This window comes from Perca fluviatilis, chromosome 24, assembly GCF_010015445.1.
Source record: "Perca fluviatilis chromosome 24, GENO_Pfluv_1.0, whole genome shotgun sequence".
Taxonomy (NCBI): domain Eukaryota; kingdom Metazoa; phylum Chordata; class Actinopteri; order Perciformes; family Percidae; genus Perca; species Perca fluviatilis.
This window is the reverse complement of record NC_053135.1, coordinates 9060126-9182021: the sequence shown is the minus strand read 5'-3', so window position 1 is coordinate 9182021 and position 121896 is coordinate 9060126. Positions and strand designations below refer to the sequence as shown.

At 42.2% G+C, this 121896-nt stretch overlaps 5 protein-coding genes and 1 long non-coding RNA gene across 32 annotated transcripts in view; 5 read left to right on the top strand and 1 right to left on the bottom strand.

Annotated features, from left to right (window-relative positions):
- Positions 1-11063: 11063 nt before the first annotated feature.
- On the top strand, positions 11064-16156 carry LOC120554585 (zona pellucida sperm-binding protein 3-like). The gene is made up of 11 exons (XM_039793569.1): positions 11064-11598; positions 11675-11773; positions 12207-12332; positions 12412-12530; positions 12942-13045; positions 13712-13889; positions 14057-14174; positions 14872-14963; positions 15154-15242; positions 15701-15820; positions 15987-16156. The coding sequence occupies exons 1-11, from the start codon at positions 11185-11187 to the stop codon at positions 16112-16114; spliced, it is 1587 nt and encodes a 528-aa protein (XP_039649503.1). The 5' UTR covers positions 11064-11184; the 3' UTR covers positions 16115-16156.
- A 15799-nt stretch (positions 16157-31955) lies between these two features.
- mbnl2 (muscleblind-like splicing regulator 2) lies at positions 31956-83526 on the top strand. 22 transcript variants are annotated; one of them, XM_039792614.1, is made up of 10 exons: positions 35761-36035; positions 44092-44991; positions 67550-67738; positions 69622-69825; positions 72276-72536; positions 75861-75914; positions 76353-76497; positions 78242-78277; positions 79484-79536; positions 83297-83443. In XM_039792614.1, the coding sequence occupies exons 2-10, from the start codon at positions 44818-44820 to the stop codon at positions 83309-83311; spliced, it is 1131 nt and encodes a 376-aa protein (XP_039648548.1). In that variant the 5' UTR covers positions 35761-36035; positions 44092-44817; the 3' UTR covers positions 83312-83443. The 22 variants fall into 22 exon arrangements, 21 of the variants coding, with proteins under 21 accessions (XP_039648538.1, XP_039648548.1, XP_039648554.1 ...); XM_039792607.1 differs by having other exon boundaries at positions 35762-36035; positions 79442-79536; XM_039792611.1 differs by having other exon boundaries at positions 35763-36035; positions 67550-67714; positions 79442-79536.
- On the bottom strand, positions 73313-74402 carry LOC120554037. Its single transcript, XR_005638288.1, has 2 exons — positions 73761-74402; positions 73313-73534 (listed from the first exon to the last, which is right to left on the bottom strand). It is a non-coding gene; the product is annotated as an uncharacterized LOC120554037 (long non-coding RNA).
- A 4987-nt stretch (positions 83527-88513) lies between the features above and the next one.
- Positions 88514-100637, top strand: LOC120554761 (ras-related protein Rap-2a-like). Its single transcript, XM_039793793.1, has 2 exons — positions 88514-89277; positions 99388-100637. Exons 1-2 carry the CDS (start codon positions 88964-88966, stop codon positions 99623-99625), a joined length of 552 nt encoding a protein of 183 aa, XP_039649727.1. The 5' UTR covers positions 88514-88963; the 3' UTR covers positions 99626-100637.
- A 781-nt stretch (positions 100638-101418) lies between these two features.
- mrpl39 (mitochondrial ribosomal protein L39) lies at positions 101419-113557 on the top strand. Its single transcript, XM_039793790.1, has 10 exons — positions 101419-101598; positions 103809-104015; positions 104258-104397; positions 106013-106112; positions 106408-106475; positions 107316-107428; positions 108245-108310; positions 108462-108615; positions 110834-110881; positions 113393-113557. The coding sequence occupies exons 1-10, from the start codon at positions 101562-101564 to the stop codon at positions 113465-113467; spliced, it is 1008 nt and encodes a 335-aa protein (XP_039649724.1). The 5' UTR covers positions 101419-101561; the 3' UTR covers positions 113468-113557.
- Positions 113558-118089: 4532 nt separating this feature from the next.
- jam2a (junctional adhesion molecule 2a) overlaps positions 118090-121896 on the top strand; it is a 12899-nt gene continuing 9092 nt past the window's right edge. For 2 of the 6 annotated variants that reach the window (XR_005638389.1, XM_039793254.1), the window contains exon 1: positions 118091-118518. Coding sequence is in view for 4 of the 6 variants with exons in the window: in XM_039793254.1 (XP_039649188.1) it covers positions 118470-118518 (49 nt within the window). In the remaining 2 variants the exon portion in view is untranslated. Of the gene's footprint in view, positions 118519-121896 lie in introns of all 6 variants that reach the window. The other 4 variants (XR_005638388.1, XM_039793255.1, XM_039793256.1 and 1 more) reach the window with 4 other exon arrangements.

The window sequence follows — 121896 nt, the reverse complement described above, 5'->3', positions numbered from 1 at the left end:
CAACTTTAGTATTCATTTTACTTTGAGTTATGTTTCTGGCTATCTGATGATTGTAGGTCCAATATTCCTTCTCCTTTTTGCTTTGTTTTGGTAAACTCCTGAGAGTTGCGGGCCCAAAAAATTAAGCTGCAGATTTAGTTTTATAATTCTTGGTGGGGTCATCACTGTTAGCGACCCATTCCACTTGATCCATTGTTGATATGAACATGTTGATTAGTGAAGCTTTAAATATAGGTACGTACAATAATAATTGGGTTACTTACTTTAGGGTTTGGTTACAATAAGGCAATTACAACGATTCAATACATTTTTGAGCTTTTGTCATAATTAGATAAGACTACTTGCATGCAGGTCATCGCAGGCGCATCCAGAACTTTCCACCAAACCATTCCATGCTGCTACTCTCAGACACATCCCGCTCATTTTGAAAAGACTAGTTTCACATGCATATCTCCTTTGCTGTCTTTTGTAATGGAAGTGTCCTCCACTTGGCAACAGTAGGGAACACACAGTCCCTGTCCAAATCAGAGTTCAAAGTATCAGAGTGGAACAGTCAGTGTCGTCCGGGATACTTCAGCAGCTCTGCTGTAAGAGCCGCTGCCCTCCAGGTGATCCCAGATTGAACACAGCGTCGATGCAGAGGCCTGAATCAGCAGCTTTTCTGTTATCTGATATCCTCTCTAACTCCGGCAGTCACGCCCTAAGAGAGAGGCCAAACTCAAGAAATCAAAGAGCTGTCATGTTTGGGAAAGTTTAGAGATGAAAGAAACAGAGAAAGAAAAGGACAGAAAAAAAACATTAAAAGATAAGAGAAGGATCAAGAAAGAAAAAAAAAAAAAAATGATGAGTATGGAAGGTCGTTGAGTGGGTCGGAGGAGGAACAGCTTGTCCGGGCCAAATAAATCAATGAGTGCTTGAGAGCCAACGGCGCGTGGGTGGTCAATGGCATGATTCAAGCTCATTAGCACAGCGTTTGACTTAAATGTTTGACCTTATACCCGACCGTCCCACTCCCTGTCCGTTTTTAGCCTATACGGTAGAACATCTGACAGATAATGAGCAATGCAGAAGTTGTTCAGTTGAGCGGACTCATCTGTTAATTAAGGAAGTTTTGAACACATTCGACTGCGGTGTAGCAAACCAAACCTGTCAAGACTTTGAAGAAAACAGGAAAAACAAACACAATTGTCATTGCACTACAGCGAATCAAGCAACATTGAAGCTTACTCATTACTCGGATTTATTCAGCATCGCTTCAGGGAGGACATTTACTTTGTTTTCCTGTGTCTCCTCTCCAATATCCTTTGGAAGAAAAAGCAATATACAGTCACACAAAGAAATGTCCCAGTCAGTTTTCCATCCTTCCTTACAGTCATTTAAAATTAAATCAAAATGACTGATGGCAACCAATCAATGGTGGTAATTTCAGCAAATGATGCAGCAATGTTTCAAACTGTAGTAAAGTATTGATTCAGCTGCAGCCTGCAGTAAGCCATTTATTTTCCATTAAAAACAATCTCTTGTAATTACCTTAAACTGCTTTTTAGAATCATGGCAGGAGAAATTAGCCGGAGCTACTGAATGCAACAAATTACATGTCATTAGAATAAAATGTATCAATGTATGCGCTCATATTTAGCTCCTGGAGGTTTTGAATAAAAATGCAGTAATGTATGCACTCATTTTGAATTCCCCGAGGTTCCTCTTGATCGCAGCAATCATAAAGATAAGCTTTTACAGTTGGGCCGCAGCTCAAGCCCTGCACTGAAGCTTCACCGGCAATCTGCACACTGAAGTGTCCTCGAGCAAGACACCAAACAGCCTACCTCTCAATATAATTTATATTTGTCATCTTAGCATCGTAAGCTTGTGCATTAAAGTTTGTACCTGCAAGCTCTGTTTTTTTAAAGTTTGTATATTCAGGTCTGTGCTGTGCAGCATTCAGGTTCCTGTCTGTAAATTATATCTCACAAGTTTGTGCATTCAGTTGCTTTATACGACCCAATCCCCGCAGATCTAATGACATAGTAGCCAACTGCACTTTGTGACAAGTGCTAATTAGCACATGTTAGCATGCTAGTTATAGAGAATATTTAGGTAAACTGAGGTGAACATTGTAAACAATATACCTGCTAAACATTAGCATGTTACCATTGTCACTGTAAGCTTGTTAGCATTCTGGTGTTAGCATTTAGCTACAGCGTCACAGAACACTTCAACATCTGACATATAAGTCCGTATAAACTTCATAATGGATGGGATTGGCAATTTAGTAATGTGAGCATGATGTCAGCATTATAGGTATTGTGTTATATTTAGTAAACATTGCACAACTTTGGTTCTTGTAAGATCAAAAGTCAAACGTCTGTGAGCATGCAGACATACTGCGGTTGTAAGTTGACATGAAACTGAATGCACAAACAAAAACAAAAAAATCTAATTTACAGACAGAATATTCACACGTTTAAGCCTGCAAGCACAGACCTGACCAACTTTCCAAACAGCTTGCAGGTTCAACCTTATATTATAGAAGCTCACAGAGTACAAGAGTAAGATGTCAATATAGCCTAGGCTATAGGACTATTTTTCAAGTTGATTGAATATTCCATATTTGTTCTGTTCGAGGGTGGAGGAGATCATCATTTGAAATTTTTAAGTCTTAATGTATGAATATAGTCATGTATGAGAACAGTGGAAAATACAAACAAACAAAGGTCTGTCAGTTCCTTGTTTGACCTCTTAATGCCATCAGAAACTGCAGCCTGGCTCACTCTCAGATAAACCCAACTAGTTCAATTTAGCTCAGTTCAGTTCAACATGTTGTTCTGTAACATCACAGGGCCAATTGCTTTGAAGACATGCTTACAGTGAAAACCTATAATCAAAGTTTGTCAAATCACCACCACATAAAACGGCTGCTGATAAGACCACACATGGAGGATAATTGCATAACAAGTCTCATCACGTCAATATAAAGTTCTTATATAATAGGCATAAGAAATCCTTTTTTTTTTTTTTATTGCAGTAATGAGTCCCTTGTCGTTTAAAAAAAAAAAGACATTTGTTTCTAAGATTTCAGTTCCTGTCTCGCAGCCATATCATCACCGCTGCTGCTAGTTGCTGCATCCAAATATCGATCCAACTGTCTAACATCTTCTGACTAACAAGTGAATTACGCTTTAGGCTGGATTTTTGGCTTTGATAAGGAAATCACAGCCTCTCTGATGACCATTCGGGACGCCCCCGGCCCAGTTTGAGGTAGCGGGCGAGATCTTTTGACAAGGTTAACAGATGATCAGTAAAGAGTGGCCCTCCCGTGGCCCCCTGCTCTTTCCTTCCTTCCCCCTCATTCAATCAATACCTGTTAACAAAAGCTCTGCGGGGCTCCTCTCCACTCTCTGCACTCTTATTCATATTTCACGATGTTATTAGAGCATGCAGCGAAATGTCAAGATCTTTACAAGGTAAATATCTCTCCGTATGTCACAGGGAGAGTCGACGGGGTAGAAACTACTTTCCTTCTCTGTTTTTGACTGTCTTTGCTAACTGCCGACATTAGGGCGAGAATGATTTCTCTGCCTGCGCCTATTTCACCAAGTCGTTTGTTTCTGCCGTGTTTACAATGCTCACACTGCCGGGGTGTTTGCATGTTTAATGGCTGCAGAGGGGGAACTGCTAGTTTTTATTGCAAAAAAAACAAAACAACAACTTTATGATAAATACAAGGAATATCAGAGGAGAGCTGCTCAGACTACGCGGGAGAGAAATGTAACTGTGTGAAATGTTGTCCGAGGACAACTTCCTCATTTTGTCGAGCTCAGCTGCCACAGCAGCAGAAACAAAACCGACAATCAGATGAGGCGATGAGGCCGCTTCTTTCCCATCGACACACTGCCTCGCACATTTCATCTCTAAATCAAGGTGATGACAAGTCATGGTCTGGAAAAATAGAGATGTGATCAAAAGGACCACCATAAGCCTAGTCGGCCTGCAGGTAGAAGGAAGCATTCACGGCAGGTTCAGAGGCTGAGTGAGAGCTCAATTCAGGTCGTGCGAGGTGGGCTCAGCTGCACGAGGGGCCTGTTGATCAGAGAATGAGAGTGTGGCTCGGGCGAGACGTGCCTCCATCTTTTCTGCGCTCTCTCTCGTCTCCGTTTTGCACATCAGCACTGACAACAACAACAGCCTCACCCAAGACATGAAATGTGTATTTCTACCAGGGATCATGTCTATTTTTGAAGTTGTTGTTTTTTCTTTTTCCTTGCTGAACATCTGTGTGATGCTCCCGAGCGACAGCTTCGCCTGCCTGATCAGTGAAGCAGAAAGACGGAGAGGAGAAGGAGGGAGATGGAGAAAGAGAGAGAGAGAGAGAGAGAGAGAGAGAGAGAGAGAAAAGACAGAGAGGTAATTGATGGCGTAGGTGATGACAACATCGCAGTCAACCTCTGGGATTGTGGGTAATGAGGCTCTCATGAGAAAGCCGGGCGCCGTTGCCAGCTCGGTGATGTCACAGTGGCAAGACGAACAAGCACAATCAAAGATTCATTTGACAGGAAGCAAGGAAGAGCTAGAGTGCTGCTTCTTTCGCCTGTGACAAAGCGAGCGGGGACAACTCCTAACTGACCTCGTTCGTCGTCGCCTCGGCGAGGAAGATGTCTGTTTTTTGACAACCTCACGTCTTCTCGTCACATTTACCAGCTGCTTTTCCCGCCGCAGCTTTTTCACTTTTTTTTTTTTTTTGCCACACAAGCACACGGGCCATCTGGGTAATTATGAGGTACGACGACGAAGTTCTGTCTGAGACTGTACTCCACCTTGCCTTGCTCTCATTTCAATTAAAACACCTGGCGAGTCAAAGGATGCAAATGTCCACGATAATTGCATGAACCTCGCGAGAAATTGCCATTGCAAAATCTCCCGATTATTCTGTCCATTAAACATCTTACCTCAGATCCTAAATTGATCCTTTTGGCAACTTGGAGGCCTTCGTTTGGAACGCTGTGGTGAATTAAACTGTGTCATTCTGTCACCTGGGGCTTTGTGCTGAGGAGCACTAAGCAGGGATAAGTAAGAGACGAGCTTCAAGAACCAGAACAGCACACCTTCTTTTACCTACCGCCCTGCACCGACTGGCTTCTGCTTGTGGTTTGTTCTTCTCTAAGCTGCTGGAAACATGTGCCGAGCAGTGAACTTTTGGTCCCACAGTGCCACCTATTGACGAAAAACAAAATCAAGACTTTAGAGTAAGACATGCAATGGGTCATTTTAGCCCAGCATTGTCTTTTCCAAGCCTTAAATAGCCAAATCAGACTGGTTTATATTTGATGTGCTTGCACCGCAAAGTTAAGTATGCACTATTTCCTGTCTAGATCTAAGAAAGTGGATTAAACTACAAAACAATACATTCAATGTCACTGCTTAATGTCCCAACTTGCTGTAAAATGGCAGAATTAAGTTATTCAGCCCATTTCACCAAGAAAACTGGCTGATTTGTCTGCGACGCAAAATGTTCAAATGTTGGTGAGGTCACCGGAGGGGGGACTTTAAAGGGGGAAAAGGGAGTGAAGTCGAACAAAGCAAAGCAGAACAAAACTATTAAATCTTTCATCATTTCCCGCTCTCCTATAACCTCGTTGCGCTGGTGGAACTGAGGTCTAGACATTGTGGAAAGGCAATAGCCATCCATCATGTCCGATTATGCCGTTTAGATGTAATTGCAAACCCTTAAGGATTGCTCCACCATCCTCATCCCTGCACACATAGACACACATATGCACATGCACACACACATGTATGAGCACACAAACACACACCTGCAGGGGAAAGGCAGGGTAGAATATCACCGTTGCTTCTCAGAGAGAGAGAGAGAGAGAGAGAGCGCAGGCAGCCACCTCCATACACATTTCACAGACAATCAAATTAGAGCTGGCATTCAATACATCACTGACAAATTGTTTATTAAACAAAAGGCTTGAATTGCAGAATAACTGAGAAAGATTCAAGCGACGAGAGAGAAGCGGGGGCTGCAAGTTTTTTATGTGTGTCACTGTGTGTGCCCATGTAAGGAAGACATGTTACACTGATTCGCACACACACACACACACACACACACACACACACACACACACACACACACACACACACACACACACACACACACACACACACACACACCAATTCCATTTCCATTTCTACAAGAGCAGAGTCAACGCTACCATTTAAAAATGGGGGATATAAACACTGGAATAAAAAAAATGTCAATGAGGTCATGGCACTAGCACTGTTAACACTGTTTGATTCCCAGTGGGGCCACCCACGTTCACATGGCACTTTGGTTAAAAGCGTCCACCATATGGTATGTTAATGTGCTCAGATCATTTGTTTCCTGTCAACTCTTATGTTTAACAATGAGGAACCTGCAGGTCATACAGAGGCATAATTCATATATCTTATTATGTAGCAGGCATTTTGAAGTTTTAAGTGGGCAACGCCACTCAGAAGAGGTGGATGTGTGCTGAGATGCATATGGTCATCATGCAACATTTATCATTTCATAGATTCCCCTCTGGAAAAGCATTACAGTGAAATGGATCTCAGGCTATAATGAAGTATAGTCAGCTTAACAGCAGTTGCAATAAATTCCAAAGGCTCCGGAGCTCCACCTAAAGTACAGTCGTTGTGATTTATTGGTGAAACGGTGATGGTTTGGTGCCAGGAGTGGCTTTGTAAGTTTCAATGGACATGTTGTTATGTTTTGACCTTTACTCTCCATTTAAATTCATTCTAACTTTTGTGAATTTGGAATGACTTAAGCTCCTATATCGTTCCAGACCCAACTTTAAAACCTTGGGCATGGGTGATGGCTGAAAGTTAAATTACCTGGGCGCCACTGGCCAGGTGGGTGTGGGAATTGAGGAAATAGGAAATTGTCTCACAGCCTGAGACTTCTGCTTTAAGGTAAATACACTTCCCTCTTGAAGAAAAACAGATGTATGAAGTTAGACAAACAAAATCAACAAAAGGTCAAACTAACTTACTAACTTAATCTGATGCTTTAAACCACATTTCGTGGCCTTCCTCTGTAGATAGAGTCGCTCAGTTGTCGTGTTTAGTTGCTAATAAGTGACGTATAACAGAATTCTGGTCATGTGTTGACAAGTGGCTGTGTATGGATTATATTAGATTAGATTACAGATTTATGCAGCTTTAAGTAGACATTATTGCACAAAAGAGGTTAATCTTCCGGCCCAAAAAGTATGATGTTCAAAATATCCATATGGCTGAGATTTAAACTCTTTGGATACATATACTGAGGGTTTACAGACCGCACAAGACAACAAATGAAAAAGGTTAGCAGCGAACAAACAGCTAAATATCATCAGATTAGCTCTTCCATAGCACACAAATCAAACAAAAAGGAAAAACTGAAAAGTTGCTCCCTTGGGAGAAACTTTGGAACCCATGATGTAGGGTGGGGCGGGAGGCTAAAGGTCAGCTCCTGACTCTCCTGCCGCTGCATTGTACCTCGACATGGGACGATGACACCTGTCAATCAACCCGCGCTGAAGACCTTTATGACGGGAACAAAGGCCGTTCGCAGGCTATTGAGCCAGACATGAGAAATGTCATGGATGTTGTGATAAAAAAACGAGGTCAGCCGCATATGGAGTACGAGTAGAGAGAGAGAGAGAGATAGAGAGAGAGAGAGAGAGAGAGAGATAGAGTAGATTTGGCTGATGTCAAAAACTCTCCACTGGAGTGTGTTTGTGTCATTGTGGCCTCGCTGGTCACTGTGGCTTTTGCGCTAAATGACACATCAGCTGTTATTGCAGTGCTGGGAGATCATTATCCCATTGGAGTGTGTGGGAGCAATGTTCAGATGTGTGTGCGTGTGTGGCTTTGTGTGTGGTCGGTAGGTGCTCTGGTGTGATGCATGTCTTTAATAACAGTCCATTAGCTCTCTGCGTGTGCGGCTCCTTTGTATGTGGGCTGGTATCTAGGCTGTGTGTGTTTGTGCATGCTCCCATATGTGTCCCTGTGAGTGTGCGGAAACAGAACGTGTGTCCTTGTGCGGGGAAGTGTTGGAAATGGCCGCTGATGGGCCGTGAATCAGAGCCCAGCGTGCTGTTATTTCATGTTGCTCCCAACGGGACGAACCGAGCACCAGCCGGGCTGCTGTCTGTTATCCCTCACCCCCAGGTTCACTGACCCCAAGCATATTTTTCTTCTTTCCCTCCTTTGTTTTTACTTTCTCTTCCCTCCCCCCATCCCCCCTCCCCCCTTCACTCTGCGACTTCTTTCTTCCTTCTCACTCTCACACTTGTTCTCCTTCCTCTCTCACATATTTCATCTTCGACTTCGCCCTCCTGACAGATCCACATATTTGCTCCCTTTTCAAGAAATTGCCAACATACCAAGATAGTTTGAAACAGTGGCACCAGAAGCGATGCCAGCTTCCAAAAACACATGCCAGGATATGTTGGAAGGAGAAAATTTCACTCCCTGTCCCACGCAACATCTATTCACCACCGCCACCGAAAGCTGAAAAATAAAACGCATAGAAATGCGCTGATCTTGAACGCTGCTCGCCCACCACTGCAGCAGGCTATAACTAATCCATCTCCCACTACATGTTTTTAATGAGCCTCCATAACCGTTATCCGTATGGTGCAGTGCAGCACGGGCCAAATCGAGCTGTTTCCATGACTTTGTGCTGTCAGCAAAACCTGACGAGGGACATGTGTGTGTACGTTTGTGTGTGCTACTGTCACTGAGCATCTGCGTCGTCGGTGTGCCATCCCGGTTGACGATTTTCCATCTGGTGGATGTGTGTGTGTGTACGAGGATGTGTGTTTATTGTCTAAACAGAAGGGCCTATTTACCTGCATCATCCTGTCTCAAACTGCACCAGGATTATTGGAAACAGAAGCTGATGGGAGTGGTCGCAGTGTGTGTATGTCAGTGTGTGGAGGTAGAAGCTGCCAGGCCCCTTTCAGAAACCCCCGCGGGGGCCACATTAGGGCCCTCCAGGGGCCAAATTAGAGGCAGCTAACCAAGTTAGAGATCGGCAGCAGAGGGGGCCTGACTGGCAGGGATGGACTGATTTCACTCCAGCCTCCTGAACTAACCACACACACGCACGCACACACACACACACACACACACACACACACACACACACACACACACACAGATCCACCTCCTCTCTTTGTTTTGCCGCTGATCAGCAAAAGATAAAAGCCAGTTCCTGACAATAGCAGCTCTCTGTTGGGGAGTCTGCAGGGAGATCCTGACTTAGAGTGGAGCTATAATGTATTCCTGCAGGTCAGCCCAGATTAGTGTGTCTGTATCAAGAGGAAGTGATTTAATATAAATTAGCCTTTTGAACAGGAGTTTCTTTAAATGAAATCTTATTATGTTTTTTATCCATATGTTTTTACTGGAAATAGTTCCACAAATATGGCCGCGGATGACGAGAAATGTTCATTTTAGAGTCTGTTTATATGACTGTCACAAAGATTGATAACAATAAAAGAATCCAAACTGAATCTAAAAGGAGAAGGTCACCACGTTTTACATTGAGTTTGGTGGGAAAGTTCCACACTCATACTTTCTTTTGTTATTTTATTAAACATTTTTAAGGAATAAGGCTGGTAATATGTCTAATCTATTATCTATCTATCTATCTATCTATCACACTATTGATGTTTTTTCTGGGATTTGTTGACAACAAAAAAATACACTTTACACCAAATACAACTTCTAGTGGAGATCAAAATGTTTAATTTTTTTTTATATCAATATAATATTGAAAAGACTGTAAAATGATGCACATCGCAACTAGAATATTTACATTTTCACCCAATTTTAAAACATATTGTAACTTTAGTGCCAGAACAAGCACATTTTGAAAATATATGGTATGGCTTTTTTCGAAATTCAAAGAAACTTAAGTGGAATTTTGTGGGGAGAAATTAAGAGTTTAAAGGTTAAACAGACCCTAAAACGTGTCTCACCATAACAGTGTGATTGACATGCCTGCTTGGCACAGGTTCAAGACCCGCCCCCTGCTTCCTCTCACATGTCACTCCCATCCACACACACACACACACACACACACACACACGGCATTTGGTGGTGGTGACATTTGTAAAGTCTCACAGAGGATGATCATAAATCTCCGTTTTATGAGCAGACTGTTGACCGCATAGCCTTGACATTCAAGACCACTCGGCATGAAAAAAAAAATGGGGTTCCAACTCCCTGAAAGCGTTGATTGATTTGTCTCATGGGGGCAGTGAAAGCCACTCAATGTTAGGGTCAGACTTGTTTCTGTTTATAAAAGTCTTTGTTCATTACCATCGTGACAAGTGGAGATTTAGCAGGCGGTGTTTGCCCTGAAAACATTTAAAGAATGCTCAGTATGTTTTGCTGTTTCCACACTGTACACATGATTATTTAAATCAAATAGTTTTTATCTTTGACATAAAGACAGAGTTGAAGCAAACCGAACAGGCTGTCGATTCAACCTTTGCAGCACACAGCCAAGCAGCTGTCCTCTAATCTTCTGTTCTATTTGGTGAAAAGGAAGAGAGGAAAGGAATGGTTCAGAGATTGAATCCTCCAGGCTGGAATCCAATCAAGTCATTAGGAGTAGGTGGAGCTCGAGCCAAGCTCACACAACTTCTGCTACGTTTACATGTGGCCGGCTATTTTCATAAACGGACATTTCAACCTCTCCGTTTTCAGAAAAGTGTTCGTTTACATGTACCCGTGTATATATATATGCCGTCAATGCTGTCAAGAGCATGCCAGACCTGTAGGTGGCAGTGTAACGAGAAGCTCAAGCCAACGTTAGCCAATCAGAATCCCGACAATAGCAACAACAGCAACCAATCACGTCCTCTTTCTCTCTCTCGGCGGCCTAAACCTCCGTTTGTCTCAGTTTACATGCAAACGTGCAAACAAGGTTTTCCAAAATCTCCACTTTGGCCGGAGTTTTTAGAAATAATCGTTTTCTGTGATAAAAACGGGTTTTCGTGTAAATGAGAGGCCAAACCGCAGGAAAATATCTGCGTCTTCCCTTCGTGTAAACAGGGCCTTAGTTTTGATCGAAAGAAAAAAGCAGCAGAGGTTCCCTGAAAAAAAGCACCCAAAACTCAGGTTTTTGGGTGATAAGTTGTAATGGGGTTCAGAGAGGCGGCTTTGTTTGGGTTTGTGCTTCTCCTTTCAGGTGGAAATCTTTGTGCTGCCACACAAAACTGGTCAAACTTCAGCACCAATGAGACTCTGAACCCACAAGAACAAGTGATAACAAGCTTACAGCTGCCGAGATCACCGCGGACAACAGATCATCAGTCAAACCGGAATGAGCACGACAATCTGGTCCATTCTCCTCTCGCCTACCAGCTTAGAAACCCAGCTGTTAGGAAACAAAAACCGGCCCGGCCTCTTTTGGAGCACATTTTTCAAAACCTGCAGACATCCGAGGCCGTAGAGCTGACCTCTGAGCAGCTGGAGCCAGAGGTAAATGTCCAAAAGTTGTTAAAATTGGTCCAAGGCCCAGATCTGAACCCACCTGTCAAGCCGGAATCAAAGGTATGACTTTTACGCAACCTTTCTGATCTTCTGCACCATTAAAATTCAGTGTAATTAAACTTGAATGATTTTCCAGGTGCTGACGCTGGTGTTTGACCAGCGGGTGCCTGTGCCAGCCAACAGCGTGGCAGCGCACTGTGAAGAAGGAGGGGTCACCATTGAGGTCAAACAGTACCTTCTTAGGTACTGTAATGGCTGCCGGTTACTTGTTTGAATTGATCCATTGTGGGTTTTTTGTCCACAGTGGCACCGACACAAGTCCATTTAACATGCTTTCTGCTCTAATGTCTAAGAAAGAAAGGATTCAGGTTAGAGGCCCGAGTTGGAAAATGGAATGGAACGGTGAAGATGGGACACTCAGTGCTGATTACTGCAAATGGCACAGACTATGGTATCGGCGATCAATATTACGTTTCCTTTTATTTCTTCACTCCGAGAAGGAGCATTCTGGATGCCTGATCAGTGCGCAAATGCTGACTTTCAGTGATGCATTATTTGTCCTGTGGCTGAACCTGCACTTGCTGTGAGTGTTATTGACTAGACCAGGAAGAGAAATGGCCTCAAGGTAATGGTCCTGATTTAAGTTGCACCTTTTTTTTCCTCTTTTGTTCCTAGGAAACGGTCAGTTGATCCGCCCAAGTGATCTGACCTTAGGGGGCTGCGCTGCACAAGCCGCCACTCCCCACGTTGTGCAGTTCCAGACGGAGCTACAGGGCTGCGGCAGCACAATGACGGTGTGTGGCTCTCCGCCTCCTTCAGTGTCCATCCACTCGTCTGTTTTGAAGTCCCTGTAACGTTGTTTTTTCCCCTCAGATGACAGAAGAAGCCATCATCTACTACTTTTCTCTGACGTACTCCCCAACACCCAATGGCAATACCTTTATTTTAAAGACCAACCCTGTTGAGGTGGTAATTGAATGCCCGCTATCTAAGTTAAAGTTTCATCATCTAGTATTTCCCCACCTTAGTCTGCCAAGTCCAATTCTAGCCCTGCTGTAGCTCAGATTCTAGTAGTAGTATCTGCAGGTCTAAATAAAAAAAAGGATGTATGAGGTATTAAAAACTACACTTACATTACATTTTTCTTCTTGCAGAAAAGTCATAACAATCAAATCTAGGCCTTATTATCTCTATTGCTTTCCCTCCAGTAAATTGCATTCTATGTTAAAAAGATCTGGGTTTGAATTTACCTGGGTGCGCCCTGCAGAAACCATGTTGTTGTTGTTGTTAAATGTACCTACCTGTGTTCTGGTCTCCACTCTCTCTCTGAGGCACACTTTCTTCATCCTTGATTGAGCCTCTCTCTAGTGAAATGCCCGTCCTTGCTGTGATTGTCCTCACAGGAGGCACGATGTGAGCAGCGGCGCTGTGAGGCCTACCTGGAAGCTGTTTGCCTTCAACATGTTAGCGGAACAGCAGCTGCGCTTCTCCCTGCGTCTCATGACAGGTGGGGGGAACACGCAACAAGAAGAAACAACAAACTTGGAGCTGGATGTTCTGCAAGTTTAAAACTTGTGATTTGCACCAGGCGGCTTGGCTAATTTCCCCAGCGACGGGTGTAATTGCAATCACTCAAGGCCTCGCAGACATTGCTGCGACTGTTAAAAGATGCTAAACAGAAACTTGATAAACAGGAGTGGATCTTTTGATGCATGGTGATGAGCTGAAATTACATGCCTTGTAGGCTGCGGCTGACCCAACTGGGTCACTCGCACAATAAAGTGATCAATAAACAGCTGATTATGCTTTCTAATTAATTCCAACACTGCAGCTAACGACCGCACCACATTTTTTTTAAAGTTGGCCTAGCATCTCCTGTGATTTTTATTTATTTTAAAAGTAGCATGGCCTGTAAGAAGTTATGAAAGTTTAAAACTCGTTTTTGCAGGCACAGACACTCGTCTGTTTCTTCCAGGTGTATGATGCTACATCTGTAATTCATTTATAGCTTCTTTAAAGTACTTTTCTCTTATTGTTACAGTACCTATATCCTATTGACTGCTGCTGCACTGACCCACTCTCCCCCACGGGCATCATTTAACTTTCAACTAATCAGATGATGGCCCCAGCATTACTTTTCCACTTGTCTTTTTCTCCTTCTGTATTTGATTAGAGGACTGGCAGTCGCAGAGGCCTTCCAGAGTTTACTTCCCGAGTGACGTGATGCACATTGAAGCGGCGCTCCTCCGGGGTCACCACGTTCCACTGAGGGTCTATGTCCACAGCTGCGTGGCCACAGAGTTCCCCGACCCCAACTCTCAACCCAGATACCCCTTCATCAACAACCATGGGTGAGAAGCAGCAGATTGGATGTGCAGTATTTATCTGAAAAGAGTCAGCCAGTCATAATAATCAAGATTTAGGTTTAGTTGCATACCATGCTGTACCTAATTGAGAGCATTTATCGTCGGTCTGTGTTTATGAATATGAATCCTGTGCCTGTATTTTGCCAAATAAGGTGTTTCAGTGATGCTAAGCTGACAGGAGCCAAGTCTTACTTCATGCAGAGGAGCCAGGAGGATAAACTTCATCTCCAGCTGGAAGCCTTCAAGTTCCCCCATAATCACGGGAATTCAGTACGAGATGTGTTTATACAATTCAGAAGTGGTATCATGTAGTCAGGCGTTTGACTTTTTTTAGGCCATTTTTCTTCCCTACATTTTCCAAGCATCACTGTGTCTTGATGTGACCAGCCAAAGTGTTACTTTAACATTCCTTTCAACTGTTCTGTTAGTCTCTTACGTGCTAAGTTGGCACATAATGTACACATTAGTGAGTGTTGTTTGAAGGCCATAATACCCTGCGCTGTGATCTATGCTTAGTTCAAATACTTTCCAACTAAGGAAATGAAAGCCCTCTCAGGTAACGTCAAACCCAGTGACTTTAAATTTTAGGCTGAAGAAGCCAGAATGGAGCTCCGCCACAAATTCGAGCAGAGCCATTAACCACTCCGGAAACCTTTTTTTGTGCATCTGTACAATCGGAGCTTTGGAAGAGTTTTATCTTTAAATTAACTTTGATCGGTTTGCCAAATAGGAAATTCTACTGCCAATGCAACAGACTTTAAAATCTGATTTGAGGGTTTGGTGCAAACAAAAAAAACTCTTCAGACCCGAAAAGAAAGAGAAAAGGAATGCTATACACTTTAGTAGCAGTTATACTTATTTCTACGCTGGGGAACGTTTAATTAGTGGAAATGCCAATATTTTGATATTCATCCACATTCAATACTGTACATTCTGAATCTTGATGTCTTTTTAAATGTCCTCGTAGCTCTACATCACATGTCACCTGAAGGCAGCAAAAGTCTCCGTTCCCATCGACTCGCAACACAAAGCGTGTTCATTCTTGACTGAAGCAAACAGGTTAGTTCCCACAAGAGAATTCAGTGACGCTTAACACGTGGATGGGTGACTGTTTGCTTAATATCTTTTTATTTGACACATTTTCTGTTACTGTCTGTTCAAATGTTGTTGTTTTTCCCTCTGCATTGCCGTGACTCTAATGCTATAACAAGATTTATTTCAGCCTCTGAATATTCTTGGCTCTGGGCAGATGGGTAGCATCAGGTGGAGACAATAAGGTGTGTGACTGCTGTGAGACCAGCTGCAAGAGACGGAAAAGAAGCCTTGGGGAAGATGCTGGTACAGTTTACAAAAGCAACGCTACATTACACAAGGGGAAGGATCCTACAAACATTTCATACTGACCCAGGGGAGAAATTTTGACACCGTGTGCAGTCATATTGTTCAGTACAATTACCACAAAAAGGTGTTTTTATGTCCATCTGAATGGTTCTGAACTAGCAAGCCTCACCCAATCCTTTGGAAATGAACCCAAATGTAGTAACAAGGAGTGAAATATAATCAGCCACAGACTAACAGAGATGCAGAGGTTGCACCCATATTTAGACAAGCTAACTTGCCTTCATTTGGCACACATGCTGTTTATGCATCTTTAGAGGATTGATTTTGAGCTGATCCCTTTTTAATTGTCGAGCCAATCAGTCGTACCGTAAACGGATGAATCAGCTGGCTAAATGCGCTAAGTGGATTTTTTTTTTCTTCTTCTTCTTTTTCCCTCCATCCTCCCAATGTTGGACTTATTGGGCTTTCTCCAGATCTGCAGTGGGAGGGGACGGCGGCTCTGGGCCCCATCCTGCTGGAGGGGCTGACTCCACTGTCCGAGCTCCAAACGCATGAAGTGATTCGAGAAGAAGAAGGTACCAGTGGTTTTCGCACATGTAAAACAATAAATAAACACCACTGAAAAATGCATTTAATGCCACTTTTTCCATGCTCACCTTTCTGCTCCTAATTACCAATGCTAAATGCTGTGACTAATAGAGCCGATAATGTTTGTCTTTTCTCTCCATCCTCCCTCCCCAGTCTCCTATTCATCAATGGCCCTGCTGTGTGGAGTGGGTGCAGCGCTGGCTTTGGTGCTGCTAGTTTTCATGGCTGCTATCATTTGCAGCAGACGACACAAACCCACTGGACACTTTGTTTGTACCTGATTTAAGACAATAACTATTAAATAAATAATATTTGTAACCATGCCTCATTTGTCCTTTTTTATTCCTTGCCTAAAAGGAAAAAAGGACCATAAGTTTGTTTTTCCCCAAGCTAATGACATAAGAATGAAATGAACCATCATGAAGTCCACTAACAACAAATTGTTCTGCTTTTGCGAATTGGTGTTAAACTGACGGTATTTCTCTGCAGGTGATAGCTTCATTTGGTTGCATCTGTACAGTATGTTGCTCCCTATATTCCAGGTTAAGTGTTAGAGGCTTGCCAGAGTTAAAAGGGGTTAAGCAGTAGTGTCCAGCCTTGCAGCAAATGACCCGGCCATAAAATGTATATACCGTGTGCACAATGAGGCACTGTATAATATAACAGCACGGTGCAATTAATGAATACTTCTGTATGTGGTTAAGGTTTTCATAACGTGTAGGGGTGTGCCTGGATTTATTTATTTTTTTACAGTAAATGGGGTAGCAATGTGGGGGTGGCCAGTGAGGGACCTTTATGAACACATTAGTGCGACTATACTCTACAAACAAGATAAGAAAGACAAGTGTACAGTACAAGCTACGAAATGACCCAAAGTGCCGGCCTTGATGCTTAAAGCTCCAGTGTGTAGTTTCTGTCGCCCCCCATGAGGAATTCTGAGTAATGACAACAAAACTGTCAGAAGAGTTTCTGCGCGGGAAAGTCAGCGGACTTCTAAACACAGCCATACTGAGAAATCCAGAGAGAGTTGTGTGGAGCTGGTGGTCTTCATTAGCTTTGCAGCAACTCATTTGGCAATGGCTTGAATGTAACGGACGTTCATTATTATCAAAAAGTTACGCACTAAAGCTTTAATTCATGCATGGATGATTTGTATGGTTTATTTTTAGGGAGCATGCAGCGAGCCCCACTATTGCCCTGATCTCGGAGAGCTAATTTAATAAGACCATTACTACCGAGCTGCCATGTAATTCACTTTAGCTGCATGATATTTTTCCATCTTTATAGTAATCCGCAAAGAAAAACCCTCAAAAAAGTAAAGAAAAATGAAAAGCAGTGCGCCATTGGCTCCGAGTTGCGCGGTAAAACATAAAATACCATGCCGGTAGGCTAACAATAGTCATATTTTAGCTTTGAGCCATTTTCCCTTTAATTCACCCCCTCCAGCTTTCTGCCAGTGGTGGAGTATTCATGAAATGGGGCTCATCATGAACTGTTGCTCACAAGCCCGGGAAGACGAATAGACATAATTAAAAAGCCCATAAAGGCGAGAGCGGGGGCTTTTATTACAGTAATATGTGAAGGCCTTAGTTTAATGGGGTGTTTGTTCCCGTGTGCAGGGCTGACGGCTGCGCTAGTTTACTGCTGGGGCGATGCTGACCCCCCTCCCATCTCCAACACACCAGAGGCTAATAAAAAGCCATACCTAACGATGCACCAGCAGGAAGCATGACAGCGAAAAGCATGCACACTCAGAGGCACAGTGATAGACGCACACCCACAAGCCTCTCCCTAAAACCGGTCATTGAGGATGTGGGGACAGGATTGCATTGTGGGTTTTTTTAGATAGAGGAGAAAGCACAGAGAACAACAAAGAGATAAGAACGAGAAACGATTGGCTATTAGGTCCTGTCCAAATGTAGTATCAGTTGGCAGGATTTTCTCGACAGCTTTGCACGATAGTTTAAAGCTGCATGAATTGATTATTTTGGCCACCTGGGGGCAGCAGAACAAGCCATAAAGACAACCTTGATATATTAATAGGTAAATGGTGGACATGGACACATCTCATCCGATGACCCAGAAGCCCTAGCTTCACTGTTTAATGTGCACCAGGAACATTTGCACAATCGAACTTTGGTAAATGTAGCACATCTACAATGTTAGATTTCAAAGGGGTGATGTGCTTTCCTCCATTACATCCTGACTTTGGGATGCGGGCTGCCTAGACAATTTTTCTTTGTACATACAAAATTTGCCTGCGGCTTTAAGAGGATTCAACAGAGTGTCTAAGGTGTTAATGTCTTGTCACGGCCGCAGAGGATCATCATCATCATCATCATCACTATCATCATCATCATCATCATCATCATCAACATACCAGGAATAGTCACCCACCCACAGATGTATAACGGTTATGGACCCAAGCTGACTAGCAAAATGGCAGAGAGTCCCGAATCAGCCATTTTACCCCAACAGGATGTGTGACCCGTAGGGCACAAGCACAGAGCACACACATACACACACGCACGCACATGCACACACACGCACACACACACACACACACACACACACACACAGGCCATCAAAAGTAATGGTGTGTGTCCAGTGGCAGGCAGGGAGAGTCCTCTCATGTCTGGCAGCCATAATGATATTATTGCTGTAGATGGAGCGTGCTGGGGAATATTGTTCCACACCATTGGTATGCTCCAGATGTCCACTCGTACCACACACTGGCGGTGATGAAAGAAGTCGGTGTTAACACCAGACTTGTTGGTTGATGATTTTGACAAGATGCCACAACATGTTGATTCCTCCTCAAGATATTTATATATATATATATAGTTTATTTCCCCCCCCAACAAAGACAGACACAGGTGACCATTATAAAAGATGTTATCACTCTGAGCCTTAAAAATTCAAAGCAGACAACTCTGTCAGTTACTATTATACTCTCGGACTTAAATTATTCCCTCATTCTTTGAATTTAAATAAATGTCAAAGGCTGTTTAATTTAAACCATGAGTGCTCATTGTGTTATTATACGCCTCTTATTCAGATTCACAATATTACATCTGGGTCTGGTCGAGAGAATGCACGTGCACCCAAACATGCATGCGACCTCTGTCCAGGCCCCATAATTAACCCTCTTAATTAAGAGAGAAAAAAAGTTGCTAACAAAGGAAATGGATTTAATTAGCTTGGTCTTAGCCCAGGCGCATGTGCACGCCGTAAAACACACACACACGTGCACCCCACACACACACACAAAACAATTAAGCCTCTTTTATCCTGGCTAATGGCTTCAATGACTCAGAGCCTTTCTCATTAAGACTATGAATGATATGCTGATTACATGCATCCACCGCTCTCCTTTATCGGGGCACAAAGGGACGAGTGTGTGTCCCTGAGGTTTCAGGGGTGGGGCAGTCTGTCTGCACCACCTTATCTGCTAAAATAGACGTTTGAATTGTTTGGCTGGAGAAGCTAAAAGAGGCCTCGCTTTGCCGGGTCGTTATTTTCCGCAGTTTATCTTATCAAGGAGGGTACGTGTGTCTTTCACAGGGAGGAAATGCCTATGATGTTGTACTGCTGAGGGCTTTATGGGGGCGAGATAATGGACTGAGGAGTGGCGGGGGACTGTAGGGCCGTAGATCTGTCTGCTTGTCTGATTGTGTGCCACCAATCCCTGCTGGCTTTCAATCAAATAAGTTCCTGCCTGGCTGTGGAACTGTCCTCCATCTATCCGGCTTGCTTCATCGTGTTCAAGCACACATTTGCACATATATTGCTTATATTTAAATACCTAAATTAACAAGCAGCCCTGCAACTTTGACTCTTTCTCTTTTTCACCCTATACGTTGACGTGTGGGTTTTGGACTGAGATAGTAAAGAGAGATAGACAGGCGTCTGTCACACAGCCAGGAAGACAATAGGTCTGTGCTTTGACCTTCAGTCTCTTCCTGTTGTAACATACACTGGGGTCCCTCCCAGAGGAGGAGAGAGGAAAGCGGGTGGCTTGACCTGTGGAGCCGCACCTTCATCCCCCCCCCTATGCTGCATCCCTAAACATCCCTGATGGGGGCTGCCATGCTCCCTCTGATCTCCACTGTTTTCCAGTTGATGCTATTGTGAGATTTGTTTTTCATCCAAGTTCCAAAGGGCCTCATGTGGCCACCTATGGAGCAGACTGACAGACCTTTGTTCAGTTCCCAGATAGTTGAGGTTTACCGAATCACAACAGATTGTAGATAACTTTAAAGAAATGGATGCATGCTGGGAATCGTTGTATTGCTCTAAGTGTCACCAATCCATGTAGGTAGGCTGGCCAATAAGTCAATATTATAATTTAGAAACTTTATTCAGTTATCAAGCATGTTGTGATGATTTGAACACACTATTATTGTATTACAAAATTGTGTTGTGCAAATGAATCAAAAAGTACATGTTGTTGTGTTTCTAAACAATGGAACACAAGAAAGTGTATCAAACACTGGTCCACTTACTAGCTTTTTCTTGAGCTTTCAACTGCATCTCAGAGTTTTCATCAGCAGATGTAGTTTGCTTCACTGAGAGACAGTATGTGGACCTTGAGTTAAGATTATTTTTACTTGTAATTTAGGTTATTTTACAAGGGGTTCTTGATGATATATCTGCAATATTGTGACATCCAAAAAAAAAATATTAAAGGGACACTTCAGTGATTTAGTATTGCCCTTTCATAAAGGATTGGTCAAAACCAATGTGGCAAAGGCAGAGACATGCCCTTTGTCTGGATCCTTCTCCATCTCACATTTCCCATGATGCAACCAAAAGCATGAACATCAAAGTTCAGTCTTAAAAAATAATAGTCTGACAACATATATTAGCTGCGGGTCCTGCTAGCTTTTTACAAACTTCTTCAAACTCCATCTGCTGATGAAGACCATGAGATGTAGTTGAGAGCTTTAACAACCAATAGCATCCTTTAGTTAGATCTTCTCTGGCTGATAAATACCCATGTCTTTCAAACTCCAAAGCTCATTTAGAGCCACATATGCAACCCGTTCTCATTCCGAACTCGTAAAATAAGTACGTTTGGTCAGTGTCCTTCAGCGTCTGATGCGACGAAAAAGGTGTAAAACATCGGACTTTCACTCAGGAGACTTGGGTTCGCGCCCCGCGTGTGGCGTTTTGTTTCCCGGCTTTTGAGGCGTCCTTTCCCCGTTGTTTGCTTTTGTTTCGCCGGTCTATGGCGTTTTGTTTCCCCGTCTCCGGCATGTGTTTCCCGGCTTTTGAGGCGTCCTTTCCCCGTTGTTTTTCTCCGAAAAAGGGACGGCAATAGTGGCGACCAAGCACGTTTACATGAGACGCTAAAGGAGACTTTTAACGTCAAATAAGAACGAGAAAGGCTCCTGACCGAACGTCCTTATATTACGAGTTGGGTGTGAGAATGTGTTGACATATGACATTATACAACTGTTTTCACAGGACGAGTGACCTTTATGTGTAGAATTGGCGGAGGTAATATTGTGATAATGATTCAAGCCATATTGTCCAGTCCTTCGTGTAGGTGTAAAAATAAACCATGCAAAGTAATAAAACAGGGTGTAGCCTATTTCTAAATTACATGTAGCCATGATAGAATGAGCTCCTTGGTGTGGGGCAAATATCTTAGAATCAAGAAAAAGCCTGTAATCCATTGATTTGTTTCAATAAGCAGGGTTACAGACTTTGGCCTTAGTGCATATGATTCAACAACACTGCAGCCTGCCTGCAGATCTTGAGATGTCAATGTTCTACCTCTGGACGACCTTTCAGAGCTAAATATTGCAAAACAGAAAGAGCTCAGGAAGGATTACTTTTCTTAAAGTTGCAGTTCCCTTTTCCCTCCCAAGTTATGTTGTTCCAAAACGGCATTCTTCTTAACCGTATGTAGATGTGACACATGAGCCAAATGCAACAGCTCCCAAAATGAAAATAAAGTATTTCTTGGAGGCCTGTGTTCCCATGGCTGCTCATCAGCTGTGCCAACAGCACCGTTACAGAACCTCTCCGGCCCAAACGCCCACCGTACGTGATAAATAAATCACCATGCTGGGAAGCATCTGCACCAGGGAAGTTAACACGGATGTGACTTACTGCAGAACAGATGTCTTCTCTGACAGAAATAACACAAGATCCATCCAATAGTGAACCAAACACCTTCCTTTTAACCACCAGGAGGATAACCACAACAAAAGGCCGCCCCCTTCCGTTTATTCCCGCTTTAGATGTGGGTGTTTTTTTTTCGGTACACAATGGAAGAAAATATTCGGGCCTTTGTGTTTGATGTGGACTTTTTTTTTTTCCCCTTCGGGTGTTTTTCATGTGCTTTAATGGGAATGTGCTGAACAATGTTTGATCCCAGCTCTCAGGTGCTGAGAGGAACAAGGCCACAGACAAAGGGATAAGAAAGATGAAGAAACTCACACCTCTTCATTTATGGATTCTAATATACGCATTTTCATCCTATAGACCACGACCTTTAATACTGATTGGCACCCTGAAAAGAGAAGAACACACAGCACACAAACACACTCCTTTATCATTCAAAGTGTGCCAGAGCTATCAACCTGTATAAATAAATCCCCCTCTTATCTCACAATGCAAAACTGGATAAGCGCTCCCACTGGGTCTGGATGGAGGAAGCTGTCAGCACCTCTATTTTGGTTTGACTTTGCCTCATACAGAGACAGAATCCTGTTTTTCTATCCAATCCATCCTCCTGGTTTTTCAATCCCCGGAGAGTCATTTCCCTCCATGTGCGTGAGACGTATGCATCCCGCCACACCATCCATACATGATCCCTCTTTCCTGCTTATCTCCGGCGCTAGGCCTGTATCTTTCAGCAGTCGATAAATCCGCTACGCTGCAGAAATTTCCAGGTTAGGAGGAAAGAAAACAGGATTTACCAAGTTGTCACCCTTTAAACCTGTTTGCGAGATATATTTGCCATTACTCGTCTCTGCACCATTGCCATCCTATATCACACCCATGCGTCTGTTTTGACACCTGTAGCTACTGTGAACTGTGAAGACATTAGTTTTATCCTGGGCCCAAGTTCAAGAACCTAGATCTTATTATCAGTGATTTATAGTTTGTTTTATTTATATTGTAAAATAATTCTGGATACATGACTTAGAAATTTATACAGTACATTATGCCAAATTGTCATACATCTCTGTTGGATAATGACTGCTATTCCACTGACATGATTTCTAGTCTACGCAGGGCAAGACCAATTTGTCAAGAATAATCACTGTTAGCCTTTGATGGTGTGCACCTCAGAAAAGGCTCTATTCTACAAATTTTTCCATTTATCAAAAGAACAAAAGAAACGAAAAATGCTCTCAGAAGGGAGTGCGCAGTGCTGTATGTTGTTCAGCCTTCTGGCAGAGCAACATTGCCACCTGCAGCCAACAGACGTCAATAAAGGGACATTCACATGGCTCATCAGGCATGCTCAATCAAACACAGATAGTCTTTTGAAGGATATGAGGAGATTTTTTTAAAACCTTGGTCAGAGAGGATTTTGGTAGTGTTCATGTTCCATTTATTCACAAAAGTTAAAAGACAAGTACAATCATAAGACATAATGCAGATATGTTAAAATGGAACACCCTGGTAAGCTATTTGAAGCGTGTGTATTAGGGGCCCAGACACTGGCAAATAATACCCATTATAAATACTATCATATTGTTTGGATGAAAAATGAAACATGTATTAGACAATATCATTTACAACCTACTGCTAAGCGTGTATGCTTTTTTAAGTAACCACCCTTACGTCTCAATTCTACACACTCACATCCGGGAGCTCAAAAGGAGATTTATTCATACTAAATAGTAGATGCAAACAGTATAGAATTATCTATGCTTTAACTTTGTTTCTTTAGGAAGATTGTCTACATCTTTTTTTTGTGTGTGCAAAAGTCACACAAAACATGCTTTCCCAGCATCTTTTATCCTACAAGCATGATACAAAGTAGGCCTCGTGCAAGTCATGTATGTGTAGCATAATAAGGAAGCATGTTTGAAAGAAATAATTATTTTTTTCCTTTCATTTTCTCCACTACCTATATCAGATTTAGTTCATAGATATAACTATAGAACTATTGCATCTATTATTGTGCAACTAGTCCAGTGAATGAGTTGTTTGTTTCACTACGACTGTGCCAGATGGAAGCCATTTCATTTGCTATGCTGCCCTCCTGTGGCAGTTCAGAGTGGGGCACATCGCGATATGGATGGTTTGTGAATGGGGTGAGGGCTCCTGTTGTTTAATATTTGTGCTTTTGACAGCTATGCTTTTATGTCTTCCTTATTATTACAACTTTATTTCATAGACAGAGCCTTTAGGGCCCCAGACACCCAGGGGCCCCTGAAAGCCCAGGCTTATTAAAATAGTGGTCAGACGCTTGAAAGCTAAGGTTGAGATGGTAGGACAGCCTCTTAAAGGGGCACCCCACCAATTTTACACATGGAGTTTAGTTTACTTGTCACGAAGAGAACCACTCAGCCTGGTTAAACATTTGTACAATATCGTCTGTGGCTAGAGGGAGATTTCCAAACTTAAAAAAAAAAGAATGATGTCATCAGTCTAATGAAAGATGCTACTTAGTTGCATTATGGGAATTGTATGATCCAGTGTTTTGCGAGTTTGACCCGTGCTAGAGACTAAAAGGAAAGATATATCAGTGATTGCTGCTCCAGTTTTGACCATTGTTTGTTTGTTTTAAAGATAATTGTTTGGGGCTTTTCCACCTTTCATTTTTGACAGGACAGCTAGGTGAGAGAGAGGGGGAAGACATGCAAATTCATCACAGGTGAGATTCAAACCCTGGACCTCTGCAACCAGGCATAAACCTCTCAGTACATGTACACCTGCACTACCCACTGAGCCAACCCAGCCACGACCATTCTTTGTTTCATCTGTCTCTTCTGGGTTTTCCAACTTTATAGAAGTGCAATACTAAATAAGCTCTATATGGACTGTAGTGTGTATTTATTTTTGGAATGTAAAGCTTATCATTCCTGAGACCAAGATGAGGTTGTTGAGGTATTATCAAGTCTAGAGTCTGATGATGATGATGATTTATTTCTGTACCTGCCATAGCCACTAGATGGGGCAGTCTATTCATTATTGGAGTTCAAGAACTTCTATGGATTTGGACCACTGATATACGTAGAACCTTTAACACAAAAAACAACAGGCAGAAAAATGAAGCCTTTTTTTCATATTTGCCTATTAGTCTATATCTGAATTGATACATTTATATGCTTTTATTGCCAGAAAGAACCAACTTAGCCTTTACATCCCAGTAAAATATCTGGATAGGAATAATCTGGATAGCAAAATAAATAGCAATAATATTACTATTTCACAGCACATTGTATATTCTGCATGAACAAGGAACATATGAACAATGAACAATATGCTTTTTATTATCTGGATTATAATGAGATCTGTGCCTATAGCTTATAGGTCAAGGCATATGTGTGTGTGTGTGTGTGTGTGTGTGTGTGTGTGTGTGTGTGTGTGTGTGTGTGTGTGTGTGTGTGTGTGTGTGTGTGTGTGTGTGTGTGTGTGTGTGTGTGTGTGTGTGTGCAGGGGTGTGTTAGCAATGTATTTGATTGATCCAGCCCCTGGCACACCACTCGTGCACAAACATACACACACACTCGCTGATCCTCCGCCCACTCTCATCCACAAATACATTTCTACTGCAAATCACACAGCAAATAAATCACCATGGTTACAGTAATGTAATAATTGCTGTACTTGAAGGAGGCTCTGACTGATGGTGCTTGCAAGGCCACTTAGAAATCGATAATTGCAGAGAAAATATGCCGTGCGCCATTCAGTTAGCAGCAGAATAGATGTTTGGATCCCTCTGTTTGATCCACTGAGCAGGATGGAGTGTGGAAAAAAGAGCGAGAAGATGTGAATGTCAGGAAGTAAGCGTGTGTGTGTGTGTGTGTGTGTGTGTGTGTGTGTGTGTGTGTGTGTGTGTGTGTGTGTGTGTGTGTGTGTGTGTGTGTGAGCGTGTGTGTCTCTTGCTCTTCTCAGCACATAATCACTGGATTGTTATTTATGAGGGTTCCATGTCACTGTTATCTGCATCATGTTATCATTATTTTAGAAGCTGCTTTCCAAGCCAGACTTCACTGAAAAGTGGCATAATTTTAGGTCACTGATCATTTTAAAAATCCTTGCTTGACGAGCTTGTTTCAAAATGTAGGAAGATAAGACTAATGACCCTATCATTTAAACTGAAATGATAGGGATCTTGCAACATCTGCATTATTCCCTCATGTTGTAGCTCCATCCTGTAGAAAGGCCCTGAGTTAACATTTTACTTCAGGCCCTTTATTATTTTACTATGGAATGTGCTTACAATGTGCATTTTTCAAAATAATTTGGGATTACTCAGGTTACCAAAAACTAATTAACATACAAAGAGAGTGGGAAAATCAGAGGGGCCCACAGCCCGTTTTCACCCTTGGGCCCTTCAGGCCTGATTTCAGTGCAACTTTCAATGAAAATTGTTCAAGTTTCATCTTTTTTAATCAGTTAAATAAGTTAAATAACAATATGAAAATGGAACGGAAAAGATGACTTATACAGACCGATACACAACAGAGGTACAAATATATAAAAAAAATGAGTTGCTTTATACTTTCAGATTGCCTTGGAATTGTTGTGTATGTTAATGGCTTGTGTGTATATATATATATATGTGTGTGTGTGTGTGTGTGTGTGTGTGTGTGTGTGTGTGTGTGTGTGTGTGTGTGTGTGTGTGTGTGTGTGTGTGTGTGTGTGTGTGTGTGTGTGTTTGAAAGCCTAGTTGCAGACCAACCCTAACGCACCATTAGCCTCAAAAGATATGGATTGAAATTTAAAAATACTACATTTTTCAATTTAGTCACAGTCTAACGCTATGTTCATGAAAAATCGTATCAAGTAGGCCCATACAGAAGCACGTCCACGGTTTGTTACACAGTTGAGGAGGTCAGCATGTCTTTGCTAGGGGGGGGGGGTTGCCCGCTCTTCTATGAGGCATTGGAAGTGTCCTTGTAACCTGCTGTGGCAGCCAGCAGCCTTGCAGCAGAAGCATCAATATTTCAAGCTGATGGGTCGCCTTGAGACGGGTTATTATTGTCTCTCACACTGAGGGAAACACACCAACACATATACGCCAACATGTTTTCTTACTGTTAAATCTGACATCTTTGACACCGAAAGACAGAAACAGAATAACGCGTCATACCAGGGAATATCCAAACATTCATTTTTCATTCACAATAATCCCAACATCATAATCGCTTGTCAAGGTGCAAAATGAATTACAACTTCCAACTTCCCTCACTCTGTGTTTATGACTCTGTGTGTGTGTGTGTGTGTGTGTGTGTGTGTGTGAACATAATTAGCTGACTTCCCTCTGATCCTTAATGCATTATTGAATATTTCAAAGGAGTCTCAATCTTCTGGGCTAAGTGAGTGCCAAGCCTGGATCACAGGGCGGGTTTGGCCGCGATGAAGGGCGGCTCAGCCATTAAGGAGTCTGGGCCGAGCTGCTGGCCTTGTGTGAACCTGGAGCTCATGAATAATATAAATACCTCTACTGTATTTGGAAGCACTTTGGACCGTAGAGGGGGAGGGGGCTGACGAGATTGATTTTTGGTCGTGCAATTTCAGGGAACAATTCAATTTTAGTGGCAAATAATGGGTTGTAGTACATAGACGGTTTATTACAATCATTCCTGATGGAGAACAACAGTCAGCGTCTCGTTTCGTTGCAGCTGAACTCCACTACAACGTTGACAAGACAATAGCTGTGTTGTCATGGTAATATGCAATTTCTCTTGACATTTCCAAGATTTTCATCTCTCACAATTACAGCCCATCTGTTTTCTTGTCTGAAATACCACTATTCATTATTGGCGTCACTCTGCTGTGGGGCAAGATCTGGAAATCATGAACTATTTTAAAACATAAGGCAGTTGTTTTAAAAATAAAGGCAAATCCTAATTCCGTTAGGCTGAATAATAATTAAGTGGTCTAATTTAATATTAATAATATATCATTTCTCTCATTATTGCTGTGAGTTTAATAGTACATTTAGACTATTTCTAACTTAGCTATTGGTTAACAAAAGTCTGCTTTTACAGAATGGAACACATATTTATGAGACACTGAGTAATGTGTTTTCTAAAATGTACACACTGTATATTGGTACAGCTCACGCAAATGGAGCATCTATCATCGGTATATTTTATGGATCTACGTGCCAGGGATGGTGTTTTTAATATTAGCCAGTGTTTGTTCAATCAATTCAGAAAACCAGTGGTGGAAAGTAACTAAGTAGACTATTTTCATTCCACGTAAAGCTGTACTAATCAATATTTCTATATTGACAATGGATCTAATGTGAAATAATGAGTTACGTTAAATCTTTGTCTTGCCTTTACCATGAGGTTTCCAGGCAACCAACCAACAGGGCCTCAAAAAAATCAATGCACTCAACCAAGAAATAGTCTAACACATAACCCCCAATTAAACTACAAAGTGTACTATTTACATTTTGTTTTTTTGTATGGATTAACGAACAACATATACCATGTTAATTGGTGAGCTTTAAGGGTCAGCTTTGGGTACATTTTGGGCAGACCTAAACTAGCTGTTTCCCTCTGTTTGCACTCTTTATGCTAAGCTAAGCTAACAGGCCGTGTTTGCCAAAATGTAACTATTCCTTTAACTCACTTCATAGCTTGAAATACACAGATTGACTGAACATTCTTTAATCAGAACACCAGATCAATTATCAAACAATTACAGCACAGTAGGCTAAGTTAGTAGTTCCAATGTTTCTGTTTCTTTTTAATTGACTCGCATATGATTCAGGACTCACACAATATCTTCCTTTATATGCTGACGTGGATCCTGGAGGAGCCGATGAAGCAATATGAACAAATGGCTGCAGCAGGAGATTTATGGTGATGCATAACTAGTCTTTTCTCAGTGGACAAATGAGTCTGCCTCAAAATGGATCCTCTCAGCGTTTTGAATAAGCTCTCCCTGTGCAGAGTACACGCATTTGGGCATCAGTTTGTTTAATAACAGCGGGGCCATCTTCAACCCATCATTACTTAGGCCTTGTGATTAGTAAAATGTTTATCAAAGTCATAGTGGGAGTAAAATGCCCATGTGATCTCCCTACAATCAATCAAATTGACTTAACCGCAATGAAAGTGCGCAGACACACACACACACACACACACACACACACGCACACAGTGTCTACTGAGCTTTGTGTCAGCCATAAGCTCTTTCCATTAAACCTGCGCTGCATTAAGCATTTGGGTTAAAAGCTTTCATAATCAGGTGTGTTCTCATTTAGTGTACAGAGATTTCAAGATCAATACTGTCCTTGACGTGAAAGCTTTGCCTGTGTGTGGGTCTGTGTGTGAGTGTGTCTATGCAAAAGGACCTCAGAGTCAGAGCTTTGGGCTGATTGTGTGTGAGTGTTTGTGTGTGCGTGTGTGCATGTGTGTGTGTGTGTGTGTGTGTGTGTGTGTGTGTGTGTGTGTGTGTCTGTGTGCACAACTGTCTGAGTGTGTGTTTACTGTCTTCTGTATGTGGGTGCAAGCTGTTTTCTACTGTGATCTCTTCATTCTGTGTTTGAGAGGAACTAACAGTGGGATTTCGGTAGATACTGCGGTTGTTTTTCTGCCTGACGCCCCCTCATTTGATCCTGAGGTCCACTCTACAGACTGCAACTGCAACAAATGTAGAGTCAAAACCCATTAATGAGCACAACACACACACACACACACACGCATCTGCTTTTGTTCCTTTGAAATACATGTTGCGCTTCGATGTGCATGTGAATGTCTCGTATCCATCTTAAACAGTGATATATGTGGTATTCAGTCTAAAAATGGCATTTTCTTCTGCTTGTATTTGTTTCGAATGCAAATCAACTTCTTTTAAGAGTTGTTATGAATCCAGTGATATTGACTTTGCAAAAAACTTTGTCCTTCAAGTTTATGCCACCTGTTTCTGGATAAACCTAAAACCCAAAATAAATATTTAATAAGTACTTCCACCTAAATGGCGTTGTCTTGTGTAAAACAGGGAGGAAAAAAATAACCCTCCGCCTACCTCAATGTATCAACCCCAAACTTCATTTCAAGCAAGTCAAATAAAGAAAAAGTCTTGTTAAAATTGATATTTTTGTGCTGCATGTATTTGTGCGTGTTTTTTTTATGAGCCCAGTGTGTGTTTCTTTGCAAGTGTGTGGGCGTTCAGGGACTTTTAGAGAAGTATGCCGGCAGCAGCTTTTTCTACAAATGCCTCCTCTGCATTGAGATCAATACGTTAGGCCTTGGGGGATGAGTTTGACCTATGTGCGTAGTTTTTCATAATCACTTACGTCTTGAAAATACAGTTTTTTAGCTCCATGGTGGCTTTGCCCTGTTGGTGTTGTATTTTGCTTTTCCAATTGCTATATCTGGATGAAAAAGACTATTGGCTCTGGTATTTTTCAATTAAATGTTGAAAAGAACATGAGGAGGCTGGGATAACATCAGTTTTCAAAGAAGAATAAATAAATAAAATGAAACCAAATGTTACTTTACTGTTGTCTGCCTGAGATGTTGTTTAGTGAATATGAACCAGTTTGATGTGTGTCAAATGTCACATAAATGATGTTGTGACACAAGGCAATGTCAACAGTCACCATCATTCATCTAAGCCCAGATTATTTCTCCATCTATGAATTTCGACATGATTGATATTAAACTGAGCCCATAAATGTCTCTACTTGAAACGACTGTAGTTTTCTTCATGAAATATTGCAGTTAACTTTAAACCATTGCCGACTAATAACGTCTTCATCCCTGACACCGCCAATGGCCTGTGTCCTGACAAAGTGTGATGCCTTCATTCCCAGTAGCATTCTATTAAAGCAGGCCTTGGCCCTGACAGAGCAGTCTGTGATGGCTATGTTCATTGTTCATGTGCTCAATAGGCGGCACATGGCGTGGGCAGCAGTCAGTGGGGCTAAATTTGTGCCTCTCTGCTCATTCCGGGGATATTTGTGACTTGCTCCTTGTTGACTCGTTTCGCTTCTTGCTGACAACGGGTCTCTGTGTGTCACAGACGGCTAAATCCAGCCAGCTGCATGCCATTAGGCTGCAAAGTGCTAGGGATGTACATGCTCCTCTGCAAAGCATCAAGTGATGACGATTTAGAGCCTTTGATCAGCTACATGTAATGAGATATATTTATATCTCATTACATATATTTTCTGTAGTTTTTGCTATTATATTTATTTTGACAGTTTTTAAATAGTAATAAGAACATATAAGTCAATACATCACCAGGCAATATTATAAAAATTAAGACCATAACCATAGAGATTTAGGCTGTGTCACAGAAATGTAGGAATGGAGTTTGTAGATGTATATTCAGGAACATTATTTAAGCCAAATCAATGAAATCACTCTTGTATCAACGCCACTAGATTAAAATAATGAAAATATAGGCTACTACATTAGTATGTAGCCTATAGGAAAGCATGAAAGAGGAGAGGATGTTATACTGTACATTGGTCAAATAAAAGTGTTGGAACTTATGGGAATTAGTACGGTATCTCACATAATAAATTGCAATAGGTTTTGTCAAATGACTTTAATGTTTGTATCTTGTCGATGACAGGTTATGATTTTGACAGACAGACAGGCACTGGTTCATAAATCAGTGGCTGCATCTTTTCCCCGAAGGAGATTCACTGTTGTTTCCTAGGTAACAAGCACCCCCCTCTCTTTACCCTTGGTTCCTCTGGACTGTACCACTTTTACTGTAGGGTGGGAATTGTGTTGTTTATCGAATATAACTAGATTTCCGTGTTTAAATTGAACAATATGAACCAACACATTCAAATTCCATACAATCTGTCTTACAGTTGCGGCCGATACCATCTCAAATAGTTGAGAATAAATACGTTATTAATGTTTAGGTCGTAGTACTAACCCCCTAGCGAAGCACATTCAGCATTTCCTCGAACTGTCAAAATCGCTTGTTGCTTCCTACCCTAGCCTTAAAAGTAGTTAGCGAGCTAGCGCGTAGCGAGTGATAGCTTTCTTCTGCCTTCCATTAAAATATATTTAGAAAGCGAAAAAAGTTTTGCCGCTGGAGAAATAGGGCAGATGCTCTTTTGAAATAGTGACAAGTCTCAGTCGAAGACCATTTTTGCCGTCCTGTTTTGAACCGTAGGTCCCGTTACAACCGAAATAGCGCTCTCGAGTAGCGGTGGTGGCGGCTGAAGTGCAGCTGGATGTGACAGGTTCGTCATCAGGTAAGCTGCAGGTAGTTAGCTTAGCAGCTAGCACCTTTTGCCTCTGGCATTTCTTTACACACTTAACGGTGGTATGGTGAATATAACTGCTCTTTGGATATCAAAGGTGGCCCAAAATGGTTCTAATGATGCTAGTCCACTATCATAAACATCATGCGCTGGTGTCTGGATTGCTATGCTAGTTGATAATCACTGCTCGCATAGCTAATGAAAACAAGTGAAAGCAGCTCCATAAAAACAAAAATCAAATCAGCATGCTTAGTGGTCCCTGTGGGTCTCTCCTGCACGGTGCAATGTAATGCTTTCTGGGACGTGCTGTTTTAAGTAAAGTAACCAATGACAATAATAAAATCACTCGGTTTGATAATAACTCAGTTGTTATTGAGTCCATATATGATATGCAGTCATCATTGTCACAAGGTGCACCCATATCCCAGTGTACAACGAACTCTTACTTCCAAATGCAAATGTGAAAACACAATGAATGTAGTGGCACCTTGATTAATGGATTGTAAGATTTAATTGCCTTGGACAATAATAAAAAAAAAAAAACAGTTCTAACGAGACGTAAGTGGAGGCACATTTTAATCTACTGCAGGTTGGCTGAGCAGGAGCCTTTTCACCTGGGTAAGGTTAATAAGTTCTGATCAGGCTAGCTGCTAGGTCATGTAAAGTAATTGGTCCTTCAGAAAATGCAAATTGCACATCTCAGAACAGCATTGCACCAATGGAAGAAAGCATTAAGTGTAACTGAGCTATCAGTGTAACACAATAACTTTGACTTGTCATTTGTATGTAATACATTGTGTTCATAAGTCTGTTACACCAGTTGTACACTTGATTAATGCATAGTAATCCACAGTGCCCTATGATTTTTAGGAAATTAACTTTGTACCAGCAGTATGGAAAATTGGCCATTATTGTGTATAGGGTTAAATTACCATCACATTAACCTACAGAAAATAGACAATGTTTGATCCAAAGCCAGTTGGAATTTTAATGTAGAGAATCCAGTACTTCCTGGTTGATCTTTTGAACACAGTCTCATTGCATAGCCTTAAACTTGCTCCAAAACACACTGGTTGACCACTTGCCTACATGTCCATTAGGCACTTGTTTATTCTCTATCATGTGGACTTGTGTGACAGACTTACCAGAATGGGTTTCAAGCGGAAGGAAGCAAAACTCTCTGCCGCTTGATATTTGATTACAGCTAATAATAGAAAAAGACAGCTGCCTTTTCATTGATCTGTCTTCGCTGCCCTATTTCTGAGCCCTGTTTTTTTTTTTTTCTTCTCTCTGTCGTGTTTAACTATCCAGTAGTACCACCGAATACAGTATTCTGTACTGGGGAGCATTTTCAAACAGTTTTAACCTGTCAATCTTCATATGCTGTAATTAGCTATTGTTTTGGAATACTCCCTTTTGTATTTGAAAATGAAGCCGCTTTGTGCCACAGAATCCTAAATCTGGTTGTGTGTGAGAGAGCCAAGCCGTTTGGGGTCAAACAGGACAGGGATAATAAGAGGGGAGGGGATACTATGTGGAAAGGAAGTGGCTCAGCTTGTTTGTCTGCCAGGCTTTTGTTTGTTTTCCTGTCGGACAAATCTATTTAGAAGGTAGGCTATCTGAGGTCTGCCGGTGGAAATTAGCTACATACAGCCAGGCTTGTTATACATTTATTGACGGTTATATTCAGTAACGTGGTTATTGAGAAGTCGGTTACAGCCAAATGAGAAATTGATAAGCTGCATCTATCAGCAATGATGGAGCAGCCTGGCCTGTCCAACTGCCATTGTTGTGGATGAAAGAGAACATATTGCGTTGTTGAATTTTCAGGACAAAACAGTCAAGTTTTACCCTGCAGTAATACACAGTTGCCTAGTTGCATTCCAGCTCCTTTAACCTGATGATGCGTGTGTATGATATGGCATAGTGAGACTACATTCACGGGGTAAGGTGACACTTTAGCTTTTGAAGGCTGACATCCCCGCCTCCCTGTTCATATAATGGCAGAGCGCTTGTCTGTGCTATTTCATTACAGGTGTTCTGATGCCTAAGATGACGTCAGTATTCAGTGTCATGTGCTGAGGTAGACAATTTTTCATGCTCGAGAGAGTAATCTCCCCCCCCCTCACCTCCTCTCAACCATTTGACAAATCTATTTCCCTATGGAGCATCATATTATATATAGATATTAAAGCATAATCAGACAGTAAATAGGTTTGTTTATCATAGAACTGTAGAGCATGTTTAGCCTCATGGATATCAACGAAACACCCAGGCTGCTGCGTCATTCACAGCCTTTGTATGAGACAGAGGCAGAGACAGAGGCAGAGAGGGAGAGAGAGACACACACACACACTCAACTCACACACACACACACACACACACACACACACACACACACACACACACACACACACACACACACACACACACACACACACACACACACAGGGAGAGACATAGAGAGACAGACGGTACAGCTGTTCTATTGAATCTGGATCGAAAAGTCATGAAGCTGGATCTCTGACTCATCACTTCTGTGACGCTCCGGTTTCACGGCTCATATGATGCCAACCAGCATGTCATCAGCTGGGTGGAGGGGGCGGGCAGGGGGAGGCGACAGACCAAGACTTCCACATCCCAGCAACCACCAATCTTTATTTATTTTATTTTTTTCAAGCACGTTCTGATGCAGTAACAATAACAGAAATGTTCACTAGCTGTGCAATTTTCCAGTCCAGTAAACTAAGGAATTTGATTGAAATAGAGCTTGAAAGATAGCTTTGACAAATGGGGAAAACGCACAGGTGAGGGATGGAGAGGAGAAAGGAGATGGATGGTGGAGTGGAGTTTAGAGGACGGATGCTGAAGGGAGGTAGAGGAGAGTCGGCAAGGGGAGGAGGTGTGGGGCTCTTGTTTCCTGGGGGGATGGTGTTAAATGGGATGATAGAACATAGACAAGGACAGGGCTGATCTTCATAATGCCACTGCAGCAACTCTTTGATTAGTGCTTACTTGTATTGCTTTTTTGTATGAGAAACAAGTCTAGACTTTATATTTTTTAGCTTGTTTTTCTGTTAGAAAACAAATAAAGTGGTGCTGATTTGAATTTAAATACACTCGGCAGAACAATAGAAAAATAATAAGTAATGTGATAGCTAATTGTAGCTGGGCATGCAATCCGGGAAATACCTTTTTAAGATCAGCATTTGGAGGTTGTTACCGTAAGCACAGTTTTAGCCCTATCACCTTGTCTACTTTGTTCCAACCGAAAGGCACAGAAAGCTGTGATTCAGAGTAGCTGTCCTTGTATTGGCTGGAGCTGTTAAGGGGCAGGGCCTTGCCACGGGCTGGTGGGCAGGAAGGGGCTGGCTTTAAGGGGTGTGGGGTGGGGAGGGGGTGGGGGGGTTTGGCTGGAAGTGTTTTAGCCAGATAGTTGGAGTAGACACTCTTCTGCTTCCTGCCTGCCTGCCTGCCTCGCTCGCTCGCTCGCTCGCTCGCTTGCTTGCTCCGTGGCTGAGAGAAAGAGAGAGAGAGAGAGAGAGAGAGAGAGAGAGAGAGAGAGAGAGAGAGAGAGAGAGAGAGAGACTTCGAGAGAAAATCCCTGTCTAGGCATGGACCTCCGAGTGCAGCACTCGGCAGCTCGCGAAGAATGACAACAGTTCACATGGTCATTAACTCCAGTCGCTGAGGCTGAAGGGAAAGCTGTGCTGTAGCTCAGTGTCACAGAAGCACCGGGGGCCTCCTAGTCTCGGGACAGCAGACAGACAGACAGAGGCACACAGCCGAGCTACGGGACCCAGTGAAACAAGGTGGGAAAGAACCGTCATATTGGCTGGCTTTTTCTTTTCTTTTTTTAAAGATTTTTTTCAGGAGTTTTGCTGCAGTGTGCTGCATACCAGTCTGGGTGGGGAGGGAGGAGAGGGAATGTTTCATCTGTGCGAGAGAAAGAGTGTGAAGCTGAAAACGAGGGAAGAAAGGAGAAGAAATATATATTGTGAGATAAATGCAAAAGAGTCCCGGGAGCTTGCAGCCACACAGTAACAACCCTTATTGCAGTTTCCAGCACTGTAATAGACTTTCTCTTTCGACTCATGCGGGAGAGGCATTATCACAGCAGTTGTCTTGCCCCTTCCTAAGTGCAAATGTCAGGCGCTTTTTTTTTGCCACATGGGCTTCATATTTTTCACTCCCTAGTGAAAAAAGTTGTTTTGTGGTATCATCCCTGTCACTGCTTGCTTTGTGCAGTACTCACAAAGTTTTTCCTCGTAACTCGTGGTGCGCGTATATTCCAAATAACAAAGGGCAAAGATTGTTTGTTCAGAACAGGGTCTGATGTTTTGACACTCTTTATGTATGTGGACACAAATAGCTGATGGCCTGAATAAGTTGGAACTTCACAGTTCTAATACGGCCCGCATCATAATTAACCTTTTGAGTTCGATGCAGCGTGGTTGACGTGTCCCTAGCGTTCCACTGTCTATCTAGATTTAGCTTTGCGCTAGCCGCTGGGCCTGCAGCAGTCAAGCAGTGGACATCATCGCCTGCATGGAAAAGGCCAGGGTAGTGTCATACATCTGGCTGTGAATCAAGGGGAAGTGGGTGTTTTCTAAAATGGAACATCAGTTCAGCCCTTCCTGTTGAGAAAAGAATGGGATAAGTCTCAGACAAGTACCAAGTCCTCACTGCAAGACCCTGTCAGCCAGAAATCCCCTTTCTCTGAATTGAGTCTCATGCAAATTGTACCTCAAGATGGTTTTAAAAGGATTTAGTGGTAGGTTTTTATAGACATCTTCTGCATGAAAGAGGAAGTCTGATTGCCTTGTGACACGAGGGTGAGCTTGCTGAATCATTCAGCTCTTATGTTTTCGAGTGCTGTGAATTGAAGGCTTAAGATTTCAAATCACTTGATGTGTTTCACTTAATATTTCAATGTACAAGAGCTTTAATCTAACAGTATTTTCTGTCCTTGATTTTATGATATAAAGTGTCAGTGGAAGTTATAAAAAACAGTTACTGTAGTGCTTCTACGATTTCTTTCACCTCAGACCTTTAGATCAAGTAAGCTTGGGTATCCTGTTAATCATCATGTTTATCTGAGTGGCGCTGTTCAACTCTGGCTGCCAACTATACTGTAATTAGCTGATGACTTGCCTGAGTCCCGTGGCTAAGCAGAGAGTAGACAAGAACACTTACACAGTAAACAAGTCCATTTACAGAGTGCAGGGGTTGATATCCATCCCAGATCCTAACACTCTCTCCTTATCAAAACTTAGCAAATGATGGAAAAGGTACATCATCTGTTCTGTGTTACGAAATGGGCCACTGATCAGGAGAGGTAAGCCCAGTTCCATATCATGAGCAGGGCCATTCGGGTCACTGTGGTTAAGCTAAGGCTATTATGATATGGGGCACACCTATCTGCTGACTCTGTGAAATGCTTCTTGAGTTGCCTCCGAACTAGGGCTGCACGATATGAGGGAAATATGCCATAACGTTGTTGATAAATTGATAAATAAACAAATATTAAAGTGTACTCAGTTCTGCATTTCTGCTGCTTTCAGTATCCTGCTAAAATACAACAAACTGCTTGTTGAATTTAAAACAAATCACAAGGAAATCATTTACAACATTATTTAATTAAACAAATTGAACATCGAATTGGCTAGAAAAGGCATGGCATGAACTGACAGTTAAATTTGAATGTGCAGTTTTCTACTGATATTTTCTTTCAACTAACTAATCTCTGAGTGTCTGTCACGATATGCCGCAACCTTTCGCCATGTGCGTCAGCGGATATTGCGATAATCATAAAAAAACAAAAACAATATGTGTGCCGCCTTGTGCAGCCCTACTCCGAACAGTAGCTTAGTCCTGGTATAGTCTCTGCTAAGCTCACTCAACCATCCTTATCGCTAATGGTACTTGATGATATTGAACTCAAGGAGCCGTAGCTTATGCCAAAGACAATTTCATAAGCATCATAACGTCCATAGTATTAAATACAAATTAGGCTACAGGGTATAGCTCTGCTCTGATCCTCTCTGGAGGATGCAAAGGGACAATTTGCAAGCTGGTGATGTCACACTGAAAGTTAGGTGAGGTTTGTTAGGGACATTTTGATAAAACCTTTACTGTAAGGCTCACTCATTTTCCATTACTCTCTGGAAACGGAACATTTTCCTATTTCACCTAGACAATGAGGCCCTCTCTCCACAGCCTTGTAAAACATTGACCACTTGTTCCTCTTGGCAATGCAAATGACCATAGACCATAGTGGTTTGCCAGCATAAAATGCTAATTAATGGAAATGTAGCCACTCAGGTACCCAGCTCATGTGCTTGTCTGTCACAGTCATTTGTATTTCTACTTTATTTTTCTGGCAACAACTGGCGGATGCCACAGTACGACCAATGGAAACCAGTTAGCTTATCGTCTCTGCTGAACAAATACAAGCAGCTAAGATAAACTGCCCGACACAGACCGAGCACACGGATACCAGACTAATGGGTTACATACATGGTATTCAGAGGTCAAGCCAATGACTTTCACTCGAGACGCCCCAGTCCCGCTGACTCTCATTCAATTAAGCAGACTGACCAAGATAATGCCCCTGCCAGCTGGCCTTAGTAAGCGTCAGTAATCCATAAAGTCTAGTACTGTGGTGCTTTTCTTCACATCTCTGCCCTGCTTTATCAGGTCAGCCTGTCTGTCCACTATTTGTACTGAGAACACAGAGGGGACAAAGCTTTCTTGCAGGAACTTGATAACTAAAGATAAACAGGATGTGATGTGCAGGATTTGGCTCTCGAGGTTGTATTTAAAACGTGGTCCTGTATAGCTGAAAACGTAAAGGATGACACTATCAGGATTTAAGAGTCTGTCACCAAAGTGAACAGCCATATTAGTATTCACACATGGAGGGCGTGAAAACTATGGCTTCTGTTTCATTACAATACCTTGAGCCAAATTCTAGGACTATTCCTTGACTCAGGCTGTATTCCTGTCAAATTTCTCTCCCTGGAAGGACTCAAAACTGCAGAAAAGGAACCTGGGTCAGTCAAGGTGTACAGGAGCGCATATTTCTGAGGTCAAAACATGGGGCACTATATGGTCCTTTTCTACCTGCTGACCCATTGTCTTTCCCTTTTACAGTGCCTTCGAAAGTATTGCCCCTTAAACGCGTTTCCACCTTTTGCCACATTTCAGGCCTCAAACATAAAGATATAAAACTGTAATTTTTGTGAAGAATCAACAACAAGTGGGTCCCAATTATGAAGTGGAGCGAAAATTCATTGGCTATTTCAAACTTTTTAACAAATAAAACTGAAAAAGTGAGTGCAAAATTATTCAGCCCCTTTACTTTCAGTGCAGCAAACTCTCCAGAAGTTCAGTGAGGATCTCTGAATGATCCAATGTTGACCTAAATGACTAATGATGATAAATAGAATCCAGCTGTGTGTAATCAAGTCTCCGTATAAATGCACCTGCTCTGTGATAGTCTCAGAGGTCCGTAGAAAGCAGAGAGCATCATGAAGAACAAGGAACACACCAGGCAGGTCGAGATACTGTTGTGGAGAAGTTTAAAGCTGGATTTGGATACAAAAGGTTTCCCAAGCTTTAAACATCCCAAGGAGCACTGTGCAAGCGATAATATTGAAATGGAAGGAGTATCAGACCACTACAAATCTACGAAGACCCCGCCGTCCCTCTAAACTTTCAGCTCATACAATGAGAAGACTGATCAGAGATGCAGCCAAGAGGCCCATGATCACTCTGGATGAACTGCAGAGATCTACAGCTGAGGTGGGAGACTCTGTCCATAGACAACAATCAGTCATATACTGCACAAATCTGGCCTTTATAGAAGAGTGGCAAGAAGAAAGCCATTTCTTAAAGATATCCATAAAAAGTGTGCTGTTTTAAAGTTTGCCAAAAGCCACCTGGGAGACACACCAAACGTGGAAGAAGGTGCTTTGGTGGTCAAAGATGAAACTTTGCAAACAATGCAAAACGTTATGTTTGGCGTAAAAAGCAACACGTCATCACCCTGAACACCATCCCCACTGTCAAACATGGTGGTGGCAGCATCATGGTTTGGGCCTGCTTTTCTTCAGCAGGGACAGGGAAGATGGTTAAAATTGATGGGAAGATGGATGGAGCCAAATACAGGACCATTCTGGAAGAAAACCTGATGGAGTCTGCAAAGACCTGAGACTGGGGCAGATTTGTCTTCCAACAAGACAATGATCCAAAACATAAAGCAAAATCTACAATGGAATGGTTCACAAATAAACATATCCAGGTGTTAGAATGGCCAAGTCAAAGTCCAGACCTGAATCCAATCGAGTTGTGGAAAGAACTGAAAACTGCTGTTCAAACGCTCCATTCAACCTCACTGAGCTCGAGCTGTTTTGCAAGGAGGAATGGGCAAAATGTCAGTCTCTGATGTGCAAAACTGATAGAACATACTCCGACTTACAGCTGTATCGCAGCAAAAGGTGGCTTACAAAGTATTACTTAAGGGGCTGAATAATTTTGCAGCAATATTTCAGTTTTTATTTGTTTAAAAGGTTTGAAATATCAATAAATTTTCCACTTCTGATTGTATATTGTTGTTGTTTTCAAAAAATTACAGTTTTATATTTTTGTTTGAGGCCTGATGAAAGAATTCAAGGGAATACTTTGCACTGTATAGTGGCATTGTGCCTAGGGCTCGACCGCTAAGCTCAGCGTAAACTAAGCCATCCTGCGTGTACTGTATGTGTAACGCACTAGCAGGAGCTAAGCTAGCCAAAACCAGCAGGCCAGAGACACACTGTCCAAAGACACAAGTCAAACCAGACTAGACCCAAACCTGCAAGCATTGCCTCATACCTCAGCTAGTGTTTTGCACTCATTGCAAAGCTTCCACTGTGTGTTTGAGTTTCCCATGCTCTGAAGATGTGATGTTTTTATACGACAAAGGTGACGCCCCCCCGCTCCCGGGATGAGCTAATCTGGTGGAGCACATGCACCCCACTGCAAATTATAAATGTTTAGGTGCTTAAAGTTTCCAGTAAATCTTTGTTCTTTGAAAGCAAACAGTTGCTTGGACAGCAGTTACATTCCCTGGGCATATTGCAGAAACATACAATAGTCTGTAGTATATGAACAGACATGGGGTCATGTTCCTGCATGACTATTATCATGCCATCACCCCCATGAGGGTGTTTTTGATCTCCAGTCCTCACCATTTGTTTTGAATACCTTTTAAGACAAACATAATTTGATTGGTCCCTGTTGTTTCAGATGACCCCAACCAACCCTTATCGACACGGCCCACCCGAAATATGAACTCGTTCTCAGAGCTGTAAATCTCTACTTTCTCCACAAAAAATAAAAATGACCGATGGCTGTGTTCCTGAACCATTTTAGCACAACTTGCTCCATCATTTGAGGCCAAGTCTGGCGCCATCGTCCCTTCACACATTCTGACAAAGTAGGTTAGCTTGATCACAGACTTCTTATGGCTTCTAAAAATAAGAAGGGATTAATTGTTAAAGGTCAGATCTGACATGATTCTTACCTGACTTTCTCTTCTGCAGCGATTGGCTCTCTCCCTGGGGAGATGCTGTGAAATTAAATCCTGCCTTGGAGAGTGGGCGTCCGTACGATTGGGCGAGGAAGTGTCTCATCTCATTTCACATGATCAGCACTTAAGTGGGACAATATGATTAGGTAGACAATGGTCTGGATTCATAGGCGTGAAACAGTAGAGTGTCGGTGGGTGATTTCAAGGGGGAAGCATCTTTCTGCCGCTAGTTGTCTGAGGAAAATCTACCTGTCTTTGTGACTGGCGGGAAAAAAATCCATCAGTCTGGAAGAATGTTTATATGTAAGCCACGATATATGGTCTTGATGTCCTAATGGTCTTTTTCAGTTTCTCCCTTTGAAACGTCAGACTTCAAACAAAACTTACAAACAGTCTCCGATTAGAGACCAAGTTTCAGACCAAGACGCAGAATGATTTTTACATCTACAGGACAGCAGGCGGAAAATACTGTGGCTAACCCAAATCTGACCAGACCTGAACGACTGAATGACAGTAGTGTAATGGTGTAGACACATATATAGCCGACGGGCGATCGTTGACAGAAAACCCCATCGATACGATCAGTCGCGTCCCCGAGGTCCAAAAAACTGCCACAGAACAGACCAAAAAGACGAGAGGAGACGAGACGTAATACATCTCTATAACAGCAGGCGGCGCTAATCTGTAATGTTGCCCAAGAAATGAAAACCGGCAGCTGATTGGACGAACGCGTCACATGGGTTTGTTTTCACCGGAAATTCAGAGCCAGACTGTCATGGCGGCCGTTCAGAATACGATCTCATATTGTACTAAAATAGTTCACTGAAACGTGTTTCTGAAAACATTTTAAGCGAGAAATAGGCCGTGCAGTTGCTGAATCTGTCTTCATTTCAGATCAACAAAGGTCAGTTTAAAAGATTTTCATCAGATTTTGAGAGACTCTAGTCACCTCATCCCGCTCGTCATTTCCGGGTGAGTCCCGACTGCCCTGCCGCCGACCGAACATGTCAGGTCGGCCAAAATGAATGCCGACAGCCCCCCCAGACGGACGACGGCACGGGACACACCGAACAGATTTGAGTCGCTGACCTCGCCAGACTGTCCCACGGCCGATAATCGGCCTGGTGTGTCCCGGCCTTAAGGGTTTCTATCTATGAAGGGATTTCTTCTTCCCTTAACAGTAGTGTAGATGGTTTGAGTACAAGTCTCAGCTTGCCTTCATTAAGACCTAGTGGAGCTTGTCATCGGCCTTTTAGAGGTAGTTTAAGATGTTGTTCTCACAGTATTTAACATTTTCTTGGTGTTTGCTCCTGGTCTTGTCTGTTTTCCGTGGATATGTTTACATGTTTAGAACAGTAAAGGGGGAATCTCTTAACTAGAGCTGTATTTTTTTACAACCCTTCTCCTCCCTCTGGTCTCTGCCTCGTCTGGTGTCCTCATCCCCCTTTTTCCTGCCCCCAGTTAGCAGAAAAATATTTCCAGATGTGCCAAGAAAAGAGCTCCTTGCGCAGTAGCTTAGTAATGGGTTTCGTACGCACAAGCTAAAGGTCACTTCCTCATTTGCTCCACCAATTGTTCCCCTTCTCTCCCTAGACAACAAACAGACCGAGACCAGTACCTTTTACAGGACGAGGCAGGGAGCACATACACACATCCCCCCCATGAATGTAAATTGACAGGCCACTGTCGATGAGCCGGTATCTAATTTGGACGGTGGTAGACCAGTGAATATTGCCGGACACTGGGCAGCGTCATAATCGTGTCTGGCACTGGCATATGCATCTGTCTCGGTCCCTCTGTGGCTGTTGGATGGCTGCCCGGAATAGTGCTGTGCCGCGCGGTTTTCTATTGGCTGCACCATCCCGCCGTGCATGGCTCTACCGGGCAGGTTGCACCCTCGGGCTTTTTTCTATCTCTGCTCTTACTCGATGCTCTTGTCCGCTGTCTCATAACACAGAGGCTTTTGCCATTCACCCCTTTGTATGCAATATGTTGGAGAGCCAGTGGGCTTGTAGTCACCTCGTACAATGGCACACAGCAGTGATTGGGGGACTTAAACTCAAGTGGCTTCTGAATAACCTCACAACTGCCTTTTCTCTGCTTCATCAGCTCTGTGCTCTTTAGAGCTAGCACCCCTCTGGGGCAGTATGCACACAAATTCAGATTGACATGCACACACAAACACTGTTGATGCCTGTTGAAACGTATTAGATGAATAGTTGGCCATCATATTTAGCAAACCTTTTTCTCACTCTGTTTGTTTCTCTCTTCCTGTCTTTTTCTCTTCATTCCAGATCACAGACAGAAAGTGCCTTGCAAGACAACATCCTTACTTGAAGATCCCTGGGCGTTTTCTGAAGAGCTCCAGATTTTTCCCCCTGCAGTCGTGATAGGACTCAGCCGACCTCCTGACCTGTTTGTTTGTCCTTACCTGTGCTCAGTGCGAAGAAATCCCAAGTGAAGCAGTGGACTACTACCGCACTGCTGGCCAAGGTGCCAAAGCTCAGAGAGCATGTACTGAAGACTTTTAAACAATAGAAAGCCACAAACGTGTTTTAAACTGTGCCGTTGCACCTCAAAATAGCACCACTTTTGCTCCCCAACATCCACCCTTGCACAGATATCATCACTCATACAAAGGTCATTTTTCGGTACATTGATACAACCGGTAGAGTTTGTCTCTGAGCATGCCCCCTCTGCCTTGTCAGAGGTCTGCACCTGAGACTTACTGATTGATGAACAATTAGCTGTGTGACGGAGAAACTCCAACAGCAGTGCAGTCCCATGCTCCGGTCACAGAGACTTTGCCAGTCCATTACCTACACTTTCCTGTCCGCAAGGACAAACCTCATCCACTGACCTGAAGCAGATCATTTACAGCTGCATGTTCCACCAGTTTTAGTTGTTGCGGCTTTTATTTTTTTTAACTGTAACACTCTGAAACACCTCCTCAGAGGATAGCCTCCTCCTAAAACCAAGTGGCTCCAGTCCACCCTAGCTCCACAGCCAGTGCTGCTGACATGGCTCTAAACATTGCCTCGATACGGGACACAAAATGGCTGACCCTGGAAGTGTGCCGGCAGTTTCAGAGAGGGACTTGTTCACGCAGTGATGAGGAATGCAAATTTGCCCACCCACCCAAAAGCTGCCAGGTGGAGAATGGAAGGGTGATCGCCTGTTTTGACTCGCTAAAGGTAAGGACTTTTAAATACAGTAGGTAACTGCTGTGTTCTGTAGGGATCCAGCCTCCGTTTGTACTCTATTCCCCCCCCCCCCCCCCCCAACCTAGAGTACTTGTTACAAGATTGTAAAACCTACACCTCTAGACCTTTTCATGAGGTTAATTTGTTCATGAATGCCTGGCATACACTGCAGAAATCATGGTTTCTACTCTGTAATTTACTGCTCTTTACACAACGCCATGGAACTGTCAAAAAATGTAAAGCAAATTTGAATAATTAGATTACATCTTTGCAGTACCAATATAGTATCTGACATAAAATGTTACAGCTGTGGTTCCTCATGGTCGGTGGGTATAGGTTGTCTGCTCAAATTAGCATTTGTGTCAGGTCTTCATGCTGTGCTGCAGTTAGCAGACAAGTCTGACCTATGAAGCTAAAGGCCAGAGAGGTCTGTTGTCATGTTCACTGTCACCACAGGTGTGTGTGTGTGTGTGTGTGTGTGTGTGTGTGTGTGTGTGTGTGTGTGTGTGTGTGTGTGTGTGTGTGTGTGTGTGTGTGTGTGTGTGTGTGTGTGTGTGTGTGTCCCTTTGGTTTTTTATAAGGTAAGTTCTTCTAATGTTACAATGCCTTGTCCATCATCTGTATGTGTGGGCGAACATCGGATCGCCTTAAGTCATTCCAAGGCTTCTATTCCTGGGTGCATGTCAGCTGTCACAGACGACCAACAACCAACATAAACAGCTAGAGCTGTTTTTTATGTTCGGTTCTCATGGCTCCAAGAAGAGATTTTTCCTGATGTGGTTAGTCTTCTTTTTTTGTCAGAATCTCAATTTTAGAGGGTTAGAATTCTTATTATATTAAACTACAGTAGAGGCTTTAATGCCATGTTGAATTATTATTATTTCTTTAACGAAGTAGTTTATTTGTTGACCCCTCTTAAGAGAAGTTATTTTGCTGGTAATTTGTTATGTTCAGCACAGTTTGCTCTTTAATAGTTGTAAATATCTTAAATTAGCCTAACACCAGACACTGAAAAGTGTCCCCAATTATAACAAGGTCGCTTCATACAAGCCCTCACATGCTGCAAATAAAATGATTGCATCCAAGAGCAACCCAATATTTTCAAGCTGTGTGGAAGAAAAAAAAAAGTGACAATGATAAATAGCCAAAGAAACTAGAGCAGAACACTGAAACTGTGCGGAGTGTGTTTTTTTCTTTCTTTCTTTTTTACCGTAGCTGCATTTCACATATAAAGCAGTGCAGTGTGTGTTGAGTACATTTAACGTTTTTCAAGGTTTTGTACGAGGTCAGTGACAAAAGAGAGCGACTAGATTCACACCATGTAAAGAGTTGTTCTTAATTCTGATGTGGTTCATTTTCCAATGGCTGAAGATTGTGACCCTATCCCTCCTGAAACACTTGGTTAGCTATCCACATTTTTCGTACCTGAAATCCATTCAAGATCTTTGGGGTGTGTAAAAGCCCTTTTCATTACAAGTTGCTAATGGTCAATCATTTATACAACACTATGAAAGTATATTGCGTTCACGGTGCTATCAGCTGTTTTCTTGGCTAAGACTTCGCTCATGGTAAGGCTCGCTAAGTTATTGCTTGCAGCCAGTCATTGAGTGATATTCCTTCCCAGATGCCAGATTTTGCGAGCTGTTATGTCGTTATGGTTTAATGAGCAAACAGCTGACTCCAATCGGGATTGATTTGTTGTTGCACCATGCAAGGGGCGGCCTCACACGGATCCTGATTTTGCCGTTCCTTGGAAAAACTCCAACCAGTCATCCCTGACTGAGGAAACTAAATGACCGGAGCACTCAACCTCTCAAATTCTCAATGACGCTTCCTCTACAAATAGTGACTTTGAGGCACTCCACTGGCAATGTATCATCTGTATCTTGGTGTATGGAATGAAGAAAAAGCCTATGCATATAGTGTGCATTCGAGATGTCTCTCAGAGGCAGCTGTGAAGTTACTTATTATGTAACCCCTGTTCCAACCCCTGGAGAGTGAAGCAAATCTACCAGCCACTTGCATATTTTACCAGCGTTTGGTTAGTGGATGGTGCTAATTTTGTACCCTGGCTGTGACCCTACTGTATCACTCCTTACTATATGTTACTTATAATATTGTTAATCTAGGAATTTTGCTGCTGTCATCGTACGTAGGCTGCTCTGGGTAAGCCCGCAAGCAAAAGCCTTATGCAGCCAAATTGTTAAATGTATTACCAGATAGGCTAGTTCTCTCTCTCCCCCTCTTTTCAACATACAACCCAGTGACAGAACAAGAATACAGGATTCTCTGTACTTTTAACTCCAACTCGCCCCCTCTCCCACAAAGACTTTCCTCGTGACAGCTGAGAGAATGAATGCTTTATTATGCATTAGGAAATGTGTTTCGTTCCACGGCAGGCTGATTCCCACCCCATTACGCCCGTATCGTCTTCCTGGGTCTTCTCATCTGATAGGGTTATCATGCCAGGGTTGTGTGCTGCCAGGCATGACTTGGCCAATGATCAGAAGGGTCCTTTTCATAAACATGTGAAAGGTACGGCTCAGGAGAGGAGTAGAGTAGGAGGTGTAACTGTGGTCGCACTTGTCAGGCAGCAGTAGGCAAGCATGCCAACTCAGTGGAGAATTTGACCGTTGTGGTTGTTGTTTTCAGAGTTGATAAAAAACATTCCTGCCAAGACAATGGCTCCTTCCTATTAAACTCCCCGATAGCCACATCTCAATCTCAGTTTCTCATCTTTGCACCGTTTATTCTAAATGCATTTTGACGTAATTTTTAATCTTGATCCAGAGTTCAAAAAGTTTTAAAATAATCTATACGTACTGTATGCTGAGAGATTTGTTTAGGCCTATGATTACTGGGTGTTTGGGTTCCACAACATTTAGAAAAATAATTTTAAGATATCACGTAAATTATAGCTGTCTGACTGGCAAAATCTCAGCAATCATCGTCTGCGACGTAGCTTGTAAAAGGTGTAATTCATTTTAAACACAATGCAGTGGAATGGGATGTTGCTGTCATTGCCTGTGGCAAGAAATATAGATGAGGTAAGTGCCTCATATATTTTTGCTGGGTATAAATTACATTTGAGAGCATAATTCAGTTATTGCTGCTCTGTGTACATCCATCCCTATTTATGAGACCTGGAGAACAACCAGGCTTTTCAGATTTTTGATCAGGCAGTGAAGTCACACGCCAAGGCCAGGGGCGGGTGTAGTGGGGTTTTGGAGCAGCCAAACAGTGGCATTTTGCACAAGTTCCATGGCATGGGAAGACTACAACTACCTAAATTACTGGTTTTGCATTTTCTGTTGGTGTGCTTTGCATTGGACGAATGAAGAGGAGCAGTCAGTCCTGCTAGGTTTGCTCCTGCTTTCTGGATCATAAAGCTTACAGCGTCCCAACGCCAATGCACCGCTCTCAGCGCTTCTATAGTGTCATGTCTACAGGATTATTTTTTGTCCTCCTGCTCTACACTGTGGGCTTTAGAAATAGTCTCTCTATGCTGCATTTGTCATCTCTCGAAATAGGACAAGCTGCTTCATCTCTGTCCAACTAAAGCTGTAGTCACATTTGGTTGGTAGACATGATAAAGCTTGGCAGGTATCAGAGTAGTATAAAGGGACGTAGGTCTGTGTAAGGAGATTGGTTGGGGTGGCGGATGGGTCACAGGACTTTCACCCAGGAGAGCTGGGATCGCGTCCCACGTGTGGCCTTTCCCCAATGTTTCTTTCCTAAACCCAACCGTTTATTGCTTTCCTGAGCGTGTTTTTGTTGTTATTTTCCATTTTTTTGTCGCTTTTTAGTGTTACTAAAGCCTTTCCCTAAACCCAACCTTTTTTTTTTTTTACTTTTACATAGTACGTCACGTTCTCGCGATAACGTGGTGGGTATGTTTACATCTGCTGTATACAGCGTAGACATACACGTGGATAGCTGAAAATGCGTACAGATAACACACCATTTGGCTTTAGGAAAGTGGCGTATATGTTTACGCTAAGTCATGATGCCATGTTGAGACAGGTTTGGTGGCTGCCAGGCACAATGATGATATTGTAGTTGTTCAAACAGACCAGGTAGATGATTTTGCAGTCTAAATCTATTCCATTGAGAGAGATTGAAATATCATACATTTTTTGGGCCTAACAGTCCCTCCTTGAAACTTAACCATCATTAACTGCAGAAAGTGATAGCTAATCGATAGAGGCAGAGCTGCGTCTCCAGTAGTATCACAAATGATGGCCGCGGTTGATGGTCGCGGTTGAAGCAATTTCCTTTAAGCTCTTTGCTTCTTGTTGCACTGTGACCATGGAAACCATGACAAAGTTGTGTTGGGGATGGGGGGGGCTGTAGGAAATGAGCGAGAATACCTACGTTAGTGGAGTAAATGCAATCACATCCGTCATGTGATGATGTCACATTGGCTGGGCCTCTGACAGTAGCCTTTTGTTGATGCTTATTCCTCTGGTTCTTTAGTTTCTTTTCTCTGTAGTGCTGTCTCTTACCGTGCTGACTGGGTTCTATATATTTTTCCCTCTGCAGTTAAAGACCATTCATGTCCAGAGCGCTTGTCTGAATTTTAGTTTTTGACTGCTTGTCATTGCACAAATATGACATAACACGCGTAGGCAGATTTGAAATCAAGCAGAAAATAAGACTCAAAATAAGCAGCTCGTATAGAGATTGTCATTAAGATGGCTGTTTTTGCATAATGCAGAAAATGTATTTCACACTTAACGTGTATTATTTATATTTATATATATATATATATATATATATATATATATATATATATATATATAGCGAGCTGTTTTTAGACACGTGTCTTTTTGCAAAATACAAGGCAATCAGGTCTTTACGCAGCAGATGTCTGATAACATGATCGGTTAAGATTGTTCTTCTTTTTGTACCGGTCAGATTTTTACCAGGTAACCTCCACGCCTGACTGAGCTTCAATAGTCTGAGAGGTGGGGGATAGTCTGGTGCATCCTGGCACTATCATGTTTCGTCAAGTGGTCGTTGTCAAAAAGAACATGGTGAAGCAGGAGAAACAATAGAAGGTACTTTCAGGTGTCGCAGCAGTCCCCCTGGGGGTGAGGTGCCCTGGTTTCCCTCACTTTGTAAGAACATCTTAATCCGGACTTTGCTTCAAAAGAGCAGGCTGTAAGTGTTTTTTTTTTTTGAGGGGGGGGGGATGGCTGAAACCGGTAAATAAAGAAGCGAGGGAACATGGCAAGAAGGGAAGGTGTTAATATTTGAATGGCTAAGAGAATAAAGCAAGGGAAGAGAAGAAGTGATTCAACCAAAGCGGGAGTAAGTGAAGGGTCTAGCCTGGCGGGTAACCAGAACATGTTTAAACCAATTATCAAAGATTGTAATCAAGACTCAGTAGGAAAGTACCTGCGACCTCGAGTTAATCTGACACAAACCACAAAGTGAAACTCAAATGCTAACGGATACCTAAGACTGCTTTTTTTTTATTTATTTTTTTTAAGTTTAGAGATTCCTCTGATTTAACGGTAACTTCCTCCCTCTGGGCTTATTGCATTTGCATTTTTTTTGGGATCTTTAGGAAGCCTCAGTGAACATGAACTTTGTGCCCATGGCCTCACACCCCCCCCCCTCTCTCTTGTTTTAAAAGATGGGCTCGGCTGCATTCCTCAGCGTAATCCTCTCGAACTGGGCCACACCCTGGGCAGGGCAAACATGTGGAGGGGAATGCAGCGCAGTGGGAGTTGGTGTTCCCCTAGGGTCATTCACACAAACACAATGAGGCACTGACTTGAGCTTAACGTGGGGCTGCAGTGGACGCGGCATGCTTTGATGAGCCCCTAGGAGACCCCCGCCACTGCCGTTCCTTAAACAGGCCTCCTCGTACACAGACACATGCACGCACACTCGCTGTCTTCCCTGTGCAAACCATGCCAAATTCCATTTGATCCATGTGATTTCACCCCGTACACCCCACAGCCCCAGTCGAGCTGATCTGAAAAAAAAGGTTCAAAGATAGGAAGAGATAAGAGGGAGGGAGGAGGAAGTCAGATGAGCTCACTGTTAAAGTCTCATGACCCAGGTCCAGTTAGCCAGTCAGTCCTACTGTTTGTAGTGAAGGTCTCACTGGAAATGTTGGAAAAGAACACAAAAACATTGATTTTGTGTAAATGAAAGCATTTGGATCACAATTAACCTAATTAATAGACTACACAGTATTGCACAGTACTGCTGTAGTTTAGAGAAGCTTATATAGTAGGGTACATTATTGCATTTTAATTGGGCCACTGCTATGACCCACATCTGTGTGTGTGTGTGTGTGTGTGTGTGTGTGTGTGTGTGTGTGTGTGTGTGTGTGTGTGTGTGTGTGTGTGTGTGTGTGTGTGTGTGTGTGTGTGTGTGTGTGTGTGTGTGTGTGTGTGTGTGTGTGTTGCGATCCCCACATTTCACTGTCTCCCTCTGGGTCTAGCTGCGGAACTAGACTGTCACTGACACTATTTCTCTTTGGATATACAGACATTACAGAAAATGAGTAAAATGCAGTACTACCGTAATACTCTTTATTGACTTCACAAAATCAGTTAGATATTTCTTTTTTCCTGCTTTATTGAGAGTGTGTGATATCACAGTTCATAAACGTGTGAGTGATTTACTTTAGACTCAATTTTGGTAGCAAATCTTTTGTTTTGTGTCTAAAATCAAGCAAGGATATTCCAGACATCGGAAAAAAAGAAAAAATAGCAGCATTTAGCTTTTATTAAAAAAAGTGTCAAACTATCAGGCATGAGCTTGTTTTTTAAATTGAAGTTAGTTTTTTTTCTATATGCAAAAGTATGTTACTCCTCCCATATTACTACTACTAATACTAATATCAATTCAAAATATGGTTTTAGTTCCAGAATATCAACCCTTTGTCTCTATACCAATATGCTAATGCACAGCCTTTGTTATATCATATACTGGAGTTCTGTATTGGCACTACCGTTGGTCATGTCAGATTGGATAGTAGGTGTTCGTCACCCAATGAGCCGCCTGCAACACGATGGAGAGACTGAGCACTGAAGATCTGCCCATCTGCTGTACCAGTGTCTCACCTGGTCTCAATCCACCCACTATCTCTGAGTCATCCTCTTTTTCCATCGCTCTCTGCTGCCCACAGTGCCGATAAAGTACTAGATTCTCTGCAATCTTGTTTTCTTTTTTTTGTCTCTCTGTAAAAAACAAAAATTAAATCTGTACTGCAGAATCAATGCCATCCTCACATTTGGTGATTTCAAAGCCAGCTGGACTCAAACTCCCTTACTGCTGCAGTAGTGGTTGCTGTTGTGAGCACCTCTGCAGTAAAGCTGATGGCAGATCTATGGCGAGTCAGGCAGGAGGTTCGCTGCGTGCTTGACCTTTAGTATTGGTCTCATTAATTATTGATACGTAGTTTCATCGTCACTCATCAAAGACACACTCAGGTTGTCCTAATCTAGTTTCTACTGAGAGTAGCATTTATTTGTCTGCTTTGCTCAGCTGTATCCTGCCTCAAATGATTCCATTTAAAAATGTATATCATGCTTAAAAAAATCAATAGCCTCAGCCTTGTTTTTTTCCTGGAAAGACCAGCGATGCCTACCGCTAGCCGCAGTATGTTCCTTGTGTTGCTAGTACAGAAACATATGGGGTATTTTGTGACCCAGATTAAACATAGACATTAATCGTTGCACAGGAAATATGTTGACTGCTCCTGCCAGGCTTCCTTTAATTCTCCTCTGATTATAAAATGGACAAACTTACGAAGACCCAGAGCTCGAGATGCTCCACAATTCCCACCCAGCCACCCCCAGCTCATACAAACACACACCTATGGAGCTACAAACGGTTAGACAGACAGGCCCAGCTGTCTCCCAGGGGCCAGCCTTTATAATGAGACAGATCTTCTTAATTGGCTCCATCTAATGAGGCAACAGAAATGCAATCTTTAGGGGCCCTACACCAGAATGGGTTCCCTCCACTTATTTGTCTAAATGACTGTTAGTCTGTGTCAAACTGGCTGTCGTAAACCAGCCTTAGCCTGACATCCCAATCCCATGTGTAGATGTGTCAGTACAGAAAATGTCTAAGACTATATGTTGCTATGTTAGTATCAGAATAATTCTACGTTCGTATAGTGAGGAGTAGAAACTGCACTGACAGTGATTGACATGGGCCTGCCTTCTAAAATGCGTGTCTAAGTGACAATAGAATGTGCCCCGTGCGTACCCATTCCTTCTTCTAGAAGTGTTCTTGTTCTGACTCATATCCTATTCAGGCTTAACAATGAGTGGCAGTGATGGACTCTGCAGTAAAAGTACTGTACCTACTGTAATGTCTCGTGAAGCGCTCCCTATGCTATGAGCTGAACGGAGACCACCATCTCAAAACTGGCAAACTACTTTCAATTCTAATTTGCACCCTCGCCGTACACATAATGAGAGGCAATCATTTGGTCATTAGATTGAGGATGAGGATTGAATCGGAGTGATGGAATAATGTAGGTGTCTGAAAATGGATGATTACCCCAAACAACAATGGTGCTGTTGCAGTCAGTGCCATGAGGTTACAGTAGACAATTTAGTCAAGGCCAATCTTACTTTCCTCAGAAACATCAGGTTTATTAGGCTCCAGCGTAGCTGCCGCAAATTGGGGTAATCTGATAGAGCTTGCCTGGATGAAAGTCTTGGAGTCAGTGTAAATGACTCTTGTATTAGGGAATGAAAGGCTTAAAGCTGTCTAGTTAGAGGGAGAGTGGTATATTGTTGTAAATGTTTTCATACCAATACATTCAGATTTGATACTGGCTCTTAATTTATGCTTAATTGATTCCTCTTTTGTTCAGCTGAGCTCAGTAAAAATTCCCACAACAACAATAAAACTCAATGTGTATTATTAAAGCATAAACCGTAGTTTTGGCCGTCATTCCTATCAGGAATAATAACGTACTCACTGTTTATTTCTGGGATCTGGGAACATGGTGATGTCACTACAGTGATATGAGAATAATAAGCTGTCAAAGCTTTACAATATGTTTTTCTACCGCAATGTGTACTATTCTAGTCAGGATTGTTTTTTAATACCCAGTCTAAGCTCGAGGTATTATTTGTATCACACCCGTCTCCCTTGCCCCTTCCACACAGGGTGGCCATACCATAAAGGCCAACTTCAGGTGTGTGTGTGTGTGTGTGTGTGTGTGTGTGTGTGTGTGTGTGTGTGTGTGTGTGTGTGTGTGTGTGTGTGTGTGTGTGTGTGTGTGTGTGTGTGTGTGTGTGTGTGTGTGTGTGTGTGTGTGCGCGCCGACAGGGGGGGGCATGCAAAGTTCATGGACGAAAGTGAGATGGCCAATTTCACACCCAGCAGATGCCTGCACCAGTGACCCACGGCGACAGGTGGGGGACACTAATTGGCAGCGCGCACCGTCACAGAGCAGGGTGAACCCATGGTGGGAGAAGGAATGAAGGAGGGAGAGGAGGAAGAGAGGGGAGGACAAGTGGTACCAGTGGGGTGCATAAATTGGCACCACATTTGCTGTTGCATACCACTAAAACATCTATGATGGGAATAGCGTCAGGTTTAATGATCACACACACAGTCCTGGTAGCAATTTATTTTTTCTTTCTTTCATTTTTTAACCCAAAAAATTGGCATTTCATGATTGATAAACAAACCGATGTTGCCTCTGGAAAAACGACTCTCTAATCACATTTTGTTTGCGTTTCCCGAGCTCTGATTCTCCTTTTGGCTCATTCACCCCACAGAGCCAGGGCTCACCTTAGAGAACACAGGAAAAAAGATCAGAGTGGTGACATGGGTGAATGGTGAGATCAGTATGTTTACCTGCATCCGACGATTTTACGATAAAACACCCTGCAGCTCAGAGGCTGTTTAAGTCACTGCACCCTGGTTTATTGATCTCTTTTTGACCTTTGACCAAGGGGTGCTTATTACTTTAACCGAGCGTAAACACTCATTCAGCCCTCTCGGCCTCAGTGTTCTCAACCTTATGAGCACTGTTTTCATCATCTCCATGTGGGCTTCAAATCTCCTCAGCCCACGGGAGAGAGCCTCAGAGGCCTCATCATCACAACCAACAAACAACACACCGATCCAGGCCCTGCTGCACATTATTCCCCTTTGGTTGCATATACTGTAGCAACAATGAAATTGCACAAGCAATTTGTGCATTTGTGGTTTCCCATTTATTACCAGGTTTTTGCACTAGTTTCTCATAAAATATATATATCTCATATTTTGGGTTGTGCAAGAAACCAGCATAATGTGACATATAAATAACTTTTGTTTCTGATATTGACTTTTCATTGAGTTATGTTTTAGTACGTATAGTATAGGGTGTGCAAAAAAATCAATTCACATTCGAATTGCGATTCAAGCTCTACCACTTCAAAATCGATTCATAGAATTCCAAAAATCAATTCATATTTTTTAACACATGGGGAAAGTAACTACATTTACATACTGTGAATCTTTTTTTTTTTTTTTATCGAGAATCGTTTTTGAATCGAAAATCGATTTTTGAATCTAATCTCGAGCCTGAAACTCGATATCGATTCGTGACATTTTCTGAATCGTGCACCCTTAACGTACAGGCAGTATGACTTCTCTCATGATGAATAACTGTGAGGCATTACATCCCGAATATGATCAAAGACAAGATAAGATTCATAACAGGAATACTAAATGTGCTTCTAAATTTCTCACTTGAGTAACAGGGCTCTCCGGTTTCTCTGTAGTTTGAATTATAGCCCTATACCTCTCTACTTTTTTTTTTTATCAGCAACCAAAGCTTTAATCTCCAAACTGGAGAGTAAGCAGCTATACAACATTTCTGCTCCTATCTGCTGAGTGTGTTAGAAAGAGGCTTTGATGAATAGATCTGCTCTCTCCCTTCCATCTCATTATCCTCCTTTATCTGTTTTATGGATTTACACAAGTCCTCAACACGCTCTGACACGCGGTCGATAGTGTCAGCGGAGAAAGGAGATGTAGGCTAGCCTTTTATATTTTCTCGTATTGTTTGTTTAATTTCTCTGATTAGCATTTACTGTAGTGGAGTTGTGTTATTCTTAGAACACTGCAGAGAAGTGGCAGCTTTGATCGCTATAGAGTGATTGAAATTGAGGTATCTGTTATCGGATGTAAAATTAGGATATTAAGGCCTACTGACTTTCTGCTGTTTCCTCTTGGGGTTGTGGCACAGTTCTTCTCGAACTAGGGCATCAACATCATGTGTAACTTAATTTTATGAAATCTTCCACTAGCATGGCTTGTTGTAAGTTCCAGATGGCTATACGACTGCTGTCATAGCAGTGCAAAGCAGACAAGATCTATCTTCTCAGCATAGGGAAATGACAGCTTGTCGAAAGCAGGCTAATGCCTCAGTCTTTTAGCTGTGACTCACCTGTCATCAGACTGAGAGGTAGCATTGTCATAGCTGAGCCTTTCTTGTATGTGGGTGTGTATTTGTAGAAGTGTGTAATTGTGGGAGAGTGGGACAGTTCACTTCAAATGTGATGTATACATGTGAGCGAGCACATGCTGGTGTGATTATGTGTGTATCTGTCCGCTACATACCTGTGTCCCTGTATGTGTATATGTGGATTTGTGTTTGTGTGTGTGTGTGTGTGTGTGTGTGTGTGTGTGTGTGTGTGTGTGTGTGTGTGTGTGTGTGTGTGTGTGTGTGTGTGTGTGTGTGTGTGTGTGTGTGTGTTTGTGTGTGTGTGTGTGTGTGTGTGTGTGTGTGTGCAGATTAGAGGAGCTCTAGACGGTGGGTTTCATGTCTCAGCAGGTCACAGATGATCAGATTAACTGAAGCAGGGCTCCAGCCTCCAGCTGGATTAGCGGCAAAGGCCTGGACTCCGCAGGTGCCACACAACGGTGCCACTGCAGCCACACTTTGACCATCACCTCCCCAAAGAACAGTTACAACAGTGACACACATATAGCATGGGAAGTTATCGCAGACATTACCTGAATGCTGATAATCAACTTTTAAATTGCCTGTGCCTTTTTTCTAATGTGCGATTACATGAAAGCTCCTTTGTAGAAATCCATCAACCATTGTGACAGATGAAGAAATATTGGTTTCATAACCTGTATGAAGTATAAATCACAGCTCTTAAAGGAATATAATCTATACTCTGCAGACAATTTAGGCCCACTAGTACAGAAAATCACCTTAGAGCCTAATGAAGAAAAATGAGGGCTTTTTAGAGCGCCCTCTTATTTGATTGCGGTGGACTTCTTTTGATTGAGGCTGTTGTAAAGAAGAACACATTTCCACCCAACATCTTTTCTTTCACATGCAATCAGCCATGTATTCCTGAATTGTAACACTGTGGCCTTGGTGTAACATTTACAGACAGTACATTTCTATTCGATATCACTTTGAGTGTAGACACACATCTTTCACATCTCCAGAACCGCCTGAGCTGCAGTTTGAGCTAACTGATCACTAGCTGCAGTGCCTGGAATGCATAGCGTCAACAGCAGCATGTGATTTTCAGCCGATGCACAAAATTCTGCAACTATTCCCAGGAGTCACCACAATGACTTACGAGCAAACAATGTGAGCCAAAGGAAAGACCGACGAAATGTTAAAATGTTGTCAGTTAAAGCAAGATAAATGGACACATTCAGTTGCTCAAGATATTTGCGTGTATGCGTAAACAGACAGCCTTTATTACACATTTCACATGGAGGTGCGAGTGTTTACTTGTATACCTTTATGCCACTCTCCCCGTCTGTGTATATGTCCTCCTCTCTCTCTCTCTCTCTCTCTCTCTCTCTCTCTCTCTCTCTCTCTCTCTCTCTCTCTCTCTCTCTCCTTGGATGATCTCAGGCGCGTCAGCAGCAGTACTACTCCTCCATCTGTGGGATTACAGCTGGTGAAACAAAGGCACTTAATTACTGCTGAGGCAACACAGTATTACATGTGTATGTGTGTGGCCATTGTTTTGAAATTACCTGGTCTCTGTCCTTTGCACTAAGGGTTATTTTCTTGTTTGCATTCGCTCGCATTATCACTAATTGTACTGTCTACACAGTACACACACAGATACAGTCTACTAGCCAGGCCAAATATCCTTGATCACCATATAATCAGCTGTGTTTCCTCTACAGATTTACATTTAAAGCACTCGTTCTTACCTACTGTTCACCATTGATTCATGTTTTCCATCACCAGCCAAAATGTAAGCAAAAAGCTTACCTTAGCCTTTGGCTATCATTTCATAATGGATTTTTGGTGTTTCCTGGTGTCCTGGAGCCTCAGCGCTTCAAACGGATCCATTAGTCCAAACGGATGCATTAGAGCCCGAAAACAAAACAGGATCCTTAAGAGGGAGCATTCTCTGTTTTTGAGGATGAAGGGAAGCCCTGTCCATGTGCATCCAGCGCCTTGCTACTTTACCGGGTGCTAGGATCACTGGGTCTGCATTTGTGCCGCCTTCTGAGCACTGTAGTGCCCATCCTGTTGGTGTCTTATAGCTGGGGGCTTTCACAAAAGTGGTCTCCTTGTGAACTGCTATAGGCTGACCCATAACCAGTGGCCAGTGACCCTGGAAAAGAGACTCTTTCGGGACCAACTGAGAAAGGGAGAGAAGGAAAGGCATTATCAATGAGAAGTACAACTGTACAATAAAGCAAAGAGGGGCGACGTGGTTGTAAAGGGAAGGAAAAGCCAACTTATATGTTTCATCTTCTAAATGTGGCAGTGAGGCGAAACGTCTCAGAACTGATCATTTCAGGATCAGTTCCAGTAGTCGTTGTAAGCCGAGGAATGCTCTTATTTGGATATGTATAGCCACAAATAGGAATAGCCGTAAGAGAAACACCCAGCCAGGATGAGCATCAGCCATGCATATTTCTCAACAATGCAAATGGAATAGCGTCAAAGGCAGGACAAGGCAAAGGGGGGAAGAAAAGAAAGATGAGGGAATTTTGAGAGACGAGGAGAGAGCGAGAGCGCCTGTCTACCCCCCCGCCCCCTTTCTCTGGTCAGTGGAGATACAACAGGTTCTTTGGCTATGCTCTAAGGGGATTACACATATCACAGGCTTCATGTCAGAAAAATTAGTGTCAGTTTCTCACAGCGGCCCTCCTCTCGCACTGAGAAGGACAATCGGATAAACGGGGGGGGGGGGGAGAAGACTTTGCTACAGTTTCTCTGTAGGGTACAGACATCCAAAAATTTACTGTACCAGCCAAATTACTATGAACAAGACCTGAACAGTTGCCCATGTGGTCCTTGGTAACTTGCTACTTGCTGCTTGTAACAGAGTAATTTTCCAATTTGGGATTAATACAGTCTATCTATCTATCTATCTATCTATCTATCTATCTATCTATCTATCTATCTATCTATCTATCTATCTATCTATCTATCTATCTATCTATCTATCTATCTAAATCTGTTCCTTTGGGGGATTTAGCCTACAGTTTGTTGTGTTTTTTCAGTATCCTGCTTTATTTTTCTGACCTTTGGGTTGCCACTGCCTCCACAGCCTTGATGGCGCATTCAGCTGTCACAAGTAGCTATTGCCTTGTCTTGTGCTGACCCTGCATCTTTTAAGCTGGTTTTTCCCATGATCTCTGTCCCAGAATAAGTGAATTGGTTTTTCTGGATTGCAGTCTGCCAATACTGCCAGTCACGCTGCCATTAAAAATCACTGGGCGTTGTGCTAGCGTCAGAAAGACATCACAAGGGCTCGGATAGGTAAAGCCTACTGAGCTTCTCGGGAAAATAAGGATCTTAATGGAAAAGCACATGCACACACACATCCCAGATTCCTAAGATTCGGCACTACGCAATTCGTCGATATTGTTTCTCGGTTTGAAGTGTTGATGTGGGAAAGCAATGACTCATTTCCAGTGTATCCATCTTGGATAAGCACGAGGCCACTAGCTTCCCTATTGGAGGCAATTGGAACCACAGGGATGTAATCTAAAGTTGCCTTTGCGAGGACATTTACAGCTCCTCTGTCGGCTGCAGCCTATAGGCAGCCACTCTGTGTCTCCAGCAGGCCCGAGGATAGAGCACCCATTGAGGGCAAAATGCAAATGTTACAGTGGTGAACGGAGGGGCCCACAACTGAAGCGCTATTCTGCCGAGGGGGTAGAAGACTGGCCCTCTGTGTCTGTGCCACCCACAGACACACAACAGTCATCACTCTGACCATTCAGCGGGGCTGATGAAGGAGGTAGGGGGTCGGGGAAAGGGTTTCTGCCACGGACGAAGATGGCAGCGTTAAGCCCAGTCAGGGGATGCTAATGCCAGTTATAAATGGACCATTTGGACCAGTGTTCCCTGTAGATGTGTAAATGTGGGGGCTAGGGCTGTGGTCGATTAAAGAAATTCTTAGTCGACTAACATTCAATTGTATCGACTAATCGATTAGTTGATTTAATCGACAGATCTGTAAATCTGAGTTTCTCCACAAAGAGTCATGCAAGAGCACCACTTTAATTCTTGTGTTTACCAGAGATGTGCTCGTACGTTTCTTGGAAATAAGTCATTCAGCATGAAAAAAGCATAAAACATGACTAATCGACAGTTGACTAAGACCAAAACGACCGATTAGTCGACTAATCGACTAAGAGGGAGCAGCCCTAGTGGGGGCTGTAGTTTAATAATGGCACTTGTTTGAATGTATTGAAACAAGTGCCGTCTTGGTGTAATTGCAGTAACACTGCTTTTGATTTTACCTTCTGTCAGATTGTTCGTACTTTTTAAGAAGAAAAAAAATCACAGCTGTATCAGCCCTGAATTAGGCATTCACAGGGTACAGTGGACTTTCTCCTTGTTCGTCTGTGTCTGGTTAACATTATGAAGATATTCATTCTTACAATGTCATCTGCTGGCAGTGGAAAGACCTCCAGATATTGTAAACATTATTAGAGGCGAAGAAAATGACAAGGAAGTGGGTCACAGGCAGTTCAAAATGTTTATGGTCAGAGAATGAATGTTTTCCCAAGTGTTTTTCTGTCTGCTCTGCTTAGTTGCCATAGTTGGAGGGTGCAGTACGATTGTTATGTTGTGTTTGGGCAGGAGAAATGTTGTACCCTCTTCAGCACTCTGACACTGTGTTTGGATGGATTTCCTTTTTTAGGTTTTTTGTTCTCATGCCAGTGTGTTTACTGTGATGGAAGTTTGCCTTGTTTTTTGTCTCCCTCTTTCATTTTGCAAAAGGTTTGTCAACCTGAACATTGTGTGCTATGTCTGATTTGGAGCGTGATCAGTGCAATGCTTAGGAAAATGATTTTTTTTCTTTTCTTTATTTTGATAGCACACATGACATAAAGGAAAAACTGTTTCATTTTCACTTGATAAATTACTTAAACGATTCATTGATTATGAAAATTGTTGGACTAACCGGCATATAGCATATGGTCTTATCCAAAAAGCAGCAGAATAAGGTTACATTCACATACCAGCAGCCAGTATCAAGGAATAAAAGCCTTCGGCCTTTTGGCCTAGCAAACTTTGTAGTTTTTAGTAACGTTAGAAAAACTAGTAACATTAGAAATACTAGTAACGTTAGAAATACTAGTAACGTTAGAAATACTAGTAACGTTAGAAATACTAGTAACGTTAGAAATACTACAACACCACAGCGGATCTAGCTAGACCAGAAACAAAACAACAGGCACGCTGTACACACTTGTTTGGTCTTGCGAGCCGGTCAAAGAGTAGCTAGTAGGCTAACGCTACGTTTTGAGTGGATGGCGTGCGCGAGACGCCGAAATGGATGCCAATAAGATTCTGAATGGAAAGTTTACTTTTAAAAAGTTGCCAATTGGTTCCATTGACAAGACCAAAGTGATCTGTGTGTTTTGTCGTTGTGAACGGAGCTATCATCCCAGCACGTCCAGTCTGAAATACCACCTGATGGCCAAGCGCACAGCTGATGCCAATTCTCCGCCCCCTCGTCAAAGCCAGGCGACAAAAGCACAAAGCAAGCTGACTTTTCCATGTTGATAAGAGCATTAAAATGAGAAAAAATAATGGGACAAAAAAAAAGAAATCAAGAAATTTAGAATAGATAAAAATTTGTGATTAATCGTGAGTTAACTATGCGATTAATCGCAATTAAATATTTTAATCGTTTGACAGCACTAACTTTTATAGATTTAAAAAAAAAAATTCCGACAGAATGGATTTCCAGAAGTAATTACTGGGCCCTAATTATAAGAACTAAAAACAATTGGAAGAGCTTCAATGGGTGAAGTGAGTGTAATACTAATCTGTTTATGAAATTAGCTGCCTTTATCCCCTTCCCCCCTGGATCAACCCTAATGTGGAACACACTTTAATTGATATTACTTCTATATGGAAACTTGGCAAACAATAAGTGCTATCTTGTTGGCGATGGCTGTGGGGATTTAAAGAACACTCCAGCAGCACTAATATCTCTTGGACAGAGGATCTATTTCAAGTGAAAACAACCGGTAATTTATCTTTGATCTCTCCTTCATTGTTCGTTTGTTTTTCACTGCAACACAAGGAGATAATTATCCAATCTGAATCAAAGCAGCTATTAGCGTATCCCAAAGCATGGATCATAGCATTTCATACACACAAGGGCAACCGTGCAGCCTACAATGAGAGTTGCCATGTGAGCGACCCTGCTGAAAGGTATAATTTCACCGTGTAGCGGTGGCTGGTGCGTGAATCACGAGGTGCCTTGGTGCCTTCAAAGATCCTTTTCATAGACGGCAATGCCCATGATGAATGGATTTCTGCTCTGCTCTGAGTGGGTGGCTTAGACAGAAGGCACAGTGTGTGTCTTTCTGTGTGGGTGTGTGGGTGTTTGTGTGTTTGCGTGTGTCTGCCACCCTCTCAAACAGATAAAGGTCTGAAACCAGATGATGCCACAGCATTGTCATCAGCCACGCATGCTGCTTTTTAGCACTGTCATTGTCGCGTTGGTGGACCACCTCACTGCGTAAACCACAAGCACTCTTTTTTTTTTTTTTTTTTAAATGTATATATATTTGATGCAGTGCTGCCTTTTCGACAAAGCTTACCTCATCTTATGTGCTTTGAATCCCCAAGCGTGGCAGGGAAACATGGCAAACTGCAGTCTGGACCCTTCATTGATGATCATTAGTATTAATCGCACACACAAATGTACTGTAATTGCTATGTATAACCATCAGCACGCAGTTCTTGCAGTTGGCCCTACCATGTTTTATTAAAGCAAGAAATATTTCTGCTATAAAGCAGATGTTAGATTTTCACCCTTACTTGGAGCTAATCAGAGAGACGTGACATGGGTGAAAGCTTTTTAACTGCTGTGCACAGTACCAATAAATTAACACCTCCCTGACTTTAATTAATGCACCATAATAGGTGTGTGTTTTTTTTGTCAGCATTGTTACTATGAATGCCAGGATGTCTTTTCCAGGATAGGATTAGTCCAAAATATAGGCTTGGACTACCTGACCTCATATCTCCAGTCTGACACAGCTGAAATTCTTCTAAATAAACTGATCTCCTCTTCGGTGTGCAACCTAATGTTTTAACTACCCCAAAGGATATCAGCCATTTTGACGTCCTTTAACCATATTTTTAGCAAATCCATATCCCCTTCACTTAAGGCACTGAGACTTCCAGGATCCTAAGCTAGTAATATAGTATAGAATGTGACACTTTTACATGTTAAAAGTAAGGCTATGTTCACACTGACATTAGCCCTGAGACTAAAAAACATCCGATGAAAATTGCAGCAGTGATCCTGGGGGTTTGGTACATACTCCTACCCATGCAGACCCTTGTGCTGCTTGTTTAACACAGAGCTATTTACAGCCTGAACGCCCACTAACCTTTGACTCATTAACATGAACTCTTATTTCCACAGTAACTTGTCTCCTCCAATCCACTGTGTTATGAATAGAATAGATAAATACATATATATCAATGCTAACTTGAATGTTTGGCAGTTAGATATACACTGATAGAAACTGCAACAAACACAACAAAAGACTAGTAACATGTCAATATTCCTGCCTTAAACAGCATTGTAGATATTAAGATATGGGTGGAGATGGATATAGTTCTTGTTCTTCATCTGTTTATAACCATTTAAATGAATTCAATGTATTGCAAATAATAAATGTTTATGTAATTGAATGCTGCACTGAACTCCTTACCGTTTTCAAATAGAGTTGCCCATTCTATTACCATGACAGCCTTAGCTAAGGTGCTTAATTTTTTTAGCTTCTTCCACCTCCAAACTAGACAAAAAGGAAGACCGAAGACAAATGAAGCCTAATGTATGCAAAGACCTGGCAGATCATGAATAGGCTACATCAGTGAGAAAAGGCTCTCAAACAAAGTTTGACAGGATGAAAGGAGAAGGTTTTACGAATCCAAGGCTTGCACTTAGTGCGACAGCGCATGTACATTACGAAATCCCAAGTAGCTTCACCACCATTTACCTCATCACGTTAAATGGGGTATAATGATGAGCAATTGCGAAAAAGCATGTGTCACTCACAGGTTATAGATGAACCGAATATGGAGCAAAAGGGGAAGTAATGGTTTCACTCTTAAGTCCACGTAAGTGACACAGTGAGTGGTGAGGGTCTGTGGTGGTGTGTGCCGTTGTGTAAATGCGTCTTTATTTGTGTCAGCCTATGTCTGTGATCTCTGTAGGGTGCAATGGTGATGCTGTGCTTCCCTGCCGACTAAGTTTGGGATGCCATCCAGAGCTCAGCTTCAGCTCCCTCTCTCACACACACACACACACACACACACACACACACACACACACACACACACACACACACACAGTCACACCCGCCCACACGGTTTCTCCTGCACACACACATGCACTGTTACACCTGCCTACGCATTTTCTCTCCTGAATGCAGATACTCAAGACACACACACACACACACCTTTTGCTCATGTCTGTGGCGCTGCATAAGGGTCTAATTAGTTTTGACACCTCTGAGGTTTTTGGTTGCCGGGGTTCAGTGCTAACGTTATTCCTCTGGTCTGGACAGGACATAACAAAACTGTGCGTGCGGTGACTTTGTTTATCTATGCACGTGTATGCCTGTGCCAGTGTGTGTGGGCGATGCTTGTTGTGATTGCGTGATTTAGTATGCATATGTGTGGGCAGGTGTGATTTTTGTGCATGTGAACTGTTAGGGGGGGGTTATCAGTGGTTGGTTGCAGCTTTAACACCAGGGTGTGGAGGCCATTCCCATCTCAGTCGTGACTCTCATCATTACAGAGCACACTGTATTCATATATTCGTGTTTTATTAATGTGAAAACAAAAATTACCAACAGCCAATAGTTACTACGGACTTAATATCCTTTGTGGCAGCTTCGTTGTACCAAGAATGTGTTTGATGCTCTGTGGGGCGTCTTTAATATCTGTCAGGAAGAAAAGGATAGGCAGGTTTTATTAGTTTTCCCTTTGATGAGACTTGAAGATTATTGGTTATTTACACTGGGAGCCAGGCTTGAGTTGATTCAAAGTTCTTCTTTGTTTGCCTGCTCACCTAGCGTAGTGCTTTACTAAGAATAGTATAGGAATAATGTATTATTTTATAGATTTTTTTTTTCACGTGCTGCTTCCAATATGGCAATACTGAAAAAAACTAATATCACACAATTTTTTATTTTTTTTTAGTATAAATATCAATATCAATATTGTGTTTTTTTTTCCTGCTTTCAAATCACACAATAAAAATAAATGCTACAAACGTGAATGTGACGACAAAGGAGCAACATTAATTGTAGAGCACCTTTCAAACACAGGCAATTTAAAGCGTGCATGCATTAGAACAACATTTAAAAACGCAATTACAAAGGATAATAAAATCAATTAAAATAGAATGAAATGTGAGAAAATAGAATACAAACCAAAAAATGAATAGACAAAAAAAATACAATTACAGTGCTCTAATACAGACCGTTTTCACAGTAGATATAATAGTTTGCCATGGCAACAAAAAACAGCACAGTGTAATCCATACCATTAACAATGGCTCTGTTCCTTTAAATTTCCCAGTAAGCTTTGCTGGTAGGACAGCATGCACAGTACCATGACCGTGGAACTGACACATCTGAATTGAATGCAGTCGTTATTATTGTTAACAATTCCGCCTGTGTTATGACAAGAAAATAGAGGACATTTAAAATAATCAGAAAGCATAGTAGCTAAGAGGCATCATGTTAGCTAAATGCAGCTTCACCGTTTTTTGTTCTGACTCAGTGTACTACTAGCTGACTGCCTTTTTATCTTTCTAAAAAGATAAAGACCTCATATCAGGATATTGTCTGATGACTTGTCATTTTGTATGTTTGATTCAGGACTTAAATTGGTGTTTGAGTACAGCGCTTGAGTAATTAAACATAGCTCATCACCGCGTGTGACAGAGCTGTCATATTTTCTTGTAAGAGGAAATTAGAGAAATGATTGTATGGCATTGCTAATCAGGCCGCTGTGTTGTGGCTCTTTCATGACGTAGAGTTAGGGGGTGTTTGGACCTCCTCACACTGCTCTGATTCTAATTTAGCTTCCCCTCCCTCTGCGCTCCTTCACATTAACCAAGACGTTGCCATGTCACGCCGGCCATGTCGTGTCCTCTCCTTTTGTCTTCTTGGCCTTTCACTGTTATCTCCCCTTCCCCCTATGTACTAATTCATATCACTCCACTCTGCCCACATCTTTTCCTCCGCTCCTCTCACCTTTACTTTCCATCTTCACCACCGTCTCTTTTCCCACTACTGTATTCTACCCTTCGCTCTGTTACTCCCTGCTGACCTCTCTCCTCTCTTCCACCCACTCTCCTTGCAATAAGCACTGCAATGAGGATCCATATTGGATTATCGTGTTTGCCATTAGCCTCTGGGTTGACAGTCTAATTGCCTTCATCCACCAGGCCTGACCCTGCCAAACTTGCATTTGCATGTCCACAGAGAATACCGGATGACCTGTCCATTGAAATGCTACAGAGATTTGGCGAGACAGCTAGAATCAGAACTCGAGTCCTAGCCTTTGTCCACCTTCCCTCATTTCCATGTCTGCATCGAATACTGGCTAGTTAGTATGTCCAAAGTGCCGGCAGGACCAGGTCCTGCCAGAGTTGACGAGCTAGGAAGTCAGGAACTGGTAATCATCTTTCATAAAAAAGTTTCTACTCCGAGCCGAGAGCTACTTGCTACCCCCACTGGATAAGCTCAATGCAGAGCTCTCGTCATTTTATGTTTCACACGCTCCCAAGTATGAATATGTATGCTGCCTTCAAGCACTTAATGTTTTGGAGTCTGTGTCAAAATCAACGGCCACAAATCTGCCACATCCTCAGGCAGACACACAGACACACAACCTGTTCTTCATCAGGTTTATTATCAAAAGACAGCATTTCAGTTCCTTCTGTTGATCAGAGACTTGAATTTTTCACACTGTTAATGACCTTGTTGTCTCTCTCTCTCTCTCTCTCTCTCTCCCTCTCCCACCTCCCCGTCTCTCTTCCATCAACTTTGTTTTCCCGCTCAGGGCCGATGCACGCGAGAGAACTGCAAATACCTGCACCCGCCCGCTCACCTGAAGACCCAGCTGGAGATCAACGGGCGAAATAACCTGATCCAGCAGAAGACAGCGGCCGCCATGTTGGCTCAACAGATGCAGTTCATGATCCCCGGCACCACCATGCAGCCTGTGGTTAGTGCTGGTCTTTTTGCTGTGGTAAATAAATGTCAATGCACTGTGTGACTCACCATGAAAATAACAGGGAACTCTGTTACTGTGCTACACTTTAAAAAGTCTGGCTTTGTTCCTGTTTAAACATCTTTATTAGGGCTGTCTATCAATTAAAATAGTTAATCGCAATTAATCGCCTATTAATCACACATTTTCCATCTGTTCAAAATGTACCTGAAAGGGATATTTGTATATTATTTTATAATCTCAATCAACATGGGAGTGGACAAATATGCTTACTTTTTGCAAATGTATGTATATTTATCATTGGAAATCAGTTAACACCACAAAACAATGACAAATAAATTGTCCAGAAACCGTCTTGGCAGTGTTTCCGTTGTAACCAAAATCTGAAGACCAACATATTTAAATCTCCCCGGTCATAATGTCCGGTTAAAATAATTCCCTGTACAGTGTATGCAGCCGGTCTCTCTGTCTGTAGTCACCACTCTGTAGTCTCACTCAATGTCCCGCCCACAGCACTATGTGATTGGTTACACGTCACGACTATCAACACCACTGAAAGCTGCTGTGCCTCTGCCGGTCAAAGCCGCTCTGGTGAGCAAGGAGAGGGGCTGTGTTTTGAACATAAGGCAGCAGATATTACTGAAGTTGCAAAAACGCCCAGTGCTTCCACACAAAAGGGAAATAGTAGTTACTGGATGTTCAGTTCTATGAGTACCAGAACCCCCAAGGAGAGGCAGAGGGAGCGAGACAGCGTCTGGACGTGGGCGAGAGACGCGACCTGCAACCAGATTACCATAGTTTATAAAAATGCAGTGCAGTGAGGATACAGACATTTCATACAACAGACGTTTAACGCGCATTCAACCTGCGTTGGACCCAATCAGAGACTCCAGTCCAGTGCACTTCAGTCCATAGTCATCGTGACAGAACCTGAGGTAATGCATCAAAAATATTTGTGGCGGTAAAACAAATTGGTGTTAAGACGTTACTATTGCGTTATTTTGGCAGCCCCTAATCTTTACATATCAGGTTACCTACATTATTCTGACTGAAGTCCCCCTTTATGCCAGTAATATTTTCTATTCGTGCCATAGTCTTGGCAACAGCTTTAGCTGACAAGCAGGGCATGACTCACTGAGAAAATATGAGACGTCTGTTACAGTACATTGATACGGCCTTCTATTAGATACTTTACTATTATTACTATTTTCAGATTACATTTCAGGCTCAAGAGATGAATATGTTCTCATACCAGTTATTGAGTTGGCCTTGAGCAAAAGCACTAAACTCCCCAACTATTCTCTGGGAGTTGCTCTGCAGTCAGCGATAGACTGTGGTTGCACTGGGCAGCTGCCAGGTGGGAACATGTTGAACTGCATCAGTGTAAGGCTGGGTGTAGCTGAAAAAGAACATGCTTGCTCAGCAAAATCTTCCTGACATACATAGAGGTTAAAAAAAACACCTTCTCTTGTTTCTACCGTCGCTTCCTTCTCTCTCCACTTTTTCTCTGAAAGCTATTCCTCTCTGTTCCCCTGGCTGTCTCTCTACCTGTCACACTCTCTCCCCACTTCACCTCTCATCTTTCTCACCCACCATTCTGCACAGCTGCGCCCTCCGTTCATTTGTCTCTTGTGTCCCTTTCCTCTAACTTTTCTCCCTCATTTTATCGCTGTACCCTCATTCTGCTATTCACCCTCCACTCCCCACTGTCTCTCCCTGCATCCATCATTTTACATCTTTGCCATTAAGCTATTTTTACCATTTTTTAATTAGGAATGTAATTTTTGTTGTTGCTGATAAAACAAGAAAAGAAAAGCAGACAGAATATCTTAAAGAGCAGTCATGACAACAAAGAGGAGCTGCTCAGGTGTTGGTAAACTGTCTTTTCTCTCCATGTACAGCAGACGTTTCCAGTCAGCCAGGGCCTGGGTTCCAGCGCAGGTTTGAGCTACGCACCCTACCTGACTCCCATGTCCCACAGCATGGGCCTGGTGCCCACAGACATCCTGCCCAACACCCCCTGTATGGTCCCCGGCAGCCCGCCTGTCTCCGTGACTGGTGGCTCTTCCTCCAACCAGAAACTACTGCGTACAGACAAGCTGGAGGTGACCCACCCAAATAACAGTCTCTCTCTCTCTCTCTCTCTCTCTCTCTCTCTCTCTCTCTCTCTCTCTCTCTCTCTCTCTCTCTCTATCACACAAGCATTAGAGCTACTGTATATCGTACCTAATGTTGTCTTTGAGGTTGTGAAGTGACATTATTGTAACACCTTAGTGTGATTATGGGTGTGAAAGAGATGCAACAGATATGTGGTGCTAATGAGTATCAGTTATAGCACAGGGTATACTAGTTTTGATACAATAGTCACAAATACATATGTAACGTCTGAAAAGATATTCCTCATACTGTGCAGTGAATACAGAAAAAAAAAACACTATAGCGTACTAATTACCTCCATGGTTACCACGGGAGTTGGCATAGCAACAAATAAAATACAGACACCCACATCTTTAACCTTTGATTTAACTTTTTGATCACTTGGATCACTTTGAAATTGCCTTTGAATAAACCCAAGTAAGCAATTTAGGTTTATAAAGAGTCAGATTTTTACAGAAAGCAGAAAAGATTTCACTTTATTAAAATAATTAAATTTCATATCATGCTAATTGTGTCACAATTTCAAAAAGTAGGTGAAATGTGTAACTGCTGTTTATACCACCAAGTGTTGTGTGTAGCTGTAGTATTTGTTTAATTTCAACTAAAGGCTGAAAGGCAGAACAATAATTAATCTAAACAACAGTATCAGCCTCCTTACTTGACAGTTCTTTCCCTTTTGCATTATCCTTGAGTGTAAGTTAAGGAACATCTTGTCTTACCCCTTAACCAAATCATTTAAGGCTTGTATCAGAAACATGACATGAAAAAAAAAAAAAAAGAGATAGTGGTCAGATTACAGTAATTTAAATTGGAAATCACCCAACACAAACTGGTACTTGCTAGACAGCCACAGTTAGACTGGGACAATTACGACAACTTCAGCAATCTCCATCTGCCCCCTGGCAAACAACACTGAATGAGAATAGCTTGGCGATTGAGGATACTTTTTTTTTTCACTACATTTTTTGTGATAAACAATAATCTCCCTAAGACCTTGAGGTGATGCGTAGGTGTGTGCCTGTATGTGTTTTTCTCAGGGAGTGCTATCACTAAGCAACTGAATGAAGTTGGCTCTAATGAGAAAGTATTCCTGTGAGACACATACACACTCTCACACAAAACCAGCATGCGTGTTTTTGCATGTATGTGCTTAACTGTTGCGTGTGACGTTCTCTGTGTGTGTGTGTGTGTGTGTGTGCGTGTGTGTTTGTGTGTGTGTGTACTCTGTGTGTGTGTGTGTGTGTGTGTGTGTGTGTATGTGCGTGTGTGTGTGTGTGTGTGTACTCTGTGTGTGTCTCAGTCCCAGAGTGCAAGTCAAAAGATCCCCATGTGATTATGCCCAGGCCTCTGAACCGTTGAACACTGACTGGATCAGTGACTCCACAATAATTTGGGTTTGGCACACATTGCCCTTTAGTTACATGGTGTTTAGACCTTTTCACACCAAGTCCAAAATGAATTTATTGTCTGTATTTAAAAAACAAAAACATTAGCATGATTTTTAAGTCTGGTGCAGCAGAATTAAAGGTCCTATGACATGCTGCTTTTTGTATGCTTTTATATAGGCCTTAGTGGTCCCCTAATACTGTATCTGAAGTCTCTTTCCCGAAATTCAGGCGGGCCAAATTTTCTGGGCAGGCAAAGCAGAGAAAGGGGAGGTAACCTTGCTCCTTATGACCTCATAAGGAGAAGATTCCAGATCGGCCCATCTGAGCTTTCATTTTCTCAAAGGCAGAGCAGGATACCCAGGGCTCGGTTTACACCTATCGCTATTTCTAGCCACTGGGGGACCATAGGCAGGCTGAGGGAACTTATATTAATTTTATAAAACCTCATAAAGTGAAATTTTCATGCCATGGGACCTTTAAGTAAAACCTTGCTATGTAAGTGAGATTCTTTGTGCAAGAAAGCTCATATTTTGAGTGCGTTTATTTAAAAAAACATGATATCTTTTGTACAAATACATTGGCTGTGGTTTTAAAAGTCCTTAAGGCTTGTTGGCCCTTCATGCCGTATTTAAATATGTATAAACATTCTCATTTTCAAAACAATCAGACATGAAAATGTAAAATACTTTAAAAAATCTAAACATCTAATATTGTCATCAAGATTTTGATGGCTATTAACTGTGGAGTTACTGTGCTAGTTGGATGATCATGCACTACAGTAAGAGGATGACCATAAATAAATAAATTGGATGCTATGCAATGAGTATTATGCTGTTTAATATTGTTTCCAGACAAAGCTCAAGTATTCACGGTTTGTTTCTTTTTCTCTTTTTGCATACATACATCTGTGTGTCTGTCCACATCTGTGTGTTTGCGCGTGTGTGTTTGTGTGTGCCTGTGTGTCTGTCTGTCTGTGTGTTTGTTCGTCCACCTGATTCTCCTGCTCCCAGGTTTGCCGTGAGTTCCAGCGGGGCAACTGCGCTCGCGGGGAGACCGACTGCCGCTTTGCTCACCCCAGCGACAGCCCCATGATTGACACCAGCGATAACACGGTCACCGTCTGCATGGACTACATCAAGAGCCGCTGCTCCCGCGAGAAGTGCAAGTACTTCCACCCCCCGGCCCACCTGCAGGCCAAGATTAAGGCTGCCCAACACCAGGCCAACCAGACAGCTGTGGCGGCGCAAGCCGCCGCCACAGCTGCAGCCATGGTGAGAGCACAACACTAAAGCCTACCTACTGTAACCTGTACCCACACAGTGGTAGAGCAGGAAACAAACACACATACTTGTCCTTGTCGTAACCAAACAAATCTCCCAAGGTTCCTGCTTGTTTAGAGTACTTCTAGAGCAAGATCTTGTAAGGGACAGTAATTTACTTTTATAATAATTTTATAGTACCTATATACAGTTTCCTTTCCAACAAGAGCTTAGACTTCCATTGTAATATCCATCGAGGCTTTAGGGCACCAAATAAACAAGTTTTTATTGGATTGGATGGTAATTTTATGGTTGTGGAAGAGCAAGTAAACACAATATATACAGTAGTATTACAGTAGTACAAAGCTGCCATGCCTAGTAACTGCTACCTGACTTTTTACAAAGCACAGATTGTTTAAATTGGAGATCATAGAGTAGCTTATTGAACATTGTTTTTTGGTGATCTCTTTTGAGCAACTCTGTACCAAATAATAAAATATATGGAACCACACATAGGCTCTCTGAATACATGTGACATAATTACAAATCATCTCGGCTTACACAATATGTATATAACGCATGCTGTTGATGATGACACCCACAGCAACATAAAATGTGGAGCGCTGCTTTATTACTGTATAAAACATACCCACCTCTGCTGGTTTATTCTAGTGGACTCCAGTGTACAATTCAATAACAATAGTCATCCTAAAGTGAGGCCGTTGTATACAATAAACAGGGTTTAGTGAAACCTAAATGCATCAGTATAATGCTGCAAGAACAATCTGTTATTATCTCACCGCAGTCCGCTTTTATTTTCCAATGCCCTTGGTTCGTACAGAGACAATGTGCTGGCTCACCCTCCCCCCATACCACCTCCCCCCTGCTCTCAATGATAAGTGCGGCTCTCTGCAGATCACTGTAAATTGAATCGGGGATGGATGAGGATGTAGCCTCACGGGTGGGGGTTTGCCCTCGTCTGCCTTTAGTTGGAAAAATCCCCCAACATGCTGAGGAAGAGAAAGACAGACAGACAGACAGACAGACAGACAGACAGATGGAAATGCAGGCAGACAGACAGTGGAAAGTGTGTCTTGGCTGTGCCCCACCCTTCCCAGGCTGGCTTCTTTTGAATGGTCCTTTTGGCTGCTGCACTCGCACACCTTGTACTGCGCCAGTGTGCTGACTGACTTTTTTTCCTCCATGGCATGGGCATGCTTTATGCGTTGCACATACCTCTCTCATTGGCTGACTCCATTGCTGCTTGCTCTCTTTGTCCTTCCTCCATAAGTCCACAGTGTGGATGATAAGTCGACCACGAGTTCAGGTTAGTTTCGTTTGAGCATTTTGTAGAGGCTGCACGAAAGTAGGAAAACAACACAGAATTGAAACATGCATAAATAAAAGAGAGCCTGAGACCTCGAGGCACTATAACCCGATGTTGACCCATCAGCGCTGTTTCCTTAAAGGCACACTGAGTACCTTAGCTCAACACCTTCCCCATCAGGTACACAATGCTTCGTCAAACAAGAAGATTTAGTTTATCTTCCTAGTGCATTCGCTTCACAGTCCTTTGCTTCATACTCCAGTGTTCCTCATATGCCCCAGTTTATCAACTTTATGACCCAATTCCCAAATTACCACCAGCAGTTACAAGCTGTGCTATAGGTGAGCAGGGTTAACCTTAGGACAATGAGTTGTTTAGTCAGCACCTTCTAATCCAATTTTCTATTAGCCCTTAGCCTAAGCTGAATCACTTTTATTGAAGCAGAGACCCATAAAACCTGTATTGCTGCACTGCTGCAAATGGGTAATATCATTATCCATAATTCACTTTTTTTTCCTACTTTTTTTTTATTTCTTTTTTTTAATCTAAATAAAATCTAGCAAATAGGCTAAAGTGTACTGTAAATAAGGTTACACATTAACTGATACGGTCACAGTAAGAAGATCCTATTATTGAGATTATGTTGTTTTACTGTGCCACATTATGTGTTGCTTGCCATGCTGTAATCTTCTTCCTCATTGCGAGTCGAATGCAGTCATCTTTGCTTTCCATGTCACTTTAATAGACCATCTGGCATTTGAACTAACCACACTGTTTAATTCTGTTAACAATACAGTGCATCAGCAATGCCTTGTTGCTCTTCTATAGGATATATATTGTTATATACTATTAGAAAATCCACATACATGAAGCAAGAGGCTTGTGCATGGATCCCCTTAACTGCTGTGCTCATCACATCCATCAATCATCTTTTTTTTTTTTTTTTCCTCTCCGCAGTGACATTGAATGTGAGGGCACTTTTTAAATAACTTAACAAAAGCATTAAGTTGAAATAAAATATGACCTCGTTAAGTTAGCTACATACTAATATTAGATTCGTAAAACACTCTTAGGTTTTAAGAGATGTGTTGTCTCTAGGAGGAATATAAGTATAAACAGAGCTCCACATTCTGTGATTTGAACTATAACTTTGAACTATACATTGCGTCACCACCCCAAGTTCATTGATCACACTAACAAGCCACATGCGCTCACGATGCAGATTTAGTTTGAGGATTTGTCACTTATTTCAAGGACTAGACATGAATCAACACCACTACAGAGAAAGGATGTGATCGTTAAACTACTTTTTGTTAGAACCACTTATTGTAGCTACCACATGGGTGACAGCTTTTCAACAGCCCCCTCATAGTGTTTATCCGTAGTTGCCTACACAAACGTGTCCAGTTCTTATTGCCAGTTGTGAGGACAGAGTTCAATAATTTGAGGGGCTTTGACCAAAGGGCTCACTCACATCCCAATCTGTTGTGGGTGTTTTAGACATTTCTCAGGCCCAAAGCCACCTCCAGGAGCACTGTAATTATTGTGTGTGTAGGACTGTAGCACTTCTTGTTCAGATCTCAGATAAAGTGTCAGCCCAGTATTTCTAGTCTGAAACAGTTGTGTTTACTGCTAGAAAAAATAAATAAAATTGATTTACTTGACGTTGCTACTAAATGCTTTCCTAGTAGTTTTGAAATACATCATAGAATCTTCTTTTTTTTTAACCAAGGGTTAATGTAGATGCTTTTTTGCTTTTGTACTAATTCAAAAAGTAGCAATGTTTCTTTAAAGTAAACAAAACGATTTTTGTTTATGTGCATGCCTATTGTTTTGTATGTGGTATACTTGCATTCAGATTATTTTTGATTTTGTTTTTTTCCTTCTCACCTATCCACAATGCAATGCTGTCCCCCATGACGCACCTCTGCTTGCTGTTACCTGTATGTTAATACGCTTGAATCCCATTGGCCCACTGCCATCATGTGCTCGCTGCCTGCTAATTAAAGACTCAGTCGACTGCCAAAGCAATGAAGCGACCCCTCGAGGCAACTGTAGACCTGGTACTTTGACCTTTCACCTTTTGCTTTGCATGTAGCTTCTTTAATTGTACTGTAGCCACTCACAAAATTTAAGTTTGCTCTTTTGTCTTTGTGAAACCCTGTATATCACTTTAAAGTATACATATTTATCATTTATGATCACCAGTGGCCATTCTAGATTGTACTGTACATTTAATAAACTACAATGTAATGTTAAAATAATTCCAGTTATCACACTATTTTCCTTAATATGTTGTTTGCTATGGTGTAGTTTCTCATTGTCCTTTGTGATAGTTACAGCAAGTTTCCATTTTTGCCTTGTTGTGCTGTGCATAGACAAATAACAGATTTGCAAATATCAGTGTTGACTTGTGTAAACAAGTATACAGATCAAATCTACTGTTCTTCTGTTGTGTGTGTGTGTGTGTGTGCGTGTGCGTGTGTGTTTTCGGTGGATAGGCGTTCCCCCATGGCGTCCTCCAGCCCCTACCAAAGAGACAAGCACTTGAGAAGAGCAACGGCTCCCTGTTCAACCCCAGTGTTTTGCACTACCAGCAGGCGCTGGCCAACGCACAGCTCCAGCAGCCCACTTTCTTTCCCACAGGTAAGAGCTCCCAATCGATACACATGGCACACAGAAGCACTCATAGGTATGCGGAGCATGCAAACACACAGATACACTCACTGAATGTGCTCAGCTAACCTTCTATCCATCACACATGTATCTTTTTTGGAGTTTCTCGTGCTAAAGTGAGAGCACCTGTCACGATCAGTTACGTCTGTTTATTAGCCTTATACTTTCTTTTGAAAGGGATTTATTTGAGTGACGCACATAAGGAGCCCTGCTGTGATGGTGTGTGTGCTAATGTTTCAACTATTCACCATGCCACCCCTAAAACTTTGATGTACTACCTGCCAATATAACATGTCATTGCTGCCAGGTTGAATGGCAGTGCAGGCTTTGATCAGAGCAATCAAATATATGATATATTACCACTTAAATATGATACACCTCACTCAACTGTAACACCCAAGCATACAAAAGAACAAAACAAGCCCAGTTATTTGAAACACAAAGGCTCTGTAACTTTTTCAGCTCCAAAACCATAAGCCTTAATGACTTAACTTTGAGCAAACGCAGCCTTTTTAATGTGTATTTAACATCAACATTGATCATTTCGATAAAAAGCCATTTAAAAAAAATTATTCCAAGTTTTCCAAATTAATCCTCCGAACAAAATGCACTCTCTGTCAGCTCCTCTCATAGAAACTAACAGTAGCTTAAGCCCCCTTGGGTCACCCACTAAATAAGTTAACTTAGTAACCCTGGGTCAAAGTCATGTTTGCAAATCACGTTTTATACAGACCTGCTAAGTTTGGGATGGAAGGGGCTTCTCCAACCATGTAAACAAAAACAGTAGGAACCAGATATTTGACATTTACTGTTAACCCCCCTTCCCTGAATGGTCCTGATGCAGTAAACCCTACCCCGTGTTCATTTGATCTAGATCTGGATGGAAGCCTGTGCACATCATTGTACTGACACTGCATGATGCTGCTGCTGTTTGGCTCTATCACCTCTTTAATTTTCTCTTTTATTATTTAGTCTTCTATCTATTCTTAGAAATTTCTTATTTAGATTGTTCATTTCGTTCCCTTAATTTTTAGCATGTATATGCACATTTGTGCAGCTATTTAATTACACAGAAGACTTAATTATAGGAATGTAGAATACTTTTTTGGCTGATTGTGGATCAGTAGAAAAAAAGTGTATCAACTTTATGACCAGATAGATCTCAGACACCAGAATGGTCAAAATCGAGTCAATTTTATTTATATAGCCCATAATCACAAATGTGTCCCAATGGGCTCTACAATCTGTACAACAGATGATCTGAGATACAGATAAGGAAAAACTGATTATCCTGATTATCCATCATTTCCTTCCTTCGCATCTGCAAACCAATAATCTCATTGATCCAGCTTTGCAACATATTCAATGTGTCCACAATTTCATAACCTAGAGTCTAAGTGTGCTTTATGTTTGATTTATCTGGCACTTTATAGAAACAGTATTTTCTGAACTGAATAAGGGAACTCTTCTGCTTGCTACTGTTAACTGCATTCATAACTGGCTGACAGCACCGCTGTAGCAGGAGCATCTGAGCTGAGTGAAGTCTTCAAGCTTTTTTTTTTGTCTAACCTTGTTGTTCTCCCTCTCAATTAACCCATTTATTTCCTTCCTTCTCTCTCTCTCTCTCTCTCTCTCTCTCTCTCTCTCTCTCTCTCCCATCTTGGTCTCCCCCCCTCTCCCTCTCTCACTGTCTTTCTCTGCATGAATACAACAGGGTCAGTCTTGTGCATGACTCCTGCTAGCAGTCTTGGTAGGTCCTGACCTTCCCTTTGCTCTCTCACACACACTGTTTGATGTATAAGAGTAGGGGGGGTTGGAGCGGGATGAGTGGGCAATATCTGCAGCCCTTCCAGGTGAGACAAAAGGTCATTGCTTCACTTATGATCTCCTGTGGCGGTGGTGAAACTTTAAAGTGCTCTAGGAAAGTGTCATCAAACTGTCCATTTCTTTAGGCTGAGATATGATATGAAACACATTTTTGTATGTCCATTTTGTATCACCTGAAAGAGTTGTGACTTTCAGTTCTTGTTTCCCTACTGACTTACTCGCTAATGACTGTTTGTTTATGATGAAAATGGTAGATAAAATACTGCAGACTGAGCTGTTCTTAAGCTGTAGGATAGCTACTGTCTGTTTGCTGTGCTGTGTTGATCAGGAAATTGAAATCAGTTTCCCAGAGAAGTTATTTCAGCCACATGGCCAGGGCATTTGTCTCCGCTAAAAGGGGATGGGAACTACAAAAAAAGTCCCAGTCTGCTTATCAGCAGGTCTTACGTTAAGAAATGTAAACATGATGACTTGGAATAATGATTTTAAACATCATATCAAAACAATCTATCTGAGATACATGTTTTTGGCATGCGCGATGAAGTAGCCGCCTGGGCTTTTGGCATCTTCCTACTATTTAAATTGTCAGCCCACATGAATTAGAAAACTAAAATTCCCATCACTGCTGCCAAAAATGTCATTTGATTTATTGTAATTGGTGTCTTGTGCGCCTCAACTTCTCTGGGAAAAACAGCAAACTGATTTTCCGTATAAATTTCCTTACTTGTGATTGTAATCAGCTTCTCTCCTCTTGTTTTTTTTTATTTTTTTTCTCCCATGCTCTCCTTTTTCTTTCTTTCTTTCTTTCTTTCTTTCTTTCTTTCTGTCCTCCTTGCTTTGCATTGTGAATGGTTGCATGCCATCTGCCGGTGTAACCCTAACGATGGCTTGCTGGCTCTCTGTAACATCTGCCACCACCACCACCATCTACAACAACTACAACAACAACAACAACAACAACAAACGATACCGTCGACACACACACTTCACAACTGTTGCCATGGTTACCATAATGCTCCACCTACCTGTCCATCGCTACCACTTCCTTCCCTCTCCCCCATTCCTCCTCCCTCTCCCCCAAACAAAGTCCCAATGATGTACAGTGCTACGCCTGCTACTGTCTCTGCAGCAACAACTCCTGCCACAAGTGTCCCCTACGCAGCAACAGCACCAGCCAATCAGGTTTGCTCCTTTTTAAAGCTTTTTTTCATCCGTCCCTGGAGCTCTGAATAAGTACTGCCTTCTTATAGTGAGCCGAATAACCTGCAGCTGAGCCTTAGCCCACGCCAAGCCCCTCCCCATGCGTCCATCCGCCTGCACTGGGCAAGCTCACACTGGGATGAACGCTCTGAGTGGGTATTTTCCAGAGAATTTAAAGCAGAGGGGCTACCTGGGCAAGCCGGTGACAGTGCACTCTATCGTATTTCTCGTAAAACATCGTGCACAGCTCCATTAGGCGCTCCCAACAAGCACTTCTTCAGAGCTCCCACATTTGCAAAGTAGTATTTGTGTTGTGTTGCACTACTTCCTGGTTTTGTTTTGCATGTTAAGTTTTTTCTTTTTCTTTTTTTTTTTTCACTTTTCTTGTCAAATAAGCCTCTTCATCTGCAATAGGGGGCACCATCTGTACTGCTTGTGTGCTATGCAAACACACACACAAACACACACATTCAAGCAAATACATACAGGCAATTTATGCCGCACTTAAAGCTGGTTCGTAACAGCTGCCATGTTGGATTTCTTTTTCCTGTTTCCACCCCTCCCAGTTTCATCTTTTTACCTTTCCCTGGTCGCGGGATAAAAGGGAGAATAAATCATGAGGTTACAGTTACGGGCCATGCTTGTCCGGCTGAGACAGACACAGGAAAAATGATCACAGAAGCAGTCTAAAAATGGCCTCTGGTCGGCGGCTATCCTGTTGCTGCGTGTCAGCGGGAGCCAGCGAAGCAGGGCCATGTTTAAATGCCAGAGTGGAGCATGTGTGCCCCATTTTTAACCTGGAAATTTCAGCACAATGCTGGCACTCTGTCCTTACACAGCTGGTAATCATTTACTGGTAGTTCAGTATAGAGGTGCCTTGAGGACACACAGATGAACAGAATAGAAGTGTTCCACAGGTAGAAATATACTGTAACTGGAAAACCATCACGTCATTTTCAGCGGGTGAAAAATTGTCTTGCTGCGTCAATGTACACAGAACATACTGTATATTAATACCAATTTCAGTTAGAGAATGAACACCTTTTAAAAACTGTTCCCATCTGGAATAAAAAAAAAAAATGACAATGGAGGCTTTATGTAAAGAAAATTTGAATCACAGGTTTGTTTAAAAAAAAAAAAAGAACATTAATCATTTCTCTGAGATGGCCAATCACCCAAGGATTCGGCCCCTCATAGGCCAGCAGTGTGTGCACTTCCTGCGAGTCACCGTCTCTTCCTGTAATTGGCATGCAGCAGCAGTAGCAGCAGGAAGCAGAGCTGCTCTTTAAAGATGCATGTGGGACAAGGAGCAGAAGAAACACTGACGTCAGCCCTCGCTGTCTGTCTCCGTCTGTCCCCCCTCTCTTTCTCCCCCCCCCCCCACCCCCCACTCTCCGCCCTGCATAAAGATCCCTCCAGCTAGGAAGCAGTTAACACTTACAATCACCAGCTGTACTGCCACAGTACATGCCTTGTTTACTACAGTCACGTCACCCATCGTATGGTTTTTCAGAATAAACACCCAGATTCTTCTTTGTTTTTTTATTTTTTGGAAGGGCACGTGATGCCGACGTCACCGTTTGCTGAAAAACAACCTCTCAGTCCCAAACTGTGAGCTGCAAAGCCTGAGTTTGTAGCTAACACTAGCTGGTTAGCATCAACCATTAGCATCTCAATCATTGTTACGTGGCTTCTTCAAGACAATTTAGAGTGAGAAGAATGAAATGAGCATAATGATATTAGTAATCCTGTAAAGAATGTGTTAATTACCTCAGATGTAAACAAAATGGCTCAGTAGTGAGTAGCACACATGCCTAGAGGGACAGGGTGTTGCAGACATGTTGAGAGGAGTCTGGTCTACTCATGACCGTCTCACGACAAGCAGGAAACAATCGCACCATTCCATGTTCTGGCTCATATTAACCATGTGTCAACAGTGCTTTTGGTCTCTGGTAACGTCTCTGCTCTCGCCTGCTGGAGATTGTGAAGTTGCAGCGCCCTCTACTGTCCGAATGTGGCATTACATGACGTACTTTACAGGCTGTGTGTGATCTGCCTTCTGAACTGATAGGAAGATGAATTGTAAGAATTAAATAGAATATGAGGTTGTTATATTGAGCGGCTTTTCGGGCTAAGGGACCAGGCACCTCCTTGTGGAGAGGACCTGTCATGCTTATCACATTTATTAAAATGAACAGACTAGGTCACTAAGATACAATGCAATTACAATAATACGTTACATGGTGGTAACGTCCACCATGATTCTGTTAACGCACACGATCATCATCTGCCAGGCTGACACATGCTGCTAGTATCACTGCAAAATAGGACCTGCAAACAATTCTTGGTGTTTGTTTTTTCCCCACCTGTGGTGCCAGACGGGTGGGGTGTACCATCCTATATGTGGCTGATCCCACCCATCTGGCACCCAGTAATATTTTCCTATTTTCATCCTGCACTGTGGAGCAGCCTTTCCTCTCAGCCTGTGCACATCACTCACTCTCTACCTGTGGTAACCTTTTGTGATGTGTGATGTGACCAGTGGCTTCTGTCCTTTGCTGGCTGTCTATTGTATATTAACAAGCGCCATGCTGCTTTTTACTGTGTTGGCTTGCTGCCAGTGGCAACCACATGATGGCAGCCAGCAGCTCTTCCACCTGCCCCTAGACAAAACCCTCTCTTCTTCGCTCTCTCTCTCGCTCTTTGTTGTTTGTTGGATTAGTCTTTATCTCCTAAAGAGAGAATACCCACAGAGGTGACCAGACCTGGGTCAAATGCTATTTGCTAATTATTAGAAGCTTTTGCTCTCATCTGCATGAAACACCAGGCGACCCCAACTCGACCACTAAGACAGACTATTGACCACCCACCTGATGCCTATATGTCTCCGAATGCTTCAACAAAGTGCAAACAGCGTGTTCATATTGTTCCGAATGGGCCACACTCATAGGTGGTGTGAAAAGCCTGCCTTCACAGCCTCCTCCTGACTGCCTTCCACTGCCCACTGATCTCTCTCCAAGTCCTTTAAGAGGAACTGGTTTCTCTCTGATCCGACATAGATCTGTTCCAGCTACGAAACGTTCTCTGAGTTTGAGCTCGACGGTTCCCGTAGCCACTTGTGAAATAGTTGCCAGCAGCTAGCCGGAGAATGAATCGATGTCTGACCTGGACTGCCAACAAAGTACGTTGTCTTGTTGATATTTGTGCAGACCTTCTTCGTGTGTTTTACTTTTCTCCTGACAAATCTAACCAATGAGCGGAGTGAATGTGCTCACCTGGCCGTTAGTGATGCATTTTGGATCATTTTTATTTTATTCTGTGTGAAAAGAAAAGAAAAGAAATCGAATCAAGGGGAAAACGCAACAACTTTATCGACTCATCAGATCAAACAAACTATAGGTTTGAAAATGCCTGAGGAGAAGTTCAAATTCTGCCTACTTTCACAGCTGGCCAATCAGAGCTAGGACATATTAAGGGGAGCGCTAAGGTTGTCAGATGATCCGGCGAGCACTTTGTTTGAAGCACAATAAGGCCTTAAGTCGTCAGAAATAAAGGCAAATAGTGTTTGACCCAGATCACACTAAACACAATAAAGCATAAATTCTATGTATACGTACGTATATTCTTATATGTCATAAGTATAATAAAAAACTCTCTCTCTCTTACAGGTTCACTAAATTTGTCTCTCCTTGTGTCCTCTCCTTCCTTTTCTTGTTTCTACCTCTCTGTCTCTCTCCTCTAGATTATCCTGAAGTAAATTTCAGGAAGGGAATGGAGTGTTACGAAGCTGCACTAGGAAACCCAAAACAGTCCCTGTGTAAATACTACCTTACCTCTCCCATAGAGGTCCAGCAACCTGCATGCTAAGAGTGTAACACTTCATTTTAACCGTAAGAACTGCAGTGCCGGTGTAACACACACACACACACACACACACATTTAAAAAAAACAAGATATATATATATATATATATATATATATATGTATATGTATATATATATATATGTATATGTATATATATATATATATATATACTGTACGTATTGCTAGAAAAAAAAAACTATTAACATGAAAAAGTCAAAAATATTCTTATGTATAGTACCACATACATAGCAGACACACTATAGAGGTCATTTTAACAACTGTTCTCCCAAAGTACCGTGAATCCCCTCTCTTTCATATTTATTCAAAAATACACTGCACAATGTTCATCCCTTTGGTTAGTAAAACAAACAAAAAAAAGATGCTTGATTTGCACTATACGAGACATATAGTGCTTAATGTTTTAGTGGAAAACAGGAAGAGTCACAGAAAACCCGTGCACAACCACACCAACGCACTCGGCGCTTTCAAGAGTGTTCTTGTCTCGCGGTCTTTGCTTTTCTCTCTACAAAGTTGAATGTCCTTGGGGCAGACAGGCTCATGTTTTGTTAATGTGACTGTCCCTGCGAGGGGGTACCTCTGTGACCCTCATCTGCCCCAGATGCTGTTAAGATGCCATGATGAAGCTTATGCTCCCCTCCCCTACTGCCAACTTTTCATCTCCGGAAACATCTTGCCAAAGTTGAAGAGGTCGGTGGAATCAACCTGCCAGAAAGCAGAGCCACATTTTAACACCCTGATAATTGTTTTTGGGTTTTTTTTCTTCACTTTTGCCATTGCGAAAGCTGTTCACAACGCACCCTTTATTTGTTTTGGTGCTGGGTTCAGTTCTTTGTTCAGGAGGAGTGGCGGGATAGATTGTGCACGGATTTTTGCATGCAGTTGGGACTGGGGAAGACAGTGCCCAGTGTTGACAGAAGATAGTCATGGCCGTTACCGAAAAGCCTAAAGGCTCGGGTCTGTGCCAAGGGCTTAACCAAGCTTGAGGGTTTTGTTCCAGACTTACCAAGCCTTGTGAGTGTGTGTGCATGTGTGTTCGTATCTGGAGACTGATGGTCTGCCGGCAGACTGGGACTTGAAGCGAGGTCTTGCAGGTGATGACAACACCGGGCCTGGTAGGAGAGGCTTTTGGGGGGTGGGTGAGGGACTTAAGTGCTAAGACTAAACAAAAAAACGGTGCATTTGACGACGCTCGTCAAGCAAAAGATGACTTGAACTTCGACTGGAGGGCTATCTGTGACCGTCGGTTGTCCTGTCCAACCCTACTATCACCGATAATCCTGTTCCATTTTAGAAAACTGTAGAAGTGCCTAAAAAATGCTCATCAACAACACATTCATCCAGAGTGTATCACTAAAAGTCACAGACACAACATACCGGCTGTCAGAAGCTACATGGACCTTTTTGGGAAAGACATCACATTTCGTGAATCGTAACTAGGAAACAGTTTCCTAGTTACTGTTCATCAACATCACAAGTGACTTTATCGAAACGAAAAGAAGTCAAATAAATGACAAATCAAAAATAGCTTTGTAGAATGTCTGGTGACTTTCATGGTGTACCATCGTTTCTTACCACGGTTTGAGTAGTTTACATGAGGAACGTGAGTGAGGAAAAAAAAATGTATTGTATGTAAACTGTGTAATGTATGTAAAGTGTCTCTTATTTTGAGAGTTTATATCCATGGTTCTAGAAATGTACTCAAAGTTATTTAAAGATTTGTGTTGTGTCTACTATCAAGGTATTTTTGAAACCCCTCCCCCCCCAAACCCTTCACCATCTCCACCTCTATCCAGAACAATCATTTGTCTTTTAGCCAAGATCATTATTTTATTATTTTTAGACCAACCCTCTCATTATTATTATTTTTATTTTTATTTTTTTGCATATTTTGAATAAGCGTGTTTTGACTCATACTAAATCTTAACTCCCATATTTCAAAAACTTTGGTGTAATTTCATGGTGCTTGATTACCATTGACAATCCACAATCATACCTTGGAACAGGAGTGCTTCACTCTGGTTTCACATTTCAGTTCCATTCACTCTGATTGTCTCCACATGCATTATGATTTGTCTGTAATATTTGTGGAAGGTGGTACAAGTTTTATTTTGTTGTAATTTATCTTATGTTACTCCTGGTCAAATTTTAGTCAAAAACAATGTTGTTAACTATTCTATTTTGAAATGAATGTAATTTATTGAGCTGTGCTACGTTCTGCACGGTTGGTCATTTCAAGGTCTAACCTGTCAGGTCAGCGAATGAGAAGTCGCACATATTTGAGGGGTGGGGTTTAAAAGTCAGCCCACCAACAGAAAGCTACTGGATCTTTCTTGCCTTCTCATCGATAAAAAGATCACGGTGTTGCAGTAATGAGCATAGTTATAGAGTTGCTTGTGTTGTTGGAAAAAAAATGTTTATTGTATAGATGACATTTTACCAAAAAAAGAGAAGAAAATTTCAAAAAAGATGTACTTTTCATGCTAGTATAATAGTATTTCATAACAATATTAAGTTGTTGCTGTGGCAACCAAATGTTGCAATTACTAAAGTTCGGTATTTTTGTAAATGACATTGTTAAGTTGATTTTTTTGTTTCTTTTTGCTAGAACACTGTACACAAGGTAGATTGTAAAGAAGATACGAACATTTCTTATGACCTAATATTTTCATTAGCAAATAACAGCCTGTATAGTGCTGTGACTGTAACACTTAAATAGATTTAAAGTCATCAATGTTATATAGATTATATATATATATATATATATATAATATATATATATATATATATATATATATATATATATATATATATATATAATCAAGAACTAAATAATCTATAAATTAATAAGTTCAGATGTTCAACCCCATGACAAAGGACCTTTAGGTTCCACACTGAGACATTATATTTGAGGCGTATGTATCACTAGAGTTAAGGATTGCACTTTTCATATTGTTTAAAGATGTGATCTGTTTTCCATTTCCTTTAAGGGTTTACAGGTTTCTGCACCTTGCTAGTACAGTAAATCTGTCCATCAATCAAAAGCAGATACCACCGGTAAATAACTTTAATTCAACATGTTGCATGAGAAAACAATATTTTCTTTTCTTACTAAATGATAACGTACTGAATGTTTCTAGTGAAAAAAAAAAAGTCTGTACACAAAATGTCCTCATTTGGTGACCCACAATGCCCTTGTGTATGGAATCCCCTTGAGATGTTATGTTTATTTTTTTTTGACATGTTTTGGCAATGATTGACTGATGGAAAAAAAGAAAAACGTAAGCACTTTCTGAGCAGTTGGTCAACTGAGCAGACTCAGCTTATCCAAACACTTTGCCTTATCTTGAGTCCATCGTGCTTAAGGTTTTATGTTTTTAAGAGTTTTTGTGAAATTTATTAAAGAGACTTGAACGGGTCTCTTTTCTCAAATCCTCTCTCGGTTTCATTTCAAATATGTATCTTTATATCTAAAAATAATTTTTTTAGGGTTTTAATGTGCGCACCACAAGGCCAAGGCGGGGAGAACTGCAACAGAGTGAACAGTCATTGATCTTTTCTTCTGGTGTTCCAAATCTGAAGTGAGATCTTTTTGTCCGGTTGCCTTTACAATGGAACTGTTTGGAATGTGTAATTCACAGCTTTAGCCAGCAGAGGGCACTACACCGGAGACTGCAGGTTAGGAATTGTGACTGCCTGTGCCATCATTGTTGCAGTATACCCCACCAACGAAGTAAAGACATAAAGATAAATTGACAAGAAGGCCCTCATCGGATTTATAGTTTCAATGTAATCATTTTTAAATGTATTCTTTTTGCATATATTTTGTGCTATTTTATGTTCTATAGTCAAATGTTTCTTTGGTTCCAGCAAGATAGTGTCAAATCTATTGAAAGAAAGAAATAAAGAAAAATCAAAGAAGTGCTTATTCTGGATCTCTCATTTGTGTCATTTGAAGGTCCTGTCTGTGTAAAAACTGAAGAATCACTATTTTTATTTGCAGGATTGACTAACGATAGACCAGTAAGGTATTTCAGTCCTGAAATGTCTGTGGTCCCTAGTTTTTCTTCGGGGCCCTCTCAAAAACCCCTGTTGGTCCCTGAAGTCCACATAAAGAGGGAGCCATGAAAGTCAATAAACAGCACTATCACAGACTAATTTGAACAACATTTAAGGTTGTGACAGCTAATAGGTTTTAAGACTTATGACAAGATTTTAATGATTTTTGCCACCGAAGATGAACATTATGATAAGGCCTCGGACTGGGACAAGTAAACTCTTTAATTGATTGTTTTCCAAGTCATTTCCTGTTACTGCAGTGGAGGATTGTTGTGTAAAGTGAAGAAAAAAATATGATATGAGGGCTCAATAATAGTGTTTTAAGGGCCATAGTAGAGTTAGTATACTAGATAACTGTATAAAAAGGTAGGGCCTTGTCTCATGCTGACAGCAGGGAGACTCCCAACGCGCTGCTACGGCCTGCAAGGTGAGTAGCTTATCTACTTGTGTCGTAGAGGACTGTCCCTCGAAAATGTTACTTTCTACAGTCGAAAGAAAAACTCTGTAAAGCTGTTAATCAACCTGCTGCTTTACTCTATCTGTTCTATTTAGTTTTGACAAATTGTGATGAGAATATAAAATTGATGATCATGAGAAACTCCCTGAAGACTTGTACTACGCTAACCTCACTCCATGACATGTAAAAACAGGCTATTACAAGACAATTAGCATGGCCTATACAGGGTCAAGAGCAGTGGATACTAACTTGGAGCACAGCCGTGGATGCAGGGAGGGGCCCATTAGAGAATGCTTATATGTACAGGGTCCAGAAGTCTGTGCTACACCCCTGGGTGTCAGATCACAAAACGTGTCATTCTTTAGTGCAGTTGCAAAAACAATGTTGAGGATGTGTTCTACTTTGACAGCTTATTAAAATGAAGATGATTTAGTACCACACAATTTAGTTTAATTCCCATAATGATAAAGGTTGCTTCTCTTACATCTTTGTCACAAACATTTCTATCTTCCTCCCAATTCTTCCACTGTTTCCAGGTGGCACTAATCACCCCCCATATATCCAGTGGATGCACCGACTCCAGAGGCGTGGATTCCCAGCACTGTAGCCTTCTTAAGGATAAACAGGCTCTTTGCCTTTAACTGTGTGGGCTACAGTACCCCACTGGGCAGGGAAATGTAGTGTTAGCCCTCTGTTTTGTCTTGTTGTTTCTAATAATAGCCAATCTTATTTTACCACACCGACGCCTCATTGCATTATGGATGCCTCTGGAATGGTTTCCCTGCATGATAGCGTGGGAATATTTCCGTAGAGGCTGTGGCTGTTCATCTCAAGGCTAAATGCACCAGCATCCCGCCTCTAACTGCAAGAGCATCTCGTCTACCGTCGGCTGTCACTGTGTCATGGCTGTAGCGTGAGTCTAGACTACTGTGTATGGGGATGCGTTTCCTTTTTCCGCTGCCTTAGACTTTATTCTCTGCATGCCGGATTTAAGTCCACAGGAGGAGCGCTATGCGGGAGTATAAGGTGGTGGTGCTCGGCAGCGGCGGAGTGGGGAAGTCCGCCCTGACGGTCCAGTTTGTCACCGGGACATTTATAGAGAAGTACGACCCGACCATTGAAGATTTCTACAGAAAGGAGATCGAGGTGGACTCCTCTCCGTCGGTGCTGGAGATCCTCGACACAGCCGGCACCGAGCAGTTCGCCTCAATGAGGGACCTTTACATCAGGAACGGCCAAGGCTTCATCCTGGTCTACAGTCTGGTCAACCAGCAAAGTTTTCAGGACATCAAGCCCATGAGAGACCAGATCATCAGGGTGAAAAGGTGAGACAATGTCCACTGTAGTTATATAAAGCACCATTGTCTTGTAAATATATTCTGATGCAATAGGGATGAGGTTATTCATTCTGTTTTAGGCCCCCAAAATGGTCACTCACATCCTGGGGCAATATGGATACCAGAAGTTGGTTGTGTTAGTGGGAGGGGAAGTTGTAATTACCATACTCATTCCTTGACAGTCCCTCATTCATTTATAGTGAAATAAAATTGAACTATTCCTCATCTTGCTGGAGTACACCCAGGAACCTCCCAAGGGCCCATAAAAGTCCATAGATCACCACTTAAAGAACCACAACAAGATGTGTAGTTTTTTCCCAATTAGGCCCAGTATTCATCCCATACTTGCATCCTCTCAGCTCCCTCCTCTTCCTCCCTGTCTGGATCCCCTCCACCACTGCGTGAGAAGCTGCAACCAGCTCATATTTTCTTCATAAGAGCCCAGCTGCGGCTCACCTGTCATATCTCAACCCGCTGAACTCTCACTGGGTTTGATATTCTCTGTCTCTCACACATGACTAACTCTGGATGGCTTTGATCAGTTCAGTCCATTACTCATCAAATCCACTGAGCTCATCTCACAGCTAGGGGAGAGAGAATGGAAGGAAAACTGTGATCTTTCCTTTTGGTGCTGACATATTGGTGTTTTTGACTTAGTGCTTCCCTTAATTTGCTTAATGACACTGACAGACTACAGCTATAACTACAGTCTGCAAGTTAAGAATCCATTTTTAGTTCTCTTAACATTATAAGGGCTTGAATTGATTACCTTTCATTTATTTGGTGCTATGTCAATGATTTCAGTTGTACTTAATGTTAAAGGTTAAAAACTGTTTATTTGGGACCTTCTGATGGCCTAGGGGTTTAAGATGCACTAATCATGTAATCATACGGCCCGGATTGAGTCCACCTGGGGCACCCTTGTTACATGTCATCCCTGTTTACTTCTCCCTGTAGTCTATGAACACAAACATACTTAAAATATAGTATTAAAGAGCCCATTATGTTGACATATAAGGTTAAATTTTCTATAAGGTTATATATGACATGTATGGGTTTTGTATGGGGACATGCAGGAGAGTTAGCCAAAGAAATTTCATTGGTCATTATAATTTCATGATGGCCAATGATGAACAATGGGGGGCTGCCAAACTCACAGGGCCTTAAAGTGTCAAAAATAATAGGAATACGAGACTCCTTTCACGTGTTCGCTAAATGTGAAGGTGCAGCATGGAGATGGTTAGCTTAGCTTAGCTTAGCTAAGGACTGGAAGCAGGGGGAAACAGCTAGCTTGGCTCTGTCCAAAAATAAAAAAAAATAAAAACCTACCAGCCCCTTTACAGCTCACTAATTGACACATCTACACAAAAAAATGTAGTTGTGGTTTTATGGGAGGGTTATGTGCTGGACTTTTTCTTAGCAGGGCGTAGATCTTTTTTATCATCAACCAGCTGAGACTTGTCTTGACTCGTGTCAGTGTAAAAGGTGGTCCTGTGATACTGGTTACTCAGTGAAAAAAAGACTTTTTCAGAAGGTATGAGAGTAGACAGACCCGTCCTACTGTCTTGGGTCTAATTCTGAACATTTCTTTTTCTTATCTAACATGCTGTGTTCCTCTTATTAGTCTTCCCTCTTGCAGCTTCTCATCAGTAAAATAGGCAAGTGGCACATTTATTTGCCCTACGGGGACAAATAAAAAGTCTAAAAAAATCTATTTATCTAACTGCATATTGTGTAATAATTCATAATTTAACCTGCATAGTTTGGCGCAGTGCTGCTTTTCACCTCCATCAACCGGAGTGAACTGAATGCTCCTGTGGCACAGACATAACAGGCCGAGTGGAAGCAGAAGAGCGTCACAGCTGACGTGGCACAGTGGGGACGAGTGCATGAGGGAACTCCTTTTAAAATGAAAGAGATGGATAAAACTGTGCTGTGCCGCCTCTAGCCAGCCGCCACCCGATGCGGCTGCCTACGCTGCACCAGCCACCGCTGTCAAGTGTGTATCTGTAAATATTTCATACTTTTATTTCACACTGCTCTGGGTTTGAAGTAGGGATTGTTACTGTATGTTTTTAATCGCAATATATTACACATTATATGCGTCTCATTTCTGAGCATGCAGTGGGACATTACAAATATTGTATAGAATTTATCACGGTTTGTCTCAGAGAACCAAATCATTGCACAGTGCAGGGACCTGCAGTAATGTAACCATCCGTTTATTTAAGCATGGCCTCACTTGATCATTTAAACATGTGCAGACATCCACGGTGTCCATCTTTAATAAAACAAGCAACACAGTCAGCTCCTGGAGATCAGCCTCCCTCCTCCCAAACTTCTTGCTGAGCCAGCAGCAGCAATAACAAGCACAGATATAGTATGTGCCCACTCACCAGAACTTAATGGGATTGTGTTGGGTTGGAAGCCAAGAAGACCTCAGGCCTTCATTAGGGAGACAAACCAGGATGCTTATGCAGGGGGTGGGTGGAAAGCATGGGAAAGACGTGAGATCCTATATGTTACTGCTGTGTGTGGTGCAGGTGTTGTGATTCCATGCTCTCCCACAGTCCACATGTCACCTTCATTGTGCCGATTTATATGCATGAGGTGCAGTCGGAAGCAAGGAATACACTTAAGGGTAGTCTTGCTTTGCCAGACCTTACTCGAGAGCGCTGTGGAATAAGTGCTGGCTACGCTACAGATACATACTAGGAGAGAAGAAAAACTTCTCAGAGTTGTTTGCATTTCTTTTAACCAATCACAATCGTCTTGGGGGGCGCCAAGCTCCGGACACGGCGACTGTGCCTCTGCAAAATGGTCTCAGGAAGAAACTGGTTGTGGAGGAACATTTGCACCCCGCAAAAGAAAAAGCCACATACAATATTAAATGACATTAACTGTTCACGCAATACAGTAACGTGAGCTAGATAAATGGTGTAATGAAGCTCCATTTCCTTACTAATATTCTGTAGCACATTTTACATTATAATACTGGTAAATGAAATATGGCACAAACAAACGTTTTAAATGTTTTATTGAAATAATTGAATGTGTCTTGTAGCTGTTGCAGCTGGAACTGATTGGAGGCCGGCCCTGTCACGACAAACATATGCACTCAGTTGCTAGTTTGGTTACCTAAACAAAATATGCTCAGAATGGTATAATATTTACCTGATTAATTAAATGCAGGTGAACTGTTGCAAATTGTGCTATAGTATAATGTTAAATGTTTGTGTTCAAGTTACTTACCTCGGTTGTGTCTCCTCCCCACGGTGTTTGGGCTAAAAGAGTCCCCAGGTTATCAAGCACCATCATTTGTATTTTTTAAGATAATATTTTGGGGCGTTTTTAGGCCTTTATTTCCACAGTGACAGACACAAAAGGGGAAAGGGGGGGGGAATGACATGCAGCAAAGGGCCACATGTCGGAGTCGAACCCGCAGCAGCTGCGTCGAAGAGTAAACCTCTATATACGCGTGCGCCTGCTCTACCAACTGAGCTAACCCAGCCACATTGAGCATCATTTCAAAGGTTCCGGGACATACCATGTGTTAATTAGTGATGGGGTATTTGCGTGCTTTGATTAGCTTTTACAGGCTAACTATAATTGTATTGTACTAGGTAACATAAATTAAGTTAATGCAGATTAGTGACAATAGGGGAGTAGAAATATATGTAACGTGTTTGTTGTGGTTTGTATAGTTGTTAATGTCAAGTGAATTTCAGATTTCCCTTATACTGTGGTAGGGTCTAGGTCATTATCAGTGGCAGGCTATAAAAGGCTGCCAGTTGACATCAAGCACTGCTGTCATCAGGACCACATGCTGCCTGTGGGCCTCAGTTCATTTAGTTGATCCCATGGCTGCCATTTAATGTGGTCATTGTTGGTGCAATAAACACCTGGTTGCCCTGCACCGTACTTCTGCCTCATGTCTCCTGCTGTAAATATCCAACTGCTACGCGGCCATTCTAACACGTGGTTAAACGTAATTTAAAAACGCTCTTACCAGTGTATCACTGTGTGTACTTCGTCCACAGCAGCTAGCAACTAGCTGAAACAAAAGTCTGCACTGCATCTACCTAATTGGTTATTTTTGTCTTTCAGCAGAAAAAATGAGGAAATCTGTATTAGATGCTCTGCCATTATTAATGATGTGCTTTACATGACAAGTCTGTATAACTTATGCACATTTTCTTTGACACACTCTACCCTCTGTAGACCTAAGCACTAACCCAATAAACCCCATTTCAGTTGCTATCTGTGAAAACATTTGGGTGTAGCCCTCCTCACAATCTAATGATCTCCACACTTGCATGTGAAGGTTTATTATCGGCCCAGGAGGAGGAGGAGGAGGAGGCACGTTCAAAGCACTTGAGCTGCGTTTTCACGCTGCACTGATGCTGTGTCTAATAGCAGGAGGTGGGCATCACGTGCCGCTGAGTGGGAATATGGGAATAGGGTGGAGAGACCAAAGCTACATATCCCAGGGGGCACTTTGGTGTAGGTACAAAGCAACTACCTGACCTCAGGCTTTTAGTGTTTGCCATCAAGAAGGAGAGAGTTGTTAAGCAGCCAGCTTGGTTTAAAATGTAAGTTAAGGAGAGCCACCGGTAAAGTGCTCATTGTTGGTGTGTAAATCTGTCTGAAGTGTTTTCACTATTATCTGCAATTTATCTCACTCAGAAATGACCGGTAGCTTTCCGGGCAGCTCTCAATTATCTGAGAACAGATATGACATGTCTTTAAAGCAAAGGGTCTACTTGCAACACCTTGTCACAGGTTGAATATGTCAGTGAGTTCCAAATAGCTCCAAAGAGGGGACGTCCTTTCCCAGACTGTTTTGGAGTCCCAAGGAGGTGAATATATTGTACAAGCAACCCCTCCGATTTGTATGTTCTGACCCCTTAGGAAACAATGACGTTGCTTTGATCTGTATCTGGGATTTCCCACATTTAGGCTTATTAAACTACACAACTGAAAACCCGGAGATTGATTGGGATTCCAGATCCTAAGGGAATGTTTACAGGGAGTGACAAAATCAGTATGTATTTTGGAATAACAGGAAGTTGATTGTTTATAGAGGACTAAAGGGGGCAATTCAAGAAGGTCTGGGGGTTGGGAAAACAGTCAGCCAATCAGAGCTTCGTAGGTGGGATTAAGAATGGAATCTGGAACATTAATAACATTTACGTTTCCTCACACTTTGTTACTTTACTTTACTTTACACATCTTTATTTCTCACTTTGAATTATTGTCTTTGTTTAGCTGCACAGAACAGTGGGACTAATGCCACTAATTAGCGCTTGTCTACTCCCATACTGCCTATACTGCCTTTGCATCTGCAGTAAAGAAAATAAGATTATCTAGAGGAGCTGGGCTGCACCATTAAAGATGGAAATGAAGCTTGGGGTTTCATCATAAAAAAAGAGACTTTAAAGACCTTTTCCATCTGCTGCGCAGGCCCTCCTTTTGTCTGTTTATCACAGGAATGTGGTCGTGTTATTTTGCTCCTTGCTAGGCGCTACAAAACATTAGCTATAGAAGCTTTGTTCTCCAGCAGTAACACCCTTTGGGAGTTAACACAGTGAAGGCACTACACTAAAGGTTCTGTGATTTTTCTGTCCGCTACAAACTGCTAATTAACACAAGATGCAGAGAGCAAAGAAAAGGCGGCTGCAGGGCTGGAGGGCTTCACGTTGGAGATGCGTGTATGTGTGTACGGGTTTGCCGGTGCTGTGGGGCTTGTGAAAACGTGCAAGTGAGTTCACTGTAGCTATTTAGCACAGCAGGTAGCCTTAATAAGGCTGTTGTACCCTGAGGCTCAGTGGAAAATGTAGAGTCCATCTGTTTTTGTGAGTTATAAACACTGATTCTCTGTGTGTGGGAGTGTTTGTGTGTTTGCCTTTCCCCCCCAACAGTTGGAATAACACCCTGCAGAGGCAAATGGCGGTAACTAGTTTTTGTGTGCTGTAAAGGTCAAATGTATATCAGCAAAAGTTATTTAAGACTCCACTAATGAGAATGCAGCAGCGGCTTTTCACTAGTCTGGATCACCGGAAGTACGTTGCCAGGATGAGCCTGACAGGTCAGATATCCGGCCAACCAGCTTCGCCCCTTCACAACACCAACAACCTCCGAGTTAGCAAGTTAACGTCACACGCTGAAAATGGCAAATGTTTTTATGAAAATTTGGATCACGCACTAAGGCAGGCCTGCTTGGTTCTTTTGGTGAATGATTGTGAAGATTTTACAAGGAATATGTTTACGGCATTCACTATCTAACTGGGACGTTTCGGGATGGAAGGCAAGGATCGCTATGGACAAAATACGTACAGCGATACACTGGTAAGAGCAAATTACGTTTTAACCATGTATCCAGCAAATTTAATAGCTCACGCTGCTGTATTGTGTGAACAGTTCACTTCATTTAATACTTTAGGTGGCAATTTCTTTTGCGGGGTGCAAATGTTCCACCAAAACAAGTTCCTTCCTGAGACCTGAGATTGTGCACCGTTGCTGCGTCCGGAGCTTAGCGCCGCCCAAGACGGCTGTGATTGGTTCATAGAAATGCAAACAACCCAGAGCGTTTTTTTCCTCATATCCCAGAATGTATGTGTGGTGTAGCCAAACCTTACTGCACAGCACTGTGGAGACAGGTCTGGCAATGCGAGACTAGCTTTTTACAAATGGACGTACAGATGATGGCTTTGTAAAGGTGGAGCTCAGCACTCTCCTGTGTGAAAGCCCTGCAGCTAAGCGCAGGGATTGCCTCAGTACCATTCTCAGAGTATCATTCAGAAAGAGTTCTTTTACAGCAATATTGTAGAAATCAATACAGATTTTAACATCCATATCTCCGTAAAATTTCATTAGCTCAGCCACCTGCTGTTGCCTATTCCATAAATCCAATGTGACAACTCTCCCACTGCATTCTGAAAACAAAAAGCTGCATTTTCATACAGCTGGTAGTTTCAGCCAAACAACCCAAACACATTCCAACTCTGCTGATAATTCCCATAGTGCATGGCTGCCAACTCTTGTGCTGGAACAGGAACAAGTTAGCAATGTTTGTAATTTTGCCTGATTTATATTCATACAGTATGTAGAGTAAAAGCACTTCAGGCAAAACATAAACGTTGACAACTGTACCTCAAAAGCCATAGTAACCATGAGGACATTCAGGGAGCTGAAATGGCTTTTTATAACTACTTAAAGTTGAGAGTTCGCTACTATGAGTGACCCTTTAGCTGTAACACATAGCTATTTGTTAGATTTGTTAATATAAAATCATGCAGCTTTAAAGTTTAAAAATAAAAGCACTAACTTTAGAGATTAGCCTCTGTCAGTGATATATTGTTGGATTACTGACGCATTGACATATAAACAGTATTTTAACGTTGTAGCTGGTCGAGGTGGACCTAGTTTAATTGACTTTATGTACAGTTGAATAGTTTATTCTATAACAATATGTCACATTTTACAAGCTCATTATGGGTTTTGTATGTCAAACCTTAGTCTGCAAAATAAATGTAGTAGAGTAAAAAGCATATTTCCTTCTGAAATATAGTAAATAGATGTATAAAGTAGCAGAAAATGGAAATACTACTATGTAAACTTCCAATGGGAAGAACAACACAGAGAACTGGAAGTGCTTCTGCAAAGATCATGATTTTATTTCTTATCCAAAACGTGACAGAGTGTGAAAAATGTTTATTTTTTAATGTCATAAGGCCCTAGCACAAATATAAGAGTTATACTGTAAAGTAGATAGAGACAGTTCTGAGCTATTAAGCACACCAGCTAGCAAACACTGAGTGACATATTCTTCTATTATACATGATATCAACCTATAAATCCCCATGGGGCAACTTTTGTTCATGCTGTGTTGAGCAGTTTCAGCTTCTCCTCATCTGGCGAGGAGGGAGTGGTAGTTTGATGCTGCAACAAACAATCTCTATACAAACTCCCTACCCCACCCTGGAGAAGCTGGCTCTCCCTGTGTCTTTGTAGTTATATATAGAGTTTCTCCGGCAAGGCTGTCAGATTGCATTTGTCTGCATGGTGCTCTCCTTGTTCACACTTCACACCCTCTAGACTCCAGCTTTCCAAACACACAGGCCATGCGAGATGCTTGTCCTGCTGAGGTCAGCTGCTGTTTTTGTGTGTGTGTGTGTGTGTGTGTGTGTGTGTGTGCGTTGTACAGTGCGGTCGCTGTGAGGGAAAATGTCAAGCTGCAGGGAAGTCTTTGACATTTGAATTTTTCTGTGCGAGTTTTCCCTGCTTGTCTTCAAGCTTGTTTGTCGACCAATTACAGTCGGAAGAAGTTGCTGACATTATTTGTAATAATTTCCCATTTGCACTTTATATGTTAATTCCTCTGGGAGGTCAGAGGTCAAGTTCAGCCACAGATTAGTGCCCTTGAAACTAGCAGGGCCCACTGTCTTGCTCAAGGACACTTGAGCAGATCCAGCAGGTGCTCAAGTATCCTCCAATCTGCTGCCTGCACTCATTTCTTCCAGATCTCTGGCCCCTCTTTTAGCTCAGTGAGACGTTTGCCAACTCTTTTCCACGCCTCAGCTCTTCTCCCAGCTGAGAAGTGTGGCAGCAGGCCACCAATTTGTAGATAAGAGCTCATTTCTCAATAGCACCAGCAGATCAATAAGCCAGGCTCGGAATGCACTTAGGAATGACTGATGGCCGAGGCTATTAGGTGGTCTGTGCCCATTACCTGTTGTGAGAATATATACCCTCTGTAATTGACATTCTGCAGTTATTTAATCAGAGAAAACATGAAGGACGTCTATCTGAAATGAAATATCTAGTGCCTGAACAAAGTAACTGTCTTTGTACTGTAACAAGCTCCGTGTACTAACACATTTGTGAGACAACTGTTGCCACAAATTATGTTTGCATATGTTTCCAGAAGCAACATCCTGGTTACTCTGGATAATCATTCATTGGAACTACTACCGGTAATTTCTTTTGAATCTTAAAATAAATAAATATATCCCATATATCCAACTTTATCTGCATTGGTTTAGTTTATGACTTAAAAAATCTTGTATAATAACTTTACACTTTAAAGTCTACCATTTGCCATAATTTATCATTTAACCTTCTATGTTAAAATTGTCGTGGTTAGCTATTATTATGTGCAATTCAAATCACTTTTTGGGGGATTTGAGTGAATTGACCCTTTAAACATATTATATTAAAAGTGTCTGCTCTTCCCCTAAAATATGTAGATTATTATTATATTTTGCTGTAAAACTCTCCATGTCAAAACAATGATACAATGCGTTTTAAATGAAGGGACACACAAAAACTAAAGATAAAATATTGTTATTTCCAAGACCAATGTTCATATCCACCAGTGCAAGAGAAGCACATTAGCTTTATTCAATTATTCAATAACCTATACCATTACTCTCGCCAGCCTGGTTTCTTTATATTGATGGATGGAAGAGGACTGGGATCGTCTGCCACACGCTGGGGGAAGAAAGCTTTTGATCTGTTAAGGCATGCTTCATGCATGATCAAAATGATGCAAAGTGGAGAGCTAATGAGTTTAAACAAGAATCGGAAGCCATTAAATGTACAGCTTGCATGCCATGCTAACGCATATATAATGTATCCCGGAATAAATAGAGCATCACGACATTGAAACAAGGCAGTTATTATTTTCGTGATGACAGTTTTCTAATGGGACCGCCTACTGATATTAGACACCCAGAGAGTGATGGAGGCCTCCTGGGAAGCTGGAACTGAATGTAGCTGAATGTAGTTTATCCCTCTCCTCTTGCTCCATTGTGCATTGTTCAAACCCCTTATTGTTTCAGCATCTAACAAATACAGTATGTAGGCCAACAATGCACGCACACACACACACACACACACACACACACACACACACACACACACACACACACACACATGCTGTCACAGAGTTTAGTCTCTCCTTCCCTCCGCTTTTTCTCCCTTAGGTATCAGGAAGTTTCTGTAGTCTCGGTCTGTAACAAAACACACCCAGCGGGGGAGAAGGCAGCACATTTCAGACGTACATTCCTCTGATGTTACTTTCTGTCTCTATTTCAGGTATCAGCAGGTCCCGGTGGTGCTGGTGGGTAATAAGGTGGACCTGGAGGAGGAGAGGGAAGTGTCCCCCAGCGAGGGCCAGGCGTTGGCCGAGGATTGGGGCTGCCCCTTTATGGAGACATCGGCCAAGAGCAAGACCATGGTGGACGAGCTTTTCGCCGAGATCGTGAGGCAGATGGACTTCTGCCCTTTGCCGGACCGGAGAGAGGCCTGCTGCCCCGCCTGCAGCATTCAGTAGCAGCCTGCTGGAGGGGTGATGGATGGGTGGATGGTTAGAAATTAGAATGCAAATGAATTCATGTTAGATAGATTGAAGATGGAGGGATTGCAAGGGGAAATCCAATTCTAAAACTGTTTCAACCTGCTTTCTGTATCTAGCAGTTTAGGCCTGTGCTCTGATCAAAGGGGCATTCTGGGAAATGTAGGAAATCCCTAACTGAAGCAGAAGTAGGGAAAGGAGGTTAATGGGAAATACAATTTCAAAATACATCACTCCTCGGACACAGGGTGGATTTTTCCCTTGAAAGAAAAACAACAACACTTGACCTCCCACATTCATCACCATCCTGATTAACAGGACCAAATGTTTGGGGGTTTCCCAAAGGCCGCACGGTGCCAAAACCATCGTAAAAGCCATCGACAACAAGGATTATAGTGCTAAATGCTTTTTGGGAAACCAGCCATAGATCCAAGCAGTGATGGCAGTGTGCGCCGCAGTTTTATTGGTCCTCTTTTCTTCTGCTTGTGTTTTTCTTTTTGCACTTTCGGGCCCTTGGGACAGTGCAAGACCAATCACCAAGTATCTGAACGGATGTCAAGTAACACCACTGTGAAGGAGTCTTACTGGAAGTTAATTTTACAGCAGGCCCGCCTAACTATGAATGAATGAATAGATGAATGAATGTTTAAAAAGGAAACCGCACCTTTGGGGAAAGTCATTCAGAAGATCCCAAATGTTGACATACTGTGGATGATGTGTGCATGAAGTTGTGCTGTCACACTGACATTGAGTACAATCAATCTCACCCAAAGAGACAGTATCGATCAATCAACTGATCAAAACAATCAGTCAGTCAACGTACGGACACTTGTCTTTACACCTTACAGATGATACAAATGCCTTGTTACATTGTATGAAGTGAACATCAGTGTCAGTGTATAGTTCATTTATCTTAAGTCACATCAGATATGTTAGTGGTTCAATGTGAGAAACACTTATTTTCAACAAAAAATAAATCTTTATGCACAAATGTGTCATGCGTATTTATTGTTGAATAATAATTTTGTGCGAATGTAATGGTAAAGCAACTTATATTTTTCTTTCATTGTTAAAAGCAGCTCCTACGGAGTGTCATTTACAACTTTGAAGTTCTCTCTTCTTTTACTTTAACCTCCAGAGGTCAATAGAATTGCACTCACTGTGAAAGTAGCCTTTTAGCTTTGCTATTTAGCGCTAATCTGGCTCCATCTTGGCCTGTGTGACATGATTTATGATGTTTTGGTCCTGCGGCTGCGTTTCCTGGCCAGGCGTCCTGCTGTTACTGCTGCTGCCATTAGTGCCAACACTTACTGCTGATTCTGGTCCTGAAAAATCCAACGAGCATTTGTCAAATTCTGAGTTCCATTAGAGTCCATTAGAGGATGATATTGGGACATGTGAGACTTTAGAGCCAAGATCATAACTTTGGATCCATCCAATCAGCATAAGAGCAACAGACTTTCAACACTTAGGAAACAGAGATTCAGAAATAAATTGTTAAGGGACGCCATAAATATCTAAACTTTAATACAAGTGCCTAAAGAAATATCAAAGGTGTATTATACAGATATATATTACGTTGTTAGGGACTGTTGATTAAAATGGTGCTGACAGAGATTTTTTTTCCCCTCTCTGTCTACATAATGCAATAAAGTATTGCAGGGTTTCCTTTACATTAGCCTACTTGAAATGACTGCCAACAGCGACACCTGCTGTCATGAAATGGGACAGAACACCGTCATCTACACGGACCTTTCAGCCCCTGGTCTTCAGTTCCTACCCGGACCTAAATATTGTTGCACACGAAACAGGCATGGCGTCCTTCACTCAGAGGCATAAGTGACATACATTTATCCATTTGCCCTTTCGTATCTATTAGACGTTGTTTTATGTAGGTATAGAAATATTCTTTACAATGGCGACCAGGACCGTGTGTCAAGTTCTCCAGCGCCGTGAGTAACTGTTAACCGGGTAGCATTAGCATGTGAGCTAGCTAGCTAGGTTAAAAGGAGTTATTCTTTATACTGCTCGAGTCTGGTTGAAGAGATATTTTGACATGGTATTGTAGGGAAAGTACACATGTAATTCATAACATGAACGATGGCTGCATTCCACTTAGGAGAAGCCCTGGTATTGTGCATGCTGACTCACTGAAATATCTTACTGGGACACTTGATGGAACTGAGCCATCGTTAAGGTTATCAATTTCAGCTGGGCTTTCCCTACTATCACAAGTCAAGATGTCTTCTGTGGAAAAGGTCCATTCCAGCACGCACAGAACTCCCACAAAGTCATCATCATTTATTTTAGGGTATACGTTTAGTTTAGTGTCCCAAATTCCCCATACAATGTCCTACGTGCAGTTTAGTGTCCCAAATTCCCCATACAAAGTCCTTAATTAATTATGAACCTGCTAAACCACATGTGCTACCCTAACCTTAACCTGTCTCATAAAGACCCTCATCATTTGGGACACTCAGTTTTTGGAAAATAATTTGTGACACTAAACTGCAGGTAAGCCTTATTTTAGTATACACCTGTGCTTTTCCTGCTATGAACTGTTTGGAATGGCTGTGGTTAAAAATGTCTATTAGCCAGCTTTAACATTAACACAGGTGATGTAAAAACTAAAAGTTGCAAGATGTCTTGTGGTTCTATATCAGCTCGGGTCTTTAGTCTCAAATACCGCAGCGGACTCCTTTTTAATACGCTGCAGTGATTTCTGTTACCCTGCTGCCTTTTATCAGCATTAGCTATAGCTACATTCTTAAAGTAGTGTGAAATTAATGTTTAACTCTGCAAGGAAATTATTTAAAAGCCATCTGTATAATCACAAACCTAACCTTAGTCTAAATATGGCAGTATGTTAAGTAGTAGTGGCTTTTACACGTCATGTCCCTAAAGCCAGCGAAATCGGGCTGTAAATGCCTTAAAACACCACGTTTAAAGTGTGCAAAATGTTATATGCTGACATGAATTAGAAAGTTTAAGCAAATGTACACTCACCTAAAGGATTATGAGGAACACCTGTTAAATTTCTCGTTAATGCTATTATCTAATCAATGGCAGCTGCTTCAATGCATTTAGGGGTGTGGTCCAGGTCTAGACAATCTCCTGAACTCCAAACTGAATGTCAGAATGGGAAAGAAAGGTGATCTAAGCAACTCTGAGCGTGGCATGGTTGTTGGTGCCGGACAGGCTGGTTTGAGTATTTCACAATCTGCTCAGTTACTGGGATCTTCACACACAACCATTTCTAGGGTTTACAAAGAATGGTCTGAAAAAGGAAAAAGATCCAGTATGCTGCAGTGCTGGGGGCGTAAACGCCTTGTTGATGCTAGAGGTCAGAGGAGAGTGGGCCGAAAGTGATTCAAGCTGATAGAAGATCAACTTTGACTCAAATAACCACTCGTTACAAGCGAGGTACGCAGTAAAGCATTTGTGAAGCCACAACACGCACAACCTTGAGGCGGATGGACTACACCAGCAGAAGACCCCACCGGGTACCACTCATCTCCACTAAAAATAGGAAAATGAGGCTACAATTTGCACAAGCGCACCAGAATTGGACAGTTGAAGACTGGAAAAATGTTGCCTGGTCTGATGAGTCTTGATTCCTGTTGAGACATTCAGATGGTAGAGTCAGAATCTGGCGTAAACAGAATGAGAACATGGTTCCGTCATGCCTTGTTACCACTGGGCAGGCTGGTGGTGGTGGTGTAATGGTGTGGGGGATGCTATCCTATCAATATGGGCCAACATTTCTAAAAAATCCTTCCAGCACCTTGTTGAATCAATGACACAAAGAATTAAGGCAGTTCTGAAGGCGATAACACGGTATTAGTATGGTGTTCTTAATAATCCATTAGGTGAGTGTATATCCTGACTATGATCCAATAATATTAATAATAATCTAATATGGATTAAGCTCCAAAAAACACCATAGCCTATACTCCCCATAATGCAACTCCATAGCTTGTTTGGTTCCACACCCCTACTTTGAAACACAGACTTTCTGTCTGTAACCCTGATGACATCGCTTTGACACCAATAAGACATAACATTAGAAGATGGAGAATCCTCTGCTATCCTTTTGGTTTCTTTTGTTCCTCCTGCATTCTCTTTTTTTCTGCTTGAATCCATCCATCCTCCCCCTCCACAGGCTTTGCAACCTCAGCAGCAGCTGTGCGTGCGCCGGCCACCGAGGTCCGCGGCCAGCGCAATGGCGTCTTCTCCAGAGAGCAGGCCAGGCAGAGAGCTCTGTACCCCCGCATCGAGAAGATAGAGGTGTCCATGCAGGGCCCTGGGCTGGATGGTACACTGCTCATCATGAACAGAGGAATGTCCACTCCACTGAGCTGTGCCAGACGTGAGTGAAAGGGAGTGTGGATGCAAGATGAATGTATAAAGAAAACCACTTGAAAACTTTCATTGAACTTTTGCCGGGATTTAACCATTTTTGTTTGTAACGCAGTCGGCAATCTGTGAGAAACTAAACATCTCAGCTAAATTTGCATGTATTAATAATGCATTGCTTCATGATTTGTTATAAATAAATAAATAAATAAATCCTAGTTTTGCACTCAGCTGAACTCCTCTGCGTTTCCCCAGATCTGACAGAGCATCACCTGACCAACTCGGCTCTGGCCCTGGTGGACGGGGAACCGTGGTCTCTTCACCAGCCCCTCACCCACTCCTGCTCACTCACTCTGCTCACATTTAAAGACAGTGATCCAACTCTGGTCAACCAGGTACGGGAACAACCAAAATATATTTTATTTAAAAGGACTTCAGATTTTTTTTTTGGGAAGTTAAAGGTGCAGTAGGTAAGACTTACAAAACTAACTTTCTGTCATATTTGCTGAAACTGACCCTATGTTCCAGTAGAACTACATGAAGCGGGTCATTAAAAAAAAGATCCAGCGCCTCTGGCACCAGCTACAGCCTGTAGTGCAATTTTGCAAAAATCCACAGCTCCCTGTTCAGATGCACCAATCAGGGCCGGGGGCGTGTCTAACTGTGTGTCAATCACTGCTCATGCACACTCATTCATTCTCCCTTGTGGGGGGAGGGATAGGGCTGGGCGATATGGCTGAAAACTGTATCACGATATAAGTGTTTCACATCGGTCGATATCGATAATTATTGATATTTTTTATGACCTATTTAAAATAAGGACCAGGAGAAAAATATATTAAATTTAAACATTTTTATTTTAAACTTAACCTTCCTCTGATTATAATCCCCTCAGTTATAAAAGCAGAAATGTCAACACAACCATGGAAATCACTCAAATAATTAAAATGTAAACATAAGTCTAAAATCACAGTGAAGAAAGAATAAGTAAGAACTGCTTAATAAGGTGTAATAAAATGGTGCAAAGTGTTAAATATAAACGTAGAAAACCTGAAACCTGAGAAGAACAATTTTCTGCAGGTTTAGTGCTAGGTTGGTAACCTGGCTTCTGGACAGTGCACGCGTCTGCCTCCGTTATTTCTTTGTAGCGTTTAGTAAGGCGGCTGATGCAGAGTACCTCTCCATGGCGGTCTGCCTCTTGTGCGGTGTAGCAGCTGCAGATGTTGTTGGACGTTGCTGGCGAATACGGTTCAATGTGACTATAAAAAAAAGTAAAATTGGGCGGTAGTGTTGGTGGGGACGACGGTCAGACTTATAAAATCCCCAAAACTGCCATACTGACTTTTCCTGTTTTATCAACAATTTCCCTCGCCACTCACTTTCCACTTATCGCTCCACGCCGCCGGTTCTGTTATTGTAGAATCCAACACGAGACAGCGATGTGGCGCAACCAAACAGGATACTGTTACATGATCGGCTGTTAGTGTCACTCCCTACGTTGCTAGGTTACCAGAGAGTGAGTGCCTTTGTTCATGCAACCAAACTTGCTTCGCAACTTCTGGTTTCTTCCGAAGAAGAAAAACAAGTTATCGAACGTTTTATCGAACGCGTTTTCTATTGATATTGATTACGTGTCTATCGCGATACATATCGTTATCGTTTTATCGCACAGCCCTAGGGAAGGACTTAGGAGACCATTTTGGGCTTTAGCGGAAAGGGGGGGAGGGACTGAGAAGTTGTCGATGTTAAAACATTTTGGCTAAGTCCTGGATCTTCACAATCCTACCTATGGCACCTTTTAAGTATCTCCTGCTTTTTCTTTCTTTCTTTCTTAGACAAGTGACAAAATGAGGAAAGTCAGGGAATTTCATTAATTTCTTCTTGTTTTCAGCCAAAGCTCATGTGAAGGTTTAGCAGTCCGAGTTAGCCAAATGGCTTTAAGAAAATGAACCGGTGATATCAGGAAAGGGGTTTGGCATATTTCAGCTTGTGCTCTTGTTTCCCCCTCAGGCCTATTGGCGTTCCTGTGCTGCCTTGCTAGGCCAGGTGCTGGAGACTGCTTTCAAAGACGACTTTACTGTGGAGCTGCTCAACACACCAGAGGTGCCAGGTAGAGGAGCTTCTCCAAATGTACCCTGACCAGCCATCAGACACCAGTAGAATTAGTCTTTGGTCAAGAAATCTTTGCCAGGAACTTTTGAGACAGATTTGAAAGTTAGATGCAGTGTCAGTCTTGGCTTTTCAGGTATGCTTGTTATAATTTTGAGTGAAATTATTTAGGCCGATTAAATAGAATTCCTGGCAGGTCATTTTCTTAGTTAACATTAATGAAACATACATGTTGGATTCTGATGAGAGGTGGTTTGGTGCTAATTATTTTCTTTGTGTTATTTGTTTCCATGTAGTCACTTTAGGGGCTTTCTGCTGTGATGTGGTGCTCGACCCTCAGCTGGACTCATGGACTCCCTCCGAGGTGTGTGGGTGGGTGGCTGTGTGTGTGTGTGGGGGGGTGTTTCTCTAAAGATGTAAATGTATTTGAGATGTTTTTCCATCATCTTCTATAGAACATCCTTAACATAAAAAAGTGTCCTTCTTGACAGAGTAACTTAATACTAAACTGAAAGCCGTTATTTCTGTTGCACCTGTAACATCTATATTACTGCAGCAAGATGAGAATTTTAACCATTAGAGGTCAGCACAAACTGACAATTTTCAGCTGTTAAGTTTCTCTTTAAAGTGATATTCCACCCCAAATCCATCTTTTGAGTCTCAAATGTCCGTCCATTGTAGCTGAGACAGCTGTTTAAAGTTTTCTTTAACAAAAGTCAGAGGCTGTGGTCAGCTAAACTTATGTTGGTTGGTTGAAATGGATTCTAATAGTGATAAGATTTTAAGCTGGCAAGACGAAGAAACTTCTCAGACCACACCTTAGTCATCATTTTGCCCGAAATCCAGTTATTATTTTAGTGTTGTGCAAACGCCCTCCGTTAAACGCTGCCTAATGCTGTCTTTAGCCATATTTTGGCAAAAATGAGAGTCTTAGTCTTCTTGTGTCTTCAGTATCTCATATACATGTTTGTCTTTACTTACACATGTGTTTGTGTGTGAGGAAACTAGAGTGTGACTTGTTATTATCACCTTTGAAGAGAAGTCTCTATATGTCGCCAGCAGTTGCAAGGGAGGAATGATTCCGAGATTTTATCCGTTGGTGTTTGTCTCGGATTACAGAACTCTAATATCTCTTACTCTACCTGATCCTTTGTGAGTGTGAGTGAGTTGATTTGTAAACCAACACGGCTGTTTTTCACTCCAGGAGTCGTTGCGGTCTCTGACCCGAGGGGCCCAGCAGCTGATCCACCAGGACCTGGCTTGGGAGCCTCTGGAGGTGGTGCCCTCTGTGGCGCTGGAGATCTTCTCACACAGCAGGTAGACTGACTCCTTCCTTAGGCCGGTTCACACACTCTCAGCAGTCCTTAGACCGTCTGTTGAAAACGCACGTCTTTCCATTCATTTTGCGTTTAGGCTGCGGCGGCACAAGGGAGCTGAAAAAATGCAGCAGCCTTAGGCAAGAAGTTAAGACCGATTCAACTTTTGGAGAAACGCAATCTGAAGTCACCCTGCGGTGGCCAATCATGTAACCGGCGATCAGACTTTGTTTTGAGGCGGTGTGAGAGTCCCGTACAGTAAACGGTTAACGTCACTGTCTCTATCGCTACCACAAGAGTTTTTTTTTAAGATAATTTTTTTTAGCATTCTTTCAGGCCTTTATTTGTATAGGACAGTTTTAGAATTGAAAGGGGAGAGAGAACGGAAATGACATGCAGCAAAGGGCCACAGGTCGGAGTCGAAGCCGCGGCCGCTGCGTCGAGGAGTGAACCTCTATATATGGGTGCCCGCTCTACCAGGTGAGCTAACCAGGCGCCCCACAAGAGAGTTTTAAAACAATATGAGAGTTAAAAACAAGACCAAGAGTTTGTGTAACAGCTGAATGTTTCCTGCAACAACAAAGCACAGTCCCTCAGTCTCTTTTCTTTCTCTGTGACATGAAGCTGCCTTCAAGTGAACTTGAACTTCTACTTCATAGCTGTTTTCACTGTTTTTATTCCTTTATCTCGCTTAACACGTCTGTTCTTCTTTTGCCTCTTTTTCCTTGTGTCTCTTTCCTTCCTGTCCCTGTATTGTCCCTCCGCAGTATACTTCTACACACATGACGAGTGTTGTTGCTTTTTCTCTGTCTTCCAGGTGTAAACAGGAAGAGGTGGAACAGAAGGCAGCGCAGAGTCCCAAAGGCACAGTGATGCTCCACAGGTGACTTTTCATGCGCACATTTTGGTTTAAACCTTCATTTCCTGCCTACATGTTTCCAGTGTAGTGTCGGTTACATGGCACACTAAGTATATCTGCAGGAGGTTATATATATTTTGTACATCTCCCACCTAAACCTCCCATAATCGTTTAGATGTGGTGACCATGTGCTGCTGAGTGCGGGCCCCCTGGTGGCCAGGACAGGCCTGTGCTCCCAGTACGAGGTGACGGCCGTCCACAGCCTGGGACAGGGACCCTGGGGCCTCCAGCGTCGGGCACAGGGCCTCTCCCTGCCTCTGCAGCTGCAGGTAGGGACGCGTGTGGAATATGGTGACGTAACAGCACTTAAATACATCAAAGGCAGACACTGTTTGTTGGGCTCTTTCATTTGTTTTACTGAACTTTTTTTGTGTGTATTTGTGATCAGACTTGGATGAAAACCTTCATGCGAGACAGTTATTTGTATTTCAAAAACATGGTTAGGTTTACCTTACCAGTAGAACTATAGTCATTTTAACCCACTTAAAAAATACGTTTCTATGGATTTCCAATATAAGTTTTATTGGGACAAGAAAAGTGATCATACATACAGTGCCTTGCGAAAGTATTCGGCCCCCTTGAACTTTTCGACCTTTTGCCACATTTCAGGCCTCAAACATAAAGATATAAAACTGTAATTTTTTGTGAAGAATCAACAACAAGTGGGTCCCAATTATGAAGTGGAACGAAATTCATTGGCTATTTCAAACTTTTTTAACAAATAAAAAATGGAAAAAGTGGGCGTGCGCAAAATTATTCAGCCCCTTTACTTTCAGTGCAGCAAACACTCTCCAGAAGTTCAGTGAGGATCTCTGAATGATCCAATGTTGACCTAAATGACTAATGATGATAAATAGAATCCAGCTGTGTGTAATCAAGTCTCCGTATAAATGCACCTGCTCTGTGATAGTCTCGAAAGGTCCGTGTAAAGCGCCAGAGAGCATCATGAAGAACAAGGAACACACCAGGCAGGTCCGAGATACTGTTGTGGAGAAGTTTAAAGCCGGTTGGATACAAAAAGATTTCCCAAGCTTTAAACATCCCAAGGAGCACTGTGCAAGCGATAATATTGAAATGGAAGGAGTATCAGACCACTACAAATCTACGAAGACCCGGCCGTCCCTCTAAACCTTCAGCTCATACATTGAGAAGACTGATCAGAGATGCAGCCAAGAGGCCCATGATCACTCTGGATGAACTGCAGAGATCTACAGCTGAGGTGGGAGACTCTGTCCATAGGACAACAATCAGTCGTATACTGCACAAATCTGGCCTTTATGGAAGAGTGGCAAGAAGAAAGCCATTTCTTAAAGATATCCATAAAAAGTGTCGTTTAAAGTTTGCCAAAAGCCACCTGGGAGACACACCAAACATGTGGAAGAAGGTGCTGTGGTCAGATGAAACCAAAATCGAACTTTTTGGCAACAATGCAAAACGTTATGTTTGGCGTAAAAGCAACACAGCTCATCACCCTGAACACACCATCCCCAGTGTCAAACATGGTGGTGGCAGCATCATGGTTTGGGCCTGCTTTTCTTCAGCAGGGACAGGGAAGATGGTTAAAATTGATGGGAAGATGGATGGAGCCAAATACAGGACCATTCTGGAAGAAAACCTGATGGAGTCTGCAAAAGACCTGAGACTGGAACGGAGATTTGTCTTCCAACAAGACAATGATCCAAAACATAAAGCAAAATCTACAATGGAATGGTTCACAAATAAACATATCCAGGTGTTAGAATGGCCAAGTCAAAGTCCAGACCTGAATCCAATCGAGAATCTGTGGAAAGAACTGAAAACTGCTGTTCACAAACGCTCTCCATCCAACCTCACTGAGCTCGAGCTGTTTTGCAAGGAGGAAATGGGCAAAAATGACAGTCTCGATGTGCAAAACTGATAGAGACATACCCCCAAGCGACTTACAGCTGTAATCGCGCAAAAGGTGGCGCAACAAAGTATTAACTTAAGGGGGCTGAATAATTTTGCACACCCAATATTTCAGTTTTTATTTGTTTAAAAGGTTTGAAATATCCAATAAATTTCGTTCCACTTCATGATTGTGTCCCACTTGTTGTTGATTCTTCACAAAAAATTACAGTTTTATATCTTTATGTTTGAGGCCTGAAATGTGGCAAAAGGTCGAAAAGTTCAAGGGGGCCGAATACTTTCGCAAGGCACTGTAGATTTCTGTGACTCAAGAAATGTCAAATTTAAAGGTGAATATCTGTCTAAAATGTCATCTATGGGCCCCTTTTGCTTCAGACAATTACAGGTTTAAATTACCGAGTCAATTTAAAAGTGATTCTTTTAGCAGTCTGCAGCGGTTTCCTAGGAGATTGTTCCTAAAACCGCTGTTGCTGTGGAACAGATTATACATGACGTTTGATTGTTCTCCTAATATCAATGCTTGTCATTTGTGCGGCGCAGTAAAAGTACTTTATCACCGTCTACATGTGCCTGCTAATCACGTTGTCTTCCTCTCTGCAGGCTCACCACACGGTCTGGAGGAAACTGAGGCAGCGGGCAGAGAAAATGGTAAGAACAGCAAATATCCAGGTTTTTATTTATTTATTTTTTTACCTCACACAGCCGTCCAAGAACAGTGACCTTAAAGCTGAAGCACTGAGGCCAACTCAGGGAAGGAGGGCTGTGTTCTGGTCTAGATGATGGATACTTGTCCAAATTACTGCTTGTTCCGCATTTAGCCAGCTCGATCCCTGGCTACAGCCATCATTTTAGATTTCACAAAGTAGCCAGAGGTTAAGATTTAACACAGCTATTTTTATTGCTTTGCATTTATATTTTGGCAAAAACAGAGCGTGAGCGTGGGCTGCAGTCTTCAGGAAAAGGCAGGTCTCATCCTCCTCATGAAGGACAAACTGCTGTTTTCTGAACTCGACATCAAAGACACACACTAACTCAAGATCCAAGGAAGAAGTATTTTTAAATCCCTCCAGGTTCAAGGCTCTTATTCTAGGTGTTGTACATCATGACACTCGGATTGATGCAGAGTTGAATCGGCTCTGTCTGAGCATTACCAAGTTAGACTCTAAAGGAGAAGCATAAATTCTTCAAATTCAAACTAGGCTACGAGTTAATTTTGGATGGAGCCATCTAGGCGAAATATATTTTGCTGCAGCCTTCCTGGCATTCTCTGTGCATCGCTGATTGCGTAATGTAAAAAAAAAATGGTACTCATTAATAGATCCACTTGATTTGGCAACTGATGACATACTGTGCTCTGTGGCCTACATTTTATTTTCACATTGGGTTATTCAGGGAATTGAAATAGCACTTTATTAAAGACAAAAGTATGGATGTCAGAGTTGGACCGACATTAAAAGTGGAGGATAGTTGGATCACGACTTTCTGGAGTTTTTACAAGCACAGGATTAGCATGCAGACCTGCTGCTTAGAAGACACTGTTCCATAGTACCTGACACACTGTTTTCTGTGTAAATGATAAGATAGACTTTATTAATGCCACACTGGGGAAATTCCTGATGTGTATAGAGAGCATGTGTATATGATGTGTATAGAGAGCATGCTGTCCTGTCCTCTTTGTCTTATGTGTTAACATAGAATCACTACTGCTCATCAGTGGAGGAGCTATAAACTTAAACAGGCCCAGAAACTCTCTGAAGGACATTTATACTGCAGTGTTTTCACAACATGTAGGCAAACCAAGGGTAATGCACAATTCTTCAATCTCTTCAACAGCTCACACACGTAGACAGAGATCATTTAGGGCCACGTGGATGTTTTCATTCTTCCTATAAAACCACAAGACGTCAGTTTTCCTTGTGATGCAGATAAAATGTCTGTTATTCATGCGGGAACTGTGCGGGAGATATCAAGCTACATCAACAAGCAGCTATGAGAACTGGACTGAAAGCTAGTTGGGACTTACATTTGTAGGTTGACCATCATTTCACTAGAAATAGGAGAAAGATTTATATGTACCTTTTCATTTTTAAAACCATTGTTGGGCCTTCATGTCAGGTATTCAAACACCACATTCAAAAAGGTAGTTAACGCTGTAGATTACAGCCAGTTAGTATTTCTTTGGTACCCAATGTACAGAATATTTACAATTTGAATTTGCAGGCTATAATGTATTTCAGTTATAACATTGTACTCTTCTAAGTAATTGCGGAGACCTGGGAGCACAGCCATATTGTCAGACAATCAGACAGGTTGTAAACAAGCCTATAGGTTAGCAAGATCATCTAATCCCCTTTATTTGCAGGTGAAACAGGAAGTGTCTAATAATCCCTCACTGCACAGGAAAACAAAGGATGGCCAGCTCAGTAGGTCAAAGTTAAACCTGACAATCAGTCTTTAAACTGTTAACAATATTACAGTTTGCCTTCGTTTTCTCTTCAGAATAAATTTGGAATAGAGAAATGTCAAAGAAATTTAAAATAGTTGAATATCCGAACAGCTGCTTTGTATTAACATGTTGGCAAACATGTAGAAACGCTGTCACTCTTCCTGAAACTGTTGTGTTTAACAAAAACTCTCATCAGATCAGATGTTTGCCCTAAAAAGGCTAGATCCAGGTAGACAAAATAACAGGAACAACTTACCATCCAATGCAATCCTGTACAGTAACCCTACGACACATCAACGTTTTTATGACTTTTTTTTAAAAGAGACATTAATTCAACTTAATACTATTAAGACTGCGGTGTTGTTATACACTACATTATAAAGTTGAAAGGTTTGTGTTCTTTTTTTCACCCTCTGTCTGTGCTAGCGTACAGAGACCGGTTTATAAAAGCAGGGAGGCGTGGGCGCCACCTTTTCTGAGCCGGCTGCAGGCAGTAGGGAAGCATGTCCCCCATCTGCCTCCAGCTGGCGCTTAAAACACGGCCGCCCACGTTACAAACAGATCTACACCACTCTGTAGAAAGATGATTAAAAAATGTGTTTTTAGGCCATTTTATACTTTACAAAGAGAGTAAAGAGGTAAGAGAGGGGATGTAATAATTGTTCAAATAACTTTTAACATAATCATTTACATATGTGGCTTTATTTGCACAGGTGGAGGTGCCCACCACTGAAGAAGTGAATCGACTCTCTCCTCCTGACTCAACGCCACCTCGGACCAGCCAGTAACAACCTCTGTGTAACCTTCAACACACACATGCACACTTTCACATTGTATTATTTGTTCAATAAATGTGTAAAACATATGTGACAAATCGATCCCACTTATCTCATTCTTATGGAAATGTCCCGTGAGCCCGTTGTGGTACGAGAACACAAGTCTTGCGTTGTGTTTATTGAGAGAAAGATTTCAACACTCCCGAGGGGGAAGGTGCTTCAGTTTATAACAGTTCAGCTGATTGCGGGCGTGTAGGAGTGAGAGAGAAGCGCAAAAATGGAAACTCGTGGATGTGCGCTTATGTGTGTATCAGCAGTTTGCTCAACAACAACAACAGCGGAGTGTGTGCGTGTCTATTGGCTGAAGGTCAGGCAGCAATGCAGCTGTTGTGTCTATCACTCGTCAAACAGGTGGCCCTCAATTCTCAGTGTGTCCGGAGTCAAGTGTGAGCAAGCCTGAGGATTGGAGCCATCAGGCACTTTGTCCCCCCCCTCCCCAGGATTCCGGGCGTTTTGACACATTAGACACAACACTTGTGGTTTCTGCCAGAGATCACCTTCTCCCATCCAACAACCTCCCTGCCACTGGTCCCGTACCACTTTCCAACAAAGCACCTCTTCATAGAAGCTTTAGGAATTGGAACTAATGGGAAATGATTCTTTACTAACTCATTACTAGTCAGATATAAGCCATTAATAAATATGACTTTTGGTTTCCAGGGCTCTCACTTTCTTAAAAAAAAAAAAGCCATCAAGTCTGCTGTTACAACTGTTAATCGTTAATATAGGATTAGAGAGTCTTTATGTAAAATGACAAAGCCAGTGTCATGCTGAAGGAGGATGTGGTGGATCTTTGTTGTGACGGTTAGTACATGTTTTAATTGAATTAATTGGCAAACTAATTGATAATGAAAATAACCTTGTGTTGAGACACAAAAGTCTGCTCTACAACATGAAAAAAATAATGTTTGGATCAACAGTGATGATTTTGATACAAAGAATACGTGGACAGTGCTGATATCAGAACTGTATGTGAATTGGTGCATACAGGCAATTATTATTATTATTATTATTATTATTAGTAGTAGTAGTAGTAGTAGTAGTAGTAGTATATAGTTTCTAGCTTGTAAAATGTTTATTAAAGGAATAATTCAACATTTTGGGAAATGCACTTACTTGCAGCAAGAAATCAAACAGCTCATTCCCCAGACTACTGCTTTAACTTCTTTTATTTTTTATAAAGCATTAGTTACAACTTATAAAAACTTTATGAAGGATGCCTCATGAGAAAGTGGTACCCATAGTTTGTTATGTCACGGTGCTGTTAGCCCAACATTTGTGTTACAGACAGCTGGTAATGTTTAATGACCACCAATGACATACACTCCCCCAGACTGTTACCCCCTCTCCCCTCCCCCGATCGTACATTACAGAGCCCCGTTTGACATCCGAGCCTCTGCCACTGTGTGTGCCATCGGACGAGCAAGAGAAGTTAAAGACGGGAAGCGTTTAAAACCCCCTCATGTTCAGATTATTCAAGGTGGGTTTGGTAACAGCGAAATTCTTTTCCTGCATTTAATCACCGTCAAACCGTATCAATCCCCATCAGGAGACGGCTGAAGATTGAGCAAAGCCTCGGGCCAGAAAAGTTGGCCGCTGTGCAGCTGTTGCTCCCACTCAAGCATCCAACCACCGTCACCACTACCCCCACACCAACACACAACACACTGACAATGTGTGAGACACACCCAAGGACATATGCCTCGGACTTAGAGCACAGTCACACCACCACCACCAATTGAGATGTTTGAATCGGTGCCCTGAATTCCCGGCTGCTGTAGTGCTTTTGAGAGATGTGTAAGATGACTGCTGTGCCTGCGCCGCCGCTGCTCAAACATGATTAAAATTGAATAGCTACTAAAACACTCTGGAATAATGCATTCCTAGAAATCAATTCATAATGTGTTTCTGTTCTCTATTTTTTTGGTGCTGAAGAGCTCGCGCAGTACAAAGTCAACCGTGATTTCCTTTCCTTGGAAGGACTGATTGAAAGCAGTGGAAGTGTTTATCAAGTGTTGAGGCATAGTTGTTAGTCTTAAAGTGATGGTTCGAGTATTATTCTAGGTCTTTTGCACCATGATTCGAAGCCAAACACTCCCAGAAGTTACTTGTCAACATTGAAGCATAGCATAAGAGTTTAGCGTAGAGGTTATTCGAGTGTATCTAACATTACCACCTTCGAAATGATACCAAACGTCTACAGTAATAATTCAAAAAAAACGATGGATTGTAAAATTCAGTACACCAGAAGTTTATGTAAATAACACTTGCGCCTGCTGGCTTCTGCTTCTGCTGCTGCTGCTGCTGTTACTACCGGGCAGTAAGAGTGCTTAGGGACATCTACAAATTACAACACCGAAAAGAGATGCAACCAAAATATTTATTAATTTAATGATTAAATAAGGTAATGTCTCCAAACTTACCTCAATTATTACTTGTCTCCCTGCTAGTTATACTACAGCACTTACTTTAAAAAAATAAGTTAAATTAAAAAATATTTTTGTTGCATCTCTTCGGTGTTGTAATTTGTAGATGTCCCTAAGCACTCGGTCTTTACAGCAGCAACAACAACAGCAACAGCAGAGAGCAGAAGCCAGCACGCAAGTGTTATATTTACATAACCTTCTGGTGTACTTACAAACTTTACAATCCATCGTTTTATGAGTGCATAACCTATATATACACTAGTGTAGACCTTTGGTATCATTTCGGGCATTATTAGTGGGGTAATGTTAAGAGACACTTCGGATCCATTAGCCTCTGCGCTAAGCTATTCAGCGGCTAACGCTACTCTACGCTAACTCTCCCAATGTTAGACCCAGGTGAAAAAAGCTTCTGGGGGGGTGTTTGGCTCGAGGTCATGGTGCAAAGGACCCTAGGGTGAAATTACTCCGAACCATCACTTTAACACTTGTTTAGTCATTAGTAATTCACTGGGGGGGGGGGTATTGATCTGCAGGACTTGGTCTGTTTTCTCGGTTTCTGCACTAAAGAACTGCAACCAAACAGTAAATATGACAAAGACACGCGCCTTTGCAAAGTAAGTAATCATAGTATTCTACATTTTCTGTTATCTAGAGATGAGCACTGAATACTTTTCTGTTTTGGGCCATGAGAGAGTGTCGAGCCTTCCCTTCATCTCCAAGCCTTTTTTTTTTCTTTTTGGGCTGCACCTGTCAAATTTTACTTTGAGCACATCGGCATCTCGATCCGTGGAGAAGTCTGAATACTTATACCTAAAAGAAAATCGCAAATTTAATAGGTTAGGATAATTCTAGCCTGACAAGCCAGACCCAACATGTTGATGTGGGTCTGGCTTGTCAGGCTAGAATTATGAAGATGTTGGGTCTGGGAACTCACCGTTGACAGGGCTCAAATTCCCTCTGCACGCAATAGGATAGTGCTACAACCAGGCAGAGCAACGAGGAAGGAAGAGAAGCTAGTTGATAGATTAAACTTTTGCCGTATCTGGTCGGCCCCAAAAAAAAGCTTAACTCCAAGTCTTCCAGAAGACCGCTTTTCCGAGCAGCAGCAGCAGCAGCAGCCATAAGCCCGCCCACCGACTCTATACACGATGTGATTGGCCTGACTAAAGTTTGGTTTTTCCAGCTCGCAAGTCAACGGAGAGTGCCTAGACCCCCTGGCTGCAAAATAATTTTCCTGCCACTAGGGTGCGTCTAGATTTCTAGGCTAGGATAATTCAACTTCAATCTAAAATTGAGAGGCCTGTTGAAGTGCTTACATGGAGACTTACAAAAAAAAACTCATACACTTCAATGCGCAAAATATGAATGCAGCCTGTTATCAATATAACAGTAACACTTTTTAATAAGGCACCCTTTAAAAAAAAAATGTTGTATTCAGTGGCTGTTAATTGGTATCAATTATTTATAGAGGTTTTTGGTTGCCAGGTTGTGAGAAAAGCTTTTGCTGTTTAGCCAATCTGCTGGTAATACTGTAGTTATTCATCTTGGTAATTCATTAAAACAGGTTTAATAAGCTGTTAATAAATGGAATTTGGTGGGGGTCTTTGGCAGTCCCTTTCCAGAAGGCAAGTGGCCTTTATGGTCCATATATCAAATGTATCAGTCAAAGGGTGTTTTCTTTACAACCTGGCAATCCAGACATATCTGTTAATGCGTTATAACATAAGGTAGTACATTTGTTAAATAAAGCCATTAGTTACTTAAAAACTCGTATTATTAGGTAATATAAGGGACCTTGCAAACTTAAAGAAAGATGAACTGTAATATATCCGCACCTGATCAGTCCCTAAATCATTAGAAACAGGAAATCAGACCTCTGTTTGGAGGGAGATTTGGACTAAATGTTCCATAATGTGGCTTTCAAATACATCTGTAGGCTCAGTCTGTGCCATCCAGTAATATTAAAAACAAACTTTAGGGTCACAGCGGGTCCTTCTCGGGCTATGAGTGCCACACCTTGTTGCCAAACCCAGTTGACTCCCGTTATGTGGCCATTTGGTCGTGCAGTGCGCGTCTTGGACACGGCGCTGCGCTCTCGGCGCTCCGCCGCTCTGCTCGTCTGAAAGCACACCCCGCCCCCCCCCTCCATCTCCACCTCTACCAGCGCCGAAACCACACACGAGGGGGGAGAGAGGACGTTCATCCGCGTCTTTCATAGTAACCGAGTCACGCCGTTCACAGCCAGACTTCTCAGCCAGGACACCGGAGTCTCTGACCGATCAGTCCCGGAGGTGCGTCCGCTCATCCGCTCCCCTGCCAGCAGCTCCGCGCCGCTTCGCTCCGTTCCGTTCCGTTCCGCGCCGGGCCGGTCCGGTCCGATCGCTTCCCCCTGGAGAACAGTTTATTCCCTGGAAGCTGGATGAATTATTGGAGAGTTGTGAACAAGTGCGAGAAGAAAGCTGAGGCTCGGGATCTGCCTCCTCGCTCCGTCCAGGGAAGACAAGACTCAGCCAGAGTTGTGGACGACAATGGAGGGGACGTCCCTGTATCTTCTTATTGTTATTTTACTGATGCAATGTAAGTGACAAATGGAAACTATTCATTCGGGAGAACTAACTGTCAGTATTTGTGTTCCCATACTTCTCTTCGTGAGATAAAGCTTCGGAAACAGATGAGTAAACTGGTCTTGTCATTCATTATTTATAATATTTTTTTTATTTTAGCTCACCCCTGGGATCTATCATTTGCGAAAATTGACATTTAATTAAGTGCTCTAGACTTAACAATCTTAAACATTTTTAACGAGTGATTCATTTTTCAAAATAGTGGTTTTATTTCAGTTTTTTTGTGAATTTACAGGGAAACTTTTAGTGGCAGAGTTACAGTTTTAAAGTTAAATACAAAAACGTATAAATACTTATTTTGGACTTTTATTTTGTTGAGTGTAATTCCCCAGTTCAGTTAAAGCCCCTCTGAGAGAGTGGGCTGGGGTGACTATTGCAGCCAGACTGGCTTCCTACAAGTTGGCCACAAAGTTGTATTTGGCGGGGTGCCACAAAAGGGTGTGGGCGACATGGTGGTGGCAGGGGGGCACCCGTTTTGGCAGAAGAAGTGACTGATCCGTGCATGAGGTCAACGATTGAAGTACCACCAGAAATTTCAAACAGTTTTTCTCGTGATAAGGTGTTTTCATAGCAGGGACTTTACCAGGAGACTGAAGGGTGGAACGAAATGAGAAAATAGAAGTGGAGAGGAACATGAGAAAACCCTTTTTCTTTAAATTGCAAAAAGGCACCTAACTTTCACTCATGGGTAAGAGAAAGCAGTCTAAGTGCCTTTAGGACTCCAGGGGAGCAGTAGCAGTGTGAGATGGATGTGATGAGACAGTTAGAGTGAGTGATGCAGATTTTACTCTGTGTTGTCCACATTTTGCCACCTGTCAGGCCACACATTTACAGAGGTGTATGTATGTGTGTGTGTCCAGTCCGCTATGGACAACCTGACAGAAATCACTCATCGTCTGGCATACAGATAGATGTCGACAGTTTGCAACAGAGCAGCTTCAAATCTGCCTCAGCTCTAATGAACGCCTGTGGAGTGTATTTTAAAAAAAAGAAACAGGAGGAAATGTTTTGGGTGGGTCTCTGTGGCAAGACCTAACATCCCCCATCTCATCCTCACACACACACACACACACACACACACACACACACACACACACACACACACACACACACACCGTGTCTGCCTGAGACAGCTGTTGCTCACAGGGTTACAGTCATACAGAGAGGCTTTGTTCAAATGGAGAACACACACACACACACAGTCCTCCCTGTTTTTCTCTGTACCCCGACACCCTTGAAACGTGTGTGCCATGAACGTTATCTACATCACACAGCCAGACAGGATATGTCTTATGAGCCCATTCCCTTCCTCTTTCATTTGTCCTGTTAATTTTAATAAGTGCCTTAATTATTACTGCGCCATGCTTGTTGACCTCGGCCCAGCCCTGGAAACACCCACCCTAGTCTCTGTAACACTCTGTACGCACCACGTAATGAGAGTAAAGCTGCGTGCCAAGAAGCGAGCGTGCCATCTTTCTATTTTTGCTCAGGCCGTCCCACTGTGAGTTTGAGCTGTCGCAGTGTTTGGTTGATGTTGATGCCACGCACGAGGTGTGTGTGTGTGTGTGTGTGTGTGTGTGTGTGTGTGTGTGTTTTTGTCTGTAAGCTTGTCTGTGTTGAAGCCTTTGTCTCAATGTTTCTTTGCTTCAGTGCCACAACAGATCCATCGCAGAAGCATTTTAATTACCTTACTGGCCATATCTGATGCCATATTGGAGGAATATTAGAGACCTGCTGCTGTGGCGCACATGAAAAAAATAAAATAAAGTATATATAAGCAATTTTTTGACAGCCACTTTAGTTTGTGATTCATACTCGTCAAAAATACGTTTTGGTGTAGTCAAACTAACACAATATACAATTTTATTAGGCCACCAATTTTGATAGCTACTCTACACTGGACTCACTCATGATGAGTGACGTGGCAGAATCTTGGGCAAAATCCATGTGCTACTATCTGGAGCTGATTCTCAGTCCAAATCAGTCCACACTTACAAATGCCTGACCAAGGATCAGTCCTCAAAGTGAAGTGTGCAGATGTTGAGCCACAATCAGCCCGACTCAGCTGGCTAGAGGGTACCATTAGCTAAAATAGCTCTCTAATAGCAAATCTTTATTTTGCAAACTACTGAGCCATTTTTTGTTGATATATGTTTCAATTTTGCTAGCTACTCAGGTGGCCAAAAAATACTCGGCTCAACAGCGGCCCAAGTCTGGCATGGATCTTGAGCCAATTTCAGGTGCCAATGGTGGTCCAAAGCTGTCTGCTAACTGGAGCTGAAATCAGCGTGCACTACTCGGAAGCTGCACCATATTAACATTACCCACCATGCAGTGGTGAAATGATCTGAACAGGCCATGTGTTCATTGTCTGCCTCGACGCCTTTGTAGTTAATTGAGGCCATTGAAGCTGACAGTGTTCATAGTAGTAGAGCACAGTGGAACACGACACAGGGGCAGCGGGACCTCCCATGCAGAGCCTCTTTGCTCATTTCTTTATGTGTGTGTGTCAGTCAGTGCAGCGGTAAAGTGTGGGCATGTTGTCAGCCCAGCTACATTTCTTTTTTCTCAAAGAGACACCCTTCAAGGTGGCAGCAGGCCTGGTGTCACACTATGTGACAAGAGCTTCTCCCGTTCACAGTCCTACTGTCTGAGAGGATCTCCCTCACCTTCAATCCCGCTCTCTCTCTCTCTTTTAGCCATGCTACTGCAGATCTCTGCCCCCCTCCACCAACCTCCACCCGCCTCACTCTCCTCCACTCCACTTCATTTGTATTCTATTCTTAGGGCCGCTCATGTCTCCTTTGTCGTTCCTCCTCGTCCCTTTTTAATCTCATTGTATCTCCCCCCCCCTTCGTCTTGTTCGTCATTTAGCGAGACAATGCTCCTCAGAGGGTGTCGAGGTACACGAGCCAAGGCTACGGCAATAATCCTGTTACACTGCCGCAAGTCAACACATGGCAAAGCGAGGGGAAGAGGGACATCTGGAGGGAGTGTGTGCAGTTTTAATTCCTTTAGCTCAAAGTTTGACCAAGCTGATGCTGGTGTGTAAATTGAGCCAACTTTAGGAAAAGCTTCTTTTTTTTTTTAAACTTGAGTGTGTGTTATGCTGCATTTGGCAGATGGCATTATTATTGAATAGGCTGTTGTTTATTTAAAAGCTAATTTAAAAATAGCTGTTTTCGTGGCCAGGATAGCTCACTCGGTAGAGAGGGCGCACATATACAGAGGTTCATGCCTCGACGCAGAAGGTCCAGGGTTCGAGTCCGACCTGGGACGATTTCCTGCATGTCTTCCCCCCTTTCATTGCTTTCCTGTCATTAAAGGTGAA

Excerpts from the sequence above, each read along its gene's own strand:
- LOC120554585 (XM_039793569.1), top strand. The coding sequence starts at position 11,185 with ATGGGGTTCAGAGAGGCGGCTTTGTTTGGGTTTGTGCTTCTCCTTTCA. Across the intron at positions 11,774-12,206 it reads CCATTGAGGTCAAACAGTAC|TTCCTAGGAAACGGTCAGTT; the intron begins CTTCTTAGGTAC and ends TTTCCTCTTTTG. Across the intron at positions 14,175-14,871 it reads CCCATAATCACGGGAATTCA|CTCTACATCACATGTCACCT; the intron begins GTACGAGATGTG and ends ATGTCCTCGTAG.
- mrpl39 (XM_039793790.1), top strand. The coding sequence starts at position 101,562 with ATGGCGACCAGGACCGTGTGTCAAGTTCTCCAGCGCC. Across the intron at positions 104,398-106,012 it reads ATCCAACTCTGGTCAACCAG|GCCTATTGGCGTTCCTGTGC; the intron begins GTACGGGAACAA and ends TTTCCCCCTCAG. Across the intron at positions 106,476-107,315 it reads ACTCATGGACTCCCTCCGAG|GAGTCGTTGCGGTCTCTGAC; the intron begins GTGTGTGGGTGG and ends TTTTCACTCCAG.
- mbnl2 (XM_039792604.1), top strand. The coding sequence starts at position 44,818 with ATGGCTCTAAACATTGCCTCGATACGGGACACAAAATGGCTGACCCTG. Across the intron at positions 69,826-72,275 it reads TGCGTACAGACAAGCTGGAG|GTTTGCCGTGAGTTCCAGCG; the intron begins GTGACCCACCCA and ends TCCTGCTCCCAG. Across the intron at positions 76,498-78,241 it reads GCCCACTTTCTTTCCCACAG|GGTCAGTCTTGTGCATGACT; the intron begins GTAAGAGCTCCC and ends TGAATACAACAG.
- LOC120554761 (XM_039793793.1), top strand. The coding sequence starts at position 88,964 with ATGCGGGAGTATAAGGTGGTGGTGCTCGGCAGCGGCGGAGTGGGGAAG. Across the intron at positions 89,278-99,387 it reads CAGATCATCAGGGTGAAAAG|GTATCAGCAGGTCCCGGTGG; the intron begins GTGAGACAATGT and ends TCTCTATTTCAG.